This window comes from Tinamus guttatus, unplaced genomic scaffold, assembly GCF_059628265.1.
Source record: "Tinamus guttatus ecotype Peru unplaced genomic scaffold, ASM5962826v1 Tinamus_guttatus_pri_ptg000212l, whole genome shotgun sequence".
In the NCBI taxonomy this organism is placed as follows: domain Eukaryota; kingdom Metazoa; phylum Chordata; class Aves; order Tinamiformes; family Tinamidae; genus Tinamus; species Tinamus guttatus.
The window spans coordinates 1,599,113-1,707,153 of record NW_028288746.1 but is presented as its reverse complement, the minus strand read 5'-3'; the positions used below and the strand labels follow the sequence as shown (position 1 = coordinate 1,707,153).

The following is a 108,041-nucleotide window of genomic DNA, read 5'->3' as shown; positions in this document are numbered from 1 at the left end:
CCCGCTGCAGCTGCCTCCTTGGCACCCTCAGGCAGCCAGGATGCCCACGCAAGGGTCCTGCAGCCCCGCACGCCAACCCTGCGGCACGGGCGGCGCTTGCAAAACACGCGGCGTTATGAAACACTGCAAAAGCTTCCCCTTTCTGCTGCTTTGCATATGACTAATTCAACAATTAGTGCCTGTATTTCAATTAAGACGAACGCAGAGCGGTTGCAACACGCGTCTGCTGGGGCAGCACGAGGATTATGGTTTAACCCTGGGCTCTCAACCCGGCGCAGGGGAGTGACCCCTGCCTCTCGGCCACGGCTGCAGTGACCCCGCTGCTAATGAGACCAGGACATTGCCCAGCTGCCCCCACGTCCAGCAAACCCTAATTATGAGGCAGGCAGGATAAAGCAAGGAAAAATCCCAGCGCTTGCCTGGGATTGCACAGGCTGGCGTGTCAGCTGCTTTTGGTGACGGAGGAAGGTGACCTCCTCAGGGCGATGCTGGAGAGCAGCAGCTGGGGCAAAGCTGGGCCAGGGCAGGGAGCCAGCACAGCTCTACCTGCACGTCCCCCAGGCCACTACTCACACCGTCCTGGAGCTTCCGTCCACAACGTCACTCTACGTGCAAAAAGTGCTCTGAATATCACTCAGTACTTCCTTAAAAAGCAGGAATAAATTAGACAAACTGAGGTAAGAGACCTACATTCCACATCACCCCCATCTCTTTTTGTTTAAAGATTTGTTGAAACAGAGGGAAAGGGGAAAAAGGAAAACTCTCCCCAGAGAAGAGCAATGAGAGGTCCAGCACGAGCTGCTCCGTGGGAGCAACCCCCAGCACAGCTTGGTGGCGAGGATGGAGGAGGCCCAACCGCGTCCGCGAGGGCCCGGCTGGAGGTGGGTCGTGAGCACCGCAACTGCACGAGCGACGTCGCAGGACAGTGGGGCTGAAGACAGCGCCAGCCGTGCGGGGAGGCCGGTGCCCGGCCCGCGGCCGCTCTGTGGGCAGGTGAACGCGAGGGCTGCAACAGCGGCAACGTTGCCTCCCTGCGCGTGCCGGCTGAATCGCTGCGGGTGACACGGAGAGGACGGAGGCACATCTCGAGCTCCCAGAGCCCGGCTCTGCCCACGCTTTCCCTGGAGCTGAGCTCACAGCGAGTCGCTTAGGATAGGAAGGACTGTTTTCCCCAGAGACATTAGTCTTGACATGCCCCAGGCAGGCGGCAATAAAGGAACAGGGAAATGTGAAGTGAGACCAGCAAACAAAGAAATAAAAGGGACAGTGAAATAGGCAACTTCACCCAATCTGGCTCTGGTGGCCAGATGTGCTTACCTGGGTCAGAATTAAGTACAAAATGAGCACACAGGGGTACTTACTCAGCATCTTCCCAGCACTGGCAGCTTAAACAACTCCTAAGCTGAAGATGGCACCGTGGGGCTGCACAACTTCCTACATTTTTTCCAGCTCCTTCCTGAGCTCATATAATCCTTTAGCACCCACAGCATACTGTGGCAAGGAGCACCACAGCTCAACTGCCAGGTGCAAAAACATCTTTTACTGAAATGTTATTATCCATGCATAAATCTTTTTGCACTATTGAAACATTTTTCTTTCTTCAATCTCCTCTCACATTGCAAAAAAATTCAACCAATTTCAGGCACGTTTGTTCGTGTCCATCTTTGAGCCTTTTAAGGCTGCTGCAATCCCCTGAAATATTTATGTGGCTCAAGTGTTACTTGGAACAATGAGTTCACTGTATTTCCTCCCTAATCAACAATTTCAATAGGGGAGAACAGTTCACATTAGAAAGAGGTATAACCATAACAATTTATAAGGCATACAAGTACTGGCAAAGGAAACTAATCCTCAGAGGACGCTCCATCCGCCAGCAGCGCAGCGAGAGGGGCAACACAGGGGCAGAAAGGCCTCGCAGCGGAGCCACGCTCCTCCCCAGAGCACACTGGTGAAGGGCTCCCAGGTGCCCAGCTCTTTTTGCCCATTTTCACTCTCGTTTCTGGCCACTCCAGCGCAGCAGCCACTCCTGATGCTTGCTGTCTTGCGTGCCACCCAGCAATTACCCTAAACGTGCCCGCTTGGGTCCCAGCTACCTAATTTAGGTTTGTAATGGTTGTGAAGGCTCCTTCTCTGGAGATCTTCAACCCACCTGGATGCCACCCTGTGCCCCGTGCTCTGGGTGTCCCTGCTGGAGCAGGGGGTTGGCCTGGATGATCTCCAGAGGTCCCTTCCAACCTCAGCCATTCTGAGATTCTGTGATTAAGACTCATTAGGAAGCTGCTTCAATACCGGTTCACCACTGATAGATAGACGATTTGCTGAAATGCTTTAGAAAATAGCAAATGCTCTGGGCGTATGACAAGAGTGAAGAAAATTCCTTTTTTAATAAGAAAGAAAGAAATACTCTTGAGGACCACTGAAGGCTTTCCATCCTATCCTGCTTCCCAAGCCCCAGGAGGACAACTGCCCAGGAGCCAAACGGCTCATTCAGTAGAGATTTTTCTACTAGAACAAAGTTTTTAAGCTACATCCTACCTGCACCGAAGTCTACCATCCTCCTTTATCACTCTGACAAAGTATTCACTTAATGAAATACCTTTTTAATCTGTATTAAATGTCAGAGCACTCAGGCTTGTAGAAATGCATGCTCCATTAAAATCAAACCAAAAGGAACATTTTTCCCATACACTCTTTGAAGACAGGAGGTTGAATAGCAGACCTGTATTTTAATGGAAGAAGTTAATCTGACTGGCCCATTCAACATTTGCATTTGTGTTTTGCTTCTTCCTTCCACCGTATTTCTCAATTTGTTTTGTGTGTATCTCGCTATAGTTCATACAAGTTTCTGATCACGCCAAAAATTCTTGCCAGCAGCAACATTTCACGTTCAGCTCTTGCAATTGAGTACAACTGTGTAACAGTAACAGGAGCCTAGGAATTTTATCAGGCCATTGCCAATGAGAACTAACTGCAAATACAGGCCTTCTCCGCAAGCATACTTCACAAAGAAAGGTAAAATAAATAAATATATAAAAGTGTTCAGCCTTATCAGTTCTACAGCGCTTCTCCCAATCCTTTACTGCATGATAGTGAAAACGCTCTCCCGAGCTGTGAGCTCCTTCCCCAGCTCAACCTGACTTCTCACATGTAGCCTTAGTCAGCTGTTAACCACCAATGACGCTATCAGATCCTGCTTGGGCCTCCCCGATTCCTTGCTCCACTCAGACACCAACCATCAGTAACAGTCCAGATGGCTGCATCCTGATGGGGAGACAAGGCTAATTGTGGGTACACCAGCCAAAAGTCCTCTGAAATGAACGAATGACTAGAGGTCAATCATCTTATCCCATAAACGTGAGGACAACCCGAGAGCCCCTTGAGCTCTCCTCGCATGGCAGGGCCTGCACACCACGATCTCCCCCAGAGCAGGGAGGCCTCTCAAGGAGGCTCCTCGGGGATAAGTGATCCTTACCACATCCTAACAGACTTATGGTAAGTGACTACAGCGCTCCCTTTTTAAACTTGCAAGCTTCACTGATGTAACTGTGCACAAAATCCCTTAGTCATAAACCACTGACCAGGGACTAGGACTGGATCCAGCTGCTGCCAGACTCCCCTCAGGAGGAGTTTGGAAAGCAAGGGGCTTCGGTTCGAACTCTGTGACTCCTTGGTAATTCTGTGTATATCTTGAAGCCCATGCAGTAAATAATAAGTGACCTTGCCATACAATCTCGTGAAAACCTTGTCTACATCGGTAAAACATATTTTACTGCTTCTTTCGCACGAGTGAAGTGAGTTGTGTCACTCACCCCCACCAGCACTCGTTCCGTGACACAAGCCATAGAAACAACTGGAATTTGCATATGCAAAAGAAAAGCATGCTCCATTAAGTTTGGAGCAGGAGCCTGGAATAACTGCTCTAAACCTCACACCACATCAGCCAGTGCTTTGCAACACAACCTCAAGTCCTGTCTCTGGGTCCTCATCTCCAAAACTGAGGAATGGAGACAACAATCTCCTTCATGGCGGTATCGTGAGGCCTGGCAGGGGCCTGTGTAGATCTTTGGATGTGGAAACCTGGATGGGCCCCTGTGGTTCCAAAGGCTGATGATACTCAGCCTTGTTTCTATCCTCAAACCAGTATTCGGGTCTCATTATGTTCCAGCTTGACGTTCCAGAGCAGAATGAGAATGAAGACAAGACTTCTTGCAGAACAGCTTAGTGGATGGATGCGACGTGCCCCTGCTCTCCTCAGCCAGAGGGCATCTCTCCCTCCTCCCCTGCTTCCTGCCTGCAGGCCCGACCGCTCACGTCGGAGCCTTGCGCACCAGCTGTGCCAGCACCTCTGGCCCTGGAGGCAGCATCCGAGGGGAAAATTGGCACAGCTGTGGGCACCCAGGGCTGCCAGAAAACTCCAGGTGAGAATTCCCATTTAGGTTCTTCTTTGGATGAAGAGAAAGGAACAGACAGAAAGTCCTCAAGCTCTGAATCAGCAAACACTGTTTGCAAGTTATGCTCCGTTAGGAGGTAAGTCCTTAATCAAGATTATTATGAGACAAGCACTACATAAACTACACATTCAAGAATTTGTTTTCTCTTTAAACATACGTAACCAACTACTTGCAAAACCAAAATGCTGCCATTTTATCTTCTTTCTAGGGACAACTCCACTCAAACCAGTCTTGACAGCATAACTAATTTCAGTGAATTGCATCTTTGAACACATGTGAACGCAGTGTTTGCTGCACTAACAAGCTAGCAGTGTCTATATGGTGTCATCGAGGCGTGTGATTGCACTAACTAGAACTCAGTCCAAGAGGCACACCGTAACTCACCCTCTAAAACTGCTCAAAGGACAGCAGCCACCTCGATAAACACCTTAAACCTTTTGGAAACTCCAGGTTATACAAATCCTCTGCCACATCCCTTTGGGGGGCAGTTTGGAAAGCACCAAAATCAAGTTATTACTAATCTGATTTTTAGAGAACATGATAGTCTCAGCAGTGGCTTACCGTGCTGATAGACCAGAAACGTAGGCTACGTGCTGCACTTATTTGGCTAGTGAGCAGACACATGGAGAGTCTGACTGCTCCTACTAATTACCATGCATACAAAGACTAGACTTTCTTGCTCAGCACATCTATCCTATGCATGCAGAGTTAAATGGCAAAACACACTGTATTGTGCTTTACAGCTACCAAACCTGCAAGGCCAGCAGAGCCATTGGTGAGAGGCTGGATTCCAGGTCTACTTATACATCACAAAATGCACTTACTCCTGATGCTGAGGCCGACGGTTCCAATCATGTGCTGGATATGTATGCAAAAGAATGGAGCTGTCGAGAATTGTGGATCCAGCTATTTATGTCTACTGTGTTAATGCCCCAGTGTCAACATACCCTTTCTCAGGTATAAGGGAAAGAGGTCGCTCTGCATAGAGACGAACCTGACACCTCCCCACGGATCACGTTTCAGACACACTTTCCCTAACACAGTGTAACCATAAGGGCACACAGGTATCATTCTATCCCCTCCTGTGAAAATTTCTATACTTTTTTAAAAACTTTTTGTTTTTTCAGTGACCTTCCTACCCCTATCCATCATGAAGAGGTCTGATGGAAAAGTGATTTCCTGATGCCCTGCTGTTGGATTTGTTCCAAATATCAGAGGAAACAAAGTCACGACCTACAAGGCAGGGCAAATTTGGCCCTTCTTGGCTGCTACCCCAGAAGGACTGTGGGGCTGGATATGTCACCGCACTGTGAGGAGGGTTTGGTGACAAAGGGTTGTAATCAGCCTTGTGGTCTACTTTCATTAAGTTTCATGGATGGAAACACGCAACTCCCTTTCCCCAGCCTTTACCAGCTTGTTTTCTCTCTCAGATGAGCCTGAGGGAACCTTGGAACTCCCTGCCTGAGGCCATAAGCTGCCCCTGAGGTGCAGCAATGGACCAGGGGTTCAATATTCAGAGAAAACATTTGGTCAAGGCTCTGTGTTTTACTTTGCCCAGCACAAGGCACTGCAATCAGATAGGCACGGAGCCACCAGGGTAAAGAGCAGGGCTGCAAACCACAGGACAATTCTGTTTTCTCGTCGCTCTTATCCTGCTCTCCGATCACCTTTCAAAGGGACCCACATGTGTCTTCTCGGAGCAGCTGCTAGGGAAAACGTGCAGCGAGAGGCCACTATGCAGCCTGGGAAGGGCCCAAAGGCCAAATTCACATTCATTATCCTTGAAATTCCTGAGGATTTAAACATCCCTCAAGACCTCCACCATATCACAAAGTTCTTCCCACAGAAATGCAGGATTTGGGGCAAAAGCTAGATTAGCCTTAGAATCCCAACAGTCACACAGTGGATACCTGTCAAAAACGTAATGTAATTTCCCTTAGACTACTGTTTAGTTTCTAAATTGCATTAATAATGGAGCAATCTCCCCATACTGGTGTCATTATCCCCAAGATGCTCAAACATTATTTAAAATGGATTTCTTTAGTTATGTCATTATTTATCTGTATTTTCAACCATCCTAATGGAAAAAGAAGCTGCACAACAGGCACACATAAAAGGCCATTAAAGAACTAGCAAAACTCTGCAATCGGAGGAGAGACTTTTGCACCGGAGGACCCGTTCGACTGGAGCGGGACGAGGTTTTCCGGGCTGTTTGAACCTGTCCATTAGATGGAGTCAGCTTCCAAGAGCCAAATCCACACGCCATATACCAGCAAGCCCTTGCAGCCACACCGGAGAAGATGCAACTCCACTTGCATGGGATTCTCCTCTCTCCTGGGGGAGAGAGGAAAGAGCAAACAGCACCAGCAGAATTTTAATGCATTCCACATGTCCCACAAGTTGAAAAAAAATAAATGAAATAAAGCAGATTAAGTGTCTTTCAGTGCTGTTCCTGTTCTCTCCCCAAGAAGCTTGCAGCTGATTATATTGGGGAGGTGGAGATCTGAGAAGCTGCCCCTGTGATCAAATGGATTCCCCTTCTCTACATCCTCTTATGTACCTTAATGTTTCTCTTTTTTTTTTAATCATATAGATGAGGAAGAGAGAAAGAAAAAGAAAAAAGAAGCAATTTTCTCTGCCTTGTTTAGAAAACTCTTGCTCAGCAACACAAAGCAGCTGTTTGTTTTCAGACAGGAGCCTGTACAAGGAGAAGCAAATCCCACCCCACAGAGCTCGACACCATCATTGTGGCTGCATGGGAGCTAAGAGCCCGGGCAAAGCAGGCAGCCTGTGCATCACCTCAATTAGTGCTATTCCTGATGGTTTATCAGGCGAGATACAGCCACACAAATGTCATGAAAAATGGAAAGCGGTTCCAAGAGAAAAATTCCAAACTCACCACAACGCCAAGGGGCTGCCCCAGAGGCCTCCAACATGATTGCACTGATTATTACTGAGATACAGTAATAAAAAGAAGTGAAAAGGAGCAGTTTAGGAGGCAGAGGAAATTAAGATTACTGATCTACCCAACGGGCTGCCCTGAACATAATGAAAAAAAAAAAAAAAAATCAGTATTAGACCGAGATACAAAGGAGCAAACCAAGTGTCTCTACGCTGCCCTAGGGTTTAGGCTCCTGCAAGCTCAGATCACTGCCCTCTACCTCCACTTGCTGCGCGGCGCTTTGCTTTGCTCTCTGCAGCAGCCTGTTGAGAGAGGCAGGATGTTTGAGTCTGGTGTTTCAGAGCTGTCGTGCAAAAAAAATACTTGGCAATTCATTGCTTTTTTTGTGCTTGAAGGTGATCAGCTTGGTGCTAACCAGCCAGCAAGAACCTGCTGGGTAAGAGGCTGCTTCTGGGGAGGAAAAGGGAAGTGTGGAGTGGTCCGGTCGCACCAACAGCTCCCTCCCCCTGCCTCCACAAAGAAGTTGACAGGTTTGAGGCTTTTCAAACTCAATCCTCTCCTCCCTCTCCGGCAGGCACCTTCCGGACGAATGGCAGACTGATCATCAACTCCTGTTGCTCATATCCACAATATCTGTCTGTGTAGCTTTGAATGGCTACAGTGTAATTACATTTTGCTAATGATGAGCCTGGGTAACGTTCCTCCATGATTTGACCAGTTTCTATCACTTCCCTGTTGAGCCTATTCCATAGGCATTATCAGAAGTGGTTCCCGAGAAGTTAAGACTTAAATTTAGAAAAAAAAGGTGCAAGAGTAACACCTTGACTAGTTTTTCCTTTCTCGATTTTGCTTATACTTCCAACCATATGTACTTCTGTACGCTGTCCCACACGCACATTGTGATGCATTGATGGCACCTTGACCACAGTGCAGTCCTCTGAGTCCCTCGCTGAACTCTGGGCTTCTAGTTCTCCCAGCACTAATGCCCCTCGGCTTCCTCTCCCCTCCAGAGCTCTGCACTTCCCTTGGGCCAAACAGACAGTAAAAAAATCAGAAAGTGAAGCATACAAACAATAGTCTAAACCCCCTAAGACCCATAAAAAATAATAATCAGAGGCATCATATTGAAGCAGCCTTTAAAATCCCTTTGACTGTCTTAAATCACAGCTGGCTCTAGAGCCGGTTTTGCAAACACTGTTTCTCGGCAGTAGCTCTGCTGCTCCAATGAAAACAACATCAGAAAGGAACTCAAAATTCCCTCCCCGCATTACTTGCGATCCAAATCCAAAAACTAAACTTGAGGAGTTCTCCGAAGTGAAAAATGTGATTAGAAGTGTACTGCATAAAAAGAAACAGTACAGGAAATAGGGGATTCTTTTAGATTTAGTGGCCAGAGGCGGTAACTCTAATAGCTGCCTGTTCAGCAGGCAGCAAAAGACCCTGCACGTGGAGCTGGTAGGAAGTTTTGCAGCACCCTTCCACCCAAGCAGCCTCCTCTTCCTGGCGGGAGGCGGCTCTGACTGCGCCCCGGGTTTGCCCCCACCCGGGCTGCTCAAATCCGCGCTGGGTGTCCGGGTGACACATTCCGGCTCCTGGGCCCATGAAAGCAGCCCTTGCTGTTCAGGCCAATGCAGCGCCTGGTGGGCAGAGCTGGGCCGGGTGGGCAGCTCGCTCCGAGAGCTCAGCCCCGGGGGGACCCGTGAGGAAAGAGAAAAAAAAAAAAAAAAAAAAGAGAAAGGGGCGGGGGGGGGGGGGGAAGGGAAAGAAAAAAGAGAAAGGGGCGGGGGGGGGGGGAAAGGGAAAGAAAAAAGAGAAAGGGGCGGGGGGGGGGGGGAAGGGAAAGAAAAAAGAGAAAGGGGCGGGGGGGGGGGGGAAGGGAAAGAAAAAAGAGAAAGGGGCGGGGGGGGGGAAAGGGAAAGAAAAAAGAGAAAGGAAAGAAGGAATCAAGAAAAACGGGAAAAGGAAATAAAAAAAGAATGGGAAGGAAAAAAGAAAACAAGAAGCAAACAAAAGAAACAATATAGAAGAAAGGGGAAAAAAGAATAAAGAAAAAGAAAACAGAGAGAAAGAAAAAGGCAGAAGCAGAGAAGCCGCCAAGCCCCCAGGCGCACTCGGCACCCGTGCGGCACCCCCTGCCCGTCCCTCTCCCCGCGAGCCCCGCTCCGTCCCAGCCCGGCCCGGCCCAGCTCACCTCCCTCGGCTCGGCTCGGCTCGGCTCGGCCCGGCCCGTCAGGGCTCCTCTCAGCTCCGCTGCGGGGCTCGGCGAGGCTGCTGGGGCGGTTGCGCGCGGCGCTGGCAGCGGCGGGCGGGCGCTTCGCTATAAGGCGGGTGGGCCGGGCCGCCCCGCCCCGCGCCCTGCAGCGCCCCCCGCCGCGCTGCCCCGCGCCCGGGCTGAGGAGAACCCGGAGCGGGGTCAGGCGGATTATGGGGTCAGAGGAGCCGGCTGGAGCCCGCGGAGGCACCGGGGGACAGGCCTGGCCCGCCTGCCCGCTCTCCCCCGCGCCAGGGACGAGCGGGGCAGCAGCGGTGCCCGGTGCGGGCCGGGCCAGCGACATTTGCCACACAAGCAGCCTGGAAGCCGCGGCAGGACCGAGGATGAGGAGGGCGGTGCAGAGGTGCCACCGGCTTCACCAGGGCCACCAGGAGGCTGGGGAGGGAGGCTGAGAGTCAGAGCTGTCCTCGCCCAGCGGCTGCTCAGCAGCGAGCAGTGCCGTCCTCCTGAGGAAGGGCAGCTCCCCAGCTGCTCCGAGTGCCATTCAAAACCCAAGGAGGTGCCACCTTGGGACTGACTGTGGAAGCTGCTGGTGGCCTCCGTGCTGGCCCAGGGATCACCCAGCCAAAGCCTCCTCCCAGGATGTTCTCCTGGATGGCTTCCTTAAGAACAAAATTCCAAGAACTCCTGCTACCTGTGCTTTCATTTATGAATAATTTTCCTATCTGGGGCTTAAAAAAAAAAAAAAAACAAAAAAAAACCATCAACAACAGTATTCAAAGCCTGGCTTTAAAACTGTAGCTTGGCACTGTGTTCTTTCTGCTTCTTTTCTGTTTATAGGCAGCAGGTCCTAGCATCATTACATTATGACATTATTTACAGGAGATAAAAAGCATATGTTCTTTTAGTTGAGCTTAACCACATAAAAATAAGTAATGTGCAAATTATGCTCTAAGACACAGGATATACAAGGCAGGGCAGCACAAGGTAAATCATGTTTCTCTCTCCACTCCCATTCCACACAAGTCCTCACCTCTTCTCACAGCCCATATAACAACACTAACGACTTCTTCTCAGCATAGGATATCTGGCATCTGTGTGTTTTGCTTCATGTGGCCAGACTGATTTTTTTATAGCCAGAGGAAGACCGAGAGGAAGCACTATGCAAATAAGTGACACTTAGAAAATTCCCCTCGGTCGTGCAGCCTCGCACTGTAGCTGCACCTTCCTCCAAAGCTCAGCACGCGCGAGGCCATCTCTCCTTCCCCTCCCTGTCTCCTCTTCCTCAAACATACTGACTGGGTCCATGGTCCTGAAATTTGATCCCAGATGTGGGTTTGGGAACCCTGTGTGTGTCCCCACTGGCACAGCCACGAAATGTGATTTTGGACTCACAGCCAGCAGGAGGAGGACACAGACCTGCCCGGAGCTGCTGGGTTCCTGCTTCTCCTCTCCTGGCTGATCCGCTTCTTATCCAAACGTCTCCGCTGCTGCAGGGACCACCAGCGATCCTCAGCAGTCCTGACGGGAGAAAACAGGAGGATTTCATGAGAACACAGCATCATTATACCACTTCTCATTCATTTAAAGTATTCAGGGCACAATTACTTACACAATTTGAGTCGAGGAAATGAGCGTGTAGGGGGAAACATATCAGCTAATGTGATTCATTAGGAAGGGTGGGTGAAACACGTCCCTGCCAGCAGCTAGGGTGAGGTGACTTCAACAAATCCTAAAAGCTGGTGCTGGTGGTGCTCAGCCTGAGGGGAATGCTGGCCACATACAGGAAACACAACCCTCGCTTTTAACTACTGCATGTGCACTGGATTTAGAGGCTATTTAATATACAAGATATGGTCGGTGCAAGCACAAAGGGTGTAAACTGGTCATGAATAAACTGCACCTGGAAATTCGAAGCAGGCTGCTTGTAATTAGAGCAACCAAATGGTAGAGAGAATAATAGGAAGAAAAACACCCTTAACTTCTGTAAGTTGTAGCATACTAAGCATATAACTTCAGTCCAGAGTGTTCTCTTGTACTATATATTCTTACATGCAGCCACACTAGAAACTGTAAACACAGGATACAAAACCAACACGCAAAACTTCCTGCATATGTTTCACCTTTTCCTTAAAGCTCTTTACCACATAATGGGATAGATAGAGTCACTCTGTTTTATAAGACCAATTTTTCCATACCAGGTATCTGACAAGTCACTGTGTACTCTCACCATCTTAATCATCTGTAATTTTGAATCATACTTCAGATGAATTCTGTGCAGTTTACAGAGTGTGGGAATCGAGGGCATCTTTGCTATTCTCAGATAAATCACAGCAGCAAGACCAGGGAAACAAAATGTTCTGAAAGAAAGATAAATCTCCCTCTCTGTGGTTAGGACTCAGAAGTCAGGAAATGCTAATTACAGATAAAAATAGCTTTGCAAATACTTTACATATATTTAAAATAAAGAAAAACAAAGACTCTAACTGTCATACTATCACTAACAACAGAGTGCTGTAAAAGCATCACTCCTAACCTTCACTAATACAACCATCTCTCACATAATTGAATCCACAGGGACTCAGTCTGACAATAATTCAGCTTTCCCCAACAGGGAAGATCTAGTCTTCAAGTTCTGTTATCAAGTCTGGGATGAGAAACGAGTCCCAGATTCCAGCGTCGTGACCAGAGCCACGCCAGCCAAACCCGAGGCACCGTCTTATGCACAAAGATTTACTTAGCTTTTGAGTAAGTTTGCTCCAGAAGGTAACCAGTTCCCATTTGTACTCTTGGAAAGTAAACCAAAACCTTACCAAACAGGTAACACAGAACTTAATTTGGCCATTTTTTAAGTGAAAAGGAGAGCCAACATGAGCTCACCTTCCCCAAGCCTACCTTCTTGCTCTTATTCTTCCTTTCCTCATGCTAAGGCTGCTCTATGCTCCTCTCCCCATGCTTTGCGTGCAGGCGAAGTTCAGTCACCTCTATTAGGAAGAACAGGTCACACGCCAATGCAGAAGGCATTTTGTGACAGGTGACCGGTTTGCTAGGAGGCAACATCCACCTAGTCTGTGCAAATGAATCATTTTTTCTCTTGCCTTGCTTCTCTTCAGGTCCTGCTCGCTCTAAGGAGGGATGATGTTGGTCACGAGCACAGGAATCATTTAAAGCATGAAATCACACAGAAGCTACTCAGCTGCCAAGGATTTTAGGGTCAGCCAAGTGGTCTGCCCGTTGCTCCCGAGGCAACCACTAATATCCCACTCTCAGACCAATCCTTTTGGCTCGCTTCTCTTCACAACCAAGAGGACATGGGTTTTCACTTCAGGAAAAATAACATGCATGAACTGTGCTGAAGCAGAACGTGGGAAAGGTGAGCTCGTCAGGCCTGCTCTGGGGAACTTGCCTTGATTTAAAACCAGTGTCTTGCCTTCCCTGCGTTTCCACATCAGGTGCATTAGGCAGCCTCAAAATAACCCACACCGCATTCCGGCAGGGAAGCGAGGCTTTAAGGAGGTGTCAGTCGACCACTTACTTTTTCTTTGCAACTCCATGTAGAACTAAAGCGTTCTCCCTTCTCCCTCTTCAGTCAGCATCCCCTCCTCCTCACATTTATACCATATTAGCTAATTTATATTTGCTCATAACAATTACCAATCAGCACCGCATCCAGCTCCAGAGCATGCTTGCTTGGAGCCTGCCAGGAGAATCCAGCTGATTCCCATCCCGTACAGGGGCCCACACTGAGCTTACACCGAGCTTTGCATTATGCATGCTGGAGTGGCAGGCCAGGAACTGATAGGTTAAGATCATTAACATTTGAAGACAAAATGCAGCATCCCAGCTTAAGTTTCCCTTCTGAGATACAGCATATTAAGGAGAAATGTTTCATCTACAAGTTATACAAGGCACAAACACCCAACACTGGTTATCCTTGTGAGCACACGTATGATAGCATGACGCTAGAGACAGTAATATGCCACATCTCACCAGTACATGGCATCAAATGAGAAAAATGCATTTTGGGACTACAGAATATAAAAGTAGATGTGTGGAGAGCTTATTGCTATGCCCTCTATACTGTTTTTCCATTCTAGATTTGGAATAGGAGTCAAACTGCCTCTTTATTTTACCTGTGCTGACAGAAGTCCTGCTCACAAGATGAGGACCAGTTAAATGGCCAGACTACTAAGCCAGTCCTTGGAAAAATGCACCATATTTATCACAGTGTCTTATCTCCAGTTATTTAAATGTATTTGTTTTATAGCACCCATTTGATGATAATATTCATAATTGATAATTCTGAATAATGATGACAATGATTACATAAATCATAATGATGGCATATGGATGACTAATTCTAGCAAACCAAAATGTGTTCCAACAAACACATAGCAGAAACCTTATTATGAAAAAAAGCCTACAAAACAACACTATCACATGGCAGTGGGCAGGGTTGCTTTTGTGACCTGCCTTGGTAGGTGGTGGCTGCCTGCAGGAAAACCACAACCCTGAGCACGTGGGAAGACACCAGTAGCGCCTGAACCGAGCTGCTGAGAGCTGAAATGCAAAGGCTGGGCTTTGCACTGACACTTTGTGGTGAGGTGTTTCCTATTCCCCATCTGTCCATCCAGGAAAGCCATTTACAATGACAGGAGCTTTCCTAAAACAACCAAGGAACTCCGTTCTTTTTTTTTTTTTTTCCCTCTGTTTTTCTCATTCCTTCCTCTCTTTATGGAAGGGTAAAAGTCATTGCACTTCCCTGTGCCTTTGGTACTGTGGGTGAGGTTGTTTTTTACAACAAGGTTTGATATCTGCAAATTATACAGCCTGCATTAAAAAGGGAGGCTAACACAATTAGGAAAAGTGGAGTGTTACAAAAAATGTCCATCTCTGATCTTTAAACGAGGAGAGCCAGGTGCTGAACTTTAGTGATTTCTGCCAGTTGTCAGATCCCTGGTTAATGCCTCTTAAAAGAGAATTGTCACATATGTAGGCATAGGCTTCCCATCAGAAGATCACAAAATATGTGATAGATCACTTCAGATGACAGTTGTATAGACTACAAACTAAGTGATTGAATGCTGAAATCAAACAATCAAGCAGAGAAAAAAAAAAGATCCCTGCAACGCCTTGCAGGTGTTTAGGATGCACACCACAAAAGCACAATAGGGGAAACGTTAGAGAAATGTGACAATTAACATTTTTACAGAAAAGTGATTACACAAAAATGTTAAATAGGCTAGAAGAAATATTCTGTTATTACTGAGAGGCATAATTACCTCCAATGGCATCTTGTAGATAAACATCTTGATCTGTCCATCATCAGACTCCAGAGGAATTTTTGCCTTTGTCTTGTAAAAGAAGGAGTAAAAGAAGTCACCTGACAGTTCCTGTGAGATGAAAGGAGATTTGCAGGTTATGTAAGCAGAGCTTGCTTGGTCTGTCTTGACACGTTGGTGAAGTGTCATGTCATCTCTCAAACTGTGATATTACAAAACAGTAGGAATTTAAAAAGGGAGCAGGGGAGCAAGGAACGCTTGGCCAGGCCATGGCCTAGCAGAAGGTTTGGCTTTGATTCTCAGTTCTGTTCTCTGCCCTGTGCAGCCTACGGTATTTCCTAGCTCTGATCGGTGTGGAGAGGGAGATTTTTCTGAGTTCAGCATCCATTTATATTTGAACTGAACATAAACAAATGCATACAAATATGAAGGAGGAGGCCAGGATCACTATTTAAAAAAAGGCCATCTCAGTAAGTCACCTATGAAACTCATTCTGAGAAAACATTTCAAGGTTTTCTCACCAACTGCAGAGCACATCTGTGAAGTACACACAGTTCCTCCCTCTTTCCCAGCTCCTCTATTCTGTTTAGATCCCAAATCCTACACAGAGCTCGTGTATGTGTGTTTAAACTTCATATCCTGCAAATAGCTCTGTTCACTACCAATGGATTCCTTGTAACGGATAAGGTAAGCTGAAGTAAATGTCTTTACATCTCTAGGGCTTAGGTTACAATTTCTTTTTGGAAAAATAGTAGCTCTTGCTATTCCCAGCATGTACTATGACTCAACTGGACAGTTAGCATCTTCCAACACACTGTATTTCAAATGTAACATCCTGCACAGCAAGAAACTGTCAACAACTGGATTTTTTTTCCTTGAAAACAGCATGAGCTAAAAAAATCCCCAAGCACTTTCTTTTTTTTTAAAAAAAAAAAGGAAAAAAAAAAGAAAAAGGCACAAAGATGTTAAAGAATATGTTGAATGGAGATCTAGAGATCAGTACAAGTCTCTAATATCATAGGACTTGCAAGCTTTGCTGTACTTCTGTGTTGACAAACCTGTGTCAGAAACTTCATTTACAGTCCATGTAATAAGATGCTAATTCCTTGAGCCGTGATGAGTGTGACACGTGGCTTGGAATCCCTGTATTTGTTTCATTTAGGTCACTGATGGCATTAGCATTTCCACTCTCACACCATAAAGACACAAGCACGTTCTCCCTTATGGATGATGCTTCTGACCTACCACAAGTGAGTGAAGACACCCTCCTTATTTGCATCTCTGTCCTCTTTCCCTCTTTAAAGGGCACCAAATATAACATCTCTTGTGCCGGTGACCTCATGTCTTCTGAGAACTAGCAATGCCAGGTCATGCCTAGCGAAACAAGGCTGTTTCCAGAGGCCAGCAGGCCTGCTGCTCTTGGAAACCCGCCAGGTTTAAATATTTGATGATCAGACTTGGCATTCATCCTCCTAATCAATTTTTCTTTTTAGATGCAAGTCTGAAGAGCCGGGGAAAGTGCAATCAGGCAGAGCTGGGGACCTGCAAGGGTTTCTCACACCAAACAATGTTTAGCTGCTTGATGGGAAATGAATAGGAGAGGCAGAAATCTCTGGCCTATTCCAATAGAGGCACACTGAAGATATAAAAGGGGTAGTTTGCTTTGAAACAAATTAGCTTTTATAAAAACATTTTCTATAGATAGTTCATGCTGGTGGCATTTGTTACTTGTTTATACTCCCCATAATATTCATGGATTGTTTTTTGTGGCATTTCATATTTCTCAGCTGCAGAACAGAGATTCTGAAATGTAGCTGTGCTTTACTTCAAAATTAAATAAAACGGAAACTTTCACAAAGTTTCAATACGCAAAACTCTTTCTTGGAGGGCAGCGGGCAGGTGTAAGATCAATGTATGCAGAAGAGCGACCAGGAGATGCCTGCGTCCCGATCCGGCACACGCAAACCATGCGCTGGAGGAACCAAGCGGCAGGGAACCAGGGAACGGGGCCAGGGAACAAGTCCCACCACTGGGTTTGGAACCACACAGAGGATGCGTGGGCTCGGCCGGCCCAACTAGACTGGACAAATCACCTGAACAGGATCTTGAAGAGTAAATTCCTCTCCTCCAAAAGATTCCCCTCCTCAACAGATTAGATGGGAATTCATATACATGGCCTTGAAAAAGCCAGATTGTCCTTTGCAAATACAATGGCATCAGCAAAGAGGTCCAGAACTGAACACCACACAGATGCACAGAGGTATCTGGTTCAAATCCATGCAGGCAGAAAGGTCCCAACCCCCCCTCTCCCACATGCCTGCTGCAATGTCAACCTTTAGGACATCTTTTCCTTCAGAGAACACTTCTTAGGAAACTATTTTGCATTTATTATCACTGAAGCCAGTAGCAAAATTTCTCTCACCTCCCATAGGGATCCTAGTGAGGCTCATATTCCGTTGAACAGCTAGAGAAACAATTTTGGGGGATAACGAAGCTGATAACAGTGTTCTCTACCTGTGCATTTCTCTGACAGGCCCCATGGGTGCAAGTTTCCTCATGCTGGTGCATTAGCAGAGCTCTCTTTTGGGCCCAGTTCTATGCTCTGTGTTTGACACTGTTAGATCATGATGCAAATACTCATGTCTAAACAGCAGAAGAGGTTTCTGATATGATGATTCAAGAAAGGGCATGAAAAAAATAATTCAAAAGACAGGCAGTGAGAATTCTGATTTGCACAAATAGGGAATTGTTTTGGGAATGACCTATACAAAGATTAAAAGTTCTCCTTATAAAGCAACAGGATCGATCTGCTTCATTATACCCACACAATAAACTGTGATTTTTTTTTTTAACTACAGCTCATCTTGATGCAAGAAGCTTGTTTATACTCCCCATAATATTCATGGGTTGTTTTTTATGGCATTTCATATTTCTCAACTTAGCAGCAGAACAGAGATTCTGAAATGTAGCTGTGCTTTGTTTCAAAATGCTGCACAATCAAGATTACCATACAGTCTTCTGGGTGAAGTCCGAGCTAGTAACAGTGATGTCAGATCTATCTGCTCTCAACAGGCTCAATAGGATGAGGTGATAAAAGTAAACATGCTTAATACAATTCTACGGCCCTTGGATAAAATGTTCATAATTCCTGATAAGAAATATATGGGGATGGCAGCAGTCGTGCACTTGCACAGCTTAGTTCTACATTTGAAATGTGTTCACCTGGGAAGAGCTTCAGACAGTTGTAGAAGGAGTGGAGCCAATACAGCAAAACATCTAAACATGTGTCAAAACTGAGCTGAATGTACCAGAGCAGAGCACTGCTCACATACTGCGCTGTGTGGGCACAGATCTGCTCATTTTCTGTATCTTATATCAACAGAAACTTTCACATAAGGCACAGGAGTATGCATGGAGTCAAAGGTGCAAAGAGTTCAATATATTTTCTGCTCATAAAAAGAACTTGGCAATTAACAAAACCAAATATTCCTCTAATTTTGAGTTTTTCTCAGAAGATCAAATATCAAAAACTGTGGTCAGAAAAACTTGGAGGCAGCTTCAAAGAAAATTCAAAATCTCCCATGGGAATCTGAAGGAGGAAGGTGGTAATAGGACATTCATTTTGTATAAATAAACTATCAAATGAGCTGTAAAGTTTTCAGCCAGTCCCACCTCAACCCCATGAATACGGATTGAGACTGCCCCATAGTCACTTCTGAGGGGAGGATCCAGAGCGGAAAGGAGCCTGGACTATTGTGAGGGTGCTGTAGTTCTTCCAGGAAAACATCAAATACTTCATTTGCCACCTGCGTGGCTCAATACTTCTTAATTTCCAGTGAGCTAGTGTGCCCTCGTTTCTGCAGAAGCTGTTACAGAGTATTTTGCAATAGCTGAGCTAATGCAGAGTATTTTACAGTCGAGTGGGACTAGTTACAGCTGTTCTCTAGGTCAGGGTTCTGATTAGCCAGAAAGGCCCTTGTCCAAACGTTGAACATACAGCATTTCCCAACAATGACCCAGATCATCATCAACAGCAGGAAATACTTTCCAAACCTTTTGTTTCAAACAGACAAAGCAAACAGGAAATACTCTGCTACTTTCCTTCCAGGCCTCTCTTTTTCCATCCATTTCACTGCTTCTTGTGTATGTCAACTTTGGGCAGAGACATGTTTAAAAAAGTGCTCCTTTAGCAGTTCAGCTTTCCTGCCTGCTGAAGACAGTTTGAGCCTTTAGTATTTCCATCCTGGCTTCTCCCTTTTCCTATTGAAATTTTTCAATGGGAATCTACAAAAATCTCAGTTTCATTTTTTGAATTAAACTGTATTTCCAGAATAAAATTACTTGGACACTTCCTACTAATTCATCAAATCAGCTTCCTACTAATTCATCAAATCAGTTCATTTCTTTCTCATTCTTACAGACTCAAAGCTGTCTTCATAATTCTAATTCCTTTCTATTAATTTGCAAATATCTTTTGAGAGTCTGTAAAAGGTTTCAAAGTGAGCCTGGAGCCAATGAATAGGCACTGCTGTGTGATGCTGTTCTGCAGTAATCACAGGTGTCTGCTTTACTGCATGTCGCATTAATAATAAAGACAGCTTTTAGAGGTGCCTTACATCCTTAAGCCTCTTGTAGAAAAACAGAGAAAATATATATGAAGCAGAGACACTTACCAGCTCTTGATTTTTTTTCAGAATGATACTGTACTCCATTCAATTTTGGATTGAGATGATCCCAGGCCTTATTCCTGTTTCAGCTGAAATAAGTGGGAGTGTTGTCACTAGAAGATCAATGTCGCAAGTAATAAACACCAAAGAAAGAAGAGAGCTCTCGTTCTTCCCCATGCTTTCTCTGTATAGCAGGGGTGCACTTTGCCAGCTAGAATAATGCAGTACTCCTCTTTGGTTCCTTCTTTTAAAATTTTTTCTCTTGATAAGGAAAGTAGCTGTGAGTTATTCCATTAATCCTCCACATGCATTCCAGACTGACAGATAAGAATATGCTTAAGAGGATGCTCTTACTAATCATGTAAATCTTTGTATGTGGTTCAGTACTTAGCCCAGATACATAAAAGCTTCAGTGCACTTGGGGTTCTATACATAAAATAATATCTTAAGATATACACAGAAAGAAGTGCTCATTCGAGTCATTCCAACAAGCAGTAACAACTTCCCTCTGGTGTGAACTCCACTGCAATTCCACCTGCACTCGATTCCACAGCCCCTGGTGTTGCCAGGCTGGGCTGGGGTGGCTTAGTTTAATTATTATTAGCAGGTTGTGAATGTCTTAATTTCTGCATCATGGAGTAGAGGTTTTAGGCCAAAGAAAATGATCTATTGGCGTAATCTGTATTTCAGTTCATATTTTGTTTTCAGATAATTCAAAGGGAAACTGTTCTCAATTTTTCGCTTTGGCCGCGTAACTGAACAGTCCTTCAGCCTTTACCGTTCTGTTGCCAGGTACCAAATTGTTCAGTGATGACTTTTAGTGACTCAGTTATTCTTTTGAAGAAATCAGCCAGTCTCTGACCTAGGTCTTGTTTGGAGTTATTCACAATCTTCTGATGTGGGAAAAAAAAAAAAAAAAAAAAAAACTACATTAATTACATTTTCCAGTTTACAATTATTTATTCTGCTGCCTGTGTAAAAAAAGAAAATGTGCCAATAAAACTGATCTGCCAATAAAGATATAGAAAAGCTTGAAAGTGTTTAGATACTCCAGCAATACCTGCTGTTTAAAACTGGATATCAGCAGAAACCCTGCACGGTTGCGGGCTGCAGGAGCACTCTCCTACGCTGCCTCAGGGTTCACTCTGTATCGCGGCTTTTTGACACGTGGCACCTACTCTAGGAAAGAGGCACCTGGGAGAACTCAAAAGCAAAACTCAAAAGCTTCAGCAGAGCTTTGAATGAGTCAGCTCAGTGAGAGTGCATTATATAAGGAAAGCCATGCTGAACCTACTGCAAGACTCCTCTTATCATGTTACATGTCACGCTTTTCCAGTTCTTCCATCTTCTCCAAGTACACGTTTTTCTGCTCTCTAAGTGCTCGGTTGTTTCTCTTGCAGAAGAGCTGGGGGCAGACAGTTTTTTGGAACAGGGAGAAAAGGGATCGGTGTGTTTTCTGCAGAGCAAATGGAGAGAACAGCACAGGAATAACATTCATTTGACAAGACAGTTGCAAAACTTTGATGATTCCTGTCTCTCCTTTTCTCTTTTTAATTAAGTTCAGAGCACACAGTTCACTATACACAGTGATGAGGATGGCAAGAGTGCTGTGAGCTGTAATTAACTCTCAGTTGCTAAAGATTCGAGGTTTGGTGGAGAGAAAATGTTATATATGTGGTTTTGCAACCAACACAGTGTTGTCCGCATCCTTCCTTCTTGCCAATTTGGGGTCTTTTCCTGAGAAAACCAAGCACATTCTGAAAGCAAGAGCTGCTTATATGAAGGCAGAATGATTAGGACTGTGGAAGGGCATTTGCTAGTGAGGCAAATCACCAGCTCTCCGCTGAGAGAGCTTTGGATAATCCTGGACAACTGGGAACATTTCATGATTCTCAGGTGCCTTCCCCCAGCCTCAGAGATTTTGGCCAGTTTTCAGCATGCAGTGTCCTGGCACTTAACCAAGACCTTTGTCCTGAAGCCTTTTGGCTAACACCATCCTGCATTAGCAATATATACGAGAAATCTTTAACTATTTATTTCACAGGGGAGCACTGTGCAGCTGGGAACCCTGCCCAGTGCTGCCCTTTTCTCTTAGCTGCTTCTACTGCTGCAGCTTTCTGCAGTTGCAGTGATCTTAGACAGGTCACCAGACCTCCCTGAAGACTCTGGTTACTGTTAACTTATCCCAGTAACATGGGAAAAACAACAGCAAAAAAAGGGCAGTTCACCCTAAAGGTGAGAAGCAGCCACCCTTCTGGTGGCTTCTTTCCTCAGCACCAGCCCATGTGCCCCGGGGCCTGCACTGGCTGCCCCTTCAGACACTTAGAAGCACATTAGCAGGTAAGTGGCACCGTCACTGGTGCTGTCTCCTGGGCCAAAGATCAAAAGCAGGGGCAGAGCAGGACAAGAGCTTCCAGCTCCTCCTCTGGCCCCAGTGAACACGGTGCTGTCTGCTTTCTGTCACCACGAGCAGCAAAGACGGTCTGGTCACTCCATGCACTTCATCCTTGGGCAACACACATTTTCCTTAGGGATGCTCAAGTGCACCTAAGCTTTCCTGGAGAAACTCTGCAGTCTTAGGTGCCTAACTGCCCTCCCACAGCTCCCTTGTTTCCTCCCTGTGCCTCCATAGAGCCTTGTTCCAAGGAGGAAGGTGTAAAACACCCACGCTGGATATGACAAATCTTTAATCTTGGCCTCCGTGCTTATCCTGAAATGCACTCGTGCCTCAGTGCACGCTCACAGCAACGGACTAACTTTGGCCTTTTGCACAGCGCGGATCAGATCCCCGTTAATGTGAATAAACACTGAAATACCAAGGCTTCTGCTATTCCCACAACTTTATACTGAGCCCAAGTAGGTGACACCTTGCAAGGCAGTTGCTTCTGCTCCCCTGAGCTGAGCATTCTGCCCTACATGTCCCTTAGTGTGTGGCACCAACGCAGTCCTCAACCCAGGCGATCCCAGATTCATGAACTGTCTCCCTGGGCGCCAGATCTAGTCCCTTTTTCACTCCCTGCTTGCAGATCTTTTTCTAATCCTTTCAATGTTGTCACCTTCGCTGCTCAGTCTCCCCCTCATTTTATAAGCAACCCTGTAAGAACCAGGGCCTCACCTGAGTAACTCAGTCCTCTGAAGCAAGGAGCTTCCAAGTTTTAGCTTCCCCAAAAGCCCACTATTTCATTTGCATTTGAAGCTTTATAGATGGCAAAGCACCACCAAGCTGCCTGACTGAACCTCTAAACCATTTTATTTTCATTTAAATGTATAGGTGGAGGAAAAGTTCAGGGCTTCTCCCCTTCTGCTCCATGGCTGCCTAAAGTCTTTCTGGAGCTCTTCAGGCATTAAATCCTCTCTCCAAAAAGGCATCTTGCTCCATATTACAGATCAGATTCTCGTTCCATAAAATACCTTGAAAGTGTTTGTCCTAGTTTTCCCTGCTCCCTCGTGCAATCCACGTTTTGTCGATCTCTGAGCGAGGTCAGGAATCCTAAAGGAAAGGCTCAGCAAAGCCCACTTGTTTGCTGAGGCTGCAGGGGACAGCCAGGTGCTGCAGGAGCCTCTCGGGAGGCCGTGACGATACAAGGAGCAGATCTCTCCTTGGCGGAACCTGCTAAGCAAAGCACATATATTCGATTAATGAGCAATAATCAGTTTGGTTTACCAACACAGACACATCCACAAGGGAACCCGAACCTGCTTTTTCTGGTTTAAAGAAAGTTGAGTATTTTAAAACAAGTCTTTTGAGCAGGGGCATGAAGGGGCATTAAGAAGGGGCATGAAGGGGCATTATCTCTATGTAGAGAAGCATTCTGGATCGCTGCGCAGCGGCACGCCAGGAGATATTCCAGCACAAAATAAGCTGCCAGCAGCTCTTCATCTTGAGCTAAGTGCACAGAAAAAGAGCAGAGGTGAAGTGATGCCAATCTATAGCATATGGTAGCAACATTGATGAAAAATCCTTTGTCAGAGAGATGCTTGCAACGATGAAGTCAGAAATAATTACCAGAAAGTGAATGTGATTTAATACTAACAGTCCCCCTATGTGTGATGATTTGCCTGGCAGTTCAGCTACAATCCTGTGCCTATTCCAAGGTCACGACTCAATGGAGAGCATCCTGCTAGGGGCTTGTGAAATAAGTTCCATGTTAATAATGAGAGCAGAACAACTTGTCGTTTGCCTGAAGTGACCATCTCAAAACCCTGCGTGGGGTCTTGCTGACAGCTCAAACCTGGCTCATGTTAGAGCAGATGGAGAGCAGCAATGAGGGACAGAGGAAAAGGACCTGGACTAGATAGAAAATAAGATTTAACTCACATCTCTATCTGCAAATTCAAATGCTGAACTAACTCATCATAACATACCCTTGTGGGACAAGGAGTGTTTTATTTTCTTCCTCCAACAGTTGGGTATGTGAAGATGTAGCAAGTTTAAGCAGACTCAGAGCAGGGGAAATGAAAGAAATTATTTAATGTTGTACTTAGGGAATTCGATGCAGGAGCTGCAAGCACTGGTAAGTCATCTATATCACACATTTGCTTCCCTATGGGTTATATTTTTTTAGCAGAATTTATCCTATAAAAGCAAAGACCCTCTGCTGACTGGCATCACAGACACATGCTGTGCACCAGCCCCAGCTTGAATCTCCTCCCTTGAAGTCAGCAGGAGACTCATGAGTGAGCTCACCTGGCAAGCTGGAACAGGTAGGAGAAGCTGCAGGGGTCTCAGGAGGCACTCACCACTTTGCTGGAATTCCTGTTACAAGGCTGCATCCTCGGGGACATTTTCCATAAGGATTGACTCTGACACGCTGCCACGGCTGTTAATGGAAGCACTGGAATCACCACATTTCTGGCTTGAGCAGAAACCTCTTACAGGTCTCCCTATACCCAAGCTCATCCAGCTTTAGTGGCTCCATCACTGCTGTACAGCACGAGGGGCAGTAAAACTCTGTGCCTGCTGACCTCGCTGCAGGACTAGGGCCAGGTGATGAAGTGACATCAAGAAATCAGTTTTAATCAGTAAGGTGAACAGGTGTCATCACGTAATCATCCAAACACAGACAACTGCCTAAATGGATTCTCCTGTTAGTCCATGCCAGGGTTTTTCAGTCTCTGGCCTACAGATACTTGGGAAATTACAGACTATTTCTTAAGGTAACACAGAAAAGTAAGATCATAGAATCACAGAATTGTTAAGGTTGGAAGGGACCTCTAGAGCTCATCTAGTCCAACCCCCTGCACACGCAGGGTCACCTAGAGCACGGGGCACACGACTGCGTCCAAGCAGATTTTGAAGATCTCCAGAGAAGGAGACTCCACAACCTCTCTGGGCAGCCTGTTCCAGTGCTCTCTCACCCTCACTGTGAAGAATTTTTTCCTTAAGTTCCTGTGGAACTTTTGATGTTTCAGTTTCTGGCCGTTTCCTCTAGTTCTGTCAGTGGCCACCACTGAAAAGAGGCCGGCCCCATCCTTCTCACTGCCTCCCTTGAGGTACTTAAAGGCACTAATTAGATCCCTCTCAGCCTTCTCTTCTCCAGGCAGAAAGACACTGTGAGCGAGTGCAAATTCCCTGTCCCAGGGCCCACACTGAGGACAGATCAGTGGCCTCCCGCAGGCTCTCGTGTTTTGATGACTCCTGCTCTGTCTATCGTCAGACCTGCACAGTCAGCAGCACTGCAGCGGTGAAGCTGCACTCTGCACGTGGTGCCCCAGCTTTTTAAAAGATTTACAAGCTCATAGTAGAGGGAGGATCTTGTTTAAACAACACACCTATCTTGTGACTCCATTCTTGACTGAGAAACTGCTTATATTGGTTTTCCCTCAAGAGCACTGCTCACAGTGAATGCAATTAAGACTAAACACTTATCTCCTGTGTATGTTCATCAGCAACTGCCTCTTGCTTTCAGCGTCATGTTCAGGTAAGCTCTGCTCCACGTCGAAGTTATCCCTTGTATCCCAATCCCAGCTCAGATGTTGCGGTTCAACTTCTAACTTTTTTATGATTAAGTGATGAACAGGCCTAGACGCTGCAGACTCTAAACCACAATGTGATTACTCCAAAAAAAAAAAAAAAAATCCTCCAGGAGATTTCAGTTCTTATTCCAAATTTAAGGCAGGAGGGTTGTATCACTCAGAGCTGGAGCACCCCTCTGCCTCGGAAGGGGGAAGGATGGTGCAGGTCTGCAGAATATCCAGCAACGGGGAAAGCTACCCTGGCATTTCTATAGTTCTCGTCTGTGTCAGCACTTGTTTCTATGGCCGTGCTGGAGGGTTTGTCAGGAGCCCATGTAGATGGCCTAAATTGCCATTTCCTAGCTTTTTTTTTTCTCCTGAAAGTGATGCCTTCTGCTCCAAGAAGACAACACCAGGTTGGGACACTGATAAACTCTACTCCCAGATCAGTAGCAAAGGGTTCCTTTCTTCAGAGACAAGTGTGTCTGTGTGGGCTGGTTTAGTTTTAGTGTCGCGCAGAAGCAAGCGAGCTGTGAACCCCGCTCCCTCCAGCAGACCCCGTTCACTGTGGCAGAACCCCGGCGAGCAGGGGACAGTGGGGACCCTGCAGGGTCCCTGCCTTGCTGCCGGAGCTTCCCTGAGCTGCCTCCCCTGCCCCGGCGCAGCTACAGCGCACGGTGGCTTCCACAGCCGGGAAACGGCAGCATTTCTTGCTACAGGCTCCTCTGGTGAGAGAGGGAAAGGGGGGATCCAAATCCAAACTCTGCAACTCTGTTGTTCCTGTTTCCTCACAGAACTGGTGAAACGCCCAGATATACCACTCTAATAAACCCCCCAACACCAGGGTGCTTCGATCCCTAAAGCTGCTCTTCATTTGCTCTTTCTGCCTGCTATGCTCTGCTCCGAAAAAGCAGCACAAGGCATGTACCGCTGGAGGAACGCAGTTTGTCGAGAGCGGAACAGAGCGTTGATGAGATGGAGCAGCATGTGGCTGATCACCCCACGCAAAAGTGTTGATGAGGTGACATCTGGGTCTTTCTCTGCTGTCATCCATTTAATTTGTGCTTTGTCAATTGTGCCGATTAAAGCTGGGACAACAATCCAGACAGGAGAGCATCAGTCAGCTGACACATGGAAAACAGAAAACAAAAAAAGGAGTAATATTTCTCAGCTTCTCAATGCACAGGCCTATCCGGCTGCTATGGGAAGCTATAAAGCACTTCACAATAAACCACTGCCAGCAGCTCTCAAAAAGAGCACAGCAAGAGAAAAAAATACTCACCTGCCCTGCAGACAACCCTAAGGATGTATTTCACAGTGATGCGACTGGTTCTTCTAGTAACCTTTCACTTGACCCTTTCCTGAGAAAGCAAATGAAACTGATATTAGGGACATATGGGTGAGGCCAAAAAGCTCAGCTCAGCAATGAAGGGTTTTCCTATCTCTGCATTTCTGGCATCATGTCTCTGTTACATTCCTAAGGGATCCTGGCACGAGGACGCAGGAACATTTAATGCACTGCTGTACCCAGTATCTTTGCTAGTGTTAATAACACACAGTGGTGGAAAACAATTCCAGAGGTCCTTAATCTAACTTAACTCTTGTTTAATTATTATTTACCGAGAAGAAACACTGCTTCTCCAAGCAGGGCAGCTGGAGGAGAGCCCCCACGTTCCAATTAACTAACACTAACTCCTTATGCTCCGAAGAAATCATTTAGGACGAAACACGGGTGTTTCTTTGCATTCCTCCACACACCACCATTGGGCATCTGGTCTGTCCTAATATCTGCGAAGGGATAGCAGTGAAATCCCTGGGAGACAAGGCAGATCTGGGGACGAATGAGGCTGGTCGCCCCAGTGGGGAGCAGTGCTCGGACAGGGCGCTCACAACTTCAGCACCTCAAGGCAGAACTGTCTCAAAGGCAGGACCTTCTGGGGATAAAACCACCAATTTAGTGTCCCTGCAAGGACTTCTTTTCTCCCTTCTCTTTTTGCTTCTATGCATATATACACACATGTATACACACAGTCAGCCAGGAGGATAGTCCACAGTCCCTGCGCTTACTGGCCTAACTAATCTGCTTGCCTTTTAAGCCTGTAAAATTTCTGCTCTTTGGGTGGTGGTTTTCCATTTTTTCACCATCACCAGAGATGTTTAATGATTCTCTCAGTAAACCTGAATGGAGGCCAAATGAACAATGATTGCCCAGCTTTCTACATAGCATGAACAACAGCACATGATGCAGAATTCTTCTCTCTTCATATCAAAAAGAACTTGGGTCCCTGTTTTTTGACCACTGTGCTCACAGCTGGGAGCCTTTCCAGGTTAACTGACTGATTTTCATGTCACAGTGCCTGCAAAACAAGCAGAGCTTTTTAAAAAGGGTAGTTTCAAGTAGCTAAATAGGATCAAAACCTGAAATAGCAGAAAATTGCTTTAAACTACTCTAGTGAGCACAAATGGCTTGTAAATTCAGAAGGGACAGACACCAGCATAGGGAAAGGTGTCCACTGCCTGACAGGAGCACACTGAGCAGTTCTGCAGTACAGTAAGTGCCTCAGCAGTCATCCTCCTTGCAGCTGATTTGGGGCTAATTCCCTCTCGGACGTCCCGTGCCGCTCCCGCGTGCCCTCAGCTCCGCAGGGCCTTCTTGGCAGGCCTCCAGCCTTGCACTGGGCAGTATTTGGACATTTGGACATAGCTGGACAACTGTTTTAGGAATGTATTTCAGGCAGAGGACTCTAACTCACTTCTTCTACAGGTTTCGTCAAGAAAAGTGTTACATATGAAGCAGATGGGATGGTTTTAATTAGTAAGTACTTGACACCTCAGCCTTTGCTCAAGGCTCAACAAGAGGCTCTTTAAGATGACAGAGGGCTCTAGGTTCAAGTTCAAAAATAATTTTAAAGGTACCTAAGGTATAAGGGGACAAGATTATGGAGGACGGTAGGTTCTGGTCCCAAATTTATCTACTGAGAAAAACTCATCCCTTCCCTACACATTCCTGTGAATGGCCTATTTTTAACTCAGTCATGAGAAGTGTTCACAGCTTTTTAAACAGTTCTTTTAATGTAACACATAATGAGAATTTGCACCAAGTTAAAGACCATTTGTGATTGACTGCTAGTATTTTACATTTTTGATGGATTTGATGGTAAGGGATCTATCGAGATATTTCCATTACTTTGATATTCTCTTTGATTACAGAAGTGAAATCACTTATGAGCAGGTATTTCAGGATAGCAAACTTGGGTACATTTAAATCTGAGGAGAAAGAAAGGAAATTGTCCGGTTTCTATTTGTGTTTTCGTTCAAGTGAATGAGAGCTCTGGATTAATGCAAACTGCAGGTGGCAGTGTTGGTAACTCAGCGTTATCCGGGCCCTGGTGAAAGCAAGACACAATTATGCTAGTTTTGAATCCATCTTCTATACAGCAAGTGCTTTGTTATCTGCACAGTTTCAGTCTGACTTTCCATTTTAATATAGAATAGTTCCAGATACATAATTAATCGGTATGCTTTTTTTTTTAGCCTTCATGTCTTTGCTTTCTATATATTATCATTGCATTTTTGTATTGCTCTAATTCTGTGCTTCACAGGCAATCTGCAGAAATTCCTCCTTGACCTTGTTCCGGATGGGCTCAGGATTCGGCAATAATCAGCCAGAACGAGGTGACTACATCGAGTATTCATTCAGGTGAAAGCACATAAAATAAGACAAGTATGGATAACTACTCACGAGGTGATACCTGCTGATCTGGACCCGAAGATCCTCTCGAGCTGGCAGACCAGAGAGAGAGAGTTGCTGACCGGCTCCCACGGAGACAGCATAGACCTCTTCTCACAGGAGATTTTTATGACTCCACAGATCACAGAAATGATTTCCATCTCCAATACAGACCGACATCATCTTCATCAGCAGAAGTCATACAAAAAAAGCTGCTTGTTGTTCCCGCCAAGTGCAAAGGTGAAGGGAATAGAAGAATACAATATTTTCCAACAAAATATTGTAAAGTCCTTTGGAAGCTTAATAAGGGACTGAAAAAAAATGGCATGTGATCATGTACTGTAAAAAGAGAATATATATTCTCTTATAGATTGTCATTCCTTACTGAGTATTTGAGCAAACCTTCCAAAAAAGCCTCAGTTTAAGAATTTCAAGAATTCCTAGCATTTCTGTGACTTAACTGATTAGAATTTGTATTGCTGATTATGTCAGCTGCTCAGCCATAGTCCTGAAAAAAGAAAAAATAAGAGGAAAATCATTACTTCTGATTGCTAACAAAATTAAGTGATGGTCCCCGCTGCGGCTGGGTGCACAAACCAACAATAGCAGATTAGGAGGTTCCGGGTCAGATTTAGTTGCAAAATGCACAGCAATTTCTCACATTCCTACACAGCATGTGGTTGGTTCCCTTTCCTCCAGCTAACTCTTCTGAAGGGCACGAATTGCTGCAAAAAGTCCTTGCATCATGTTTCATGTTGCAGATCTTTTTTTCCTATGGAACCCATTGCATATAAGATCCTTGTAGCTCCTTTTGAGCTACACGCCAGCCACGTGTCACTCAAATATTTACTTTGAATATTAAGATAGCTCATCTGTAGATTTTATCTGAAAAGAATGATATTTCTTATCTGAGTCACTCTTTCCTTTATCTCATAAGTAGTGTCTAATAAATATGATGTATTCAGATACTAAACAGGACAGGCAAGTTTACGTTCAATGTGAATGTGTGCTCAGCAATGCTAAATTGGTATTTTAAAAGGGAGATGCATTTTCCCCATCTACTCTGTGTTTACAGCAGACGAGAGCAGAGATATCTGCAGGAATTTAGATTTCTTGGATTATAAAACATTTTCAGCTTCAGATACTATTGATCTAGAATAAACACCTTCTGGGGGGAAGCAGAGGCAGCAGCACAGGGAATAGGGCACAAGATCTCAGCTTTTGTAACTGGAAGGGTGGTTCAATTTTCCCTCCAGGACAACAGGCAGCTGCTGTATCAGGAGCTTTCCAGGCAGCAGAGAAGCTACACCAGGAGCAGAGGAGCTAATCCAAAACATGGGTTGTCTAGAAAATCTAAATTCAACTTGATTGCTGCCGTGGTTTAGCAGATGTTTAGGCAAACTACACTATACCCTGCACACGAAACAGGAGGAAGAGGCAGTTTTTCTTCAAAGGCCATACCAACTATCTGAAAGGAGGCCAAGGGAGGATCTCTTCCCTCTGGATTTCACCCACCTTGGAGCTAGGAGCCAGCCGGCTGAGGCTCCCCCTAAAGCCAATGGAAGGATACGAAAAACTCCACTCTTGGTATCCTCCTGAACGGGCGCAGGAAAGGCCCCGGGGGCCTGTGTGCACCATGATCCTCCCGACCTTAACTCCAGGGTTACGATGCTCACGGTCGCAGAACAAGGGCAATCAGCTAGAGCCAGGGAAAAGAGTCTCAGTCCGGCTGTCCCTTCACATGGGAGGCTGTAGGCAAAATGAGGAGAAATCTCCAAGTTTATGCAGCAAGATGAGCATTGTGCTGCATAGACAACTATTAGTGATGACAGGGAAAGCAGGCAACTCTCTGATGGCCTCATAATAATTATTGCATCCTTGCTTGTCCCTGATATGATATATGATGTTCAGGGTACTGATATGTTTATGTACAATAATCTTTATCTTCTCTGAGTGTTATACTGTTCTTCTGGCAGCAAACAGTGTAATTAAGATTGCAAAAGAAAGCCAGAGATCTGCATGTAAACAGAAGGGCAAAGCCTCTCAGGTGGCCCCACCATGGGGGACAAACCAAAGAGAGCCGCAGCACGAGTGGTGCCTCCTCCACATCTGCAAACAGCCCTTGGAGTTAAACAGCTCCAGGTTCTTTCATAAGCATCAGCTTGGCAGCATGTTAAGCATTAAAGCTGTCCTAAATATTTAAGTGCTTAAGCCTCCCTACGCACGATAAGAATTGCTGGTGAACGAACATTTTGGGATGTGCTAATGGTTTTGCCACTTTCCTTCCTTTGCTGTTCAGAAAAGGAGACAACCCTTCGCAGGGAAACCAGGCCCCTTCACCTCAGATTTGGTCCCTGCCTGATGGTGATCTGGACACAGAAGCAATAATGTTCCGTAACTGAAGCTGTCCTTACAGCCTCGCCTCCACTCACCGCCTCACACATTTCCATGAACAGAAGAAAACCCGTCTGTGCTGCACGCAGGCCGGCTCCCTGCAACACCCGTGGCTGCTCACAAACCATTTCTGAGGGTCAGATTGCATGGGAGCAGCTCACAAGCAATGTCTTACAGATATTCAGCCTCTATTTCTAATTAAAAAATAATAAAAACTTAGAGGGACTTCAGGATTTCTTCTCAGCAAGGTCAGTCGGGGATTCCGAAGGCTCACTGCCCTTCCCCTTGCCACTGGTTTAATTCCGTTGTTCGTCAACATTATTATTCCTTCATTCTTGCTTTTCACCAGTGCATGTCATATCACGAATGAAAATAAGAGGTTTACAAGAAAAACGCACAAACCTCTCTAATGCACGAGCAGAACGCCAGGTGCAGGACGAACTGGGTGACTGTAGAAATGTTTGATGCAATTGCTGTCTGAAAAACTTAGGCTGATGTTTGTATCTCTCAGCAGCTATGAGTTGATGACTGTTTTGGCAAGGAACGGAGTGGGTAAAGACATGTAGGTGAGACGCATGCAAACAATATAATCTTCCAAAATTATTAGCTGGAACAGGCGGGGGCAAGAATCTGATTGAATCTGTGGCAGATTTACACTGTTGCACAAAAGGATTCACACCTTGCTGCTAGGAATGAAAACTGAGAGAATGAAAGTTTGCATTAAAGCTTGCTATACCAACTCTTGGTCTCCAAATATCTGGATTGCTGCTCCCAACTGCCAGTGAAAACACGATTGTTCCAGTGCTCTTCCTAAGCATACAAAAATTAGCATTATTTTCACAGTAATTACTTCCTTTGTCCTCCGGTGCTAGTTAACATGTCGTGTTTAACAGCATCCAGAGCTGTGGTGAAAATGGGAATAGGTAGGTATAGACACGCAAACAGCCTGTACTTCCCACAGCAGGTCGGCTGCTCCTCCTGGATGAGGTTTTGATGGGCAAAAAAATAGGAATGACACTTCGAAGCAGACCCATTGCCAGGGACCGTGGCTGTGTCAAGTGCAAAGGCTGTTCTCCACATCTGGATTCTTATCTGTGGTGTTCCGAACACGAAGCATCTGGTTTGTCCAGGGGAGCCTCAGCATCACCAGTGCAGAACATGCTGTTGTTCACTCAGCTCCTGGCCAAAGAAAATCCTACTAAAGAACAACAAAACAGCTAGAAGGCCCTATTGGTCAATGAGTGCCCTGATCTGGGACTCATCTGTACATGCAAGTTGCCCCTTTATGACAGAAAGCCTTGATGGGGCTTCAGAGAGCTCATAAGCCCCCGTGGCCCTTGCAAAACCCAGTTGCTCTTGTATACCGGCTCAGAGAGATGCCCACGGAGAGAGTAGAAGAAACTGGTCCTATTTTGGGTGAGTCTTCACCTCTGTCAACCTCCTGCTACTGAGAGTCCAGAGCTGGAAGCTATTTCCACCACTGTGTTGGAGTTAAGGACTTTTCCTTTATTTATTTTTTTTTATAATTTTGGTCTCTTCCACCTCTTTTGGTCAAGAACTGTATCATCACCTACATTTTGTGGGGATTTGGTTTAAAATTTCTACCTGATAAAACTGTCAAGGCCTCAGTGAGCAGTGGCCTGCATCATTCTAACCTTCTGACCTTAAGCATTCTATAATTCTACAATCATGAGCAGCAGCCCACACCACATCCTTACCCTCGCTATAAGCTTTTATAGATTAACTGTCTAACACTCTCGAGTTCAAACTTAGTCTATTTAGCCTATTTGGAAGACAGAGACTTCAGTCTCTCCGCCCTTCTCTCTACTCATCAGCTCATTTCAGAGAAGATACCCTACAACCAGAACATTCAGTATTCACTTTGTGGGTGGTTATTTTGCACTATAAAACTTCTTTTTTTTTTTTTCCTCATTCCTTTTTCTAACAATTCCTCACCTTCTTTTTGCTTGCTGCTGTCCTGGTGAATTCCTACACATACAGGTAATCCAAGGGGTAAAATCTATTTTGAAGCTTCTGTTGAACATGAATTATCTTCCCCGTAGGCATGACTTCATATTTACCAGGTCTGCGTTGTCTTACGCATTTACTACTTGGCTATTTGGCATTGTGAGAGCCTAAAATAACTTGTTAGCAAGAAAAGTAAAAACATGAATTATCAATCACCTTCTAGAGAGGAAAGTAAGCATCAGAGCACAGAACGGGATGTGTCCTTATTAAACACAAGCTTGGGGCAAATGATTGTCTGGCTTTTTGAGCAAATTTGATCAACCTCCATCAAATCTTTTGGAGCACTATTTTAGAACTTGTTTTGATTTAGGCTGTAGGCCAGTTACACAAGCATCTCAGATTAAGGCAGAGTGTCCTCAGCCTGCTGGAGGATTAGTGGAATGAGCAGAGGAAAACTCCATCACACTGAGTCAAATTATTCCCACGTTTCTTCTAATTTTCTTCAACTACATTTCAAGTTCGCAAGAAGTACAAATCCATGGAGTATTAGAAAATGATTGGAGAGAAAAACCTCTGGAGCAACCTTGCCACACAGCATTCCTGGGGCTGCAGAGCAGGTGTGAGCAGTGGGCTGGGACCAGGGTAATTACACAGAGGCAGCCCGGCACGCTCGCCACTCGAGCTGGATGCAGCGCTGAGGTATGAAGCAGGCCGTGTCACGCGTCCTGTGCGCTGCCTCCTTCCCTACGCGCTGCACGGGAGAGACGTGGATGAAGTGATTGACTTCTGAAGTGTTTCTGCTCCTCAGATTTGGCACTGCTACCTAAGGGTAAGAGTTCTTTAATTACTTGGGATCAATACTGTGGTTGCTCCTTAGGAAGCCCAGGGAGGGAGGATTAGGGCAAAGGTTTAAACAGAACAACGGGCTTGACAAGTAGGACGCTGTCGCTCGGTTTCAAATACTGACTCTCTAAGATTAAAAGCTCAAACCTGACTGAGCTTTGAAAGGCTGCAAGCTCCCTCATGTTTTCCTAAGATCTCAGGGGCGAAGGTCTATCTTTTAACTGTCCTCTAGAACAGATCAGAGATGGAAAACTGGAAAATGAGCTTTCTGATAAGGTGAAGATGTGGACAGAAGACAGAAATGTCAGTCTTCACAAAAGTACCTTGATCCATAAAATCTTTGCAAGAGTTGCTAAGCCAGGTACAGAGGCTACTTGACTTGCTACTGAAGCTCTTCTATCAGTTTTCAATCAAAGGATGAGCTAAGGACATGATTTTTACCTGGGTATTAGTTTTATGCTGGCTCCCCATGATTTACTGCTTGAACTTGGTTGGTTAGTGAATGTTAATCACTAAGAGAACCAAATGAAAAGATGCAAATATCAAACTTTAAGGTAATGATGGGGTGATATAAGCAATCATGTGGGGATGTACTCCGTTGAGATGGTTAGAAGGGAAAGTGAAAACCAGTTGTATCGACGAAGGATACAGACTTAATCTAGACTTCTTATTTCCTATCATTTGTTGCTTGCTCTAGTTTTAGGATAAATCAAAACCAAATTTATATGGCTCATGCCATTGCAGAACAGTCATGATGTTTCCTTGTTCAGGAACAGTGTTTCTATACACAGAGTTGAGCTAAAACAACACTAATTAATTTACTCATCAGCACTGTTGCAGAACAGGAGCTGAACTCATCCTTTTTCCCCATACAGGTTAATGCATTAACCACTGGGCAATGCTTCCTTTTTTGTGGTTAGTCATCTATTTTTGGAATGCTAGATGAGGAGGGAGAAGCCCTAATGCAATCCTAGGGCCCGATTCTGCTTTTCCTTCAGAAAAGAAAGGCCCTGACAACGTGACTGACTTTGGACACCTGAAGGAAGCTTGAGATTATGCCACAAGCAGTAAACTAAGGAACAGGCTTAAGGAGAGGCATCTAGTTTGCATGAAAAGTTCGTACAGGAATAAGTGACTAAACATTTATTATTTAGTATTTTAATTAATAACCACGACAAAAAGATGGGAGAGGGTAATAAAATGTATGAATAATGAGAAAGTGCATTATTTCTGAATACGTTCTGATCACTCGTGACCAAGAGGATGAATTCATTGTAGAGCAAAGGCAAAAAAGGCTGGGTGGTAGAAAGGAGAAGGACCCACCTGTGTTTGGTGGGCCTGGTTTGCAGGCCCTGCACAAAAGGGCTGCAAATCCTCCTCGCGTGGAGAAGCTCAGTAGAAGGACAACACTCCCGTGATAACACACGGCGATGAACTGCCATGAATGAGTCTATGCTGGGAAGCTTGTGAAGATTTACAGCTTGGAGGTGCTGAGTAGAGGTGACAGCAACAGGAGCAGAAAACTTACCCGATTCTAAGCAAAATTCTGACCAGAGCTAACAGCACAGAAGCCTGTCCAGGTACAGCACCAGCGTTCCGCTCCTCAGCGCGTGCTTCCCTCTGCTTTGTGAACAGCCGGTGTGCTCCGTTCAGTTTCCTTCCACTAGGTTTTCCATTTAAGCCAAGGAGACCTGTGATCTACTGCAAAGGGACACGAACGGCACACACAGACCTCCCTGTTCACGCCGGGGGGAGAAGGCAGCATCTTCACAAAGACTTTCTGGGCTCTGCCCAGAAACATCCCTATGACTTCCATGGATGAACAACCCACTTCTTCCCCTGAGTACTTCAGTCAGGGACCTTGAGAACCGCCTGATCTCATTCACAGGATGGCTGCTTTAGATGTCCTGAATAGTTTGTTATGTCTCACTTTCAATCTGCTGTCTGCACTCATCCATTTTAGAGAATATTTTAAGGATGAGAGCTAGTAAGAGCTAGTAAATACCTGAACATTGCTCCCCAGCTTTCCGCTCCTCTATGCTAGAGCTGGAACTCTTCCTCCCTGAACACCAGAAAAGACTCAGCGCACTGTGACTGCTACCATAAATGATCAATTAGGGGCTAATTAGAAAAGAGCTTTCCACTGAGGAATTCAGTATCCCACCACCAGTTGAAAAACTGTAATTCGACTGCTTCAGTAAAGGAAAACAGAGGCACTTGATACTGCTCATGCCAGCACATTACAGGATCACTCTTTAAAATGGCAGAGATTGGAATTATCTCATAAACACACCTGGAAAGACTAAATGCCCCAACAGACATTAAACTTACAAGGACAGGAGCGCAAATGCAGATTACAAGACACTAGAAGCCTTCCAGGTAGCGCCTGGCAGCCAGCAAGCACTGCTGGAAGCTGCTGCACTGGCATGATCCCGTGAGCCCTCCTGACGGCAGCTACCATGTTTTAATGACTGACAATCAACAAAAATATAAAACTTAGGAATGGATTACTCTGCCATCCGCAACTATGAGTAAATATTCTCTCCCAAATTCCATGCACTGGATTTCAGGCTCCGAATCATGTCTGACTGGGGTCAATATCAAACTTCTTGCTGACATCAGCTGGAGTTGGAACAGGAATTAAGCACTTTTGCTTCCTTCCTGTGCTGCCCAAGATCCTGGATACCATCCCGGTATACGACTGGTATCACCAGATACAGATCCAGGCCTCGCTGCCAGCTCTGGGACAGACAGAACACACAAATATCCCTTCGGATCCTCAAACCCTTGCTCAGGTATCCCCAGATATTACGGATGTATCCTATCACTTCGTAAGTAAATTTGTAACTCATGTTCTTCTAAGAAAGAACTGCAATCAAATAGAATACCAAGGCAAAAGAAATATTACTCGGAAATATTACCTACCTAAATATAAATATTGCCTACGTATACACCTACCAAATCCTGTCTGCCTCCTCTCCTTTTCAGACGATGATTTCAAAATATGAATGGAAAAGAATTAGTACTGCAGGGAACTTCTTTTTCTCAAATGACACCATAAATACACAATTGGCACAGGCTCATAGGATTCAAAAAAAGATGCAACAGCTCTAAAGCAAAGAGATTTCTGAAATGACACTTCTGTAACTCTCAGCTTGTGTTCTGATGAGTTACACCGAGGTCCAAATAGACCCAAAGTCCCACAGGGCTCTCTGTTCTCATGCACATTTCCATTTTGAAAACCACAATGTCACTTTTGAAGAGGTGTTTGTGGGAAAGACATATTCCTGTCAAAAATCAAACTGGAAGAATTCATTTTTGAGAGGTGAAAAATGCCCAATTTGCATACACAAGACTGCCAGTGTGCCTAGCACTGCCAGCACTAAGCACCAGAAAAGGCTTTTTGAAAAATATCCCTAGGAGAGCAGTAAAGCCACCGCTGTCTTTGCAAGGACTTGAAGCAGATGTGGGAGGCCAAACATCGACCCTATCCAGACTCCTGGAATGATTATGCTCCGTGAGCCTTCGTTTCCCCTTTATAAAGCACAAAGGCAGTGTCCGTGCTGCTCTGAAGGCACCTGGAGACACAATGTCCAAGCGCTTCCCTCCAGGGAGTCCCTTGGCCACCGGGGATGGTCAGGAAGAGACACGCAGGGGGCCAGCGTGCACCGGGAAAGCGGAATGTGCCGTGGGAATTCCGGCTTTGCCGGTGGCCAGGACTGCTCGTTAGATGGAGCAAGCCCCGAGGAAGATTATGGAAGCGGCCGTTCGCCCGAAGGATACGTCCCTCCTGGAACATAACACTGACATTTTCACCTTCCTTTCCCTAGACTTCTGCAAACCAAGCAGTTTGCACCAGCTGGAAATGGAGCTCCCTGAAACGGGACCTCGGTGCACCTGAAGCCTGAGGGCAGAGCCACCTGCTGAGGTGTCCTCCCTGGGAGCTCCACTTACCTCCGTTTCTCTGCAGGGCCTGCTGTTCTCTCCAGCAAACTGCCACCCTAAGAGAAGGGAAGGCAGGAAAGGCTCTATTCCTAACCCACAGCAAGAGCGTTTGCAGGTTGGACGTCACCGTCCCGAGGGGCTCTCCACCACCGCGGGCACAGCAGAGATCAAGAACTCAGTGGCACCAGGACTGCGTGAGAAGCCACTGAACATGGAACACATTCCAGCCAGTCACTTTACTAGCAGCACCTGGAATCCAGTGGGGCTCCCTGTTGGCCCATTGGGCCCAGCACACGCCACGTGCTGCATCTCCTGACCCGTACAGGGAGCCGGGCTATTGTCCCAAGGCCTCGCTGGGTGGAGCGAGGATTGCTCAGCGCTTGCTCACATTCAGCTGGGAGCCCGCGAGGCTCTCACTTGCGCCAGCTGTGACGCGCGACGGGCCTGCTCCCCACTCACAGCGTCGGGCTCGAAAGCCCTTTTCTCCTTTCCTGTTCTGCAGCCGCCCAGGTGACTCCAGCACAAACGTCACTGCCACTACCGCCCTCGGCGGGTCCTGTTTGGTCCTCACGTACCGAGACAGCAGCAAGGCCCACGCTCAAAGGGAGTCCTGCCACTAAGCAGGGACATCAGCTGCACCATTGAGTGTGACACCAGGCTGGCATTAGCAGGAAATCCACCCATTAATACTGTTCTATGGCCAGATAAAGATAACAAACCGTGTGTTTTTACAGTGATACAAATGCACATCTCCAGCTGTATCCTCTCCCTCCGGTTTGCCTCTCCTGCCAGGAACAGTCCTGCAAAACACATGTATTTAGTGGCCTAATCTTGTTGGGAGCCTTAGGCAGCGCACTCATATTTAATGATGCCCTTGCCCAACATAGGCCTGTCACAGCAGCACTGAGACAAGAGTTTCATGGTACAAAACTAGTCACTGTAATGATGACAGGGACATTGCATAAGAGCCAGGTAAAGGACAGGCCCACATTGCCACCACTTGCACAGCTGCAGGCTCTGGCTTAATGACCTGGGGAGGGTTTTCACACCTGGTTCCCTATGTGCCCTTCCCTCGCCTGGCGAGTTTGACAATTCAGAGAAAAAAATAGGATCAGAGAATCATTATGGCTGGAAAAGACTTTCAAGATCATTGAGTTCAGGCGATGTTAACTTCTCCATAAAGGTAACTACTTCAGTCACAGATTTGAATGATTTGAATAGCATGCTTCCTGGGTGAACATTTTTAGATTTTCAGTGCAAATAAACACAAAAGGAAAAATGGTATTTTCTGCTCCCCTCCTCCTGTGTTCCTCATGTGGAAGCATTGCAACTCCCTGAACCTTAATCTAGTCTATAATAAAGAAGTCAAAACATGAAATATGCAAATATAATCTGAGAGGATGAGAACTAGAAATGGCAGGCGCAGGCACTGACAGATACAGCTCATTGAAAGTCACTTGCAGCCGAGTTTTTCACTTTGTGCTGTTTTAGGCAGGTGAACTGCAGAGATGGCAAGTGAGAAGGGACGCACAGAAGTCCCCATGATCATGTACGAACCGCGTCAAGATCCCTCCGCGCCGGAACCCTCCGCTCCGGAGTTCTGCGGGCAAGCGGGTGAGCAGATTTCCTCAGAAACGTTTTGGCAAGACTGCATTCTTGGTGGGTTGTGATAAATGCTGCGGGTTTCTGGCACAGGACTGAGCTAGTCCAAGAGGGTCCAGCTTTGCCAGAACAGGATGTGTTTAGCAAGAGCCTGTGGTGCTCTAGAGAACTCTGGAAACACCATTTAAAACAGCAAAAAAAAAAAAAAAAAAAAAAAAGATGGCCTAGTTAAAACCACTTTCCTAACAGCAGGAGCTTTATTGAAGAAGCAGTTGCATCTCTACAATAGTTCCATGTTCCTAACGAGCAAACGTTCAGCCAGCAAACTTTACACGGGGGCCTGGTGTCTGTCTCTTGCTTAAACTGCAAGATGATTCCCAGATAATCGGCCTTTCCCCAAAAGCTCCTGCTGCTCAGAGGTGCCCTCGCTCTCTGAAATGGTCTTGCTGCTTCTTGGCTTCCTCCTCGGCACCCACAGGTATCTCACTGCACTGGTTTGTCCTCTGGCTCTTCGAGCTCACAGCCATGCAAAACCCTCAGATATCAGTGGTTTTACCTGGGCCACCTTCCTGCCATTATGGAAACTGTCATTCAGTAGATAGGACAGGAGCAAAAAACACAGTAGGAGGTGACTAACAGGGCTGGATGCATCTGTAATGGCCCTCTAACCTCAACTCATTTCAGAGCATTTTATGCCGATCAGCTCTCTGAGCACCCAGTGATTTCCTCCAAAAACCTCTCCGGCTTCTTTGTAACCTCTCTGAAGAGCCTGCGTGAGGTTAGGAAGAAAAGTCTCACTTGTTGTGAGTTCCTCAGCTAAGCATGAGACAGGCAGTTCTCCTCAGGCTCTAAACGCAGCTTTTGGGATGCACAAAAACCCCCAATTATTTTTGGGATGTGTGTTTTTTAAGAAAATTAATGTTTTACTCTGTTTTTCTTTTCATAGAAGAGTATGAATACCCTTCTCCTCCACCTTATTCCTATCGAGAAACAGTCACCATTGAGCAACCAGGTAAGTGCCAAGGACTGCGTTTCCAATCATGTTCATAGCTCAATGTATTAACAAAAGAAAAATGTCTCAGATTTTTAACTCTACAGAGAAGATAGTGTATCCTGACCCAGTCACAACCTAGAAGGATAGAGAATATGTGGGAGATGAAGGACACTCATTTTTTTCAACATTATCAAGCTACAGAAGCAATGACTTTCCTTAATTAACTAAGAACAAGGACCTTCAGAAAAACTGTATTTAAGCCTGACACTATATTCTTCTTATCCTGGTCACTTTTTTTTTTAATAAGGAGGCACTGAGGAAAGGCTCCAAAAAATAGTCAAATTAACTATTTGTGAGGGAAGGAGATACACAAATTAAAATAAATAAATGGAAACATAAGTCCAGGCTATTCTGTATCTTACCTAATGGGCACTACCTTTCCACTCCTGCAGTCTGCTTCTACACTGGTCACTTTAAGGACCTACATTCCACAGTGAAGATTGCACAGCCATTTATAACTCATAAAAAAAGTTTCCAGTACTTCTAATTTTGCCATTTCTTCTTTTCTCAGTTTACTTGGTGTCTCAGCCTCCGATCATTGTAGCCGGGATCTTCTCATGCAAACCAACGTCCACAATATGCCCTTCGTGCCGCCAGCACATCACCACACAAGTCATCTACAGAGTGGGCAAACTGTCTTGTCTTCTGTGCACCACCCTATGTTTGTTTGGGTAAGCTCTCGTGTAGGCTCCTGCTTTTCTTCAGAGCAAGAGGATCAAGAAAATAAAGATAGAACATCCCAAAACAAAGTTCCACTATGGAACTATGGAGGCCACTTAGAAATCAGCCTGTTCATAACAGACACAGCCATCACAGCTACAGGGGGCACGAACTGGTGCTAAATTTAACCAGGGAGTAGCGTTTTTCATTAGACAAAGAAAAAGTAAAACACTGTACACTTCCCCTATCAAAATTTAGGATTAGTGCCAGACATACACAAGATGTTAGGAGCGAAGGCAATTGATCACTGGGAAGACACTTTATATTAAGAGATTCAGAAGGGATGGAGATTTATGGCAACCAGAATAAGGCAAAGGGAAAGAATAGATGTAACCAGTAGAAAGAGAAGTTGGTAAATCATGCGTGTTTATGTCCTCTTTGGCTACAGGTGCTGTTTTGGATGTTGCTTTGTACCTCTGTTCATCAAGATTTTCAAGGATGCAGACCACTACTGCCCGCTTTGCCAATTCCGTATTTATAGATACAAAAGACTGTAAGAACAAAGTTATACAACCATATGATGCAAGTGTCTCTGTTTCCTAACAGAATTGCATAGGTAGAAATACTGCTGGGAAACATATAGAAATAACTTAAGTACTGCAACTTCCTCACTGACTAATCCACCTGAAGTTTATCATCACATAGTTGGACTGACTCTGAAACAAAGCCTCAAGACTAGCTTATATTATCACTTGAATTTATACCTATTTGGATAGTTTTCTTGATTGGTGAAGTGATGTGAAGTGTCCAACTAGTGAATACTTTAGTGCTCTTACTGCTCTCTTCAAATCTCTAGCCCAGCTGGGACATGGCCTCTCCTGGACTTTACAAAACATCAGGAAGCGAGAGGTTTGAAAACGCGTGTTTTGGATAAGCACTTGGTTTCTTTGCACCAAAAATGGGCGATCAGGATTTGTTTCTCTGTGCTCTTGTGTGGGACGTCCCTGTGCAGGGCTGTGGGTGGCACAGGATAGCTGATTATTTATTAATACTAAGTTATGAGAATGTCGTTTCTGTTGTTATATGCGAGGTAAGGAAATAAACCTTTCAGCACTGACAATTTTAGCAAACAAATGGTCTCTGTTGCTTCTGCATCAGGTTGCGCCCAGCGCAGAGGCCTAAGGCAGACTCCCCTTTACAAGAACAGGCCAAGAACCACAGGGCAAGCATATGAAGAATAAAAGATATAAAAAAAGCGGAGAGATCACAAGGCCCTCATTTTACCTCAGGGCAGCGCTCGCCTGTGGCCGCTGCCTTGCGAGTCCACATCCTTGCCCCGCGTGGCTGTCTTGGGCGCGCTGCTCGCTGAGGAGAGAGGGAGAGAACCGCAGCGCTGCTGCCTTGCTCAAAGGCCTCTCTCCTGCGTCCACAGCTGGACGCTGCTCCCGGTGGCGCCTCTGGAATCCAGCTGTGCCCAGACTCTCCCCAGAGGGCAAGCGGGAAGGCGGCGGGGGCGGTAGGGCGGCCTCTCCTCAGCCTCCTGCGAGATGGCGGCAGGTGCTTCCAAGCCCTGAAAGGGGACGTGTGAGGAGAGCACGCGTCTCCCACGCGGCTCCTGGGTCCGCGGCCATGCCGCTCGGAGCCCCTCAGCCCAGCAGACCCCGCTGCTGCGCGAGCAGCCAGTCTGATTAGTTCAGCCGGCTCTCGCCCCTGCGCAGCTCCCGTGTTAGCTCAGTGTCATGGGGCAGTCGGGTTGGAATACTCAATCCCCTCTTCCTGCACAAAAAATTAGAACAAACACAATGCCCTCACCAACAACTGAAAAAGACGTTTCTTGCATCTCCTTTCTGCTAGTAAAAAAAAAAAAAAAAAAAAAAAAAAAAAAAAAAAAAAAAAAAAAAAAGCCTGTTAAGTCCAGATGTCCCTGCTGGAGCAGGAGGGTTGGACTAGATGACCTCCAGAGGTCCCTTCCAACCTCAACCATTCTGTGATTCTGTGATTCTGTAAAAGCCTGTTTCCAGTGTTTTTAGACGTCATGTTGACTATGCACAGTCATCGACGGGCTGCTCGTTAAGTGCTCTCAGCTCTGCTCATGAGCAGCAGTCCCAGGTAGTGCCACTGGCTCCAGGTGTTTCCTGTGTTTTTTTCACATTCCATCTGAACACTTCCCGCATTCCATGCGGCACACACTTCGCAGCAGACATAGATATAACCCGTACAATAAACAAACATGCCCTGACACCCATGCAATTCCACTTGCTTTCCTTTGGAGGGCACAAGATCACAATTCTGGAAAGTGGAAATTGCAGTTATTAAAACCTGGCCTTTTTTAAAAAATGTAACTTTGAAGGATGCACTGGAAAGAAGTTCCCAGAATAGAATTTCTCAGTGTGCTTTAAATTACTTGGAGCTTGTCTTTACTACTAATAGTATCCATTTAGCTAATAGCATATTTTTAAATGGCTTTAACTAAAGTAACATGAGTTTGTCCAAGGGTTTCTGTTTTGTTTCAAGAAGTAGCAGAGCTCCAATGCCTGAAGTATGGAAATGATACGGTGTGTGGGGAAAAAGCACAGGTGCATCAATGAACGTAAAATCTGTTTAGCAATTTTATTCAGGTGAATCAAAATTAAGTGCATGGACCAAACTTGCATTTCTGCTAGGACAGCAGCCTGAAGTTTCACCCCAGCAGACACCACAGATCTAGACACACCTTCCTTCTCTGACATAAAAGGTACAGTGTAAGAAAGCCACATTGCTAGGGCACAGCAGAAATCACTTCAGAGCAAGCACATTATAATTCAGTGCTTCACAGGTCTTCAGCTCCAGTTTTCAGTGAACAAAAAAAATGCATACATCAAGTAACCTGAACAGGGACTTACTGCCAGCAGTCCCATCTAACACATCCTTTTAATATATCTTCCTCAGGACTTGAAGAAAATGCTACAAAAGGGTGTGCATGGGTCTTGCACTGCTGCATTTAGCACATATACTGTCGCTTAATTAGCAGCTCCCTTGTTGGCACAATCTAAAGTGAAGTGGGCGGTGGATTTGGGCTGCTTGGAAATAGGCTGACCATTATATGCATTTGAATTTTCACACTAAATAATCAGATCATTTCTGCAGGCTGGCTGTGATAGAAATGCTCAGTACAACCCTCAGGGAAGCAGAGCAGGGTGGCCCTCACCGACCTGGTCTGGATTAAGGATAAATGCTGGTATTAATCGCTTACCTGCCCATCCACACCAGCTTCCTGTGCTCACAATCATCTCTCAATCTGAATAGGTTGCCTCCTTGCATGGTAGCTTCTCCACAGAACAGCACCAGGCTCCTGTCACTAGTATAGATAAAAACTGAGATTTAGATGCCAAAAGATTTTAAATGATTGGAGACTGTCTCCTTTCAGATGCTGAACAATGGGGGTGGGGGGGAAGAGAGCATTTGATTGAAGAATTCATGTGCTCTTCCAATATTCACACTGCTTAAAGCTCAGAAGCTCTGCGAGGAGCACAAGCTTGGTAACAAAATTTCTCAAATGACATATTTCTATCAAGGAACTTTCTGACTGTTCCTATGGATTTGCAGGAAGACCAGAATTGCCTCCTCACAGCTTTCTAAGCCCAAGTGGCAGAAACTATGATGAAGGCAATTCCAAAAGTAGCTGACCTGACCCTCACTTGGTAACAAGGTCAAAAAGTCTCTATGCTTCCGTGACCCAAAATACTTAGGCATCACCTTGACCTAAACAGAAATACCACTACAGTTAAGTGGAGAAGCAGCCGAGCAGATCTAACAGGGTTTGCACTGTTTTAGGGATTTTTAAAAATCTGGCTGTGAAACAGCAAACCTTACTCCTAACTCCATGTAAATATGCATCCAAGTTGGGTACCGCTTAGGCAGAAAGAGGCATATATACACAAAGTGGAAAATACGAATATACACATAACAAAAAAGTATTTAAGATGAGAGCTAGGCATTGACCAATAGTAGTAAAAGCCTTTTTTCATGGGTAAGTGGAGTTAACAATAGCTTATGTAAGTATTTTATGAGAAAGAGAAGATTCCAGCTACAGTATTGTGGTGAACAAATTTTATTTCCTGCTCTGCTTGGTGCAGACCTAACCCTAAAATCACTTGGGACAGAAATCAAGAGGAGCTTGGATTCGAATCCCGATTCAGGAAGAAAAGACTTCAGCATTTTTTTTTTTTTTTTCCTGAGGCTAAAGGTTGGGCCTCTTTAAAATACAACAAGAAAACCTGCACGCAGGCCTCTCCTCACCCAACACACACACACCACTGACAAATAGTTCAAATACTTTTGGTCAGCTACTCTGAGAGAGGAAACACGCGAAGTTAAACACATTGAAACTCTTGCAGAATTCTGCATTTACCTTCTGGCCTCCTCTCCTTATCGTATGAATGTCATTTTAACACATAATTTGGTTGGATTTTGCAAAATTGACGTCCTTAAATCAAAATGACCTTGACCTCTGAGCACTGCATTTGCTTTCAGTGCAGATCTTACCCAAAACGAATTGACAAGACACAAATGCAGGGCTTATCCTGGTCTATTTTATTTACAATATACACATTTCCTACAGAAAAAGAGAAACGCTTTCTCACACGGATATCGAATAGCACAAAACACGGCACAGCTTCGCTCTACGAGGGACGGCAGCAGGCAGCGCACAGCGCCCAGGCCAGCGCTGCGCGGCTGCAGCGGGACGCGGCTCCGCACGGCCTCCCGCAGCATCCAACGTGTCCTGCTGCTGCTAACCGGCCCTTCCCGCAGAGGAGGTGCTCGCTGGCTGCTACTCTCTAGTCGGAGACTATTTCCCTGGGGCAGTTTGCTTAGGTTTCATAAAAAGCTTTGGAATCCTTTGGAATGAAAGGCACTGTGGAGCTTTACAGGAACAATTCTTGCTATTCTTATAGTAAGAATTCTGATGGGCTGTTAGCATCATGTTGCTGTGATCCTGTGTACCATGTAATTACATCCTTACTGCCTAAAACTATTATCACTAACTTAATGTGGTGTCTATCATCTAGATAATCCCAAAATAGGAATAAAAATGGAGAGTAGTAATTTAAGATTAAAGTCTTGTGAATTTTTAGAATGAACTGTACAAAGATACTGCACCTGAGATAACATCCCATCTTCCTCTTCTGAGTTGTTTCCACATTGGAATAACAAGATACTTGTGCTCCAAAAAAAGTCATAAAAAACCCTCAGTTATTGAAAACAGAAGGTCTTAATGTCTTCATTTGTGTGGGAATAGCACAATACTCAACACCATGTAAAAACCTGTCATCTAAAAATCAAAAGGCACCCAAAATTCACTCTGTTAGCAATATTTTCTCCTGAAACAGCAAGTATTGCGATTTCTTAAGATATTCCCCTGAAATCCATCAATCTCCCATACATTATGTGAACACTCAGTGACATTCAGAAACAAGCTCAACTCTATCAGTCTACCGTAAGTTCACAAAATATAATTAGGGCATACTACTGCTGATCGGAATATCCAATTTTACAGAAATATTTTGAGTAGAAATCCTGATATTTAGTGAAAATCTGCAGAGACAGCCCAAGTACTAGTGAAAACACCAGTTACCTGGGATTGCTTTATAATTCTCACCAGTTCAGTGCAAATACAGATAAAAGAAAACTTTGCCCGCGTACGACATGCCGTTTAAGTACTTCACCTGTAAGCTAGATACTCAGATGGTTTTTTAAAAATTGTAAACAATTAGTTTGCCTTGATTGGAAATAAGAGACGGTTAAAAGCACCACAAAATATAAGTTAAAAGAAACCCAAACACACCTAAAACTCACGAGATTAAACTATTTTTAGAACTAAAAGAATGAAACCTTAAATTTTAATTTAAAAAAATCGCTGGTGTTTTCAGTAACCACCAGAACCCATGTCAAAAAAAACTATAAAGGCCATCACATGCATATAACCCCTATTAAATGTTTATTGATTTTTCTGAGAAAAGGAAGCTTCTAGGAACTTTTTGTTTTGGTTATGCATAAAAGGAACACATTACAGTGGGAATCTATTACTCTATCAAGAGAGCTTACCTTTAGAGACTCCAGATTTTACTTTACACCATTTATAATATTAGACTTGAGAATCTGGACCACAAAATTTTGTACAGGCAGGCAGAGTCAAGTCTACCACAACGACTCTACTACAAGCTTTACAAACAAACTAGTAAAATAATCTTTCCATTCCTCTTATTTGTACATGGGTTGGTTCCTTCCTGGAAAACCTTTTATATCTTAAGTTCAAAATGTGATTGGTTAGAAAGTTAAAAACAAAATTCCAAAACCCAAAACAAGTGAACAAAAAACCCCACAAATTCCCCCCAAACTCCCAAAACAACCAAGATGAGACTTATACAATTGTCAAACTGAAGGAGGAAAACACACCTTTAGCAAAAACCTCACAATTTAAAAAAACATTTCCCAAACTGTATTTCCAAGCAGAGTAGAAATCTTCTTCAACGTCCATGTCATCACTCACCGAAGAAAAATTTTATAGAAAATTTTATTCAACATACAACATTTTCCAGCAAAAAAAGGCAATATACAGGAAGAGTTGTTGTACACTGCAGCTACAGAAACAAAATAAAATACTGGAAAAGAATGTAAAATTAAGTGTGAATTGCTGATTCTATCTTTACTGCACTCAAACTAGACACGCAGCTGGCATTAGCTCCAGGAAAAAAAATAAAAATAAAAAAACAAACAAAAAGCAGTCTCGGGGACTGAAATAAGACTACACACAATGAATATCAACATCAGTGAAATTCACTTGCAGACTCACCCAACAAAATTAACCTCCAAGTGTTAAATTGTACATGTTCATTCATTAAATATACATTTTTCTTCTTTTTTCTTCTTTTCTCTCCTTTTTTTTTTTATACAAAGTCAACAGCTTACTAAATGCTAGTGAGTATGCCCTCTGTGCTAAAAGGCTATTTCTGTGTTTTCCCCTTCTCTTCCCACGTTAACTAAATTAATGATATTTATATTTTTTTCTCTTGTTTTTGCTGACTTTGAGTGTCGTTCTCATTGCTAGAAGAGGCATAATAAATCTCAATAGTATTTCTCAAGGATTGAAAATTTAATAAGAAGACCCAAAAGTCTTTTTTTTTTTTTTTAAAGGATTCAAGGGCATCCACTTGGCAAAAGGGGATGCAAAGTAGTGACTAAATTAAATGAGAACTAGTTTATTAAAAATATTCTATGCAGCTGGAGGAGACAAAAATCCCGAATAAGTGCCAACAATGTACACAATGAAGTAGATTGCTATTTATTGATGATGTGAGTTTTTTGCATTTACAAATGCACAAAAATGTCATTTAAAGTATAACTGAAGGAAATAAATCTGATGTGAATCTAAACATAAGACGCACTAGCTGCAGTGATGGTGAATACCACACCAGGAAGGGCAGCCAGCCAGCTTATGCCATCTAGAAACGTACTACAGACAAATATTTTGCCAATGTCAACTGTTCTACTAAACTCTTCCCTCATTATGCTGACAATTGCCTTGCATTACGTTTACCATAAAATAACTCTCATTGGCATCCAAGCTTTATAAAAACACCTTCATTTTGCTCAAAAAGGGCAGTCAATAGATACAGAGAAGCCAAACTGAACAGCCTCAACAAAATAAAATTAACATCAGCAGCAAATCCTCTTGCTGAAGACTTCAGATAGAGTGCACGTGTACCAAAGTTCTACAGTTGTTAAAAAGGTGCACACACACACTTATTCCATCTCTTGCCTTGACAATCTGGTTAAGTCAGTCAGTTATGGATTTTAATAGCTTTTTCAAGGTAAGTGTAGCGACTTCTCTTTGGGGCTTTATTGAAATGGTCAAGCCCTAGCCATGGCCTTGGATGAGACATGTTGCCTAGAAAAGAGAAAAAAAAGAAGTTTTAAGACTATGTTGAACACTTTCCCTTACATAAAACTACTCAATGTGGGCTCTGATGATGGACTGCTAGGAATATTACAGCATGGAAACGGGCTGCAGAACAGGCCCGCAGCCCTCGCCAGCAGGGCTGCTTTCATGACTACTGCTCTGCTTTCAGTCATACATCCTCAAACTCTTTCTGGTTTTCATCCTCTTCAGTAACTTACAAGATGTCACAGCAGTGGCAACGTGTGCTACAGTAAAAAAGATGTGGTTATCACCTTGTTTAAATGGGCATATTCTTTGAATAAAGGTAAAATGCAAATAGTTAGATAAGAAATCACGTAACTTGACACTTTTTTAAAAATTACAGTCATACTTAGAGTATAAAGAAGACAAACAGTTTTTCCACTTGTTTCACAGTACTATTTTATCTATTGCTAATTTTTAAGCAAAATCTAGGGTCCACATACTTCTTGCAAATGGGAGAAGCTCCCTTTTAAGGTGTTCCTAGTTCAAGCATCAAATGTTCTTTGAAATCACATGATAAAGGCGGAAACTAAAGGTCTTACAGCAAGAAGTGTGCACTCCTATATCCAAAACCATCAAAACACAAAAGACATGACCTGTTTAGCCACGGGTATCTGTCTCTCTGGATGCACCTTCTGCAATCAAATGGATTTTTCTTTTTGTTTTACATAATAGTCACTATCAAATATAAAAGAGAATCAACCACCTCCCTTGAGCTAACCAACAACCTCTGGTGACTGACATGAGGTCCCACACTATTAGCACCAGTAAAGCTAGCTAGAAGAGCAATTAAAAACATAGAAGAATTTCCTGATTGGGGTTTAGGGACACAGTGTTGTTAGCGTGCATCTTTTTAAAAGATGGGGAGCTACTGCTATGTACTACTTTGATCCAACTGCAGTATTAAAGGTTTAGTTCAATCAGTGTAATATGAACTCAAATTGACACTTGTAAAAAACCTGGGAGCCTTCAAATATCATTTACTAAGAAAGTCCGAGTCCCATATTACCAGCACAACCAGGAGCTTCAATGGGAATGCATTATAGAATCATAGAATGCTTAAGGTTGGAAGGGACCTCTAGAGATCATCTAGTCCAACCCTCCTGCACACGCCGGGTCACCTAGAGCACGTGGCACAGGACTGCGTCCAAGGGGGTTTTGAAGACCTCCAGAGAAGGAGACTCCACAACCTCTCTGGACAGCCTGTTCCAGTGCTCTGTCAGGTCTCACTCTCTGAGTCCCTCCTCATAGGGCAGATGTTCCAGGCCCCTGATCATCCTTGTGGCCCTGTGCTGGACTCTCTCCAGCAGCTCCACATCCCTCTTATACTGTGGAGCCCAGAACTGGACACAATACTCCAGATGTGGCCTCACCAGGCTTGAGTAGAGGGGCAGGATCACCTCCCTCAACCTGCTGGAGATGCTCTTCTTAACGCACCCCAGGATCCCATTGGCCTTCTTGGCCACAAGAGCACACTGCTGCCTCATGGTCAACTTGTCATCCACCATGACACCCAGGTCTTTCTCTGCAGAGCTGCTCTCCAGAAGGTCGGTCCCCAGCCTGTACTGGTGTCTGGGGTTATTCCTCCCCAGGTGCAGAACCTTGCACTTGGCCTTGTTGAATTTCATGAGGTTTTTCACCTCAGAGCATTTTACAGTGCAAGAGCAACTGCCTGTAAACTCTCAGATTAAAACCCATTAGTCTCAGATACCTGTTGGAGGAATAAATTGTAGGGTAAGTTTTCCCCTTTTCAGTGTTCTGCCCTCTCCTGTACTCCTGGACCTAGGGCACCTGGCTGATTTTCTGCCTCTGCTCCTCCATGGCTTGTTCAGATGCGAATACTCAAGAGTTAGACAAGCCACTTTGTCTTCCCAAACATAAGCCTAAACCTAGCTGCAGAAACCACCACTTTTGCTAGGTTCCTGGAAAAGTACTCACTGATGGTACAAGACCTAAGTCTCTGGGGACTTTTAATTATATAGACAGTTACAGGATTTCATTAGAACTGTTAGATAAATTAAAAGCAGAGCTTTAGGGAAAAAAAAAAAAAGGCAGAGAATTTTTGGTGTTTGGCCCTACCAGACCCTTGATCTTAAGGCTTTTAACAGAGCCCTGCTTGCAAATTCAAAGCTGTCATTCTCAACTGGAAATTTTCATGACTATGGAGGAACTCCTGGAAGATTAACTAGCACATTATCATTTAATGAATTTTATTTGAATATAAAAATGTTTATGAACACTTGACACGTGAGCATATATAAATACTTGCTTAATTAAAACACATTTTGTCCACAAAGAACGATAAATCTTCTTCTGAATCCAGAGCTAGGGATAACCACATCCTGACCACCAGCAGACATCTTAGAAGAATAGCCAAGTTGGCCAACAACTCACCAGGTTGGGGCTCAAAGTCTTTCAAGTTCACTTCATACTCATCTTCATTGAGATATTGGTGTCGGCCCATCATTACAATGGCAAATTTAAACTACAAACAGGAAAAAAACTGTTAAGACAGAGCATGAAAATAAAGCCTAAAAATCTAACTTCAGAATCTAACTCCCAGCTGGCTGGGGGGGATATTCCCCAGGGGAACCTGACGCTGATGCCAAGTCCATTTAAAAATCCCTGTGAATACCCTGGACAACAGGACAAGATGAACTTAGAGGCCTTCTCCCTCTAGTCTACCCAGATCACTTTACAGCCCTGAAAACAGTTTGATGGCAAGACAGAACTATCACTCCCAGACATCCTACCTAATTATTCCCAGAAAAGGCACTATCTACGTCAACCAACTATTCTATTAATAAAAATATTCACTTATATAAAATCTGTCATGTCACAAGTTTTTAAAATAAACTTTAGAATCTACCAGGAGCAGTAAGAACTTTTGCAAATGCCATTACCTTTTCAAATTCTTTTTCTTGTATGTCCAGCATTGTCTGAATCCGCTTCATAACCTCTCTGAAGTGTTCACCCTAGTAATTTCAATAAGACTTTTAGCAACAGTCAATGACAAAGATGCTGCTGCTTATCTTTCCTACTTCAAATTACACTGAAATACACTGCATATCTTAATCTCGCAGTTATTCTCAAAATTATAGAAATGTCAGCATCATCCCCTATGACATAGAATGTCACACAACTTGCTATAGATTTTATGCACTCATTACACAAATTGCCTCAAAGTGGCGAAGCACTTGTAATTGTGAAGCATTAATATGTGTAAATTACGTTAAAGTTATGAAACAAAGGTTAGAAAATTAACAGCAAGTTGGAACCCTAAGTAAATAAATAAACTTTCCTAAGCACACTACCTTTGAGAACTTCTATACTTGTGATTTCCCTCTTCCCCCTGCCAGCTAATAATTTCTTGGTAGTATTTTTCTGCAAACTGTGTAGGTACTTGCATCAATTTAAAAGATCTGTGATGTATCTGCTGTTGCAGACAGGGAAACACAGTACAACTGGCTTCCACTGAGAATCAAAGGTTACTCTACATTCACCATAAATACAGAAATACTGTAAGATGCACAGGATTCAGACATCTGGACATATTTCACAGTCCAGAACTATGAAACTACATTTTCATACAAATTAGCATGTAAGAACCAGAACCACTTTAAAAACACTGTAATCAAATACCCCAGAAATGCACTTTGGTATTAACAAAAACCGCATGACACTCCATTGAAGCACCACTACACAAAAACTCAGAATTTTAATTAAGCTTTCAAAATTAGCTTTTACTCTTTTATTAACGTGCAGTCCTGGAAGATATAGCACGTCAAATTTTAACAAGAAGCTGAGTTATAAAATACAAAGTCATTCTAGCAAATGTAAATTCAGTCACATGTGTCTCAAAAAGAAGCCCAGCAACAATGGCCTGAATTCTCTTCTTCATTTTTGGCAACGAGTTCACACTGTACTAACCAGGAATGTACTAGCAATAAGGAGGCTGGTTGGGTTTTTTTGTTTATATTCCAGTTACAGTATTTTCAGGCCCTGGCTGTTCCTTCTACACATTTCACACACTCACTGAAAGGCAGTCTTAGCTTTGGAAATGGAACAATCTGTACATGCAGAACAGAATGGAGGTGCTAAGCAGTTTAATCACAGAGACACATATCTGGGGCAGAAACCTTTCTACAGGAGTGATATTTTCCCGTACACTCTTTATGCTAATGTTTCCTTGTGCATAACTTAAGAAAACATAAGAAAATGCCATTAAAATAATCCCAAAAGGGAATAAGGGAGACATACTGTACCTGGTGTATCCTCAGCAAGAATGGAATTCCAAATGTCCCAAAAACCTCTTTGTGGAAATGTGCCACTGTGATTAGCATCTCATTTTCTTTATCTATATCTACCTGGTCCAGAGGAATTTCCTAGATTCAGACATAAAAGTATGACTAAAATCAGCTAAAACATCCACAAAAAAAAACCTCTATTATTTAGCTAAGAGCATAATTAGGTGATGCTACTGATGTAAAACAACTCATTTTGAAAGTAATCAAGAGCCAATCCATCTGACAAAACCTCTTTACACAAATCATCTCAGACGTGATATATTTCAGCTGCCTCTACGCTCCTAAAACAGTCTCCTAGCCTTCCCGTATGACTTTTCTAACATAGAATCTTTCATAAGTTGTGATCAATCATAATAAAAAACTTATAAATCTACTCATCTTCTCGTTATAGTTTTACATTGAAAACTTTTTTTCTCTTTTTCTCCTCTCAGGTTTGCAAGAGGATGTGCTTTGAATAATCACACAATTTTGTCTTTGAAAGTCAAACCTTAGCTCATAAGGAATCAAGCTCTTCTAGAACACTTAAGTCCAGAGCCTCAAAGCAAGTTACAGGCATAAAACTTTACACCGTGAGTCACCAGACAAACCTGAGAACTACTGCTAAGGAGAGAAAAGTCCTATGGACAGGAACCTTGCCAATCATTCACATATTGTTATAAAAACATATCTAAAAACGGAATCACTACAAGCAAGCATATGAAGAACATCAGAAGAATTACTTTAAAAAATACATATATATTACTATGTGGGGAAGCTTGCCGTAAATATCCCAGTATTTGATAATTCCGAATCCAGAAATGGAAAATTACCACCTGAAAGTTACTTCGCTCAAAGTTAAAGCTTCTGGAGGTGTTTAAAGAAAGCAGCATTTACCTCTATTCGAAACGTTCGACTTGTTGCAGGTGACAAACACTCTAACAGTTCATCTTCCTGATGGACGCCAATTATTTTGTAACTTACAATTTCTAGCAGCCTTAAAAATAAATGGATAGGGAAAGTATTAAACAGTCAAGCTAACATCTGTCTCTCAAACCTCAAGGAAGATACATGTAGTCAGAATATAAACACAACATTAATACTGAGCGTGCAACTTTACCAATGCAGTCTTTGCCAAAAATTAAGTTGCAAACTTGGAGAGAAAAACTTCTGTCTTAGTGCAAAAAAAAGCCAGTACTTGCAACTACTGGACAATGGATTTGAAGTTAAATTACTTTTAAAACTCTTTTCAAAATGACCACTGTTTAATCCCTGAGAAATAAATAGCATGAAATGCTTGCATATGAAAATTATTTCACTGTGAGTTTACAATTGCTGTTGATGAATCCTATGTGTCTCTAGAACACAACTTTACGAAATGTTAAATATATGCATAAAATTTCTATCCATATTTAAAAACACTCTAGAAATGAGAATCCTGAGGCTCCCAGTATCTTAACATAATAACTGGTTTCTACAGTATTTAAATTGAAAAGATACTTGTCCACATTAAAATCACATCATGACATTTAATTCACATGATGACATATCTTCCAGCTTTACCTTAATTTCCCTGAACCTTTTTCGGAGAGTTCTACAGCTTTTTTACATTCCTCTAACAGGTCCCGCACACACCCATGCTTGTCTGGATATAGTGTTATTTCCTAGGTAGTGTGTAGAACAAAATGATTGTTAGAAAGGCTGTAAATATAAACAACCAAATTAGAGCAGAACACGGGATTTTTCTCTTCAATACAAGTTCATCTCTACAAGACAACAACAATTACTGAAGTGAACAATAACTTTAATTCCCAAAACTCTGTTAAGGATGAATACATTTGATTTGAAAAGTTACAACTCTGTTGTAATATCATGTTGCCCCAAAACAGGACTACATAAATCTCAACATTATCCCACCTTTACTGGAAAAAGAAATAAACAAAAAATCTCACAGCCCATCTTACTTACCTCTTCCCTAAACTGGCTATTTAGCCATATGCATTTAAAACTTCTTCTGTTTTCAAAATCAGTTATTTTCATTTTGAGCTTAAAGAAGAAAAAGAGACACACTTTAGGCATGTTTTGTTCAAAGCGGAATTGCTTTAGAATACATTGTAAAAAAAGAAGACTCTTACCTGTTGATAGTAAAGTTTCTTAGGTTGCCTAGGCTTGAAGAACTGGAGAAGATCTCTTAAAGTACCTTCATAATTATGTCTAAGAGGATTACCAGGGCCATCCCTATAACTGCTCAAAGAAAAAAAAAAAAAAAAAGGAGAGAAAAAAATCTGGTTATAAATCATCACTGCACAGCAAATCGAGATATTAAGTACATTTCTATTTCTGACTACCAGTTTCGTTTAGCTTCCTGTACAACCCAAGCAGCATTTTACTCAGTGCTTAAGTGATTTTTTTTAAACTGGCCCCCAGCATGGGCACCGAAATACCATTCACGTGTGTGTGAACTCTCCTGGCGTCACTTCAATCCTGCAGGGTGGCAGACCAATGTTCCTCTGAAACGACTGCTATGGCAGCACTAAAATCACCTACTTTGGACTCGGAGGGGTTAATTTTGGAGCCACATGACACAGCAAAGTTCCTGGGTGGCCACAGCCCAGCAAGCTGCAGGGAGTTACAGGTTTGCTGATGATGGTGGGAAACACCTTCAGGTTAATGAAGAGCAATCGACATTTGCATGAACATAAATGTTGATAACCAAGTTTTTGTGTGCATTATTCCTGCAGCATATTTAGAACATAACTATCAGTACACTATTTTTCTGCTACCATTTCAATTTTCTATAGATTCAAATCCAGTTTTATAGAGCTGTGCCAGGAATCCCACTTTAACCAAAACTGACCCTTTCAGCAGCAGCAAACTTAACTCAGCTATCTTCAAAAATCCTCACTTGCAGACTTCCACAAAAAGAATAATCAAATAGACAGTCAGGTAACTCTTGCATTAAAATTATTATAATACGTAACCGCAGCAAAAATACAACTTTTATATGTACTTGTTATGGTCTCCTCCATTCTAGGAAGCGTCACTGAAATACCACTTCCTAGCAGTTTAATTAATTTAACAGCTTTTGTCCTACGTAGAAAGGCTTTAAAGTAATGAACAGTCTTAGAAATTTAGCATAAATACTCACCCCTTAAAATATCTTTTTTTCAGTAATGCTTACCAAATTCCTTACAAAAGTTTGAATTGATGGAACCCCTACAGCCAGTGACTCTATTTCTTTAAACCATTTGGCTACTCCCTGTGCAGGTCAGAATGCTGGTGTTTTATTAGGGAAGAATTAATTTGCAACATGGATAGAAGGTATGAAATAACTGTAACCTATGTATTTTTGGCCGAATGCTTCAGAGCAAGAGTATTATACTTACAAAATTCTACTTACCCTTGGGACTTGAAAAACTGTAATAGCATTGGATCTGTATTAAGCCTTTGTGCAACTGTCTTTGCAACCTGTAAAGTAATTTTCAAGTTCTCTATTATTTCTCTATTATGAAAATGCTCTATTATCACTCACTATACTACTTACAGAACATCAGGCTATAGAAATTCTGAAAGAAAACCCCAATGCCCACTCCCCCAGGGCAAAAGAAACTTCAGTTTTTCTGGCTTTCATATTATCTCATAACTAATTGATAAAGATACGACAGAAAAAAAAGGAGAAGATAATTTCCCCTTTATTGCAATAAACGTGCCCAAAACAAAAGAAGGAAACAACTTGCTGTTTGAATATAATTCTACTTATCCCGTATTTTCTCTTCAATTATAATATTATTGGAAAGATAAGTGAGGCTTGTCCTTTGAAAATTCCAATTTTCCACTGGCTTTTAATTTACTCTAAGAAAACTGGCTTGACTAGTGATATTCCCATGTTATTCCCATTGGAGTATTTCATGCCACAGCCTCACAAGAAGCACGGGAATCCTTTGACAATTCACCCCTGCCAAAATAATCTGCAAGCAACTTAAAATTCAAGTAAAAATGAAATAAGAGAAAGTGTCACTGGATGGCAGATCTGAGGAGAAAGGATAGCAAAATAATAATCTCTCCCTTTCCCTGTAAATCTACTTCTGCTTTCTTTGACTGAAAATAATGTTGTCTGTTTTTATGTATTCCTCTTGACAGTAATAACAGGAACTGTAGAACTCTAGTGATTGAGATCTACTCAGATGCTAAATATATCAGCCAAATTTTTACTTTTTACATTTTCATTGACCTGTTTTAATTCTAACTGTCCTGTCCTTGTGCTTTATCTTTATGAATACAACAGAACTGATCTAGTGCCACTGAGCGCTGAACAGCCATGTGCAAGTGAAAAAACACAATGCAGTTTGGGCTACAAGTTGAGTTTTGTGGTGAAACTAAGTCCATAAAATAGCTGTGGCTCTGACTGTTTTTCTAATAACCAAATGAACGGAACATTTTTACAAGTCACTCAAAGCTATCCTATCATTTCATTATTAGCATTTTCCAGGACAGAATAGCATGTAAAGAAAAAAAAAATCAAGTAAATTATTAATACTATTAAAATAATCCTCTGCAGAAATAACTGAAGTCATATTAACATATTATTAGTTTAATAAGAATATTATCATTAAAATTAATACTAGTTTAACTAAATATAGTTTATTGTGAAATTTTCCTCACAAACAACTGGAATTCACCTTTACTAATATTAAAATTATTAAACATTTACTCTAACAAACATTAGTGACTTAAGCTTTTTGTAACATAATGAAAAAAAAAACTAACAAGACCAAGAATGCTCTTTTCAGGCAGTACATAAAACATGCTGGTGATCTAATGACAAAGTCCCTTCTGTAACAAGAAGACAAACACAGAGGAACAACTAGAATACATACCTGAAAGTAATTCATCCTATTGGATAAAGTAACAACAAATCCAGGGTCATTGGGGATGGTTTTATCACAGAAAATGACATCCACACGATGGTAGAGGTCTCTGAAGTATTCTTTAGCTGTTGGCAGCTCACTGTTATCACTTTCTGGGTCATCCCTATAAGGGCAGACAAATGAAACCCTCACATATTATGCTCTTGCCCATGTAAGTGGCTAAGGCTTTAACAAACACGTTTTACAGTAGGTCAGCAACGGGTGAGAAATACAGAAGTGCAGTTAAGAAACCTTTTTAGAGAGCCACCACTCATACACAGTAGGTCTATGATGCTCAGTAGTGATCCACACCCTTGAACACATCTGTGCTGTGCAAGAGCAAACATCCTTGCACGCAACACTCGCATCGTTGCTGCTCTGGCAATGAAGTGATCCTATTTGTTCCACAGAGGCATCCTAGCAGTAACTGTTCCCCTCCCTCGCCATCCCTGGCACATCAGCGCACACCTTTATGACCTGCCAAAACTTCCCCCAAGCTCCTGTATTTGTCACTTTGCACCGCGGTCAGTGGCGCTAACACCCCTTGCATGAGAGAAGAAAAACATCTGCACAGATGTCGGTTTGGGTCATAGAATCACAGAATGCTTAAGGTTGGAAGGAACCTCTAGAGCTCATCTAGTCCAACCCCTCTGCACACGCAGGGTCACCTAGAGCACGTGGCACAGGACTGCATCCAAGTGGGTTTTGAAGATCTCCAGAGAAGGAGACTCCACAACCTCTCTGGGCAGCCTGTTCCAGCGCTCTGTCACCCTCACTGTTAAGAAATTAAGTAGGGTCACTACTGACTGGTACCCCTATCTTCTCAGCAGAGAAATAGCTCCAGGGTACAAGCTGTGCACTTACCCAAAGTCAGCAGCCAGCCAAAGGTGCATAACACCAACTGGGTCAACAGGGAATGCGAGTTCCAAGGCATGACATGAGAAATACATTCATCTCACATAATCTGGGGCAAGAGTGCTGAAGATAGACTAGCTGGCTTCCACCCACTGTCAGCCCATGGAGAGAAACACAGCAACACAGTTGGGTGTGACCATCACGAGTGAGAGCATTGAAGTGCTGATTATAGCCCTGACAAGCTTAAAGGGGATCCCTTTAACGGACACAAGGCACAAGAGTTCTCCTTTGGCCTGGGAGAAACCTGCAGTCGAAGGACTAGTACACTCGAGTCGGGAATGCTCAGGTGAATCAGGAGCATCTCACCACTGCAGACCAATGGGGAACTTATTGTGAGCAGGAATAAAAAGGAAAAGGCAGAGCAGTTCATTTCTAGGCTGAAAGGAGCTCCAAGTCGAGAGCCATGTTACAGCACAGAGCCTAACATTTGATATCAGGTAGACTTCTCGATGTCTGAGTCACGGTGGCTCCAGGGAAAAAGCTGCAGGACTTGGATGTATTGCTGAATCATACCCTTTGGTAACATTAAGGCCTATTTTAGCATTTGTGAGCACAAAGTCTTCTAAACTCAGATGAAGATATCGTTTCCTTAAATAATGTGGCATGTGATAGTCAAAATATAGATTTATTCATTTCCCTTCTGCGTGGACAAAGGACAACTGCTGAGAACTTGTCTGTCACTAGAAAACTATCCTTGCTCTTACTAAAACCCCTAAATTTAAAGCAGCTCTGCAATCGAAGCGAACTAGGTTTATCTGCCATGAGCTGGCTCCTTAAAAATACCTACTTCTGAAACACTATGATGTCACCATCCATGAGTTCATCAAGAGCTTTATCAAGGGATACATCATAATCTTGAATCCTTTCTGTTAAATTGGGTTTAACTTCCTGCAGTAAAAGGGAAAAATAAAGTTGATTTAGACAACTGAAAAGACAAAATAAAGGGAGTCAAAATAGTAAAGAAAACATAAGGCAAGCTAACCAGTATCTTGTTCAACTGAGATAAATGGGAACAGGTATTTGTAAATTAATCTTAACTAGGGGTCAGAAAAATGTCTTTTTTGATACAGTCAATTACTTCTCAAAAATCAACAGTTTACCTTAGGATTCTCTTTCAAGTTATCTTAATTTATAAAGTATTTTAGCATTCAGTTATTATCTTGTCACCATTTCACCGACGCAGCTTTTAGAAAGACGGAGAAGACCTACTACACTTGCTTCTCTAGATAAGCACAGAATCTTTGCACAAAAATACACTTTCATTTTTTAAAAAGGACTGATTAAATATGTTTATACTTGAAAATAGCTCTATGCAAATTATGTATTTATACTGTAGGTTAACTTCATGGGATAAAAGCACTAAAACCGGAATGACACGGCAAGCCTCACCTGCACAGGGTAGAAAGTGTTTGACATTTTAAGAGGCCCGTGGTTTTTGGAAACAAATACACAGAGAAGTACCTGGCTGTTCTTTTTAGCACAGACCTCTGTGCACACTCCTGGAATCACCAGAGAGAGCAGCATGACTGCTAGCTATAAAAGCAATTCCTTGTTTTTACTACAGCAAGGACTTTGCTTTGGCAAGACCTGCACCTTCAGCACTCAATAAATGCAGGAATTATAAAGGTTTACTATTGCTATGTTTGGGCAGGAATACGTTAGCAGACTATCTTGTCAGCTAACTTCTAACTTGGGGAGGAAAAGGCAGGTGCAACATTTTCTCAACAATCTAAGAAGGACACTGAAAGCATACTGGCCAATAATAACAGCACACAGTGACTTAGAGGACAGGGACACACTCAGTTAACTTCAAGAGAGATTTAAAATTAAGTAACTTAAAAGTGCAAGGTTTTAAAACAAAAAAAATCTGCATGAAGTCCTCCATGAATAACTGCTGCTAATACTAACTGGTGATACTCTATCACTGCAGACTTCAAAATGCTTATGATTTTAAATTACTGAAACGAGCAATCTTTTTAACCATTCTCTAACTACACAGTAAAGAATACAAAAACGTAACTTTAGAATATTTTGTTATCTCTGAGTTATAACATCAAGGGAACTCAATCCTTTGGTTCTTTGGGAAAAGAGACTAATTTGTCAGTGCCCTATTAATAGTTCCGTGGCTCAAAAGGTATCATAACACATACACAAATTATTATTAGCTCTTAAGCGCCTTTCATCAACTGGCCTTCAATTTGCAAGCAAGCCTTTTACAACGGGTTTCTTTTAAACTGACTGAAAGGCAAGAAGCCCAGAAAGGTGCCTAGGTATGTATTTTATAAGATAGCACAGTAAAACAGAAGCGTAATTTCAAAAGCTTAGCATGTGAAATTTGAGTGTTGTACTGAATCGCAGGATCTGTCTGAAGGGACCACTGGAGGTCTCTAGTCTGGCCTCCTGGTCAAAGCAGGGCCTACTTTCAAGTAAGAGCAGGTCGCTCTCTCAATTTCTGAAAACATCCATGGATGGAGATATCCACAACCTCTCTGAACCACCTGCTTCAGGACACAAGTGTTCCCTGGTCAGAAGGTCCCTGCAGGGCAAGGGACTGTAGTTCTGTAAGTGACAACATTGGGTTTAATATTCTCCTCTGTTATAGGGGAGATAGCTAAATCACACCTGCTGTATTAGGCTTTGCAGTTCTACCTATCTGCATGCACACAGTGTTATCTAGAGAATGTTTTCCTTGCCCCTTTTTTTTTTTTTTTTTTTAAAAAAAAGACTAGAATATTTTAATCACATAGCAATCTATCCTCAAACAAACCTTTCCACTGGTACACTGATCACAATTTGTATAATAAATAAATCTAACAATCCAAACCTCATAGAGGACAAGGTTAGTTTCTTGTGGAAATCCTGCTCTCTCACACATAACTGGAAGCAAGTCACCTATTGGAAAAGAAAAAATATATATATGAAATGCATTGCAGCTTCAGGTGCTGGTGAGAGCTGCTTGCAAAAAAAAAAAGAAAGAAAGAAAAAAGAAAAAGTATTTTTTCTGATCCTGGTTAAAGTTTTATAACACCTGGGACAGGGAACCTACTAGGTTATAGCTTCCTATACAAACACAGGCTTTAAGTTTTGCTCCATTCATCTGAACGGAACAAAAGAAACCAAATGTGGAAGGCCATTCAGGAACACACAGATTGAACGACATTGCTCCTCCTCTTAGAGGAATTTTCATTTCTTTCAGTTTTTGTATGTGACCTTAAAGTCACATAGCTAAAATACAAAAACTGAAAGCACATACAAGTCATTAGAAGGAGACTCTCAAAGTGACAAGTCAAAGCATTTCTACTCAGTGGATATTTGCTAAATTTGTTCGATGGAACCAAGGCTCACAACAAATTTCAGTCTGACCAGCTGGCCTAGGTTACTACTGGGAAAAGTTGTATGAAGAGCCCTAAGTACTTCCTTTAGGTCTATACGTCACGAAACCCAACTGAAATACAAGATAGAAAAAAAATGGGGAGCAACAGCATATCCCAGAGTGGTTCAGCAGGTGTGAAACAGCCCGTTGCATTCAGCACCACCTGGTGAATAGGGCCAACCAGCAACAAAAAAGTTAAATGACAGCCAACAGCAACGAAACTGAATTATAGAACTCACGTATTTTGCAGGATATAGGTGTGTAGATATGTCCACAATAATTCAAACTCCGAGTCTTCGGATCATACATCTTCAGGAACAACATTACATCGTCTAATTAAAAAGCAAAAATTAATTTTAAGTAAGGCTTATTTGAGTATATCTCAAAAAAACTTATTTTTCTTTAAAATATTAAAAAATGTCTTTTGATATACAACTGGTGTTCTTCAAATATTACTGCATACTGAATTTATATATAGAGAACCTATAGAAGTTCAAATTTCTTCAGTGTTTTTAAAACCATATGACAATGTCCTCAATCTTGAAATGAGGGAGAAGAAAAGAACAAGAGAAAAACAAGTATCAGCACTGCAGTCTGATGAGTACATCAATGACATCATGGAAAAAAGCACATAATGTTTTCTGAGGGGTACATAAAATAAGAGTATTATGTATTTACTCAAGTTTTAGTTTATATGCTTACGATCTTTATCAAACTTGGGTAATGTTGCTCCAGTAGCAGCCATCTCTGGATCTACTGTTTCCAAAAATATTGTCCATGGATTTTCATTGTCACTGAGCTCAATCATCTGTTTAGAAATACAAGAAAAAAGAAGAAAAGACTCTGGAGAATATAATTTGGTATCCGCATTTCGATCAGACAAACAAGAATTTCACCATATATTTTGGAGGGAATATTTAGGTGCAACATTTTACGCAATACATGTGACTAAATCCAGTACTACTGCCCAGATACCAAAATGGTTCAAGCAACACTTATGTTTAAAAAATAGCACATAGATCAAGATCATGTGTTTTCTTTATTGAGGTAAGAGCATCCACCAGATTTTCTCCCCTCTCTCACAAAATAACATTCCACTAAATCTCAAATCTTTTCAAAAAAACAAACATCACCAAATAGAGGTTAATTTAAAACCCTTACCAAAAAAAAAAAAAAAAAAAATCCCATGTCCCAAATTTACAGATTCTTAGCAGGGACTGACCCTCATGAATGACAGAGAAATAACGTCCTCTGCCAGTGGATAGTTACCGTTTTATTGCCATCTGCTTCATTATCTAACATTGCAGGTCTTTTTGTTCCATTACTTCTGGCTTGCATTGGCCATAATCTGATTTGATCCTGTGGAAATCCCTACAATAAGTAATAATTATGACAGGGAAAAGGGAGAAAAAAGAAAAAAAGAAAAAAAAAAGAAAGAAGATTACAAACATTTATTAAACTTAGTCAAAACTGATCCTTTTATAAAAAGCTCTAAAGAATGACTGAGTGCTGCTGCACTAAGAGAACATAACGTAGTAAAACATAGATAGAGAGTCCTCTGCAGACAACTTACCATTGTTTGCGAAAGATTTTGCACAAATTCCGTAAGTGTGGAGTTTTTTAATACTTTGAAAACAGTGTATTTCACTTTTTCTTCATCATACATATCATTGCCTTGGTGGCCACAGAACTGATCTTCTGCCACTATCTGAAAATTCACATTTAGAGGTTATTATTCATATTAACTCAGCTGCAGAATATTATACCTTTTTGAAGACACTTTACTGTGTAACATCACTGGCTTACTGGATAGTTTCACACTGTGCATATTGTGTTCTCCTGAAGAAAAATTTCCAAGAACGTAGGATATAATGAAATAAAAAATTTGTGATACTCAAATCAACATAAGTAATTAAAATACACTAATTCTGACAAATCCCAAACAATAAAGAGCCAGTGACACTTATCCCAGTCTTGGAAACATGTACTGTATAATCCTGGCATTCGAAATAGGCTATGCAAGGGACTAACAGTTTCCCTGTGTCTGCGCAGTCCTTATGCGGTCTCAGCTGACAGAAAACAAGATTGCACCACCCTGCTAACTAGAACAGCTCTAGTGTAACCGTTGTGCAGAACAAGCTGAGCTTTACTGGTGTTCCTCCTTACAAGCACCACGAAGAGCAAACCAAGGAAACACTGGGGCAAATGGAAAATGGGCCTGTCTCTCTTCAGCTAGACGGGCTCTGGAAAAGCCATAAGCAGCATTCCTTAAGGCAATTCCTAATCATCCATCCATTTGGCTTTCCCAAAACCACTAACTGCAAATATAAGCTCTTCCCCCCTTTTCTCCTCAAACCTAATGAGCTCACTTTGGCAGAAGCCCAGGATTGCAGTGTATGGCTAGATACATTCTAATTTTAGAAGATAATTCCTGAAGGAGATGACAGTGCAGTAGCAGAACATCCATTCAGCATAATCTAGTCCTTTTCCTTTTACCTGAATTTACTATTTTTACTTGTAAGCATATAACTTTTCCCACACTTCTACAGAAAACAGAAATGCCCCCAAAAACTGTCATTCCCAGAGGAGCACTGCTTGTTTCACTGGGACTTAGTGCAGGTGTGAGGGCGCTTTTAAACACTAAAATCCCACTCAGAACTTGCAACGCTAAATAAAAACAAGTAGCTGAAAACTGAAAATCAAGTTTCATCTTGGGTGGCTCAATATTCCAAATTTTGATAATAAGTTGCTTGCAACTCGATCCGGTTCGAAAGCTGACCTGCACTTGCATATAGAGATGAGCTTCCTGCCTTTCCTTCCTCTTCTGAGCCTCTATTCTCTTCTCTTCTTGTAGCCTTTCTACAAGTTGCTGGGGAATATCATGGTCCGTGACAGGCTGCAAAACCTCACCTGCAATGCAGATCTTGGCATGTCAATTCACATTTATGCTGGACAGTTTTCATACACACTTGACACTCCATTGATTTAAGTCAGAGATGGTATTTTCATGTTTTAATTAAAAACATTACTTGATATGATCATGCAAGAACACCTCAGCTAAAATGCTTTGCTTCCATGAAATATGTAACACACCCTGTTGAACTAAACATTCATTTTATGATTAAAAAAGTATTTACTACTACTCAAATTTTGAAACATACATTTATCTGCATGTATCATACAGGTAAATTTTGAAACATACATTTATCTGCATGTATCATACAGGTAAATTTTGAAACATACATTTATCTGCATGTATCATACAGGTAAATTTTGAAACATACATTTATCTGCATGTATCATACATGTATCTACATATTTGCATCTATCTATCACTAGATGAGACCGATCTTTCCAGAAGCAAGTCAAAGGCTGGATGATCCATTTGAATTTGTAAATTTTAATTATACTTAAGAAAATCATTCCTACATCAAATAAACTTTTGTATAGGAAGACCGTAAACAGGCCAGAAGTACAATAGGGCTGTATTTCTGCATGTCAAGCTCAGTTGGAACACACACAGACAGGGTATACATACTTAATTTTGATTCCCTGATGTAAACCAACATGTAGGCATTAGTACAATGCCGTACAGATAAGTCGTCGTCATGACCTCCATAATTGTGTTCGATTGCTTCTTCCTTTGTACATCTTGATACAACATCATCATCAAATTTACACCACTAGGGAGAAAATTGTATATAAATGTAATTTCACATACAAAAGATGTTCTTGAATGACAAGTTAATTCTATTTCTGGCATGTCTTTCAATGCTTTGAAGAGCCTAGAATTTCTCTTCAAGCAACGCAAGTTAAAATAATATTAATTATTATTATTCAAGAACTAGTTCAGTGCAGTTTCTGCAACCTGCTAACTTCAAGTTGACATAAGGCAATAAATCACCACATCCTTTCTAAAATATTCGAACACTTTACACAGAATTTCAGAAGATTTTATCCAAGTAATCATTCAAATAATTTATCTTACAATTCTTATTCAAATATACTGCATTCCTGTATGAAGTTCAGATAACAGACCTCATCTGGTGTAAAATAAAAGACAGTGGTGCACAAGATACCTGATTAACATTAGCAAATTTAAAGTGCTTTACAGCAATTTTGAAATAAAATCATTCCAAACTGCAACTTTTATCTGCTATAGAATTAAGAATGAAAGATGGATAGCAACAAATTAACAGAAAAATCTGACTACTAATTTTACTACTACTGGTCATGCACACACAAAAACAGGAAACAAGAGAAGAGGCACCTGACTGACAAACATCCAGTCCACTCCAGTCACCTAGAGCTGACAGAGTGGGACGTACAGGAGAAGTGAACTACACAGTCCCAAAAACATTAAAACATTCAAGTTTGCTCCAGTGTTCAGACATCTTAAAGAAATACTGGATAGAATATGCTTGCTGTACAAGTGCAATATGTATAAATACACATGACTGAAGGGATTCCCTTAGTTAATGTCTTTGGCCAAAAGCCAACAGTAAATATGAATTTGCTCTTCTTAAGGAAAAATGTGACTCTACTGTCTCTGAAAGCTCACTTCTCCCTGAAGAGCAAAAAAAAAAAAAAAAAGCACAGAAATAAGGTCTGCTGGTTTGGCTTCTGTCTTAAAATACTAAGTATGTTTCCCAAATGTAATAAAATAGGTGTCATAAGGCAAAAAAAAAAAAAAAGAAAAAAAAAAAAAGAAAAGAAAAAAATCAAGCTAAGAACTGCATCACACATGGATTTGATTCCTCCATGAAGGAGCATCCCAGCATGCTGTTAGGAAACAAAAATTCCAAAGATGTGACCATTAGGAAAATCACAAGGATATATTTGCAAAACACAAATATGTTCAGTCGGGTTTCCATACTCACTTTGCCATCCCCCTTTGGATTTAAGTAAACAACATAATGTCCACCATGGTTATCTCCACTGTGTACTAGAACCGCATGAAGAATGTAATTAGCAGGATCTTTAGGATCTGTTTTTTGCAAAAATTCATCTAGTGGCAACTGTTCAGGAAATTCAAACCTAGTTTGGAAAAGAATTAAGACAGTTTTATTTTTACTTGAGACAGACACGTCTTATTATTATGCTGAAGGACATCAATACTTGCCCTCAAAGCAAGCTGAAAGAATTGAACAGCTATAATTATAATGCCAAATATTACACTGCTGACTGAAATATTACTTTGGAACGTCTTTCAAGTGCTGAAGTGACACTTCTATTTTATTAGTGAAATAAGGATTTTGTTTCCAAACAAATACACATGTCCTTGGGGAACCATCTATTTCTAGAGATAGTAACTAGGCATGGAAATGTATGGAGGCAAAGGGAAGGATTACTTATTTGTCCTACTTATTCTTGGGGCAGCCTAAGGGAACATTCCAACTTTCCACAGATGGCACAAAGAATGCTCCACATATCATATTATAAAAAAACAAAACCAAAACAAATAAAACTTATTTACTTCACATCCCAAATAATACCTATAAATGACTAAGGTAATAAATTTGTCACTCAGCAACTTAATACTCAATTGGTGCATCTCTTAGCAATCTACAACATATGCCACTGCACTTTCCTGGTGCTGATTCAAAACCAGAATTTTGATTATTTTATAAAACATATCAAGAAATTCAAATTCTATAAGGCAAAAACTTACCTATCATTTATCTTGATATTTTGGTCAGTTTGAGGATCATACATAAATCTCATGAGTTGTAGGTGTAATACTGGTGGCAATGTTAGGAACTTCACACCTTTCTCTGCCTCCTGGACATTGGGAATGAAAGGGAAGGTTGGTATTACAACAACTTCCAGCAACTATAAACTACTTGCTGTAGACCCATCTCCTGTGGGCTGGCATTCTATAGTCCTGACACCAAAACATGCACTAAAAGAGTGCAAAAAATACCTGCAAGCCATGTTCTCCTGCATCATACTTGTTATCTCCATCCAACTGCTCCACTGCGACATAGTCGATGAAGGACTCAAATACTGCAGGAAAAAAGATTTGGGAATAATAGGGAGAGAAGAAGAAAAACAGAAATTTACTTTAGCATCCAGGCCTACCAATACATTCAGAAAATAACATATTAAGACTTCAGAGCTCTTATTTGAATATTTCTGTCTTTATAAAGAGAAAAAGAAAGCTGTACATTGCTTACAAACATCATGCGATGTATCAAAATTGGAGAGGGCATACAATAATATTAACAGTTTTCTAAATCAAATAGTTGCACTTGTCTGTCAAATTTCCTATTCTCAGTGCTCGATTGCTAAATATCAAGCTAGCTAATTTTGCTTGCTGGAGTCTTAAATGTCCTTTTTCATGTCTTGCATGCCAACTGCCTGCTGAAGTGATAATAAGAAACTACCACTAGGCTGCTCTGATTAGTTAACTCATTTGCTTATTACCATGGTCAGCCTCATTTGGAATTTATTTCCTACAAGTTTACTTTTATATACAAGGTACCATCTACTGTGACAATGTGAGCGAACATAGTAGGCACTTTCACAACACTTGGAAAACCCCTGAAATGCAGAATTTTATGTAAAATGCTCAGTAAGGTAACTATGGGGATGGTGCAAGGAAGGGAAACAGGAACGGAAAAGGGAAGAAAGCTAACACAAGTAGAAATATTTGCTATAGGAAAGATTTTCAATGAGGCGTCCAAACTGAAGATTTTTTTCTCTGAACTAAAAGTCAGGATTTTGAAACCCATTTGAAATCAAAAGGCACCACGCATCTGACAAAAAAGCCCAACACATTGAGGTATTCGATTTGCGCATATCACAATGTACTACTTACTATTTTTCTTTCCCTTTATACTTAGCTGAATGTCATAATAATCTTCTATTCGTTCAGATCGATAGTCTACATGTTTGCACTGGATATAAGACTGTAAACAAAAATTAAAAAAAAAAAAAAAAAGGATTTCAACATACACAAGTAACAGAATTTGTTTAAAAAAATATATCACCAGTTTAAATACTTACCACCATCTTCCCTCTGAACAATTTAGGAATAGTGCCTTCTACACACGTGCCTTTCATTTTGTTCTCCACATTATCAAGCAGCTGAAAGAAAGATTAATTTTTAAAGCAGAGTCAACTTGGATATTTCTTGAATTTATTGACCAAACAGGTAACTTTAATTCACTGATTGAGTGCTGAGCCACTCACATTAAAGTTAATTTTTAGGCAATTCCTAGAGGACTCTTTTCTACTCCTTAAATCCCTCTCTCAAAAACTGCACTGAGGACTTCCCTTCCCTTTGACTTTGGAACCCTCACAAGTGTAATGATGTACTTGCCCCTTCCCTCTATGGCTCTTAGGGACCACAAGCACAGACACTCTCTCTCTTTTCAACCTTCCCCATTCTTCATAAATGATCCCCTAATTCTTCATTCCCAGAGGGCTACAACCAGCCCTTTGTAAAGAAGAAGGGAAAACAAACAAATAACCCTCCACCCCCCAAAAAAACTATTCAGAGGCAGAAGACAGATGCATATGCAAACAAAAATTCTAAGCCTTAGAGGCATGGCTCAAATTAGACACTGCCATTATTATTAAGGGTTTACTAAACAGTATAATATATACAGTATTAAGAGACAATATTATGCAACATACATGTATTTGCTAGGATTAGTGAGAAATGCCAAAAACGTACCACTCGACATAATTCCTGGACATCGTGTTGCATGAAGCTGTCTAAAGTTTCCCACCTTTATAAGGCAAAACACAAAATTACTACATTATAAAGCAGATTTACAACATAAAAGACATTTTCATGCCACCTCTCAGAATTTAATAGAGTAAGACATAAAGACTGCAAGATTTAGTGCTTAATGCTTTTTATTATTATTATTATTATTCTGTAGGATTTACTTGGCTCCCAACCAGCTCTAGATCCATTTCTGCTGCAAGCACCTAGGTGGGAGCAGGGTGGGAGCCGGGGGATATTCTGGCAGCCAGTCTGTGCCCCACGGCCCCCTCATCCCAGGACGGCGCCGGGAATGGGCCCGGAGGGCACTGCTGCCAGCCGTCCGCCCCCCGGCCTCTACCTTCTTCATGGCAAAACGCTCTTAGGGAAAAGCCCTGGGAGCGGCTGGCATGCTCAGCGCCTTGCGGGGACTCCTTTGCTGGCTGCATCTTTTCTGAGAGCCCTTCGGGTGCAGGCAGGCAGGCAGAGATCAGGGGTTATGTGCGCAGGAAGTAAACGGGTTGCAAGAAATAGCAGCCCCTCCGTGCTCCTCCTCACACTCCATCTCCACACATACGGGGCCTCCAGGGACGCAGGGGCACCAGCCCCCTCACACACAGCACCCGCGCTGCGCATGAGCCACCCTCCACGTTAAATACTGGCCATCTCGAGCCACAAAACGGAGTAACAGAGTCACACACTCATATTAGTGAGAGAGGAGGGCTGCTCCAGGCAGCCGCGGCGCTTCCTGCTGCCAGGAGCCAACGCCGGGCTCCTCGGGAACTCGCGGTAGCCAAGAAAACCTCCGCTACGTCCACGCCAGAGCCGGCGTCTCCCAGCCACGAACTCCTCTCACGCAAGGGAGGATAAAGACCGGTCCTCAGGCATACCCAACACAACGGGCACATAGGAGCACGCATGTGAGACCTTCCACTCACATACAGAATTAAGCACCTCACAACGCCCCGAGGAAAGGTCTTGTCCTGCTACTCAGGATGACACCCGACACTACCTCAAGACAAAATACTTATATTAGCAACTCCTGTGAGTCCAGTGGGACAGCAGGAGTGTCAATAAGAAAATTTAGAACCATTTTTGATTAAAAAGAAAAATCTTCACATTACACAAAGTGCAAAGAGAAACCATAAAACTTATGCTAATCTTTATACTCTATGCTAATTTGTGCACAGTGATAGTTTAAAAAAAGTCTTAACATAGCTAGGTCGTATACTTTCAGGTCTCAATATTCCAAACTTAATTTACACTTTTTAACACTACATCACAACCACAAGTACTAGACCGACCAGAGAATGAGCTGGATACTGGTGAAATATAAAAATAAAAGGACACCCGCACATTTCAATTTTGTACTTTGTTCTGGATTTTACTTATTTAAGTGCATCACACTATCTAGTTAACAAGTGAATGCTAATCCAGCTATTAACCATTGTGTTTGATGACTCTGTATAAAAAAACATAATCTTTGAATAAGCTGACTGTAGTACGGGCCTAGAAATAAAAACGTATCCATGCTAACTAAGAAAAAAGAGTGATCAGCAATAATGCAATATTAACAGCTCTCTGCACCCCTCTAACAACAGTCTAATTTAAATAAAACATTTTAAAGAAAAGTTTATGAAGCCTATAAGATACCAATATATATGCCAAACGCCTGAAACTTACCCAAAAGATTTTGTTAACTTTTTAGTTCCCACCGGCTTGTCACTATGTTGCAGTTCGTAGAACACTCGTTGCAATGCTAAGGGAACACTTTTGGAGGAATCATCTCCTTCTGTGGGCATCATGTACACGGCCTGAAGAAAGCATTTACTTCCATTAGCACCTAAGGAAAACTTCACAGCTCATTTTTTAAACACATTCTTCCCTCCTCAATGCCTTGCTTCATATATAACTCCATATAATCATCACTCCCAAGAGTCCAAAAATAAAATAAAATCTCCTACTGCAATGTTCTATAAATTAACTGGACTCCCTCTTCTTAGAGCAACACGGCTAGAAAACCTGAACAACTAACTCCAATCACGGTAACTGTATCTAAATAGTTCCCTTACTCCAACTTGGAAAATACACCAAAGAATTCAACATCTTTAAACAATTTATCGTGCCTGCCATGTCTATGTCTTAATATGCCTTATATCTTAATATGCCTTAATATGTCCTAACAGCAGGACCTGATATACTGAATAACACCAGACTTTTCAAAAGAATTTTTTTTTGCTTCAGTTTGGCACTACATATATATGAAAGAAAAAAGAAAAAAAAAAAAAAAAAGGGCCACAAATGAGCGGGCACAGAAGAGCGGGCCGTTCCGTGAGCGCAGCCCGCCCTGCAGTGGCAGCGGTTCTCACTCCGCGCCCGCGTGCCGGGACCTCAGCCCTGGCTGGCAGCACGCCGGACTTACACCACACTTCGCCTCCTCGTAGGGAAAGCGAGCCAGTGCTTCCACAGTGCAGCTGAGCTGTTGGGGGACACGTACTCAGCGCTTTGCAAATGTTCAAGACCAATCTGCCTTTACTCTCCTTCTCCAAGATTTCAAAATGTGCTCGGACTGCTTTTTCAATTTCACAAATTAGCGGGGAAAAATCATCTTCAAAACTCGTTGCTGAAGATCAACTTAATGACTGAATCTCAGTAATGCTTCCTGCAATGATTTCTGCCAATTCCCTGGGCCACGACTTGCTATCTCTACCAAGCGGGCAGGGTTGGGGCTCGGGGCCGCGTCCAGGCGGGCTCAGAGCGCCTCTGCACACACAGATCCCACATCCTCCCCAGGCAGCCCGGGGCGAGGCTGCACCACCCTGCCTGGGAACACTTTGCTTCCTAGTATCAGAACACACAATTTCAAAATAATTCCAACAAACTAATGAAAATCCCTAACCAGTACCGGCACATTTCCATAGTTTTTTTTTTTTTTTTTTTTTTTAAGAGTTATAAAAAATAAATATTAAATGCTAAAAATTCCTCTTGACAAACCAAGACATCAATAACGGCAAATGAGTATTAACACTGCCCAAAAGTACTAGTCTGTTTTATTTATAAAGAGCTTTGAAAACCTTAGGGATAAGAGGAGAATCGGCATTTCAGCTGCCGGCCGTTATCCTTCTTGTAAGGAAAGCTGCAGTTACCAGCCAGGCACTTGAGCTTTACCAGAGTAGATTTTGAGCAGCCCTACACACTGATGTGTATTTGGGGACACAAGGGAGGTACACGGGCAGTGCCTGCACAGATCAGTTTAGCTGAAACAAACCTACATGACAATAAGAATTTCTTCTTCACAGAACAGTATTATTTCATGGCACTTATGAATCTACTGACAAAGCATTTCTGAAAAGGGCTACTCAACTGGATTAGACGCAACCGTTATAAAAACACGTTTTTCTTCCAAGAGTGATAAGAGGTCGTCCAAAAACGTAAAATGCACAAACATTATGAGTACTCAGCAAAAAGAATAGGCATTATAATGAATGATAAACTGAATGAATAAATTATACCTCTTGCAAAAAAAAGGAATAGGTGCAATATGGAAAACAAGGAAAGGTATTTCTTGCGCTTGGCACTGGTTAAGATCTCAATTACAGGTCTATGCGAATTCACTGTGCTATTTTTTTTTGCAACGCTTCAAAGCGAGCAGCACATTGCAAAAAGAAAAAAACAAAAATCCCACTGGGACACTTGCAGGCCACAGTGATAAAAATAATAGTGATAAAGACAGAGGAATATAAAAATGTTGGGAAGAAAAATTTCAGCCTGCTCCTTTTGGAGAAAACAAAGCTTAATAGAGGTGTAACTGCTTACACATACATAAGAGAAGGCAGAGGTCAGGAGAGAACATTTTCACTAAGAAATAGACAGTAGGTGTGAGGGGCAAGCTTGCAAACACAAAATACTTGGGTAAAAATAGGGAACTAGAGACAACAGCACAAAAGGGAGCACACTGAGAATCCTCAACATATCTGAGAGACTTTTCTGATTATTAAAGGGTAATAATCAGTAATGACAAAGTGGAACATGAATCAGAATCAGTAGGAGTCTCCTGTACTAAATGAGAGCCATGTTTTTTCCTGTATATCCCCTTTTCCAGATAGTCCCTTCAATCTCATTTCTTTCACGAGTTATTTTTTTACTCCATCAAGGCTATTTCACTACTTTTAAATTGCATACTACTTACTACATACCACTGTTTTTTCAGTGAAATATTTATTAAATCCATATTATAAGTTCAATTCCTTTCAGCAAAGACACAACATTTGTGGTAAATATAAAAAAAATGCAAATGAAGCAAATAGAAATTGTTTAAATCATTAAAATTACAATGTTCTCCATCACAAAAAAGGCTAGCTGCAATAACACAAAATTCAACTGCGTTATATAAATTAAAAGATAAATGAACTGCACAGCTCATACTTTTCATGTGGTTTATGGGCTGAGAAGTTGCAACTGACTTTTGTGTTTTAACTATTTTTAGAAGGAAAACTACTTCCCTCTCTCATCTGCAAGGAGGATCAGCATTCTTTTTTTCCTGCAATAATTCAGTGCAAAATTAACAAGAAAGTCTGAAAAAAAACATCCCTTACATCAGGGGTTCACCAGGTATTTTGCCTACTTAGGCAAAACCAAAGGCTGTGTTGAAGGGAGCTTTCTCCACTTGGTCTCGTGTAAGTAGTGCCTCAGATAAGTCAGAACCCTTTTTATGACAAGGAAGGAAACAAAAGAAATGGACACTTTGCCTCTAATACAGAATCTTGGATATTTTCTTTCATATTTTAAGTTACCTTTCGTAGCTGATTTGTGAAAAACAAAGTCTGTAATAAACTGTTCATGTAACAAGTTGCTCCCTGGTTTTTTAATCCAACATATCCTGTGTGCTTCTTTGAATCCCACCTAGAAGATAGTGGTTAGAAACAAGTTAGATCTGAATCAAGTATAATACAGAGTATTTATTCTAATATTGCTACTAGAAAAAAAAATACTCTTCATTATTATATTTTACAAAATAAAGAACTGCCAAATTCTCAGTTCTAAGGGTTCCTGTAGCAGTAAAACTACAATTAAAAGGTACCAGAACCCAGAGCCAAACTTTTAAGAGCATGTCTGCATTTTAGTGCAGTCAATTTAAGTGGCATGAAGAAGAATAACTCAGAAAAGGCAACTGTAAAACAAGCCAACTAAGGCAAACTAGAGAGCAAAGCTGTCAGACTGCGCCTGAGACACCACCTCTGCGATCAGAAATGGTGAAACTAGTTATGCAGAGGTATTAAACCACAAATCAATTTATACGGGATTAAAGAGCTCCGCAACATTAGACTGCAAAATGCAATTAGAAATTTAACCTTGAAAAAAATCACTATGCAACTAATGTAAAATACTGCCTTGCAAGAATTCATCAATTAAAAAAAGACAAATTGGCTCTGGACAGCTATAATTAATAACACAAAATACTTGAACAAGCTCAGGTGATGCTAGAATACTGGAGTTGCAATTTTTATTTTTAGCAGTGATACTTACGCCACTCCGTGTGGAGCGTCTGCTTGAACATAGACCTCGAAAGTCACTTTGTCCTCTTCTATAAAACCTTTCTCAGGATCAGTAACTTCCTGTAAAACAGGAGTCATGCAGGAAACGAAAACAGCAAAACTTGTGGATCTCACACCACGGCTGTAACAAAGCATCCAACTAGCCAGCACTTGGTCTCAAGCCTGAGCTATCACCAGAGCTCTTGCCAATGAACTAAAGAAGTGGAAGGCCATGAACTGATCTTTTTCTAACTTCATCCACTTAATTCTTTTCAATGTCTCCATCTAGGAAACCTATTCTGGCTTTTAAGGTTCTCCAATACTATATCATTTTTTTCCTCTGGATAATAAAGTCAATAATCAGAAGTTCTGTTTCTATTTCAAGGATGCTGTTTCAGACAGATGAAAGACTATAGGACCAATCATCAAATTGCTTAAGAAGCTGTCTCCATTTAAGATAAGGTTTGGGAGTATTATTAATGCATTAAAGCACCTGCACAGAAACACACACACACCACCTGGAAATGCAGGAAAATCTAGGTTGCTTCAGAATAACTATGACACAGCATAAAAAAAAAAACAAGCATTCAGATACGGAGAAAACAATGTGAGGGAGAATTCACAACATAATTATTATAGATGACTTTTACTTAAGTGCAGAAATTCATAAGAAATTAAACAAGAATCTTCAGCAATGACACAAGAAAAAAATCACTTTTAAAAATTATTATTATTCTACAGGTGTTTCATTATTCAAAAGCTGAAGTTCAACACTACTGTCTGGTAAAGAATATACACACACACACACACACTTATACAATTACTTACACTCCAGGCCATAAAGTTGGAAAAGCCCCAGTCATTTTCCTTATGAAAGAACAAATGACTAATACGACGACTGAATGATTTTTCATCATCCTTGTAGTTGATTATCTTGAGAACTGCTTGTGCATGGCAAGACCATGATCTATAAATACAAAAGCAACATTCTGAACTCTTTCCAAATCCCCTTTTTACAGGCATTAGAAATTTTGGAGGGCGGGGGGCACTGTTTTCACATATAAGGTTGTGGCCTTTTTATCTTCTTTGATATTGTGTGCTTGGTTATTGTTGAGGGCAGGACTCCCTGGGGTGCTCTGAAGTCGAATTATCAACATAAGGTTAGAAGAGAGATTCTCTCAGGCAGCAGAGCTGCTAGGAATGTGCTTGTCAGGCAATCACCAGCAACAGAGTTAGAGGTGTAAGAAGGTAACTGCTCTCTAAGATAAGCTAGAAATTCTACCCATTTCAGTGCAGATGGGCGAGTTAGGGGGGACTGAAAGTGGTGCTCTTGGTGTCTCCACAGAGCGTTAACGCAGCTTTTGGCTAAAGAAAGGTAGGAAGTTCTTCCACATTCCTCCTAAGGCACAAACTCTCCAACCCCCTAATTTTCTCAGAAACGCTTCATTACTATCATTCCTGTTCAAATCCATCCCACTCATGCAAGCTAATGATCAGGCTGAGTATCAATTCAAACAAAGTCTTGTCATGGCCTCGTGTGATGGCGTTGCTACTTAGCTCCACCAGCAACCTCCTGCTTAATGCTTTGAGGGATTACATTATCTTTTGCCTTTTCTGTGACTCTGTATGTGAATCACATCTCCTGTGACTTTAGGACTTTCTCCTTTGCCTTTTGCAGCTCCTGAGAGTTCACCTTTTGGGTTACAAAAAGGCAACTGTCAAAATTTTCTGTTCTACTCTGCAAGAACTGCAAATTTTGTGAGGTTTCATGCAAAAAAGTCACTTTACTGGAAAGGATACCTGGGAATCTATGAACACACAAATGTTCATTTACTGTGTCTTGGTTAATGAATGACAAATTCGATTTAAAAGGGCAACTACCTCTCATATTCCTGTACCTCTGTTACTAGCAGTTACCTGCTTGTGCTCTTTACCGGATGGGATTTATGGCTCAGGTGGGTTACCAGCCCTCCAGTAACACTTCAGCATGAAATAAACCCAGATTCCTCCAATGCCAAGAAAATTGTCAGTCAAAGACTTCAACCCAGCAATCAAATATACCCAAAATACTCAAAAAATATACTCAAAAAATACTCAAATTCTACCATAAACTTCCAGCCACTCAGCCCAAACAAAAGATTACTCTTATGTTTTGAGTTTTTGAAGGGTGAGATGAAAGGACATTCAAAACTTTGCAAGAATCCTTTTCCTTTTAAAGAAAGCTAGGCAGAATAATTTTGGTAGGTATTTGTCTGTCTTTCAGTATGGATTAACTACTACAAATGGGGCTTGTGAAATAATTAAGAGGGCCTTACGTGGAATCAGACTCAGCATTGCATTGAAGGAAGAATCCTACGCTTTTTTGGTGTGGTCTATCTGGGTAAAGTCGTGGCATAACCATGATCTTCCATGGCAAATTCCGCACAAAGCAGGGTGGGCTGAGGACTGACTCGCTCAACCTGTTGAAGCGCTCGACTGTGAATTGGAACGTTGCTTCCGACCGCCAACTCGTGTCTGTAAAACACACACACACGTGCAAGGAGTATTGGGGAAGAAAAGGAGAAGAAAGGGTGTTCTCTACTACGAAACGCAATTTGATTTTCTTCCCACGTCCGCAGTTCTTCATATACCAAAAACTTTTCTGCTTCCGTTGTGTGAGACTAGGGAAGGATGCTGGAGACCACGGCAGCTCCAGACAGGTTTTTACTGTGAAATGTCTCCTAGTGCATATGGCAAAAAAACAACTTATAAGCATCTGAACAGTTTTATAGGGCAGAAGAATTGCTATCGGATTTAACACCATCCAGTAGCACATCAGGGAGCACAGGGCCTCATGGTCACACTTCTGTTCTCCCGGCACTCACAGGTGATGCAGAACGCAGAGAAACCCATGAAATATATATGTATATGCCACAAATACAGTACACCAAGCCCAAATGCACTAAGGTAGTGCTGAATGATACTGTAAAGATCAGGCAAGTCCTAGGTGCTCCTTGATGACTTAAACAGTTTTGATAAAAAATGCCAATACTGAGATTGAAAAGTTTTGTTCACACCATGTAGGAGCTTCCAGATGTCACTCCTTGCCCTTGCTAACTGGTTGTCTTTTCAAGCTCCTGATTCTGAGCCGCACACCGGGGTTGAGCTTGTGGGCAGCCTGACAGCCCTGAGCCTTCCTAGTCCATCTCTTAAAAGCAATTTAACAGAAACCAGCCTTCTCTCTACACCCGAAACCACCCTCATAGCACAATTCAAGAATGCTATCAGCTCCTCAAGCAATGGAAAGGTTCAAAGGATTATTGCATTTTTAATTCTTTTTCCTACATGTAAGTGTAGCTAGACAGAAGTCTATCACCACTTAAGAGCTTTTTTTTTCTAGATATTTTACTTTTTTTTTTTTATCTGTTTATGGAAAATAGCCAATGGGTCAGCGGGTATTCTATGACCAGAAAAGTGAGATGCTCTGCAGCCAAAGGTACCTTCCATGGAGACAAAAGTCAAAGAAAAACATCTAATGGAATTCATTTAAAAATCCAGCTTCCATCAGATGCACTTTAAAATGGTTCAGGAAAGCCTCTTTATTCACAACGAAGATCAGTACTTCTGTGTTTAGCCTAGGCTGCTGAAACAGTTGGCATCTGCTGCCTTTGCCTCAGGTTTCAGAGTGCTTCAGCACAAGCACACTGCCACCTTCCTGGCCAAAACCAGCCATCCCCGCGGAGTGGCCGATGCTTCAGAGAGGGTTTCCTGGCATTTCCTGGGTGGGGAAAACCGCAGGAAAGCGGGACTCTTCACTAGGGCACAGGAGCGGTCACCAGAAACTGTTCAAAACATTCAGCCTCGGAACAGAGGTCAGCCCTGAAACAGGAGTTTCTTTAGAACCATAAACATCACCTCCAGGGACAACCATCCTCCTCTCCTTCCAAGAAGGATTCCACCTGCTACAGGGAAAAGGATCTTTCCATGGTGAGCTGAGTGTCACGCTTAGCACCTTGACGTGACACAGAGCCTTCAAACCTGAGCTCCAAATACAGAAAGTAATCTATTTTACAACTGAAGCACACATCTACGGGAAAAGCAAATTTCTTCATTCTTTTGGTAAGTGTGGCTGCCTTTGAAGTACACCAAGGTTATTTTAAATATTCTGAACATGAATTATTAAAGGAGCTGTCTGAATATTCTATGAAGGTTTTAATGGCAATAACAGCATATGGCTAAAACTAACACTTCTGAAATTCCCCCAGCCTCTATAATCAGCCAGAGAAATACTTCAGTCAGGTAATGACAATAACCCAGGAGTATGGACTTTTTGTTTGAACTTTAAGGTCCGAGGGAACTTATTCTCTCTGCTATTTGGAATTATGACGCACATTCTTTTTCATAATCTCATTTAGCATAGACTATGGTGAGCCCTCTCATGAAACTTGGCTAAGTCCTCTTCCATAGCAGCCCAGTGCTTTCCTCCAGCCAGGTCCTTTTAATTGCTAAGGCATCTTGGAGCAGCAATAGGATGCAGTGAAAATACAGCTGTGCATTTTCACTGAGAGCAACCCCGCTGCGAACCACAACAGCAAGGGAGCAGCGAGAGTCGCCCGGATGGGGCAATAATGCAGCATCACACAACTCAGCTAATTTACAAGGCTTGGAAAAGCATCGTCCACTGATGCGAGGCAAGCCCTAGGGAACGTTTCTGCAGTTAAAACTATTGCTCGATACACCAGCATGCACTACCTATATGTAAAAGCACTGTAACACCAGGACGTAGCAGACGCTCCCTATTCAAATATGATCCTGAGGAACTATTAGCAGTGCTTAATAATTGCATTTTGCTCCTAAACTCAAGCTGTCCCATAGCAGAGCGGACCAAAGCTTTGGAAGTCCCCCAGGACACTAGCACCACTGGCAAGAAAAGCTTTCACCAACCTTTTGCTGAGTCCCTTCAGAGCCTTCTTTTCCCTTTTCCCCAACAGCACTTTGATACCATACTCGGAGATGATTCAAATATTTAGTAAATAATCAGAATTGTTTTACAGTAGCTTTTTGATTAAAAAGTCAAAGTTATTCTGAACGAAGGGAAAGTAAATCTCAGTCAGACTGCCTGCCATCCTTGATAATGCCTGGACTTATTTAGCTGCCTCTGAAGCTTTACTCTCTCTTGCTTTATTTATACAAGTAACTAATTTTTGGATATACTTTTGTTAGAACTGATCAATCATTTTAACCTTTCTTTGACAGACAATACTATTTGAAAATCATCATCATTGTCCCTTCCTGTTACCATGACATCAATACCCATCTCTTCCCTTGTATTCTCAGGTGGAAGGGTGTCAGAGTTGCAAGAAAAGAAGTCCTTAAGAGAACAGCTAACACTGATTTATCATACAAAGATAAAGCTTTTTAAAATCACAGCTAATACCTGACAACACAGTGGGACACATAATGACCCTAAATTCCTGAAGATCCCGACAACGATCACTTCTCAGCAAACAACCAGATGCAGGACATTTGAAGAGCATATTACAATATAGAAAAACAGATAAAATCACTAGGATTTCAATATGGAAATCCAGCAGTCACAAACACAGGAGGAAGTGATTCCTCAATGACCTGCTGCTCCAGATACACATAGACACGAATCGCTTTGTCATCAAATCCATAAAGAGGCTGGAAATCCTTACATTTTCACCAAATATTTACTCACCATCTTCCATGTCTTCTTCAGTGTTGTTATGTCCATCAGCCATTGCTACATTCCCATTAATGACAGGGTTTTGAGTAATTCTTGGAGGATCATCTGTATCTCCAGCTAAAGCAGGGAAAAAAATAGCAAAAAAAAAAATGACAATCAGTCAGCTGTATTAAGGATTACCTGAAGAGAGAAATGTTAAGACACACTGAAATCTTAAAGACTTATTCCAGAAAAAACACCCAGAAGCCACTAAAATTATCCTGGCATAGCAAAGCCCAACAATAGTACTGGTACACAGATAACTGTGGAGCTCCTCAAAGAGATGTTTCTATAGGCAGTATCTAACGATTGAGTCCGATTAAATTAAAATGACTTTTAAATGACTAATCTTCAGACATTTCACTGAAGAATAAAGTTTTATATAGATATCAGTTTCCTAATAACTTATTTGTAATCTAACGTTAACTACTGTTAAGTGTTCCTGCTTTTTAAAGGAAAACAGCATTTCATGGAATGTAAAGGTGATCTTTTAAATCTTACTAGAGAAAATCTGGAAAAGAAAAACCTATTGCCACTTCAGGAACATTTTTGAGGAAATATTTTCCTATGTCTTTTCATTTCTGCTCTTAAATTTTACTTAGATGACTATTTAAAACAAATGCAAATGTAACTGAGAGGGAGGCATGAAATAACCCCATGCACCAGAAAGCCTATTTGAAAGATGCATTTGACTGATGGGTTAAGGTAAGAACGGAGAGGCACCTCCTTCTCTCTGCAGCCCATCGGATGGGATTGCTGTACTTCTGGGCATGCAGGGGCACAAACTGCCTCGCGCCCAGCTCTGCAGAGCCTCCGCCGGCGCCGCGGCTGCTCCCGGTGTCTGCACATCCAGCTGGGGTGACGCGCACTGGAACAGGGCGCCCGGCGCCTCCGGGAGAGCCGCGGGGTTGCGGCCCTGGCGGGGCGGCCGCGGGCGCTCAGCACCCTGGACAGGGCAGGGCTCCGCGCGCTCTGCGGCTCCGCACGGGGCAGCGTCGACACTTGCTGCTCCGGGAGGGCTGTAAAATCGCGGGGAATGGTGCTGCAAAGCTGTGCAAAACACCCCACATCCCTACCGTTAGCGCAGCCCGTCCCCGCGCTCGCAGCCACTGCCACTAACCTCCCTCTGCCCAAACATAAGCCCAAAAAGCGAGCAAGAAGCCTGGCACAGATGCTACGATTCAAGGGGTAAGACGCCCTGGCCCGAGGCAGGCGCTCATAGGAGTCTCACAAAGTTACGGCAACTTGGCCAAAAAATCGAGGGGTCCAACCTTGCTGCTTTGTCAGAACACCCGCACATCCACAGATGATAATTTCATTGCTCTCCTAATGCACAAGACAGGTTTGTTGGTCCCTTTCTTTGACTACTGATCAGCTCAAAATCACTTTCCTAAGGACACAGGCTCCAGGAAGTCCCTGAGCTCACAACACATTGCACTGTGACAGGAGTGAAATCCATACCCTGAACAGACAGAACGCAGTCCCCTGCCCCTTTCCCATTTCTCATCAAAATAACCATCGCAAAGTCAAACAGCATTCCAAATATGGGGCTTATAGCGAAAATTTTGTAGCAAATTAGCTCCCAGGTAGGAGCATTTGTGACAAGCCCACTCATGTAGGAACTGCGCTAGCAACAAAATGAAGGGGGACAGGGTGAAGTAGCTGCAGCTGAAGAACCAGAAAAACTGCAAAGAGAAGGGAAGGAAGCAGAGATCCCCATGAGCATTTCTGCAGCTTGCTATTTTCCCCTCCTTACAGCACATGGATGGATTGCGACAACCACTTGTATGTTAAATTAACACCGGGATTTTTGAAGTTGTCATGCAAGGAAGCAAACAGCTCCAGAACAGCGATTCTGTGCGAACTGCTCATCCAAAATTGCCTTTTAAGAAACTTGCACTGAAGTGCTGATAATATATTTTACAAGGAAAAAAATGTCCTAAAAAGTAGAGCTTTCTCTGAGACACGGTTCTCTATGTCTCACAAGTCTGAGTGGTTTGCAGAGAGGCAAGAGGATACCTAAGAAATTAGAGCAAAAGTGATCAGCTTAAAAGATAAGCATCACCAATATTTTAGATAAATACCATCAGACTTATGTAAACACCATTTAAATTGTTTTCTACCTCCCTAAGGGTAACTTCACAGACATATTATCAGTTCATTAGGAACAGAAACACAGGACAACATGATGAACTATGATAATTATTTACTGTGGGTCAAAAAAAAACAAACAAACAAGCATTTAGGGTTATACGAAGCATTTTTGTCTACTCAAACCACTGTATTAAAAGATAAACGAATAAATAAATAGAGAAAAGTGTCACACACAAGCAATCAGCTGCAGCTCTAAGTGTTTAGAAAAGATGCTCTACACTTTGGAGCTTCCTTTTGGCAGCATCCAAAGGAGAGACACTTCTTATCATTAGTAACTTAGAGCAAAAAGAAAAAGATGCAGAACGGACCTTGAATGCTGAAATGATGAAGTGCAAGAAACTCCTGTTTGCAACCACAAAGTGCAGCAGGGCCGGCTGGTATGTACAATCTGCGAGCTGCATCCCTGGCACTTGCTCTACACAGATAAGTTACTATCATGTATGAATCCCACTGCAAATGCATGTTTCATCTCCTCTCTTGAGGAACTCAAGTTCCTCGCTGAGGAACTCAAATGCCAGCACCAAAGGAAACAGCATTTTGACATTCAAATACTAACATTCTTAAGTAATCAGAAGGAAAATAGAGCAATGATTAAAAACTGTACTCAAAAAGAGCGTTCAGTCAGATTTAGGTGATTTAATAAGGTCACTGAAAGATATATTGCCTGTTCTATGGTTTGTGTTACTTGAACTTGTGCGGCTTGAACCTCAAAGTTTGGTTTTTCCTTCCTATTAATGAGAAAGCAGGAAATACTTCCTCTGGATCATGCAGTTTTTGGAGTGATGCAAGTCCTGTTGCAAGATAGGACTGCTGAAGAATTTCATGTCTGCAAGATTTCAGCTAAGTTGCTCAGCAGCAAACATCCGCTTGAGGTCACTCGTGGAAAACAGCTCCACGGCTGCAGTGCAGTTACACAAAGCGCTGCCACATGTTCAGAAGGAAGGCAGGGAGCTGGTGGCTTTATGGATTTCGGCCGTCGCCAAGTGTGCACAGTTTAGCACATTACCTATAGCGTTGCTCATTGGGTTTTAGATTGAGCAGCCACCAGAGAATCTGGAGCAGCCTCTTCAGCAGACTGAAAAACTGCTGTTTCCTTCTGAGGTTTGACGAGACCACAACGGAGAGTTCATAGGGACACTAGAGTGTTACTGTTTCGCTCAGAGGACGGTCTCACGACAGGAGCTACCGGTATCACAGACTCCTACAGGGCCCCTCATACAGTCAGCATAAACTTCCATGCAGAACTTTCATGGCTATCCCAGGAAACGATGACTGAACGGCACCAACTGCAGTGATAACACATCCAAGCAAAGTCAAATCACTGCTGGCACTCCCTGCTGGCAGCAACGGAAAGACTTGGATATGCCAAACTTCCTATCTGGAATTCTGCCTTTAGGGGGAGAAAGCTGAAAACACGAGTCTTTCTCCCCTGCTGCTGGACTGCAGGGCATTCCAGAACCAAGGTCCTTGTAACTTCGTAGAAGGTTCCAAAAAATTTCTTGAGGGTTTTTTTGTTTTAATGGAACAGTATGCACAGTGTGATTCAAATCTAGACAGTTAGATTAGTTATTCTGTTCATCGCCACCTTATGCTAGTTCCACGGCGTCCTGGAGGATAAGCTTCACGATACCGTACTCGCAATAACTCTGTTCACTAACCCAGGAAAGGGAGAGGATGCCAGCAGCTCATTCAAGCTCCAGTAAATGCTGAGAAAAGCAACGGTCTGAGCCAAAACATGAGGTGGTAAGAAGAATAAAGAAAGGCTGTGTAAATCTCACCGAAAAACTCACTGAAATCAGTCTTCTAACAGTTAAATCACTTTGTTATCGAATGATACCAGCTACACACTGAACATACAATACAAATATGTTCGAAAAATGGAGTGACTCCCGAAGCACACGGTACACGGAGGGGTTTCCAAGGCCGTTAACTGCAGTGAGGCAAAGAAAGGACAGAGCCGCCTCGGCCAGTAAAAGCTGTTACCTCCTGAAGGCAAAGGAAGCAACAGGGAACCGGGAGCAAGGAAGAAGAGGGCAAGTACCTGTCTCTAAATGGTGAAAGCGAGACGCGCACAGGGCACAGCTGCTTTCAGCCCTTTCTGCAGCAGACGCCCCAGCGCAGGCTCTGCCAGGGGTCTGAGAAGGGCCCCGCATCGGGGCTGATTCCATCACATCAGCAGCTGCCGTGAAACCCGCACCTTTCCAGCGACCTCCCTGCAGGCTGGGAAAGCCTTGCCCCGAATGCCCCACTGCGGAGCGTTATTCCCAGGGCACAGGGGATTAAAAGCTCTACGAAAATAACCAAGCAAGTTTCCAACATTATGACTTAACTTCATTTACAATATTCGTTTTTAAACTAGTATTGTTCAAAGCAAAACAAAATTATTTCTTTGGCAGAAAGGACCAGATCTGCTTGCTCTGGAAAAATTCAGTCTTTTGAAAGTCTGAAAATATTTGGCCTCTGATGCCTCTCTGTGCTTCGGACAGAAACTCCACTTCTCTGCTGCACTAAAGGACAAGGCAGAACAGGAATCAAATGCAAAGTGCTCTTTAGCTTCATTTCTTAAGGCAGACTTTGAGTACTGTAATGAAAATCCAAAAAGGCACCAAACAATTTCTCATTTGAACGACACCTGAAAACAAAACAATCCGCCTAATAATCTGTTTTTAAATGAGAACAGAGTAACAGAGAAAGAAATGGAGATGCAGCCGGCCAATGTGAAGGGGAGGAAGGGAAAGTGAAGCAGCTACAGCCCTAAAACACTGCTGGTTGGAGAGATGCAGAGCTCAGTGCTGCCACAGTTACCCTGACTTCTGAAAGGGGGTCATTTGCATTCATAGTAAAAAGCTACTTCTCATATCAGCAAAATAAGAGGCAATTTATTTTTGTTTCATTTATTATTTTTCTTCCTTTATGGCTCATTACCTTTTCTTTATTTAGTGTTGAGAAGTACTTGCAATTTGGCACAAATCTCCAAAGCAGCAAGGTGTAAAGGATGACGCCGGGGATTTATGGGGATGAGGCTTCCACGGAAGCGGCCAGAGGCAAGTTTGCAAAACGAAGGAAGGAGGTGTCAAGAGCATGGGAAGAGGGATCGCCTTGAGCTAGGTGGGCACGCTCTAAGCAGCCTCATCCCTTGCTAAATTTGCTCTAGAAAAATTAAGAGGAAAGAAGCTTTAAAACAAATATAGATAAATAAATAAATAAATAAAGAGCGAACGAATATCAGGCCTTGAAAAGATGTAAAAAAAAGATTAGAAACTCTGCTACACAGGATTAGAAACTCTGCTACACAGACTGGCCCTCTAATTGCCATCTGAAACAAATAATTACTGCCCTACCGACTGTGCGCTGCAAAAGCCCCCTGGCAGGGGGCGATGCTGCACAGGGCAGTAAGGGGAGAGGCAGCCGCTCCTGGGATGCGGCAGCCTCCGGAAGCAGGCGCGGCGTTCCTGCCAGGAGCACACGGACAGCGGCGCCGCGGCCGCGCTCCGCTCGCCGTGCGGCTGACTCGGCGCGCTGCTCCGGGGCGCGCACCGCCGGCACCGCGCGGGCCTTGCCACCCGGGCAAAGGGAGTGCTTTGACGAGGTGGGATGTTTTCACGCCGTGCCAAAGTACAAAGTAATGAATTAAGGAAATACGACTGTATTTATAAGCTTTCTCGCTATTGAATTATCAGATAAAACAAGAGTTACTGCACTGAATAAGAAGTTTCTCAACCTTAAAACAACATACTCCAAGACAGCTACATGTCCATAAGGTTATGGGAATGTAAACAGTATCTGAAGCTTTAGCCTAGGGAAGAAGTTATCCTTATTTGAAAAGGAGAAGGAGGTACAATGTAACTTTGTGGAAACCATAATGTTTGAGAGCAAACAGCTTAGACAACTTGTTCCACAAAGGAGGTAATTTGTGCTGCAGCTTATTCATCTGCTTATCTTTAAAAACGTAAGAATTCTGACTACATTCTACAAAACAAAATTGTAAGTACCGAAAATGTGCCTAACTTCTTATGGACATGGCAATTAAGGTAGCATAAACAATTATTCAGTGGACCAGAAGCTGCCACCTCAGAACTCACCCCCCAAAATTATTAAAACAAACAGCAACTAAATCACTGCCAACTTTCAGCAGTTTAACTCCTTGCTTTAGGAATAATTCAGTGTCCAATGAAAGGCTGCCTGAACCAAAGTGCAGGGTGGACACTAACAGCACACCTATAATTACCTGCCGTATTTATGACCTTATACTCGTGCTGAAGCAGTTGCCATTGACAGTATTCTCATTTTTATTGTATAAAATTCTCCATATACCTTTTTTTAAGCTCTAGGTGTACTATAACTTGGGCAGGCAGCAGCATTTTTCTTCAATATGGCTGTATTATTTTTTAGAAAGAGACTGATCCATCTATCTCACTAACCTGTTTTCACCCACACAGTGTCTTAAGCAACTCTGCAGCCGTCAGGGCAAGACAAAGACCATCCCCTGGTCCATTTTCTTAGTCTGCCGAGTTCTTAGTCTTACGTTAAGCTCCCAAAGAATACGAGAGCAGGAAGGAAAATGGAAGGAAGGCCTCTTCTGACCCTCATCTGATACTTGAAAAGTGGTACACAGAAATGTTGACAGGATGAATTATTCTCTTCCCTGATAAGGACAGGCTGAACCATCAGAAGTGTCGGGACCTATTATGGCAACTGCAGGGCCTGCGCTACCTTCTCCTCTTGGCTTATCTGCAAGAGCAGGGCTATTGAAGCAGTTCCTGACTTGTTCCTGCACATTCCAGGGATGCTAATGCGATTACATCTCTGCTGAAGACAGGGCACTTGGTCCCAACCTTCTACACACCCCTAAACGATGTGGTTCTCCAGGGTCACACCCCTCTCTACGTGTTCCCGCTCTCCTGCAGCAACACAAGCCGAGCTCCTCTGCGGCCATCCTAGAAAGGCTGCCAAGCTCTAGGGAAAAACTGCTTCTGCCACACGGGCAAAACGATACAGTCTCAAGGAGAACCAGAGCTCCTGGTGTGGCCGGGAACACCTGCCCTCCTGTGTGCCACGACACACGCTGATTTAATGCGATCCTGCTGTGCTTTAAAAAGGGAACTGCAGGGTAATTAAGCAGGTTTATTGGGACGAACTGGCAATCACACCCCCATTAGCAGCCTCATCTCCCTCTTTTTCCTGAAAATGCAGGAGCATGTGCATCCTCAGCACCCAAACCACCCAAGGTTTAGTAATTGGCCAGCTACACACATTTTCAGAACTCATTTCTGTAGCACTGACCAGTTTCAGAGAATTTGGGGGTACATCTGTTTAACATTACAACAGAAAGCCTACTATATACTGAAGCAGCAGAAAGTTCTCTCTTGGGACAGTAACTTAAAACACTCTATTATTCTTCTTGAAGAAAAGGTTAATATGATTATGCATGACTTGCCCACACTAGCTTTAAAAACAGTGTGCATACCTTTATCGAAATTTAGAACATTTTTCACCATTATTCCTGATTCTAAGATTCCGGTTTAGCACAGATTCATATTTATATTCATGCTATTTTCACTGCTTGCTTCAAAACTTTGGTTGTAAATAAACCCCCATCTTTCACTAGGGTTAACAGCATCTTCCTACCAAGGCTCTGGAAGAAAAGCGAGTTAGGAGACCGCTCAAAACAGGCAAAACTAGAACAATTACAAGAGCGCATCAGGCACGTCACCGCTGCGCTGCACCCCGACTTCAGGAGCCCCGTGGCACAGGGCGCCTGTCCTGCACCGCTGCCTCCTCATGCCACAACAGAGACTCGATCGGATCCGCTTGGATTAGGGTGGAGCCAGTGTGGAAGAAAAACGACGAAAGGAAGGAGAAGGAGAAAGGAAGCCGGGGCACGGAGCGAAAAGTGACGCGCTTTCCTGCCTCCTCTGAGGCATCAGGGTTCCACGCGCTGTGGATGACATTCTTGTGTTTCACACCACGCTGCGGGCACAGCCTGCGCTTCCCAAACTCAGGCAGGTTCTCAGTACCTGCAAGATCCCCGGCCAGCAGACACGCAGGTTAGCTGTGCTATACAAAATATCTGTTCTGCAGTTTGTTCTCACCCTGCCACCCGCTCACTGCCTTTGAGGACTCTCCATTCTGAAATCGTACAAGGTGCTGAACCTCCACTTCATTTCTCACGTCACTCCCGCTTTCCAGATTTCTGTCTTTCCTCGCGGACCCGGGAAGCCAAGCCCAGGCAGAAGCATTCTCGTCTACTAACTCATTACTCCTCCTGCAACCATTTGCTATCTCTGATGATCTTTATTTTCCTCTTTTCCTTTCTTCCTTTACCTTTGCAAAGGAAGGCTTTGCGGGCTGGTTAACCAGACTGCACTCAGTATTCAAGATGCAGAAGCAAAATGAACGAGTACAAAGCATATATTAATCCCCTATTCACTTCCAAAAGCAAAGTGAATAGAAGAGCAACCCATCAAAAGCCATTAAACACAAGGAAGATGCCTGCCTAGAGCCAGAAACCCGCAGGGAGCGCAGGGCAGGGAAACGCGCGCCCCGCACCGACCCTGGCTCAGTGCCCCTGCTGTTGCAAGGGGGACCATCCCGCTCCAGGACACAGCGGTAAAGCACAATCCTCGCAGGTCCGTGAGGGCAGCGACGCGTCAGACAGCGCATGCAAGCTAGGAACCAAAACGGGCAGACGCGACTTAGGTACCGTGTGCGACTCCTGCACACACACGTATTTTCCGCTCACAGGGGAACATTCAGCAAGTTTCCTTGCTAGCAAAATTATTATTTCTATTTTCTACAACTCAGTTTTCACCATTTTGTAAGTTTAGAACCACCTGTGTTTCAGGCTGAAGGATGAATAATGATTTTAGGAGGGTCTTGTTACAGAAATCCACACTTTGGGTTAATTCTCCCATCTCTTTTCACTGTAACTAACAAAAACTAAATTAACAACCTGAGAGGAAGCAAAAAAAAAAAAATCTTAAAATTATAGGTTAGAAAGCTTCAGAATGAGCTGGACAAGAAAGCACTCTTTTGTTCCGCAAAACACAGATTTCGGTTTTCTATTCTCCATCAATTTCCCAAAGCCCCAAAAGACAGTAAGTTTCCATTAGGTTTTGAGTTATTCAACAAGCTAAATCTTTCAGCCTGCTGGTACTGAAAACTGTCCCGCAAAACCCGGGAAGTGGTCAATGATTTCCCGAGGGCAGAGGGTCTCCCGAGCCCCTCGCACATCACTGATACCCTGACGCTGGAATGGGCCCAAGGACGGGAAGCTGCTGCCTCTGGGCAGTGGCCACTGCGGCGCGGGGACCGGTTCTGTCCTCAGCTGGGCAGGGAAACCGCAGCCCCTCAGCAGGAGCGCCCCAAAACTGCCTCGAGTCTCCTCAAAGAGCCTGGCTGCCGCCCGCAGGGCTGGTCAGCCTCCGCGGAAAAGCGGCTCAGGCTGCACGAAGAGGAGCTTCTCATCACTGCTTTGAAATTACAAGACGCTCTACTCAAAACACTCTAATGAACAGAAGCCCAAATTGGTAGCAAACTGTGTTCATTACGTGACACCATCTATCTATAAGACCTTTTAATTTATTTATTTATTCTTACACAAAAAGGAATCACAGCTAAAAACCTGTTACACAGAGGAATCAAGGAACTCACGCATTAGCTCCTGTTACTGACAGAGGAATTCCTGAAGGGGCAGGAATTTTCTAATCCTCAGATAAATACTGCACTGACAATTTTATCACTCTTCTTGTCAGCAATTTTAAGTCACTCTTTTTCATAGAAACAAAAGAAATGTTTCAAGAAGTAATAAAAGGTTTTTCCTGTTTAAGCCATTCAAGTTTAAATACCCAACTTATTATTTTGGTGCCAAAAGAGCTGCCATGGGGCCAGGTAGCCAAATCCACACATCAGACAAACACAACCAGGAAAAGGTCTACTCGACATTTTAATGGAAAAGTGGACACACTTTGAAGTTGGTTTTATCTTTCCAAGTCTAAGAGAAACGCACGGAAATAAATGACACAAGAAAATCTACTCCAGAGCCACATTAGGTGATAAAAACTAAACGCGAGACTCCAAAATTACACTGTCTGGAATACAAACATGAAAATTATCTACTGATAAAACACACCCTGCCCCGTAAAGCAGCAGCTGCCTTCAATGTGATTCCTCGTCACCCCTATACATCCCACAGTAACATTTGCAGCTGCAAGCTTCAAAAATGAGCGGTTTATGCAAATAACACAAGCAACTATTTTAGAAACAGCAATTTCAGAGCCACAGTCAAAAAGAAGGAAGCCTCCCATGGATGTTGCCTGGGACGGCCTCGCACAGCGCACCCAGGCAGACGAGGGCAGGGGGACGTGGCTTCAGACAGAGTTTGTTTTCTCAGCTCTCTTGCTAGCTCTGTGTGTCACCATCCCAGGTAACTCTTTCTCCAGAGCCCCTTTTCCTGTGCTGGAAAACTCCATGTCCTCCACAGCTGCTCTCCCCTAAGGCACGTGGCTTTTCCTGGCTTTGCAAGAGCCACCCCTTCCACAGGCTCCACTCTCACCTTACCACAACGCGCCTGGGTGAAGCACATACAGTGCAATGCAGCTGGCTCCTCACTTCAGAGTCTTCAATTTATTTATTTTTTTTCTTAATGGCAGGAGGTTTTTTCTCCTTTTTCCCCTGAAAAGCTACTCACCTTACATGTGGCGACAGTCGTAACTACTGCTTTATTTTGAGCAGAAATACATTATCAACAGGAAGCAGTGCCTTGACGCTTGCGTTTCTCTTGTGCATTTACACACACACACACACACACACACACAATAGATTACCTACTACATTTTTTATTTGTTACTCGATGAGCCAAATTCCAAAATTGGGTTTCAATAGCATTCTGGGTAACTTCTCAGAGCCTGAAAGCAAGGAAACAGACTTGAAATGTGCTCTGACCACCTGACTACTGCATGTTACCCAGTGAATTAAGTATTTTTATACTCTGCAAAACACCCTAACTGCATAACTATATTCCTAACCTCAACATTCATTTTTTTTTTCCTGGAAAATCTTCCTGATTCTCACTGCTCCACTGCTATCATCACTCAGCTGAAGCAAGTTCTCAGGACTTCCAAAATTACCATCTTCCTGCTTTGCCTCTGGCTAGAACCTAGTATAAACACTGTCACTTAACTACATTGTATCTCAAATTCCTCATTCCACTAGTGATGAATGATTAGTCCGCTGTGTCAGGAAGCCCCTAAGTCCCTAAGTTCTCTCAAATAAGTTATCATCTGGGGCTGTCGTCACCATCAGCCCTTACAAAGTAGGTGGCTAATCGCACAGAGCTGTGACACAACCCTTATCAACTCACTTTCCTCCTGATCTACCTGGTCCACCTACAGTTCCTGCTGTTGCTGTCAGTTTTAGAGGATTCCTGGTCCTTTAACTTGTTCCTTCTTTTTCCTCAACTACTTTTGAACGAATTAAAACTGCCTGTGAAGAGCTTTCCTTGGCAGCGCACATGGGGGAAGACGATGCCTGGCAGCAGGTGAGAGGAGAGAGAAACTAATCGAAAGGTAAGAGTTATACCACAAAGTGCCCAGCATCTGATTCCTGGCTCTTTCTGGCCTCCAGACTCGTTCCTCCAAATATTTTTCAGTTAAGAAAAAATAATCTCTATGGATACTTCTCAGAAGACAGAATGCAATTTAAGAGATACTGCTTAAGAAAGAGAATTGCATGCAATTAAAAAAAAAAAAAAAAACATATCTACAACTAGTGTGAATCATCTGAAAGCTTCTGATCTAAAAGTCATTATTCACCAGCCTGAACCGACCAGAACTTAAGCCTAGAGCTCCAGCTCAAATGCTGTTATATTCAAGTCTGACCCAAACTCTAAATGAGCCTCAGATGTTGCTGCTCAAAGTCAGAATAAGACAAGGATTTAAGAATGAATAGAGATTAGTAGAAACAGCAATAACTTAGCTGCAACTTTTATTCATACAAGAATACTTCAGTCTATACAGCGGAAACCTTCTTTCAGAGAAGAATAAAAGAAAAAAAAACAAAGGCACTTTCGCAATAAAGGATAATAAAAGAGATAAAAGATAATAAAGAATTAGGGCAAAATAGATTTGAAAAGAGAATGTTTTCTATTTTTTTCTGGAGATTATAAAGGAAGAGAAATTGCATTCATGGACCAAAAAGAAAAACAGAAAATCCACTTTGATACAGTATTCAGTTATTTCATTTACCCTCCCCGACTCACGAAACAAACAAACAAACAAACAAACAAACAAAAAGTGTTCTGGGAAAAAAATAACCCACGGCCCGCACAGGTGCCCATGGAAAGCGGCAGTACATTGCGTTTATCAGGGTGGGAGCCACACGGGCACTTCTAGCAGTTAAGATGCACAAAAGGATATTTATCTGCACACACAAAGCAGGAGAATCTTTACAGCTTGTTCACGAACCCAATCCAGCAAAATACATGCAAAAAAAAAAAAAAAAAAGAAAGAAATTAGATATACAAAGGGTATACAAAGCACTCGGGAAAAAAATCCCAAATCCATCTATGGGATGCTGAAGATCCCTGTTCAAACAGACTTTTCGGTGGCAGCGGTGCCCAGGGATGGATCAAGAGGCAATGGCCACAAACCAGAACACAGCAAGTTCTGTCTGAACTATGATGGCAATTTTGAGTTTTGTTCAGAAAGAAACAGGGTACCAGGAGAAATCACAGCATATACGTGACGTTCACAGGGGAGTTGTCACTGCTCAGGGCACATTTTGCTGCCTACACCATCACTTATTGGTAATAGTAACATGTATTTCAATGTTGTTGTTTTCCTGCCAAAAAACTTCTGAGCGCGATGCAGAAATCAACAATGTGACACGGTCACCCAGAATGGCTTTGTAACACGGAGGTAGCAACTGGCTGCTCCCAGCATGCAAGAGCCGGGGTAGAAACGACCCATAAGGTTACAAGTTGCTCGACAACTCCAATTTCTTCAAAAGTGTTCTTAGATCAGAAAACACAAACATACATCTCTATTTACGAAACCTATATCCTGCCCAAACTTCAAATGCTTTTACTGCACATCTGCCTTTGGACTGAGTAAAGCATACATGTGAGGTGGTTAGCATGCATGCATTATTATGACCATACCAGCCTATGACCATAATGCTAACAACACAATGTATAGCTAAATGCATTTTAAATAGCCAAAATTTCACAGATTTTTCTGATAACTTGTTTCAGCATCAGCAAAATTTAACTTGAAATTTCTTCTAAGAGCCCTACTACAAACTGCTGTGTGATCTAATTCCATTGCACAAACCAGCAGCTCCCATTTAACGCACCAAGCTGGCCAGGCGGCCTGGCTCACGGGAGACACTTGTAATAAGCACCAAGCCCTGGTCCAAACGTAACCTTGAACCTTCTATCATTCTGCTGACGAGGACTGAAAGTATCAGAAGAAAAGCTAGTTTGATCAGAGGTAACTGAGATTTTAGTGTACATGTATATCAGGAAATAGTAACGCATTCAGTCCATGTGAGAAAGTTGAAGGTCCTTCAGATACATCTTCAAGTTGGAAGATGTGAAACTATGTTCAGCTACATGGAAAAAACAAGGGAGATGATACTGAAAACGAGGCCTGCAGTGGGAACAAGGCCTTCCCCAGAACTGGTTTGCACCTGATCAACACACAATTTTTATAATGGTAAGACCAGCATTGCAGTTCTTGGATTACATCTTTCTCCTTATAGTTTTGCTAGATCCCTGTCTGCTCTTCCAATTAGCAACCAGGATACAGATGGGTGGTGGGAAGGAGGGAGAAAGGCACTGCAAAATTATTAAAGGCTTAAGAGCTTTTCATCCCTCCTACTACTTCTTCATTCAGTCTGACCCAGCTGTTTGCAGGGCCAAACAGCAAATAAGATCAGTGAACTGAGCAAGGTTAAAAATAAATCTAAAATAAGGAAGTTTTTTAAACTCAGATATCTTCATTCATCTGATTCACTAAGTACTTCCACCAACAGCTGCACCAGCGAGGAGGCAAAAGGCAGAGACCTCCTCCAGAACATGCCTCTTCCCTGGAGCAGTGCTTTATAGAGATGCATCCAACCTCTTATTTGGCTCCCAGGAACATTTAAGTCATCTGATAGAATAACGAAGGCAATGACCCCTGGCTGTAATTCACGGCCTTCCCTGCAGTTTGGAGCTGGAATTGTAGGACTTTTTGGTGTGCACAGCCCTGGTAGCTGGACCACTGCACTGCCAAATGACATCATGCTGCTCAGAGACACGCTGGGGACATGGGAGATGCTGGACATGTCTGACCACAGGGGCCTCCAATGCAGATCTGCTCGGTGTGAATGTGTCTGTGCTACTACAACGAAGCAGAAGTTGGGCAACAATAATAATGCTCTCAAGTGAGAGAGTCCTGAATGTCGTGCTCGGCTTTGAATTCAGTGCTATCTGCAGAACTTTCCCTGAAAAAGCGTGTTTTAACAGTATGGGCACATACACCAGTCCTGCGTCTCCCATTCAGATTTTGACTACGCTGTACTTCAAGCAACCCATACTGTTTTTGGAATTTGATTTCAGTTTTGCTCTTCAAAGCTGCCACTAAACCTAAATGTTGATTATTCTTTATCATTAATCTGCAATGTGTGTTTATACAAATGCTTCTGGTGCAAGCACAATTTCCAAATTGACCGACTAGAATCACCCAAGGCTCTGCTCTCATCGCTTTAACGCTGACACCTCTGCTTTCCTTACACGTAGGGCTGCTGAGGGGTCTTAAAGAGTTAGTTCAAATATATTCCTGATCTACAAAGAGAGGTGAATTCACTAACCAACAAAGCTGAGGTGAATTTATTATTTTTTAGTTTTCAAGCCTGAAGACAGCTGCTGCGGTTCCACATGCATTTCTCAGGTGCCAACACCCACTCACACCTTCCTCGCACTCATTCACACCTCCAGCCCTGTCCCTTCACTTGAGCTGCTCCCTCGGCTGCAGGGAGCACTGCAGAACCCCTGTCTCCTGGTACAGCTCTGGCAAAGCAGAGCACACAGCAGAGGACAAACAGGTCGCCTTACAAACATGCCACTGCCACACATAAAACTAGATTCCCTTTTCCCGCAACTTTCTGAATATTTTTCCCTTAGCCTGAGGGTTGACTACAATCTATGCTAATAGCATGACTGAGAGGATTTTCCAGAGATCTATTGCTACCTCCCAAAGAAACCCTTCACGACTTTGGAAGGCAAAACTACACAGTCTGTACACCAAATCATCAAGCCCAAGGAACAGAACAGGTTTAAAGACAAGAAAATTTGCAGGGAACGCTAAAATATTTTCACATCAATAAATAACTGAAGCAATAAATCTGAATAAACTACATTTTTACCAATCCTTGGTTAAGATTTTGGAATGCATTATCTTTTTAAAGTCAGTTAAGTTTCAGTTTCTGACAAAAATTTCTGTTTTAACTGCTTCTCCTTTTTATTTCCCAAACTGTTGGGAAGCTTTAAGAAAGGGTTGAAAAAACTGAGTTATGTTTACTACCTTTTTGGCATGAGAGCAAAAGACACTGAATTTGAAGCTAGTGAATCTAGTAAAACAGCATCTGAGTATCCAGATATCTCTAAAATCTCTAACGCAAGCAAATCAACCATTTATCTCAATAGAATATAGAAGGCATGCTGCAAGGCAAACTTTTGCTCAAAAACTGCTAGCTGATTATGGTCACCAGAAATATCTGGTAGGGCATAACCAAGAAACAAAATCCCTGCTAGTGAACGGTGGTGGGAATCCTGTCTAGGGCACAGCAGCGCATTTCATCACAGGTAGTTTTCTTGTCAAAAGGGGCAAGAGTAGCCTAACAGGACATAGATCAGTAACGGTTTTATGCTGGTGTATAAAACAGCAATGCATGAAAACACAGATACTAGGCCCAGCACGGCCAACCTTTCAGATCCCGTGGCCTGAAAACTAGGATCTACAGGCTACAGTGCCCACTTCCCAAACAGGGTAAGAACCGCAGAATATTTAAAAATTTAAGTTTAAAACGTGTCACCAGGAGTCTTCATCCTCTCCGGAGGGATGAAGGGTAGACTGTAAGCACAAGGAAGCAACAGGGCTGTGTATTATCGCATACCTTGGTGCCCTTGCAGGACTGCTACCCTCTGAGCTGAGGGTTCGGACATCCCCAGCGCTGACATCCACAGGGAACTCCAAAATCGAGCCCAGAACTCATCCAGCATTTGTGTAGCTCCAAAGCAAGATTCACAGTAACAAATTCTATAAATTCATACAACACTTTACACTGGGAAAGGGCCTTTTCTTAAAAAGGCAGCAGAAATATAAATCTACTTCTCATAGATAATGTTTACATGTATCAGCTCAATTACTAATATATTTACTATAAATGTAAATTCTGTACTATTTTTTTCATTCAAGAACTAGCTGCCTAATGAAATAAATTTACACCACCGCTCCCTGATCTAAAGATGTATTTAAAGAGGAATAATACTGATCCACTATGATGGATTTGAAATTAAAACCTATGCCAAATTTTAATAGGATTTTGCATCTTCATGCCTTTATGAAAACCTCCATCAGTGATGCTGGAAATAATAATGTGTGTGCACAGCTAGAGATTTCCCATTTTGTAAGTACATTCTTTTTCTGTTGCGCCTTGAGAAAATACACAAGACCAAGTTTAAAGCTATGGTAAACGCTTTTACCAATGATACTCCTACACATCCTTTCATATTTACAACAGAAAAAGGGAAATTGTGAAAAACTGTTTTAAAAATGTTGCAATTTATACATTTAAAGTGAGTTCTATATTAATGCATTCAATCACTTAACATGAAAATGTAAAGCTCTGAGTTATATTCTCCTATCAAACTGGTGTGATTATATATATATATATATTTTAAAACTGCCTTTCCTGGCATGGAACCTATTTGGAACTTTTTTCTCATAAAACATTTCAGCTCCCTATCAACACTGCCTTACAGCGGCTTGCGAGAGGCTTCAGAGCGCCACGAGGATGCTGGTTTCGATGCAGAAAGCCTGAAGCTGCTCGGGACCGAGAGGGCTGAATACTGTCTGTCTCCCCGTGCGCCGCCAAAAGCGAGCGGAGGGGCTGGCGTTTTCTCTTCCCAGTTTAAACAGGAGGTTCTGGGCAACACGTGCACTCCCGAGCTCACCTGGCAGCTGCTGCCAAAGAGAACTGCAGCTCTGAGGATGCCAAATGCCCCGTTTTCTGTAAGTGTCTGAAGGGAGTCACTACAAAGCATGACATTTCTGTTTCCATCTTCATGATTAAACGAGTCAGAACGAACTTATTTCAGTAATGTTTAAAACAGCTTCCAAATATCACCGAAAAATAAACTGATATATACCATACTGATTATATCATAGAATTCGACAGTTTTACCAAAATTTACCATTTACTTTTCAGTACACGCATTTTTGAAGGGACTTGTCTTAAAATAAGTGCAATGCCAAATAATTGAGCTGTGAGAGTTGTGTTGTTCTAGCTGCATGTTACGTTCAGTACAGGATAGTTTTTAAATGTGCTTTTGTATTCTGAAGACTTGAAGTCCCTAGGTATTACAGCAAAAGATATGCTAAAATTGTCTTAGTCAAACTGCAAATATTCAGCCCAGTTTAATCATTTTCAAAATTCAACTATCAATTTCCTGAGCTGGCTATAAACTAAATTACTTCTAGTTGACAAAATCTCAGACTCTTAATGAAGCCAAGGAAACTCAAATTAGAATAAAATAGTGCTTCCAGGTTGAGCCTTCTTCCTTTTGCTGCCAAGACTTTCAAAATCCACTCACTTCTCTCAATCCCTCTAAAGTTAGAGCCTGTTTTAACAAAATTAGCAAGCCTAGGTCAAAAAAGGCTCAACAGAAATATTTAAATTTAAGAGTTAAGTCCAAACCTGCAACAATATGCACGGATACATTATGCTACAGCAGTTGCCAGTGATTATCTGCACTTTTATTCTTTGAATATACAGCTTTTTGCTAGTGTATCAAATTACTGTACTGAAGCCATAGGAGCTAAATACCATTAAATAAGTAACCAAGAAAAATGTTTTTGGAAAACAAACCCATGCATTTAATAGCTTGAAAAATAACACAAGAATCAACAGCCCCCATTCTACTTGCCACACCACCTTATAATAAACACTAAACACGTTGCAAATGTCAAACGAGCACAGACCAAATTTTATATACATTGATAAGGATAATATATTTGAGAAGACAACACTTGCTGGGGAATATCTGCACATTCTATTGCAAGTCATCCAATATTTAACACCTTCATAATTGACTCATAACAGGCACTAGATACAAAGTTACATTAAAACAACTAATCTAGGGCATCTCACAGCACAACCCAAAGCAAACAGTGGCTTTTTTAAATTTATAATCATTTAAGAAAAATTGGGTGCTTCACAAGCTCTAAACCAGTTCCTTTTCACCCTTACCCCAAATATCGAATGATGTCATGCAAGATGTACTGGCTAAACTGGTTTAACTGCTCCAGGCTGGATGCACTGTGCAGATTTACCTGTGATAAATTATTTGGCAGGTACAAAACTGATTGATTGCAAAGTCTCCAGCACCTATTTCTAATTGTGCTTTTAAAGTTTGGAATTATAGCACTTTTACATACGTGATTTGCTACATTACTTAGCACAGTGACCTAGTAACAACAGGCAGTTGATTTTACTCCTGTTCTCAGTTGAGTCAATGCCATGCAACAAGTGGAATGGCGTAAAGAAGTCTGATAAAAAATGTATACATTGTTCACCTGGAATAGCACGCTAATTCCTCCCTTCCGAATTTCACATGCATTTTCCAGGATTTCATTTAGGTCACTTCTCACAGAAGTTTGCTAAATCTGACCGCTACTGATCACTCAGCTCCTGGGGAGCACACAGAAGCAAACCTAGCTATAGGACCATGGATGCCCTGCACATATAGGGCGCTCTGCAACCTGCTGATGCTGCTTTCATCTGATATTGATGCAACCTACATCTTTTCCCAAGGCCAACTGTTTCCAGAGTTACTAAATATTACTGAGAGTGGGCACAAGACAGCAGGTTCTTTACTCTTAGGTATGGATATTCAACCACAGCATCAATGCAATTTGGGCTGCTGTCTGATCCATCAGCGTTTGCAGCTCCTCCCGTGTGAGCATCTCTCATTTCACGGGAAAATGTTGCAGCTGGGGAGGGGAAGGGGCAAGGAGAACATGTAAACAAGCAAGATACCCACGTTCACACCGTGACTTTAGTTTGGGTATTCTCCTTTCAAACATACAGCTGCGTTTTATCAATCAGCTGGAAGCAATAGAGAAGACAGTAAAGGAGCTCGTGGTGGGAAAGAATAAGAAATGATGGAGGCCTTCAGAGATGGAGAAAGTAGAGGGAGAGAAGAGGAAACAGAGTTAACTTAACTCCCACGATAAAAAAAAAAAAAAAAAAAGAGTAGAGCTAAGTGTGACCATGACAGTTTGGTACAGCCTTTCCAAATCTAAAATGTGAGCCCGGACAACATTTCTTTCAGAAACAGGGACCATCTTCCACAAACAAGAACAGTTAACTGTATACAATTGGCAGGAACTCAGAATGCTCATGAGGACAAAGGGGGGGGGGGGGGGGGGAGTTATGACTCTGAGGACAAGCAAAAAAATAAGTTAATGTACCCAAGACTGGTATTACACGGGGGGACAGAAATACAGTAAACACTGGCAGTAGTGATAAAAATATCCGTGAAAAGGTATCAACTTTTAATTGCACAGAAACTGAAAAAAGAGCCATTTTAAACATTTCATATACTGTTTCTTCACACACTTTTACTTCACTTTTCACATGTTTTATAGGTCAAAATAGATTTTCATGTTCTTGTCAAATCACTTGGAAGTCAAATCTCAACTTTAAATTGTACTAAATAGCAAAATGGTATTAAAAAAAAAAAAAAGTAGTGATGCAAGAGGACGCAGGGTTGATGCAGAAAATGTGCTTACTGCATCCCTGCTCCCCTGCAGAAAAGAAAAAAAGAAGTGTGTGTGGCGGGGGGAAGTTTAGTTTTCCATAATGCAAAACACAAGGATATAACTAAGGGCAACGGGTTGAAAGAGGACGATTAAAGCCATAAAACTAGGGATACCTACAGTTATTAAGCTGCAAAAGCGACTTTTCACTGAATGAGGGCATTTTATGAAATACGTAACCGTAGACTTGTATTAAGACAGGTTCTTCGAAATGGGGTAAGATAAATTTGAACAAATGAGTTGCAGAGGAAGCATATATGCCCAGTCTGGACTGAGACTGTATTACACTTTGCAGAACATGTCACCAGTAACAGCTCTAATTCTTGGCATAATAAAGCAACTTTCGGTACAGAAAAAAAATCTTTTTTTCCCTCTAATATGTTTAGTTAGTTTATGGGTGAGAAAAGGCCTCGGAATTTCAACGGGGTAATTTACTAGTTACTGCCACAAGCTATTAGTTCTTCCAGAGCAGAGGCATGTCCATCCTCCCAGTTTGTTTTGAAAGGAAGCAACCACACGGACTGCAACCATGTGCTTTACACAGAGCCAGGCAAGAGGCACCCGCAAAACCCGCTGCTTGGGACACTGTTTGGCCAAGATAGTTCCCAGCTCAAGAACCATTCTTGTTCCCTCACAATCCTGTGCCAAACTTGCACTGCATTCGTACACCATTAAACAAGGGTGCAGCGTGAACCAAATGAAAAATTAAGGAAATAAGAACTACATTCAAGAAAAAAATGTTTGATTTTTAGTTTTTGATCACTATGTAGCGATATGTTCCCCTATACAGGGGATGAGCAGCAGCAAATTATACATATATCTAACATCAGCTACGCAAGCCGTCGCCTTTGACTGAAGGGAAGCAACTTTCTTTTATAAACAGACCTGGTAAATTTAAAGTTTCTCTCTCCATGCATCACTGCTGCCATATCCTAGTATGAATAAATCTTATTACAAGCACAATGTCCACAGGTAACAGAGAGTAAACGTAGGAAAAGGCAACTCACAGCACATCATGTAGCTGAAGCACTGCAAGGAGGCTGGCTTGTGTCACACGCTTCCATAGGATCCCTGCCCTGATCACGGCTATCGCTGCTGCTCTCTTTCACTCTGCGCAGATTTAACTCCCTTATAAAGTGAGTGTCTTCCTCTCTCCTTTAGCCCGATAGCCCTGTCTTGCACCACTTTGGTTTAGACCAACTGTCCATTAGCTGGTCACAGAAGAGTAAATCGGTCAATGGGGAAAGCGACAAGAAAGCAGACGCTCAAAGTACCACATCCAGTTTAATTGAGAAGAGTTTAATTCCTCACCTTTGCTGCTACTTCTAAGACAGTTCTTGCGCTCATTTAAAACTCTTCACCTCATACAGCTGCGCACAGAGCAGTGAACCTTCACGTAACTCAAAATCGACATGTGCAATTTTCCACTGCACATTCTTCACATACCTCCTAAATCTAACGTGATCACTCAGAGAGAATGACATCTGACACTGTTTTATGCAGTTAAGTTTATTAAGTTAACTACATGTTATTAAATATTTCCCTCACTGCTTTGCACTAAGGCACAAACACCCATACATTAACAAGACAGACGCTGGCTTGTGGATGGCTTAGGTATGCTTTTGTTTACTGCACTTTTAATAGAAAAGTTGCAAGAATCTACCTTCCATAATCCGGAAAACTTAATGCAAATTCCTCAAGGAAAAGCAAGCATCCCAAAAAACAACCTAAACTTTTCTTGCATAGATACATAGTTAACTAAGCTGTCATATACTAGTGAGTTAATAATACCAACCGAATCAGCTGTGCATTGGCTAACAGAACTCAAATAGGTGTCTGAGATAATGCTGTGAAGGTTGCTCAGTGCTGAGACACACACGGACTCTTCCGGGTGGAGGTGGCCACCAGCATAAGGTTTCCCCAGACATCAAAGGGTTTTCCACTCAAATTCCGACTTGTATTTACCCACTGACAGAAGGGATGTGACTAAAAGAAGTACTGAACACCCTAAACTGACCCAAATGGATCAGCCTTTCACAGGAGAGCACCAAGGCCATAAAAATCAAAGAAAATTGCATACAGGCAGTATGTTAAAGGCCCTAGATATCAGAAAAGGGCAGGCTGCTACGGGCTATCCAAAAAAAAAAAAAAAAAAAGGAAAATGCATCACGCAGATGTTACACACGCATACACATAAACAAACACACGATATTTCTCTAAAAAAACAGGCCCTTGTATATATTTGCCCCATATTAGGGAAAGGCCAATTTAGAGATTTTTCTAAAACGAGAAGCACAGACATCGTGACTGCAACAATAAATAAGCTTTAACTATTATTTTATGAAATAGAGAAAAGCTTTAGATAATGACCTTTTAATCCTGAAGTCGAGCCTTGCAGTCCCTGTGAAAAACTTCCCCTAAAACACCTTGGCCACTCATAATTTCCAAGCATATTTTGAAGCAAGAACCTGTACTCGCCAGGCCCACTGCCGCCTTTCCCAGGCAAATTCCTCGTGCTGGGGGTATTTACCACCCGCCCGTGGAGTTTGGTGCCTGGACCTCCAAGCCCAGCACCACTGCTGCAGGCAGCCCAGCGCGACCACCCCTGGCTGATGGATCGAGACGCACCGTGTCTCCCATCCCCAAAAGACGGCTTTAATGGCTGGGTGCATAGGAAAGGGGCTGTTCACGAGGGGAAAATAAATAAATAAGGGCTAAAGGCGGAGTGCGGAAGGCTCGGGGGGCCGCTCGCTCGGCAGGAGCAAGGCACGAGCCTGGGAATGTGCTCCCCGCTGGAAGGAGCGCGGCGGGATGACGGTGCAGGATCCGGGCCCGGCCCGCGCTAGGCCCGGCCCGGCCCGGCCCGGCCGCCCTAGCAGGAGGCTGCATTAAAATGGCGAGCAGCGCTGCGGCCCCACAATGAGCGGCCGCGGCCCCGGCGGCAGCGCGGGGCTCCCGCCGTTCCCCCGTGGCCCTTTGTGCCGCGGGAGGCTCCGCGCGGGCCTCACCTTCCATCTCCATGTCCTCGGGCTCGCTCAGCTGCTGCTCGCCGGGCTTGGGGTGCTGCTGCTGCTGCTGGTGGTGGTTCATGTCGGGCTCGGGCTGCGGCGCGGGCTCGGCGGCGGCGCGGGCCTGGGCTGCAGGCGGCTGCGGGCCCGCGGCGGCGGGCGCGGAGGAGGAGGAGCGGCGGGGCCGGGGCAGCGGGCGGCCCTGCTCGGCGGGCGGCGCGGCGGGCAGCGGGCGGGCGGCCGAGGGAGGCAGCGAGACGCGCACGTATTTGCTCGCGATGCGCCCAATCTCGGCGGCGGCGCCTGCTCGGCCCGAGGGGAGGGGAGGCGGGAGCGGCTTCCCCGGGCGCCGGAGGGGAGGGCGCGGGGGGCGGCGGCGGAGCGGGAGTCAGGGCCCGGCGGCCGGCGCTTCCCCGGGGGCCGGCGAGCTGCGCGCTCGCGGAGGCGCCGCGGGGCCGGCCCGGTGCCCCGCCGCCCCGCCGGCGCCGCGGGGAAGCCGCTGGCGCGAGGCCGCCTCGCTGCTGCCGGCCCGCGGGCCGCCCGTGCCCCCGGCGCGCTGGAGCCGCTCTGCCAGCGCTCTGCGCCTCAAAATGGCGGCCGCGCTCAGCGCCGCGAAATGTCACATCCGCATGAGGGGCCGCGCCGAGGCGAGGCGAGCGGAGCCGCGCGGGGGAGCAGCGCCGCGGCCGCCCCGCCGCGCCAACAGCAGCCGCCGCGGGAGGCGCGAGGGGCGGAGCCGCCGCCGGCCCGGCCCGGGCCCGAGCGGGCCGCCGAGGGACCCTGCGCGCCGCGAGGCCGAGCCGGCCGCCGCGGCGGGGCGGCCTCGGCGCGGGGCCTGAGGCCCCGCACGGAGCGAGTTCCGGGCCTGCTGCCTTGCGTGGCCGCCGGGTCCCGCTTCACACCCCGTCCCACCATCGCGGGACGGGGAGATGTGGGGCCACCGGCAGAGCCCGTCCCCGCAGGCCAGGGCAAGCACGGAGAGAAGGGCTGCCCGAGGCCCTGCTGCACGTAGTAGGAATCCACGCTGGAAACAGGGAAAACACGGGCAGGGGCATGAGGGTGTCACCGGGAAGATGAGGTGTGAAAACCAGTTAATTTGATAAGGTGCCTTCTAAAAGAGATGCTGACTCCCCTCAAACCCTGGTTCAAGAAAAGTCACTTAAAAAATTTCTGCTGCTGATGACACAGGCGAAAAGATGAGCAATCTGCTAAATCTGGATGATCTCACCAAGAGGTCAGGATTAGTTTGGAGACTGATGCACCCATCTTTAGTTTCCTGATGTCCTAATCCTTGGACTTTTCCAGTCCTGCTCTTTCACCATCATTAGCTCATTCCTAATGACTTCCAACCTCCTAAATCCCATGCAGGTTCAAACTCATCCCTCCGTCCTTCCTCCACAGTGATTCCCAATACAAGATGAACCAGTATGTCACAACAAAAGGGTAGCTGCTGTTGTTTTACCTGATCTTTCATCCATAAACACCAGGGTTGTGGACAAGATCAACTGAGGAAGATAATCCCTCTATTACAAGGAAGAAGAAAATGTCCACTAATTCAACCGTAAGCCAGTTTTATCGTAGGCATTAAAAACCTTCTTATACTTAGGAAGGTTTCTCCGAGTTTTCCCCAAATCTTTGGATATTCCTACTGCTTTAGAGGAACAGAAGCCATGCCAAATGCGTGCATGTATCCTTTTGTGGAAAGAGTAGTATGGGAGAGAGAGGTGGCAACTTCTCTGTCTTTAGTTGGGTGCAGAAACATCATATGACAGTTTTGAAGACAGGCTATCAAAACCAAGTAGATTCCTTTCCATATATTCCTAATATAAATTAGCTTTATCTTTTCAGATTCCAGATACCTTACAGGCTAACATATACAATAATATAGAGAAGAGTCTTGTGAAAATAGGTCATTTATATTCTGTAAAAATAGCTATGCATAAAAAATCTACTGAAAGTGGGTATAGGTACTTATATCTAAGAGGGAATGCATTTTACGTATGTGTATATAATCATCTCAAATGTATTTTTGAATTAATTAAAAGGTAACCATTTTATACAGTGAACCCAGAGATTATAGCATTGTGATTTGATTCTTTCTTGACAGGAAGTACAAATCTTACGACCAAGCCTAAGGTAAGGTCCAGATCTCAACATATGCTAACATTTTATCCTAGCTACATTCAAGATTCTGCTGCTAAGTATTTCTGGCCCATTGCCACTCCGTTGTGAAACCTTCTGCCATTCACCTTTCTTCAGTGCAACACACAAAATTGTCCTTTAAAAGCATTTCAAGCAAAGGACGTTGACCGTGTTGGTCCTCTTCGTGTAAGCGCCTGGCCCTATTGTTCCTGCCAGAGTTTGAGCTAGCCTCCACTCCACCACTGCTGACCAATCATTTATTTATCCAACTGTCCCATAGGTACTTTGTATTTTCTTAATATACTGTTCATGCCATCCTCAAAGACTACAACATCCCTCTACAAATACTTCCTGTCTACTCTGGTTCTTAAGGTAAATTCCTTATGCAGCACAGTTGGGCGAACACCCAACAAGGGTTACTGATATTTAAAAAATAAAAATAAAGCTCACGTGCAGGGATGTGATGACACAGCCTATCTATACATTCCTGTTACTTTTGTTCTTGTCCTTCTCTTTTCACTCCTTCCTTCCATTTCCTACACCCACTTACTGAATCACGCCTAAATTTAGGCCTC

At 43.0% G+C, this 108,041-nt stretch overlaps 2 protein-coding genes and 1 long non-coding RNA gene across 3 annotated transcripts; 1 reads left to right on the top strand and 2 right to left on the bottom strand.

Annotated features, from left to right (window-relative positions):
- Positions 1-29,039: 29,039 nt before the first annotated feature.
- Positions 29,040-29,409, bottom strand: LOC148594714 (uncharacterized). The gene is made up of 2 exons (XR_015913361.1): positions 29,374-29,409; positions 29,040-29,097 (listed from the first exon to the last, which is right to left on the bottom strand). It is a non-coding gene; the product is annotated as an uncharacterized LOC148594714 (long non-coding RNA).
- A 10,448-nt stretch (positions 29,410-39,857) lies between these two features.
- LITAFD (LITAF domain containing) lies at positions 39,858-42,222 on the top strand. The gene is made up of 4 exons (XM_088524613.1): positions 39,858-39,963; positions 40,898-40,963; positions 41,517-41,676; positions 42,114-42,222. The coding sequence occupies exons 1-4, from the start codon at positions 39,858-39,860 to the stop codon at positions 42,220-42,222; spliced, it is 441 nt and encodes a 146-aa protein (XP_088380739.1).
- A 5,978-nt stretch (positions 42,223-48,200) lies between these two features.
- On the bottom strand, positions 48,201-105,448 carry USP7 (ubiquitin specific peptidase 7). The gene is made up of 31 exons (XM_088524594.1): positions 105,325-105,448; positions 82,053-82,157; positions 78,667-78,865; positions 77,180-77,318; positions 76,344-76,432; positions 75,611-75,719; positions 72,501-72,631; positions 70,785-70,839; positions 70,112-70,192; positions 69,924-70,014; positions 69,027-69,109; positions 68,775-68,884; positions 67,984-68,140; positions 66,642-66,786; positions 65,883-66,013; positions 64,677-64,811; positions 64,373-64,474; positions 63,806-63,911; positions 63,343-63,435; positions 62,555-62,622; positions 60,518-60,618; positions 58,786-58,939; positions 57,309-57,376; positions 56,044-56,152; positions 55,877-55,954; positions 55,472-55,572; positions 54,806-54,905; positions 53,891-54,010; positions 52,529-52,600; positions 52,020-52,110; positions 48,201-49,592 (listed from the first exon to the last, which is right to left on the bottom strand). Exons 1-31 carry the CDS (start codon positions 105,404-105,406, stop codon positions 49,486-49,488), a joined length of 3,312 nt encoding a protein of 1,103 aa, XP_088380720.1. The 5' UTR covers positions 105,407-105,448; the 3' UTR covers positions 48,201-49,485.
- Between the last annotated feature and the right edge of the window lie 2,593 nt (positions 105,449-108,041).

What these genes read in the sequence shown, in the direction of transcription:
- LITAFD (XM_088524613.1), top strand. Translation starts at nt 39,858, where the DNA reads ATGGCAAGTGAGAAGGGACGCACAGAAGTCCCCATGATCATGTACGAA. An exon ending in AGTCACCATTGAGCAACCAG is followed by an intron (nt 40,964 to 41,516) that starts GTAAGTGCCAAG and finishes TTCTTTTCTCAG; the next exon opens with TTTACTTGGTGTCTCAGCCT. An exon ending in ACCACCCTATGTTTGTTTGG is followed by an intron (nt 41,677 to 42,113) that starts GTAAGCTCTCGT and finishes CTTTGGCTACAG; the next exon opens with GTGCTGTTTTGGATGTTGCT.
- USP7 (XM_088524594.1), bottom strand. Translation starts at nt 105,406, where the DNA reads ATGAACCACCACCAGCAGCAGCAGCAGCACCCCAAGCCCGGCGAGCAG. An exon ending in TGAAGAAGACATGGAAGATG is followed by an intron (nt 78,866 to 82,052) that starts GTGAGTAAATAT and finishes TGTGTTTTACAG; the next exon opens with ACACGAGTTGGCGGTCGGAA. An exon ending in TCTTGCTGAGGATACACCAG is followed by an intron (nt 52,601 to 53,890) that starts GTACAGTATGTC and finishes TGAAATTACTAG; the next exon opens with GGTGAACACTTCAGAGAGGT.